The sequence below is a fragment of the Misgurnus anguillicaudatus genome, chromosome 14, assembly GCF_027580225.2.
Source record: "Misgurnus anguillicaudatus chromosome 14, ASM2758022v2, whole genome shotgun sequence".
Lineage (NCBI taxonomy): Eukaryota > Metazoa > Chordata > Actinopteri > Cypriniformes > Cobitidae > Misgurnus > Misgurnus anguillicaudatus.
Window position 1 is genome coordinate 6,092,247 of NC_073350.2, and position 144,179 is coordinate 6,236,425.

A 144,179-nucleotide genomic window follows, 5' to 3' on the forward strand; every position below is an offset into this window, starting at 1 on the left:
AGTGTGTAATAATATCTTACCTTTTGGCGTAGTCAGTGTGGTAGAAAAAGCATTAAGTAGTGAATTTCACAGCAAATGCATCAGCACTGTATACCTGAGGTAATTTTGTGTTATAGACCTCAGCAATGAATGAGCTTCACTGCATTTAAGTGCTCGTGCACTTCAAGTTAAAATAGATTTGATTGGCTGTCAATGGTTTATCGTCCATCATGTGCCAAAATCGCTTATAGTTGTTGTGTGAACTCTGCTATTATCTTTAATATAAAACAATTTTTAAAATTATATTTTTATATCGTTAATGTGAACGCCCTTTAAAGGCACTGTCATAATGAAATACATCCATAACAACGTGTTTGTCATTTAACGTAAGTAAAACAGTGGACCATGTATGTGAGTTCATCATGTGTGCTCTGCATTGGGCTATGTGTGAATAATCCGAAAATAAAAACTGCATGTAAACCGGAGTGAAGAGCTAGCACCAGTCATGTAAACATCTTACTGCGATTAAGTCCTTACTCGCATTATTGGAAATAATCGCATGTAAACGAGCTGAATGTAAGCCTATTGTTTTTTTTTTACAGCAAGCAAAAATGGCAAGTTCCTTCAAGACGGTTTAACATTGAAACACCTATTGTGTCTTTACAGCGTGATCTCATGAGGATACACGTGTATTTTTACGCAAAGTGTGGTTATACCAACGTACATTTATGTTTTAAAACACACTGAAAGGACAGTTTACAGGACTAATACATTATTTATTAACAGCTCGGGCATTGGCGCTTCTTACTCATATTAATGACATGTTTTCAAGTCCTATTGTCTGACTTATTTAAGACAGTTTATGAAATGTTCATGACTTTCAGAGAATTACACAATATTAAACAAGACTACACTTTAAAGCTTTAAAATAAATAGCATGTATGTAAACATTCAACCATTTTGTATTAAGTTTGTTTGCCATGACACACAAAAGGTGTTTTCTTGCAATCGTCTCCTATGCAACAATAATTACACCAAACCCCAACATAAATTCACAAAAGATGTTAATTTTATTAATTCACTGTAATTCACATCTTTAAATTTCGTACGATCCAAAGGAACAGATCTAAATTCAGTCCTTCACTGATCTTCATCCCAGTTCTCATTAGCAACTGTCAACGTCAAATATCACATTCATTATGAATTTTAATTCAAATATTGCACCTCAAGAAGCTTTACGTCAAACGTTGCTACTTCACACACTCTAAAAAATTTCTGTAGAAATTACAGTATTACTGGGTATTACTGGCAACTAACTGCCAGTAACTGTCATGGTTCTGCCAGGTTATCCTGTGTTAATCTAGTCTTGTGGCAGAATCATGACATGCCCATGTTCTGTGTGGGATCACGTGGTCTGAGTATTGGTTTTACTGGACCACGTGTTCCCAGTGTCTTGTCACTTTTACCTCGCTCCCTTGTCACCCTCATTGTTTAATCCATGTCACCTGTTGTCTTCATTAGTTCTCCCCTATTTAAGGTCCTTGTGTTTGTTAGTCTGTGCCTGTTCATTGCCGTTTCAGGTGTGAATCCAGTCCTTGTTCCATGCCTTGTTAGATCAGTGTTAGTTCTTTGTCTGTTTAGTCTAGTTATCCAGTGTTTTGTGTTTTATCTAGTTATTGGTTCCTTGTTACCTGTTTTCTTTCATATTTATTATCCTGGTTTTGTTGCTTTGCCTCCTCGTGGGTTGTTTATTTGTGTTTTCTGTTATAATAAATTCCTATTTTTGATACTTCGTTGTCTTGCACTTGGGTTCTGTCAAACGCACCGTGACAGAAACTTACTGTAGATTTTACATTTATGTTATTTACTGGCAACAGTTTGTTCAAAGTTAAATGAACATGAAAGATTTTCAGTCTTTATCTTCTACAGTAAGTTACTGGCAACAAGCTGCATAATTACAGCAAACTGTTTTTTACAGCGCAGAATTGTGGAATTGCCGGCTTTCAGTCGATGTACTTTTGAAATTTGAATGCACACCTTGACAGAGAGAAGCTGAATTATCATTCTTATATTTAGGGGTAGGACTGTATTAGCAGCTTAAAATATGTTTTAAATGTTATATTGTGGGTATAATTAAGTTTTTTAGCTGTAAAACATAATAATGTTATGATTAAATGTTGCAAATAAATCTATGTTCTGTGTTCTGATTCTCCTTTAATAACCCAAAGCTCTCATTTGTTATTGTATTGATGGCTCTGACAAACGGGGACTAATGTACATGCTTAGTGTCTCTTCATACATGATGCTATCAGGTCATCGGGAGGTTACCGTGTCAAGACAACAGAGACAGATTATAACTGTGTATTTACTACACAACAACAAAGCACTGAAGAGTATTGGAACTGGTGTTTGGTAAGGAAGGCATTTATTATTTATCAGATTGTGCACTGCATGGACATGAATGATTAATAAAATATAACAGTTTGTCTATAAGTGTGCAGCTACTTTGAGACTATCTGTGCTTAGGAATCATGAAATTAGTGATATTTTGCGTTTTCATTTTGTATCCTTTCTGGATGAAGGATGTTTCTTCCAAACTCTCAGGAACATTACTCTTCAGTTTGTTGTTAATATACAGTTTAAATATACAGCCTGAATCTACAGTATCTTAATATATATTTATAAATCAAATATACACTACACTGTCAGGAAAAAATTGTCAAAATATGTAACCCTTTAAATAAAAGTGCACCTTTAGACCTAAAGAGTTCACTTAGTACCTCAAAGACGTAACAAATGTCTAAATAGTTGTGCCTAATGATATATAAGGATAAAAATAAAATGTTCATTTATTGTACTGTATATGAGGTAGAATTTATTGCCATTATTCAAACATTTTTTACAACATTTGGGGCAACAACATAGAAATAAACACATAGTAAACAAAGATGTACAAACAACCTCCATAAGTCCTTGTGATTTTGATAATGTTTTAGTTAATGACAATTATATTATTTCTGGATTTGTCTTTATGCATTTGGCAGATGCTTTCATCCAAACCAATGTACAGTCATTTGATTTCAAACTAAAGCTAAACAATGTTTCAGTATATTTGATCTCAGGTAACCTTTGCTTTGCCACGTAAAGCTCCACCAACTGAGTTACAGGAACACACTAATTCATAACATATTATGCCATATATTTGTGCATCTTTACAACTCGGACATAAAAATTCAAATATGCTCAAAAACAAAGATATATACAGATATACAAAAAATTAAGAGACCACTTCAAGACTATTTTCAGTTTTTTAAATTTTCTATTTACCGTAGTTTAAGTAAGTTGATAATTTTTGTTTTATTCTGCAAACTACCGACAACATTTCTAATGTTCCTAATAAAAATAATGTTTTTCTGTACATTTATTTGCAGAAAATTGAAATAGGGAAAACATGGTACAAACTTGGTAGGGCAAGTCTACTAACCGACATACGCACACAACCGGCGCAACGTCATAGAATGTCTCTGAACAGGTTCACACCCACTTTTGGGGGAAAACAAACAAGACTTCCCATTGACTTCCATACAAAATAGCGGAACAAAGCAACGTTCGTACACACCCGGCAGGCGTAAATAACTTAAGAAATCACTCAGATTAAACATGTTGAGTAATTATCTGTCCACCCTGCCTGCCATAGAGCGCGAAAGATACATTAACACATTTAATTTGGTCATTATAAAAACATGTCTCTTTCATTCTCACAGCGTTAAGTTTGTGTAACAACGCTTCCCATTGGCCAGAGGTGTCTTACCCGGACATTTACTCGTACCGCATCGAGTCAACAGGGAAGCCAGTGAATGATTTTACTTTGTATTTGAAAGTTACTTCGTATTTATATATTATGTCTTTATATTTAGAGTACTGAGTGCACTTTTCCGTCCAGCCATATAACTAGCCTTAGTGATATTCCAGCAATCACAGGATAGCGTTATTACATAAATTTAGAATGAAAGGGACATGTGTCTACATTGACCAAATCAAATGTGTTAATGTATCTTTCGTGCTCTATGGCAGGCAGGATGGACAGATTACTCAACATGTTTAAATCTGAGTGATTTCTTAAGTTATTTACACCTGCCGGCTGTGTACGAACGTTGCTTTGTTCCGCTATTTTGTATGGAAGTCTATAAGTCTAGTTTGTTTTCCCCCAAAAAGGGGCAGTGACGAAATTTACAGTCAAGTTCCCGGATGTGCCGGTAGTCCGTATCGTTGCCTGGGTTGCGTATGTGTGGGGTGGCTCTATTAAAAGAAGATCCAGATTCTATTGGGGTAGGGGCGTGTTTGTTTAGGTGATTTCAAATGTCAACATTGGCTTTCAGAGAACATGCACCCCGCCTTTAATTTTTTCCACGGCTGTATTTTGTAAGCATTGTCACTTCTAAAAATGACACGCACGCACACACATGTAAAATACAAATCAACAATTACATCAATTTCTTGGTACAACATTGATTATATTAGAGTTCAAAAGTACTCCTGGGCAGTGTTCAAATTATGAGTGGGGGCTGGGGTGGTCCCGGACCTCCTATAAGCATTAAGGGACCCTATATAAAGCACAAAAATATCAATTAGGGAGGTCCCCTTGTTTTTATTCAAATGAAAAAACTACATTAATTTAAAAGTCTTGTGTTGCGCTGGCACAAAGCGATACTGTCCATTATTTGTCCCAATTTCGCAATAAACGAATCCAAAAGATTTCTGTCTGAAATAAATGTAAACTGTTTCTGGAGGAATTGACGTCAATAATAACAGAGCATTACATTCGCAAATCATGAACATATTACAACAATTTACGGTTAACTAAGAATAATAGTTAACTTTATAATTGTTAATATTCTGAAATAAGACAGTCTTCTTGATGACGTATGCAGCCTACAAATGCGGGAAACAGCCATGTCTCTGCCTGTGGATTATTTTCATCTCGTTGATGGTAAGAATCTTTAGTTTTTATCTTAAGTTATTATATTTAGTAATCTTTAGGGTTAGGGCCTTTTAAAAATGATTCTGAAAGTATTATTTTATACTAATTTAAAGAAGTTATTGGGGTAATTCGTTTTTTTTTATTAAAACAATGATCCAGGACCAACAAAAATGTTAAATCACGATCAGATCTTACTTTGTGAAATCACTGCGACCCTATAATAAGGGGAGGCTTGGGTGGGTGGGGCTTAGCTAGTGGACCCCCATAATCTTTGACATAATTCGAACAACTGCTCCTGGCTGATTTAAAAAAATATTAATGATGTAAGAATGGTCATTTAGTGAGCAAACTCAAAAGTCCCAGTTCCTCTAGCCTGGTCCTGACTATGTTTGCCCAACCCTTATTGGCCAGTGGGTTTCTTGGTGATGGATGCATAATACCCTCCACTCTCACCTTAATACCCGCTTCAGACAGAGCCCGCCGAGCTCGCTGCTCAGAAACTTTGCCCACTCCAATAACCATGGAAACGCCCAATGCAGCGACAACCTGACAAAGGGCACCATCGCAACAGGATAAAAGAGCGTCGCGCTCCCCGGCGGGCAGTTCAGGTGGCGTTAGGTTCTTGCCTGATTCATTCATGAAGATGAGAGGGCACAAGTTGTGCACAAAACAGTGACGGAAGAAGTTTTGTGGCTCGCCGCAAAGCTCTTGGAAAAAGCCCCAGAAACGCGCTCCGCTTACTTCACTCTGAGTACAGTCCAGCCCCGTGATTCGTCGTTTGGGGTGCTCGTCAGCTGGACGTCCAACCCTTCCAGTGATCTTCAACCAATTACGAACTGCTTTTACCTCGCCGAACGGAACCTTGGAAATGAAGAGAGAGAGATTTTGTTAATCTCTTTAGTATTTTAGCACCCCTCTTCATCCCACAGTCTATTGCAAGTAAACTTAACATCAAGCATGATCAACAACAACAATGCTGATTCAGAATAAAATGTAAATTTTCTGACCCCTGTTTGTGCCATGCCAAAAGGGCCTGGGTTCATTCCCAAAAAGAGAATACTCTGCCCTTCTCGACAGTACGTCTCCACGTAACATTGATGCGTGTCCCAGGCATACTCCAGCGGGTTGTACGTGTATCGCACTGGTTTTCCAAAGGACATCATCCGTAACCTTGCATTCAGTTCCAGTTCCGCCTGCAGGAACCTTGATGCCGGCGTAGAGCTACTGATAAAGCGCTCAACAGCCAGATCTGATCCCTGCAACTCCTCTTGCTGAGATACATCTCCCTTTTCCAACCTACAAGTGAAGAGATTTCATAACTCAACTCATTCATACATACTCCTGACTGAATGTTACATGAATTAATGTATGAGTGATCATCAAGCATGCTTGCCCTGACCCTTAGTACCCTGAGAGCGGTCACTTAAAAAAAATTTTTTGTCACCGACCGTGCATGTACCCTCATTACTTAATTGAATGGTACTGCATTCAATTACTGTATAGATTAGATAAACAGAATATAAATAACACACCATAATGTACTAATTACTGAAAGGATACAAAAGAAATTTAGGGGAACATTTTCATAACATTTATAACCAAAAACAAGTACAAGGGACATAAAGCAGCATTAAGTATCTTCTGTAGCACAAACGCAGTCCTGTAGCCCGTCATTGTTGTTATGTTTGTCAAGTACTGTAGACTGAACATGTAATACACTTGCGCGTGATGTCAGCGTTTTCACAGATTTGCACGTTTGTCGTTTAGACGAAAGCAATAATTCCGTTGTTTTCGAAAACTGTGTGTTTTTAGGACCCCAAAACTGTGTTTTTATGTAAATTAACATCCAAACTGCATAAAAAGTTTAAAAATCAAGTAAAAAACTTTATCATGATGTTTTTCTTTTACTTAACCCTAATAAGTCCCTTGGGGTCAACCTTACCCACAAGCCACTTTTATTTGGTTAAAAAACATGGTTCCCTTCATCTCAGTGGAATAAGATTTTGTGACTTTTCCAGATTATCTGTCAAGATTCATATAAAAAAACTGGGCTTGATTCGGTCGTTCTAAAGAGGGTTAAAAAAATTCACCAAAAGATGCCCTTTAGGGGTAAAAATGTAGCCTGGTCCAACCAGACTCTCGTACATTAATTTCATTTTGTACAGAGAGTCTGGCCACGCTCCATTACAAAGCGTTACTTCCGTTAAGGAGGGTCCTCTGTTGAAGTTTAAAACTATTGGATCTGCCCAGAGTCACTCAGGATCTGCCATTGGCGATCGCTAACGTGTGGTCATGAGGTATATCATGCACCGAAACCGTCCGGAAACAACAAGTCAGAATAATCAGACAAACAAAACTTAGCAAACCTGGTTCTTGGCTTTAACTTCTGTATATTGGGCAGTTTTGCAACAATGGACCGAATAGCTTTTCTCACATCTTTCTCCACTGCCATTACTGAACTACAACTCAAACTGACGCACAACCTCAACGTCATCGTTCTTAGCCACCCCCATTTGTTCGCTGATTGGTCCTGCAGATTTTTGCAGGAGAAAACAAAATTCTACAGAGCAGTCCCAGACGTAGAACTGAAGCGAAATGAAAATTAAGCGGAAGCACGTAGGAGGGTGGAGCCAGGCTAGTAAAAATGACCCCAATTGAAATGAATGGGAAATGCAAAAAAAATCATTTTTTTCTTGTTATTCATCAAATAAAATCAATGCATCCAGAATAAATCTGAAAATTTTGACACAGAAAAGTAGGCCTGGTACTAGAACACAAATGCAATATAGAAAAGACATGCTCAATCACACACACACACGCACATACACACAAATACAGACTCACACACAAGACACACACATAAAGACACAGACACACACAAAAAGACAAAGTCACAAACACGCATGTACACACCCACACACATGCACGCACGCACGCACACATTTAGTCAAATTTCTGTGGCATTTTGTAAAAACAGACATTTCAAAATGCATCAAAAACTACAAAAATTCTACTATTTGAAAAAATATTTATTTTTAATGACCTTTCTAATGTTTATATAAACATAAATTCACAAAATGTTTCACTAAAGTATTGATCTTGAGCAGTTGGCCACATCCAGTAAAATGAATGGGTCTTTATTGGCATCTGTCAAAATGATTTATTTTCTAAACTGTAACCATAAAACTGTTTTTTTAAACACCAAATGGTCGAATTCAACACATAACATCTAGATCAATATCTAAAAAAGGCAAGCTAATGGTGTAGTTGAGGAATTGAGTGGTAAACGGGTACAAAAGTACTTCATATATCCCAAAACACAGCATTAATGTATAGATGGGAAGTAAACAAAAATTATATATTATTTGTATCATTAAAAATGTGTATTTTTTTGTAATCACCCTTTTAATTTCTGGGGTCATTTTTACCCCCAAAGAACTGTAACGTATACAGGAAAATAGGGGCTTATGAGGGTTAAATAAATTTTGAAGCATAACATCATACTTTTTATTCCACTACATTTTACATTAAATATCTATTTAATACTTAAGTACTATATCTTTTATGTAACTTATTAAGTACTTTTAATCTAACTTTTACTTTTAAGTACTTAAAAAATGTATATTAAAGTAAAAGTATGCATAAGATATTATTAGATTTTAATGTATTTAAGTATTAAAGCAACTTGTTTTTATAAAATCTAGTAGAGAAAACCCTCTGATAAAGTACAGACACTTAAAAGTAAAGTAAAGTAAAGTAAAGTAAAGTAAAGTAAAGTAAAGTAAAGTAAAGTAAAGTAAAGTAAAGTAAAGTAAAGTAAAGTAAAAATACTTGAGTGCTTTACACCTCTGCGTTTGTATAAATATACAAATTTATACAAACATAGCCAACGAACAGGCAAAGAACCATATATATATATATATATATATATATATATATATATATATATATATATATATATATATATATATATATATATATATATATATATATATATATATATATATATATATAGATTTATACCATGGGGGCTGTTGAATGCTTTATTCTGATTCCATTATTTCTCAATAAATTCACACCTGACCTGTCAAGAGGAAAAATAGACTATGGTCCTTTGCGTTATTTGAAAATAATGCACACCCCTGGTGCATTATCACCTTGGGTGTGCATTATTTTCTAATAATTCAACAGGCTGTTGTTAATTATTCCTTACATAACTAATTAAATATGAAAATTAACCATGATTTTCCAAAAATAAAAAACATGCTTACTATATATATGTATGAAGTATTACACATGCTGCTGTTATCTACACGTGTATTAATAACAGTTTAACATCTAACTTATTTATCTAGCTGTTAAGTTTAGCCAAAATTAATCGCACAACAATTCTTATTTAATCATTTACAGATGCTAGTATTAAACACTGACTAAATTCAAAATTACAAACAGTTTCATCAATAACAATATTGTATCTGTGTACAATCCATCTAATAAACACACTTGCAATCTCAGTGCTTATTAAATAATGTCGTTTACCTCTTAAGATCGGGATGTGCCTCCATTCTTTGAATTGTTTTCCGGCAACAAAAGAGCAAACAGACCGCGTGGCATTCTGGGATCTGCAGTTCTTCTTCTTCTTCGTTGATTTCAACGGCATCCTGCATGTTACTGCCATCTTCTGGAGATAATTAACGAAGTCATTTCAAAAAGTCCCTTTTCCTGCCTTGGCCATTTTCACCACATTCCAGTTTGTCCTTTATTCCATGTCCTACTATTTTTTCTATTTCATCTTCTTTTCTTTTTTTTTTCTTTTCTGACAGTGTTGGGATCTGTATAGTTTCTCGTGATATTTTGGGTTATACATTCACCAAAATCCACAATATTTATTAACAGGACTCTTTGTAACGTATTTTAGAATGCATAACACTAAATGTCAACATCATTATATCTTGATGTACAAAGACATAAAACATTTAAGTTTTACTTCATTCAGTGTCAGCACAAGAGAATTGCTTTTCCTTTCTACTGACACTGCTACATTTTGTACTGTTTGTAAACATTGGAGATCTCCATAAAACAAACTCATCAAGTGCTTCTGCTTATTACATTTTAATACTGAATCAATCACCATCAATACCAAATTCTCATGACTGGCTATGTATTTATGGGTGAGCAGGGCCTTTTACAAGGCTCTTTACATATTTATACAGGGCCAAACAATCAGTGCTTTCAGCCTTTTTCTCTTACTGAATTTGTAAAAAGTTTTGATGCATTTTGGTTAAGATATTAAACAAAGAGTGTTTAAGTCACCAAATCCAACCTTATGTTATTTTAATCACTGTCTTGTTACCTAAAACATAACAGCATTTTGAAACATGTCAGCAACTCCAGCTGGGATTGAAAAAATGTTTACACAGTGGGGTTAGTTGTCACACAGTGTTACAATGAAGCCTCGGGTATGCATTGATAATAAAAACAAGGTAAATACTTTTCATCAAAATGATAACTGTTAATACAATATCATGGGGAAATAACTCACAATTATGATTTTTTTTTGTCTTAATTGTGTAGCCCTTTCAAAAAAATTATATTTATAATATAAATAGACACATTGCTGCATAATACAAGGATGAAGGATCATGGATGGATGAATGTGTGAATATCTATTATAGGCAGATATTCACCTTTAGTATATAGACAGAATTTGATTGAATTATTTGTGTTTAGACTAAATTTTCTAGCAGGTGTTACAACAAACCTTCTGTTTTTTACAATGAACCCATATGGGGTAAGTTGTAACTTTGCACTTCTGTCACTTTTGGTGTAATTGTACGATTACGGTAGGTCCCACAAACCAACTTTAAGTGCTTATTTGTAGCAGAGATGTGTGTGTTGATTATGTAAAAAATATTAATCTTACTATTTGGTTCTGAATTTCTTTGGATCTCAACATGATGTGTAGCTTTTGAGGACCTTTAGGTCTTTTGATATTTTCAATGGCATGCATTTTTCTTTGCAAATGATTTTAGCAATTAATGGGAAAAAAATGGTCCAAATAAGCAAATCCTAGAGATCTAAACCCCATGTTTCATAACAATATTCTGTGTGTGTTTGAGGTGTAAATTGTAAAGTGAACAGTTTATACATGTTGCTGTTTAAATGCATTTGTCATGTTCTCCTCAGAAATCAATGTGACACACTCTAAAGTCCCATGTTGCCACTTCTTAAACACATCTCCATTAGAAGGGTCAGTTATTAAGCTGAATAGCCCCTCAATCTAATTTTGGCAACAATAAACTTGCTTAATGATTTTAAGTGTCACATTTTCAATGTAAACAAGCACACACATAAATTCTTATTATCATGCTGTGTTTGAAGAGATTTAGGGAAATGTGTTTTGAATCAATAGTCTGTTGTTTAACTAATCCAGATCTAATAGAGATTCACTCTTCTTCTTCCTTTCTTACTATTGTTTATTCCACTGCATTTTCTCATTTAAAAATGAGTAAAAAATGTAAAGTGTAAAAAAATACACTTTAAAAATGCTGGGTTGTTTAAACCCACAGTTGTGTCAAATATGGACAGACCTAGATACATCAAATTTGGATGATGTCCATATTTTACCTAATCATGGCCCAGCAGTTTTTTTGTGATTGTAAAGAGTTTTAACACTGGCAGTATAAACAGAAACCAAACAATCATACACATATTACCATGATCTTACTTAAGACTCAAAGACTAGCTTAATAGCGACACCTAGTGGTTTAAAGTGAATAAGGACAAGAATAAGACCAGTCATTTTATTTATCTTAAATTTAATTTCATTACACTGCCATAAAGCAAATGGATATGAACAATTATAATGCAATTAATATTACATTTTACAAAATTGTAATGATGAAGTACTCCATTTATACAAGATTTGCCTTTTTACTGCGTTTTAAAATGACGCATTTAATTTAATTTAATTACAAAAGACAATCAAAGGTCTACAAAAGATTACAGTAACCTCAGATCATTAAGATGAATTATAAAAAAGCCAGCATATGAAACAAACTAATGCTATTTATCATATGATATATATGCTGAGGTTGAGCTTTGGAAAGGTAGATTTGTTTTTTCATTAAGTTGACCCAAATTATCTGAATTTACTCCCAATACTGTGTTTCTATCTAAACATAAATGATGATCTATATCAGGAACATGGTGGAGTGTTGTATGGTACTTATGTTTTTAATGCTTTTTAAATATTACACGAATATATTACATTTTATAATTTTGGTAATAAAATATAATGTTAAGCACTTTAAAAATGCACTATATAAGTAATCTACTGTTTAAACTGTATCTGCTTGCTCATGATATCTATTTCATTCTTATCCATTCTTTATTTACAAAATCTTTAAGGACAGCGGCAGTGTTCAAGAAAATGTCATGCGCAATTTTTTACATGCATTCATCTTAGCTTGGATGCAGCTTCTAAATGATTTATAATAAGAAACTGAACAAAACATACCACAGTTTTCAAATAAAGTAAATGATTAAAAGGTATTGTAAAATTCAAACCAATGGATTTTTATGCATAAAAGATAATAAATTAAATCACACTGCTTCATCTCACAATGAAAAACCAAATGAATGAATAAATGTAGGCTATGTCATTAATCATTGTTGTATTATAATGTAGTTTATAATGTTTTATAATTTGTCTTTATTATTAATGTTCTTAAAGTCCCTGCTTCGTAAAATAAATACATATTCACATGATTTATGAAGGAAGAAAAACTGTAAGACTTCTTTAACAGACTAATCTTCTCTGTACAGAAATCTGATATACAGACAGGTAAGTGCGTGGATACAGGCATAGAGTTTGTAAAGCAAAAGACATGTTTCTTTCACTTGATTGCATTTATAATCAAAGTTTTGTGCGAGTAATTATTATGTATATAAACACACATGTATAAATGTAAGAGACATTTTATTTATGTACATTTTTATGTAAAATATATCAAAATCTAAATAAATATATATACACTGAGGTAAATGTTTCTAAAATACACCCATGTGTGTGTATTCATACATATTAATTACACAGTGCACACACATATATTGTGCAAAATCAAACTTTTATTATGCATGCAATTAATCGCAATTAACCTATCGACCGTGCTATAGAAATAAACCTTAGTACTTACTGAAAATGTGTATCTTTTTTCTCTATATTTAAGAATTGAAGCTTGTGTGAAAAAAATATAAATAAATATTATTGAATAATTGTAATTTCTCACAGTGAGCAAAGCAACTATCACAGTAAACCAACTTTCCAAAAGGTATAAATATATGTAAAGATTTCAGAAATTAATATTAGAAATGCTTATAAATTATAATGCAATGTGCATTGCACACTCCTGGTTGTGTTAATAAACTTCTGCTCTACTAATGGGAATCTATTTAGAAATACTATATCTAATTAATTTAAAATGTACATCCATTTAAATAACAATTTTATTATGAGTTTATTCACAAAAGTTTCACATGCATCAATGGATTTTCTCCTCCATGAGGTTTTAGGAGATTTGGCAGCATCACTATGTGGAAAAGGCTTGTATCTTTTAGAAACCGTTTAATGCAATGTTTCCCAATCCTGTTCCTCGAGCCCCCCCCCCCTCGCAGAAAGTCTCCTTATTTAACACACCTGATTTAACTTGTCAGCTTGTTAGGGAGACATGTTTACCATTTTTTAAGTAGGCTGATAAGTTCAATCAGGTGTTTTAAATAAGACGACATCTAAAACTGTCTGTCAGGAGGGCCTCGAGGACCAGGATTGGGAAACACTGGTTTAATGGAAGTCTTTTTATTATTTTACTGTAGTAGTTAGTGTTGATATATTAAAATAGCTGAGGAAAATCTATGCATCATCCCACATACTCAACGTTTTACAGAGAGACCAGCTGCATCATTGCCTGGTTTGGAAGTTGCACCATCTCAGATCACGAGACCCTGCAGCACATAGTGAGGACAACTGAGAGGATCACTTGGGTCAGGCTCTCCTCCATCACAGATATATACACCACACACTGTCTGCGTCTGCAGAGCCACCAGCATAGTGAAACTTAAGTGCTGTTGTAGTCGTCATAATGGTCCCCAGATCTGTGCCTTACAACAATCATGTCTCTGAACTCTGCCCATTGGGCCTCATGGTTCAGTTTTTGCTCTGACTCGCATTGTCAGCTGTGAGGTCTTTTATAGAAAGGTGATTGACTTCACTGATCATCGCCAATCTATTTAATTTACCACAGGTGAACCCCAATCAAAGTGTACAAAAAATCTCAGCAACAATCAAGAAAAATGAGAGGCAAATGAGCTAAATAAAGTGTTTTGCAAAGGGTTTATTTCTTTTTTTATTTCAATAAAACTTTTTTCACTTTGTAATTCTGGGTTATTAAACAAATTAATTGAAATAATTGGAGTATCAACATGCAACATGACAAAAAACTTTAAGGGGGTCTGAATACTTTCTGAATTATCTTTATAAAGCAGTGGACCTTGCAGGAGGTACTGACATTAACAAATCCTTATCAAATGCAGGAATTTAACCATTGTTGGCCTATTTCTAGTTATTGTAGGTATAAGAACATTTTAGAGTTGGTTTCCCAGACAAGGTTTAGATTAATCCAGGACTAGGCGTTAGTTATTTTAGGCCATTTAAGTCATTTTTACAAACATATTACACAAAAAACACTAATGTGCATCTTGAGACAAAACAATGGCACTGCTATATGTTAAGATTAACACATTTTAGTCTGTGACAAGGATAAACTCTGTCCAGGAAATCACCCCTTTGTCTTCATTTAAAGCTTCTCAAAACCTCATGAGTGTGTTTGGTGGGGTGATGCCATGGGCCATACCATCTCTCCTTACATAGATCTCAATTATTTATTACAGTTAATGGCAAAAATAAATTTGGAAATCTACACACTAGAGTAGGGGAGACCGGGGCTGGTTGTCTCACGGGTGGGTTGTCACACTGCTTATTCCAGACATACGACATGGCGCTGTGGTACAATTTTGATATAAATTTCTTAGCCTTTAATAGCTTACTCATTTGCACTTGTAATTTAGCTGAGCAGACACAAAACATTGAGGTTAGGAGACAATTTTTTATTTTTATGGGTCAGAGTAAATTTTCATGTCAGTGTTGTTTTTGTGTTGAGATCTTGTATGATATTAGTCATTCAAAAACAAAACACTCATTAAAAAGCCAAAAGTAGTAGCTTTATTTTGAATCATCTTTTAGCGATCAAGTTAAAGCCGTGTGGCAGCTAGCTTAGCATGTTTGTCAAGAAGTCAGTTGGGGTTGGTTGTCACATAAGAATATTGGACATGTAGACCTTTTAAGACTGTTTGTCTGTTTGTTTTGTTTGCTGTTAAATTAAAATAAATAAAGCATGAAATAAAGAGGTTTTAACACTAAAAATTATTTCATTTTATTTCTCAACACAGTAGACAATAGGCTTTATGCCCAGCTGCACTACTTCCTGAACTTCAGCCAGCTTCTTGTTTCCTGTCTGCCATTATTGGACAAACTGATTAATCAAGGTGTGCCTGACCTCAGTCGTCACAACAACAATAATCAGACACACCTGGATTAATCAGGTTGTCCAATAATGGCAAAAAGGAAACAAGGAGCTGGCTCATAGTGTTCATAGTGCAGCTGGACATAAAGCCTATTCAAGTAACTGATCACCCACTTTAATCCCATTGTTTAAAACATAAGGGGCATTGATGACAACTATCATAGGGGTGGATTCATATTAAAACTTATTTGAAGTTTCTAGCTTAAAAAACTAAAAAGTTACACATTATCTTTTCAGATCCCAATTTATCACTGAAATCCTATTGAACCTCTAAAGGGACAACCAACCCCATACTTAATGGGGTTGGTTGTCACATTGTGTCAGAGTGTCTTTGATGGTTAATTACTTTGTTACAATACATTCTAAAAGTAAAACAAATACACATTTAAAGCTAAGACTCCAAAGTTTCATTTCATGTAGGAATTACTGCTGAAAGATTTTTTGAAGATGAGCAATTCATGCATGAGTAAAAATTGTGACAACCAACCCCAGTCTCCCCTAGTGGATCTCAAACTGGGGGATGTGGCCTACTATGGGGGGGGGGGGCAGTAAGATTGTGCAAGGGGCCCCAGTTGTATAAATTACACTAAAGAGGGCATAACAGGAAAATCTGAGTTAATACCACCCCTTAATCTGCACTATCCAACCACAGCCCTGCCATTTAGTGCAGAAATCAGCTCATTTGCATTTTAAAGGACTCACCCAAAAACAGCACATTTATGCTCACACCTACAAAGTGTCAATTTTAACACACAACAAATGATCTATATGATATTTTGAGCTAAAACTTCACATACATGCTCTCGGAACACCAAAGATTTATTTTATTTGTTTAAAAAGTCTTGTGAAATGTCCCTTTAAATGATAAATTCTGTGTAATTAGAACTCAGAAAAATAAAGCTACCAACCAAAAGCACTACATTGCATAATTTATTATGTTTTGTTTAATTGAAAGATTAAGTTTTATGTCATAATTTTTTTTGGGGGGGGGGTGTCACAAAGGGATGCACCATACACAAGGGGGGGGGCACACCATAAAAAGAGAAACCCACTGTAACAGTGCATAAACAATTAGTCATTTCACTTCGGGTGAAGCATCTAAAGTGTCTAAAATTTGACACATTTTAATAATAGCACTATTAAGAAAGTTATAACTGAGAAATGCAAAAACATTTGAAACAATCATCACACACCCCGATAGTATTTATATATATAAATATGTATCTCTCTCAAGGGTTTTTTCCCTCCTAGGAGTTTTCCCACTGGACTAGCCAGGAGGGTTTTTCTCATCCCCTGGAGAGTCCGCCACATCTAGCTTAACTTACTACTTTACTGTATACGTTACATTATTACTACGCTCGCTTTTCTATGCTTTTCCTACATCTATTAATGTAAAGCTGTATAAATAAAATTGAATTGAATCTGAACCATTTTTTTATTTTAATTATTTCCTCAAGATGCAGTAATCTACCTCCACCCGAAAATCCATGATTGTTTGAAAAAAGTACTTTGTAAAGGTTTTTACCATTTCCCATGATCTTATATGGTAAACCACCTTATTCATCAACTTCTTACTTTTAGTCTTAATTAAACATTGCACTCCACTCAATAGTTTTTCAAACTTTTATTAAAAGGCTAAAAAGCTTTTATCATGTATAAAACATTTAAATACAAAAGTTTCTGATGCTGCCCAGCAGCTATTTTTCAGCTTTGTGCAGTACACGACTGTATACAAGCACACTGTTGTACAGTATTTCAACTGAAAATGACTCCAATAAAATCGCTTCAACAAACCTGACATGCTTCATGTTTCTAATATGTCTGAGTGTGAATACGAATACACAGATCACAAGGGATGTGCCACTTTAGTATTCAGTAACAATTAGTTAAAATCAACACTTGTCAAACTTCAGTTTGGATTGAAAACCATGATTGAGATGTTAACTTTTCATGCAGGGACTGCTTGATTCTTGCTGCAGTCTTTATCTACCCTGAGGGTGAAGAAAAAAAAAGATACAATTAAGGAGACCAGCAGATTCAAGACAAATGCTCAAATCAAATGATTCAGAATGACATCACACACCTTTAAGATCATCAGGCCGCTGTATTTGAACTTTTTGACGCGTCACAGGAATCAGTTCACCGGTTTACAAGCCTGAAAAAAACAACACGGACTTAAAACCACATTTTGAGAGACCAAAGCATATCATGTCTTAAGTCATAAGTGTCACATGCACCACTGACACAAAGACGTCGTAGCATGTTTTATAATCCAAAATTAGATATCTTACAGAATTTAAAGATTGGTCACTGGGACAAGATCAGAAGTCATGTTTCACCACAACCACGAAAACAACCAAGCAACGAAATCTTTACAGCGGTTTTGATGAGCACAAAAATTGACATGAAATACAAGAAACTCAAATTCGCCTCTTACCTACCAGTCTGGTACGTTATAGACCTTACTTTGGTAGCTCGCTAGTCTTACATCTGTTCTCAATAAGACTGCTGTCCCCTGCTGCTCTGGCTCCAAGCGAAGATCTTGCTACTTTCCCTTAGCTGGCGTTTCCAATAAGCTAGCCTCTCATCAGCTGGCTCATCCCAACGGCTAGCCTCTCTTCCACGGATCGCTTCTCAACAGTCTCTTGTCTTTGGCTAGACTTTAAGCTGGCTCCTCCTGATGGCCAGAATTTCTGCTGGCACCTCATCAGATATTCTGACCGTTAACGCCTTCGAGATCGCCTTTGGTTCAGAGTCGCTAAAAATCCTCTCATAGAGTTCCATTCGTAAAAACATGGAGACATTTCATACGTCTAAAAAGATGAACAACATGCTACCCCGAGAAATGTAAAAATACCTCGGACTGTTGTTGAAATTATTAACTGTGCAATTTAACCAAACTAACTTGCACGTGAAACTCAACTGAAGGGTTTGGACCTAAATGTTACATTAATTCCTTTACCTTATCAAACTGTAATGCCCGCTTTCACAGACAAGGCTTAAGCTAAGGCCACACCAAAATATTTTTAAACTCTTAATCAGTTTTTTAGACCACAAGCCTGATGAAAAAATCGACAATTTAACACGTTTGTTTCTATAGTGTGTAGACTGTCGCTATGTGGTCATGACAGGACACCACGCACCATCAGATTAACTTCACAAACAACGCGAGTCTCAACAGAGAACACAGGAAATCTCATGGAGATCTCACAACGTCTCTCCAGTCAAATGTGACTTCATGGTAAGCAAACATGGCGGACAAAGCCATAAATAAATGGAATTAATACAACGGACTGTTTCTTATAGCGCCATGTAGTTGTTATGGTTTTGTCTTTCATCAGCTCGCTTTCTAATTGGATATAGTTTCATTTCACGTGAAAATCTATAGCATGTGTGTGCGTTTGTCCTCTGGGTTTCCCCCACACAACAAGATTTCTAATCGTAAATATTCAACATACCGACGTGCTTTTGAGCAGATTCAGACACTCTTAACGCAACGCGCAACACAGGAAAATCTGATAAATAATGGATTCAACCACAAAAACAAACGAGACTATATCTAGGATTGTCTTAAGGGGGGAAATCTGTGCAAATTCAGCCCGATTATCTTTTGGTGTGTACAGGGCTTTAGCGTAAGCCTTTGTCATTGTTTTGTCAAGATATACACCAGTAAAGGCATTAAGTGACTTAAATTTCCTAATTTAACACAGACATATCTTAAGATCTGTCAAGTCATTTTCAGTCAAGACAGCTCAAACATTTATTTTATTCTGGGACTAAGCTAAAGCATCGTCTGTGAAACTGGGCATAAGTGACCTTTAAATCCAGACACAAATCTAAGGATGTTTTCACACCTGAGTGTTCGTTTAAGAACCTGGTCTTCAGGTTTTCGCCCTTGGTTCGATTCACAGGACGCTCGGTCTAACCGTTTGAGGTGTCAAAATCGCATCTAGTTTGCCGCTTGAACATTTTGAGTTTACTCGCTTCATTCGCGCGAAAAAGTCAGTGTGAAATTCTAGTGCAAATGAACTCTGGAGCTTGTGGTGAGAAAGCAATCTGACCAAACTGACCGACAAACCAGGCTGAATATGATGCGTAATGACATACAATCAGCAATGTGTTTTGCAAATACGGTCAGAAAAACGCATTTCAGACCAACTGGTCAAAACAAAAATGTGGCGTTTAGCGTGCATCTCAAAGAGATGAGCTTTAATCGCTCGGTGAAACAGTGCTGCGATCAAAACGATACAAGGAAACCCACAGCTGTTGAGAGCTACGAGAGGAATCAAGGTGAACATACACAAGTGCTTTCTAACCAATGAGAGGACACTTTAATCTCACACGAGTTTTATTTATTATAAATTTTGGTCCTCTCTTAAAACTTTGTCAATGTGAAAGCAAACTGAACCAAAAAGAAATAACGTCTACAGGTCTGAAAACACCCTAAGAAAACATAGATTTGAACAGTGCAAGTATGGGGTAACAGTATGGGTAATCGAAATTATTCGTGCTACTGGTCGAGTCAATTTGAATCTCCCAAATCAAAACACTGACGAATACAATTAAATAAAAAAGACTGGAGCGGTTTATTTAATCTTGATTGATGACTGTTTACATAAAAAAGCAGAAAAAAGAAAACCTAAAGGTTTAAGAGAAAAGCCAACACAGAAAATAAACCCTGCATAAAACCTCATTGGAATGCTTTGCACTTCACAGACAAAAAAATGGGGAAAACTACAAACTAGAAAATGTCTTCCAGGACTGAAGTACTTTTGCCCCGTCCCACCCCACATGATCTTCCCCCCTCCCCTACTGAACAAGTTCTCTTGGCGTGGCAGACGTTAAAACTGCCACCACGCTGCTTGGCTGGGCAGATCTAGGTGTAAACCTGCTTGCTTCTCTCGTTTCCCTGTCATGTCTCTCTGGCTCTTCTCTAAGTACTGTGGCCTGTTGGACAATATGGAACATAAATTCAGTTACACTTTGCAACCTTGCTTAGTCTTCATCAAGAGCTGAACTGGAGGGGAATGAGTAGCAGAAGCACAGAAGCAAACCTTCAGGTCAGCTAAGAGCGTATGGTTAGGACAATGAGGATGAGTCTGCGCACGTGTTGGCAGCCGGACGTTTCGGGACGCGACTCAACCAGCATTCGTCTCGATACTGGATCTTAGCTTAAAAACATTTGAAGGTTTGCTGCTGGATTCCCTGTACTGAAAACTTGATGTCTTTACTAGGTTACGCTCCAATTCATGGGTGTTTATGCACTAACATTAGCATGGGTTACGCATCTTATGTGCATGGATGGGTAAATACTCGTGGCTAACTTCAGAACCCGTTTACCACAAGTGGCGCAATTCTTACCCAAAAATTTAAAATCGTCGACCGCCGGAGCCTCCTCCATAACCCCCGCCGGAGCCTCCTCCGTAACCACCTATAAAAAAAGCAAATCTTTTATTAATCAGACACAGAGGCCAGATCTGTAAACATTCATTTGAAGTGTAGCTACAAGCGCAAATATCAGATCTCGTTATCAAGGCCATTAAAGAAACCATTTTGAATTTAGCAACATTATTATTAGGGATGTCCCGATCTGATATACTGGATCAGTATCAGGGCCGACCCGGCTTTTTGGCTGGATTTGACATCGAATCGAGGACCGACAACACGACCGATCCAATTCCGATATGTGCCGTGGTTGTTACTGACAAGCTATTGAAAGGACAACGTATTATAAAAGCACCATAAACGTTTTATGCACTATATTCCAAGTCTTTTAATACACTCAATTGCTTCATGTGAAGGAACAAACGCACATTTAAAGATATTTCAGATCACAGAAACACTGTAACTTACTCGCAAACTGGGTTAATCCACTGGTGTAACGGACGGATGAAACGCGTCATTAACACGCACACACAAGATATCTTTAGGCTATTTTAAAGATCTGATTTTATAAAGTCTCACTAAGCCGTTGAATGGATGCAATTCACTTTGTGCTGAGCACATGATGCATCTAATCTCTTTGTGTTTTAACAGTCATAAACTTTCCATTGCGGTGCGAGGATGATTCAAGGGCATCAATTCTGCACCTGGAATGTGCATAAAACTCCGGTCAAGCACATAATTCCCAAAATAACCATCTGCACACTAAAGCTTTTTTACTATGACAGTTTTACGCAATTAAGAAAAAAATATTTAGCATACTTAATTGATCAAACGTACCCATTATATGTTCTCCTAAACACTGTCATGATTCATAATGTTTCCTGTAACTTGTAAATCATTTTAAATGATTGATTTTAACATTTAAAATAATACTAGATGTGGCAGAAAGCACTATACACATTTAATTACAATAGTATCGGGCAGATATCGGTATTGGCTGACATACAGAATTGTGGTATCGAAATCGGAAATGAAAAAGTGGGATCGGGACATCCCTAATTATTATGCGTTTATTGCAAACCGGTTGTTTCATTAATGTAGTGCATTACAATTATCTCATATAATCCTTCTATATCTTTGAATAATCTGTATGTATAAACATGAAGTCAGACTAAATACAATACAGATGAATAAACATCCATGCATACACAGCCTCAACAGATGCAAGATCGTTCTTACAGTCACACATCTGATCCGAAGGTAACTTCCGGTATGTATTTATGTACGAGTCTGGCTAGAGGATAAACTGACCTCTAAAAACAAATACCTTATTGAAAATGCATCATCAGGAGTTCATAAGTTCAGAGATTTTTCTGTTAGTTTAGTTTTGTGACAATAGGGAAAAATTTGTTGTAAGTAGTATTTTTTACAAATTTGTATCTTTTGATTGCTAGGGGGAGCCGACCCCAAGACTTTACAGAAACTTTCAGGACATGGCTTTGTAATAATACAACATGGGTTCCCAAACTTTTTTATTCCAGGACCTACCTAGACAGCTATAATCTTTCTCAAGAGCCACCAAAATATTTTAAAATGCAAATATTGGGAACACACACACACACATGTATATTCTCTTTCAGTTTTACTCTTTCTCTCTCATAGTACAACAAAATGTAAGATTAATTGCAATTGGATTTTGTGTCAATTTTTTTGTGAAACAAATACTTGCGCGCGTGCAGCTTTGGATGTTTTTATTTCATGTTGAAAAACAAGCCGCATGTAATAGTGAGTTTTTGCATATTTCTATCTAAATCTTTTATTAAAATGTAAGCAAGCTGAAGGAAAACGAATACTCATGTTCAAAATCTATGAAGCTCAAAACGATGGAGCGATGTAGTCTGCTTAAAACCAATCATCACCTCTTCAGTAAGAGGCTGCAGTTTTCAAATCATCATCTGGTCTATCTGTGTATCAAATTTTATAACTTTGTTATGTAACATTCTGACACAGACTTAAGGGCAAAAGACGACAACTAACACATATGGGCTTTGGGGCTTAATAATAATAATAATAATAATAGTAATAATAACAACAACAACGTCATTACAAATACAGATGGATATCAGCACTTTGTGTTTGACCCCTGGTAATATGGTTATTGACCGAAGAAAAAACATATCAAAAATTGTAATTAAAATAATTAAATAAAAAAAATTCAAACATACCTCCATACGGACCACCACCACTCCTTCCACCTCCACCACCGCCGCCATAGTTTCCTCCCTTCATCGGCCCATAGTTAGAAGAAGACTGGTTGTTGTAGTTGCCGAAGTCATTGTAGTCTCCACCCCCTCCAAAGTTGCCTGCAAAAATCCATTGAAGCATTAAAACTTTCTTATTAAACTGCCAGGGAAGCTTAATTTAAGAGTAAGACCAGAAATACGATTTGCTCTACAAGACTGACCTCCTCCAAAGTTGCCTCCACCGCCATTATTGTAGTTGTCATAGCCGCCACCACCACCGTATCCACCTCCCTGGTTGCCGTAGCCACCGCCTCCTCCACCACCTCCATAACCGCGATTACCACCATAACCTGGTCCACCTCCACCGTAGCCACCTGAGAAGAACATGGGAACATTTAGAGACACTGTTTGATGTTCGGCTGTTAACATAAACTAACTATTTTGATTAAACCACTCTTACCATTTCCTCCATAGCCATTATACCCATCACCTCCTCCTCCATAACCTCCTCTTCCTCCGCCATATCCTCCACCTTGATGGAATACATTTTGGGATTATAGACATGCAATACATTGTGGACTACTACTTTAATAAATATGATTAAAAAAATAGATCTGCACCTCCATATCCACCTCCTCCTCTTCCACCAAAGTTTCCACCACCGCCTCCGCCACCTCCTCCTCCTCTGCCACCTGATTTTTTTAAAATTAAAATGATATTGCTACATTACACAAAGAGAGCTCAAATATGTTGCCTCTTATTATATTTGAGCTTCACTGTGGTGCTAACATCATCACAGCTCATTTGAGTGTCGCACCTCTTGGATTCATGGAAACCCTGTTCATTTCCTCCCTGGAAAGCGCTTTCCTGACTTCACAGTTGTGTCCATTCACTGTGTGGTACTTCTGAACTGTAGGTACGAGAGAAAACAGAAATTTGACTTTTCTTAGAAAGAAAAAAAGGTATGTTCATGTGTAAATATAAATAAAGTAAAATTGAAATGAAGGACAGTCACTTACTGACAATCCTGTCAACAGAGTCATGGTCATCAAAGGTGACGAAGGCAAAGCCTCTCCTCTTATCGCTGTTTTTCTCTGTCATGATGTTCACCTCCTCAATTTTGCCGAACTGAATGAAGTACTCGCGCAAGTGTTCCTCATCTGTGTCTTCTTTAATTCCACCCACAAAAATCTTTTTAACAGTGGAGTGAGCACCTGGTCTGCTCGAGTCCTGAAAAGATAAAAAATTTACTCAAACAAGACGCAAATGCGCTCAAATCTGGGTTAGGAACTACAAAAGAATTACATGCAGGTCAAAAACTGCCCCAATCAATGTGAATATGTCCTACTATATTCCACTGGGTTGCCACAATAATTTTACAAACAACAACCAAAAATACATAATTTCAGGTAAATTTCTGGAAGTGTTCAATGGTAAATTAATCTGGGGAATTTTGGACATATTACACATTGGAAACCTAATGGGATTTTTTGGAAAATGTATATAAACTATATAATATATAAACATACATAAACATTTTGTTTTGTCATAAGCAGACATGCATGCAAATTAATACACATTTTAAAAATGACGTTACAAAATATTTTTATTTTAAATAATTGTTTTTTTTACTTTTTACTCAATGAATCTTGATACTTGCGCTCATCAAACCTGGATTTATTTAATCAAAAATCCTTCAGAAAGTAGCAGTAAGCAGTGTGCTGTTGTGTGCATGTGAATGAGGAACGTTGCACGGTAGAAATTCAACTAAAACTGCAATAAATCTTGTTGTTATAACCAAAAATATAATTTTTTAAACTACATTTAAGTTCCTTATTAAATGCAATCCTGCGCTTTTTTCAAATTCTTAGTTTATACATTTCTGTTAATTTCCATGGAAAGTTTCCAGCCTTAAAAATTTCCAGAATTTTGCAACCCTAAGTTGTAATCGAAATCAAAACTTTTTTCACTAGGAGCACAGTGGCCCCCAACTGAAAATTTTAGGGGCGCAACCAGAAAATTTAGGGGCACATACCGTAAATCAACATGCTAACCAAATATTCACATTTCTACTAAGTAATACACTGTATTACTAATAAATACTTTGATGTTAGATGCAGAAAGTATAATGTGCTGTTTTAAACTCAGTGTCACATCACAAAAAAAAAGGTAAAATTTACTGGATGTAAAATTCAGTGGCACACTCTCAAATTTGGGTGGGAAGATGTCACCATTTGGTGGCAGTCTGGAGCCCTGAAACCCTAAGTTATAACACAACATTTACATAAAAACAACCTACTTCTCTAGATACGGCTCTCTTGGGTTCGACGGCTCTTCCGTCCACTTTGTGCGGGCGAGCGTCCATTGCTGCGTCGACTTCATCCACTGAACTATAAGTCACAAACCCAAAACCCCTCGACCTTTTGGTGTTTGGGTCCCTCATCACCTGTAAACGAGATCACTGGTTTCAGAGGTCGGTCTTATGCATTAGCAGGTCAATGCATGCAGATGTACTCACCACACAGTCTGTGAGGGTTCCCCATTGCTCGAAATGTGCCCGGAGACTCTCATCTGTTGTCTCGAAACTGAGACCCCCGATAAACAGCTTGCGGAGCTGCTCGGGCTCACGGGGGGTCTGTTGCTGGGAAGTCAATAACATTTATTGGTAAATTATATTGCATTTCAGTTTCACTATTAGATGAGACATGTCGAAGTATTTCTGTACGATCATTTTACGATAACTACTAGTACTAAATGCCATTAATAAACTACGGTTACTGTAAGAAGACCATGATAAATGTGTGGTTTTTATGTTTTCAGTACAAATCCCATAAATACGCAATGGTTATAATAAACCATCGACAATTTTGGTAAGAGGTTTGCAGTTATGAAGGAAAATCGTGTCTATATGACTATATGTGATGCACGAGAACTCGAGGCCTACAGCCTTGCCCAAACACGACACATACATTTATACATTGATTAAAATATATTAACATAACAAATTTTGCTTGTTTTATATAGTAACCAAGAAACAAAAAATACTGCAAACATTTTTTTGAAATTAAACGTAACAAATGCAACGCTTTCAGCTAACGCAAGTCGCTGCAGCGAACAAAGAGACGCAATGAAGCAGGAAACAAACACGTCGTTTTTTGCAAACTCGGTGTTTTTCAATTAAATAATTCGTTATTCTGATGTTACACTCTACTCATACAATGTACACAAAGCTTCACAAATAATAAAATCTAAATATTGACCCATTAAATAATATATCTTACCTCTTTAGACATGGCGACCTCTCAGTATGCGGGAGCAGACAATCCCGTGCCGAATGTACTACGTAAGGGCAGAGTGCGTCGTTGCGTCATAAACAGGGGCGGGGCCACGTCGTCGTTTTTGGCTTGAGAAAATGGTGGATTGGTCGTTGTGTCTGGTCATAGATATGTATCCATGGTAGTGATGGGAAAAGCTTCGAATCAATTGAACCAATTGCTTCGAAAATTGATTCAGTTTTTCGAAGCAGTTCGAAACCCACACACGCTGGCGACCTCTGCTGGTCAAAATAGTGTAAAAGCAGATGTGTCGGAACATTTTACACTTTTTTTTACAAAATAATAGCAAGATTTTTATTAAAATATGTTAAAAAAAAGTGTTTACCTTAATTAAGACATAGTTAAAAGTGTATTATGTGTTTTTAGTTTTATTTAGGGCAAACAATGAATAAAACTAACTACCCTTTTAATTATGCACATTTTTGTCATTAAATCTGTCTATAAACAAAAAGTAGACAACATGGCAGTGTTATTAGTCAGAAGGAAATTTTTTTTATGAACTTTCATAATAAAACTGACCCGAGTTCACCTAAACTTATTAGACACTGGTCATGTGATCAACTCCCCCTACTGGTGAACTATCGGATTTTCGAAACGTTTCGAAACCGTTATGACGTAATGAAGCCAAATCACGTGACTTGGGCCAGTTTGAAACAAGCTCCGAACCACTGATTCGAAACAAAAGATTCGTAAATGTTTCGAAGCCTCATGAAGCAGTGCTTCGAAAACGACCATCACTAATCCATGGTTATGGTTGTATGGTTGTGAAGACGCGTTTACCTGAAAATGTGCTTGAAAAACAAATGCTTGGTTTTCTTAAGTTATAAACTTGTGATGGGAGAAACGAAGCTTTTTATAGCTTTAAAACAATTGAACCAATCGCTTGGCAAAATGATTCACGTTCAAAACACCTAATGATGGCGACATCTGCTGGTGAAAGTCCAAACATTTTACTTTTTTTTATATAAATTATAAACTATTAAGTAAACGTGCATTATTGTTTTTTTAGTTTTATTTAGGGATAATCAAACCATTAGCACAATTATGTTCCCATTTAATAAAGTACATGTTTGTCATTAAAGCTGTCTATAAGAGCAGGTAAACATTTTTTTTTCTCATTTTACTAGCCTAATTGACATCATAAAAAGTACCTCTTACTTAGTACCTCTTTAACTGATAGTAAAATGAAATGTTTATTATAATAATCAAGTATTAAAATGATAAAAAACATGTATGTATTTATACAATATTATGTAGAGGCTCTGTCAACAGTGCTTTTAATAAAGTAAGTGACTTAGATTGGTGCTTGTCAGATAACAATAATTTTCAGATGTGACATCACTGTCTACTCTAGGCCAACACAGAAGCCTAACAACTCTGCTAAACATATTTACCTGGTACTATGGTAATATCACTGTCCTTAATGTCCTTTGACACTTGCAGCATCAACCAGTTAATTGACCTAAACTGATGCATACAGTTCTGTAGGCTTTGTTAGCAGAATGTATGTATAGGTTGTGCACATATAGCAAATACAAACTTTATAATGTATCATTAACCTACTATTACTATAAACTATCATTCACAGGAATTTAATTTATTGTATTTATCTTGCATTCACTGAATAGTAATCCAGGTCCAGCTTTTGGACATTTTTGAAATGATCAGCTGTCTGGCAAACCTAATAGTGGGCATGAGAAAGCACAGTAAGTCTGAAGGCTAATCATGTACTGCTAATGAGTACATTGGTAAAGAGACTCACGGTTTAATACAGTAAATCTCTCTTTTGCTCCAAATACAGTTCTTTTTCTGCATGTTATGTTTTTTTTTCTTTTATTTAATAAGTCAAAAGACTTAACTTCTTTTTCCCTTTAATGCGAAATTTGTGTGTGGCATTTTGTTGTTTTGAAGTTACACTTTCACTTGTGTTGCTTTAAAGAATAAGGTACAGTACCGTAAATGTAATGTTAAGAGGACACACAGAACTGCCTCAGTGACTACAGTTTCTAAAAATGAATGTGACAAAAACAGCCCATCCTGTAGAAGTGAATAGTCTGAAAGCAAAACATGAAAAACTTACTTTTAGTATTTTATTTATGCATAAGCCCCTTTCTTATTTCAACACAATGAAAATTAATTGTATCACAAGGGTGTCGGAAGTTATTTTAAGAAACCGTTAAGCCCAGTTTTACAACATTTAACAGAATTTGTTATTTATGCATTCAGGAGTTTCTGGAAAACCTGAAAAAACAGGACATTAATACAATTTTTACAGAAATTTCTGCTAAGTCAAGCAATACAAAATAAATAAAACTATGGTTTATCTATAACTGATGCAAATCCTAGTGTCTGTTCCCAATGAAAATGGCAAAAAAACAGAGCGAAGCTTTAAATGCTTCTGTTCAGTTTGTATTTTCTCATTTCTGACTTCTCAAGCTAACTCAAATATCCATCCAAACACTGTGGAGAGAGGCTTTGTCTAATAGATTCAGACTAGTTATGTTTCTTTCTCTCTCTCTCAAAAAAAAAAAAATATATATATATATGTGTGTGTGTGTATTGCTCACACTTATCTCCCCAGTGTTTTAAAGTCATATTACAATGATAAATGTCCGAACAATACATAACTTAGCTTGTTATATAACAAATTGGATTACAACCCCATTAGTTTAATAATCATACTTTAAAGATTAAAAAGAAACAAAAAGTTAAAGAATTAACAGCTGACAACCCTATAAAACTGTAATCTGTAAGCAGCTAACAGACACCAGAACATGATCTAGCATGTCCACTGGTACCAAAATGTATACAAAGAGGCCTTCATCAAACAGCAGAAATCCAATTAACAATAAAATACAAAGGTGAACTAACAAATAAAAACATTTCAGCATTGCTTTTCTGGCTTTTCATTGCCAGTGGCCCCACTAGAGTCTTTTCAAAAATAAAAAACACAAATCTACATCAGAGAGAGAATTCAGTACAGCTGTGCTTATACATGAGGCAACATGAAGTTGACCTTTAAAAACAAAAAGGCAGTCTGTCCTACGCAAATATTTTGGTCAAATAAAATGTATATTTTATTACCAAGGTACTAAAAAAAACCCACATGAACACATCCTAAGGCCACAAGATCTTGTTTAAGTTGAGCATATAAATCTGTACATACTAGAGGGAGTCTTCTGGACATTTTCATCATGTTTTTTACCAACAAACAGTATCTTACGAAACATACAGCATACAGCATATTTAAAGAAATCAAGAAATGATTTTTTGCATAAAGAAAATCTGATGATATAAAGTGTATTTTATCCTAACAATAATGCATTTAATTTGAACAATTCTCATTAACTGTAATTGCATTCTGATTACTAAAATACAGAGATTTTTTTTAAAGAAATTGTTATTTTTCATCAGTATAAAGACGATGACGTACAAGAACTTCACAATAAAAAAATATTTTTTTTTAAGTAATGAGAATTATTGCATTATATGATATTAAATGATTACAGTTAGGCGAGATGTACTGTTACAGTGCAAAAAACGTCTTTGTCCTAGAAGAATTTCTTTATGCAAACTATTATTTCTTATTTGTTTTGTTGGGAGGTGACATTTTCTTTACAGGATTCACTGAGCAGTTAATATTTGACGTCAGAGACAAAAGCTTCATCTGTACCAGCTCATGGCAACGATAGAGAACAAACCAGCTGTCACACAGTTATATACACATCATACATAGTTACAATATCAGAACATTTAAAATCAAGAAAAAGCCTGTGAATGTTGTAAATGAATAATATATATATTTATATATATCTACACTGTGCATTTCCACATAAACATGAAAAGTATTCACGATGGTAGCCATACATTACCTGAGTCCCTATGAAAGTAGGGTACTAAACCGTATCACTTTACAGCAGGCCTATACATCATATGATGCTCATTTTAACCACGCACTTAACATACTTTTCACGTACATAAAGTATGTATGAATAGATGATTGTTAGTAGATACCAAGGTAGTAGTACCTTGTTTGGTTAGATGGTTGGTGACAAAACATTTCCATTTCAGTTATGTTTCTGCAAATTGTTCCCTTACTCAAGGGACTCAAACTCACAAAAGCCCCTCTTTAACCTTAATATTATATTACCAAAATCTATAAAGTCCACTCCGCTTCACTTTTCTTCCACGTAAAGAAAGAGAAAATGACATTCTTTCCTTGTTTTCTTTGAAGCGCATCTCTCCATCACTGCTGGTGGTGCTGGGAGAGGTCTGGATGTGCCGTCTTCTCGAGGTTTGTCTGGGAAGCGTTCGATCAGGCAGTGAGGCGACCCGTTGTAGGGTGCAGGGGACTCCAGGTGGTCTGAGGGGCAGGGGGAGGCTCCTGGGGGAAGGAGCACGGCTGAGCCTCCACTTTAGTCACACCACGACCCTGACACAAGCGCCGGTGTCGTAGCAGCCTGTCTGTCCGTGAAAAGTTCTTGGAGTGGAAAACAGAAATCAGTGTGAATTTCAACAGAACCAAACAAAAAGGTGATGTGTGTAGGCCGTTTTTGGTATAGACCAGTCACAATGGCTGGTGGTTTTTCGAACTTAAATGTGCACCAGTTCACCCAGGACATATTAAGTTGGTTTTCTTCAAATAAATTAAAAATCAGAATAAAATAAATTAAAAATCGGAATAAAATCAATATAAAGAAAAAGCAATATATTTTAGTAGGACTGTGACGGCGGCAGTCATAGTGGTAATGCGATGGTATTCACCACGGTGGTAATAGAATATGTGTGTGTGCATATTTATGCATATTGGCTTATATATAATGCATTCATATATTTTAAAATATAAAAAAATGTAACGAGGATCAGATATTAGTTTCTTAACAAATGTACGTGTCCATAGGCGCAATTTCTTTTTCCGCAAGTGGGCACTTTGAGTACTTTGCAACGACAGATGCTTTGGAACGCCCAAGCGGTGGTAAAAGAAGGAGGAAAGCAGGCGGTAACATTTTCCACCTGGTGTTAGACGCGAAATGTGAATTCATCAAAGCATTGTAGATACAGTATTGCAACTTGTGAGATCCACCAATCAGAGAGGCTCATGAATTTCAAAAGCATATTTGATTCAAATGAATTGAGCATATGTGCTTGGCTATTTCCGTGGGTGATCAAGCCCTCTGTGAAACAACACATGGTTCAATTAAGGAACCTTATTGGGGTTATAATGTTTTCAGTTGTGCCGAAAACACGTTCTGATGGTGTACTGGAATCAGTGTTGGATAAGTTACTAAAAAAAAAGTAATTCATTACTAGTTACTTATTACATCTTGAATCATGTAATTAGATTACCTTACAAATTACTCTCTCCAAAAATTATTGAAAAAAATAAAAAATATATATAAAAATATAAAATATAAAAAATTACTTATTACTAATTACTTTCTAAATCCTATTCAGTACATGATACAAGAATAGGCTTGAAATGGCTCAAAGAAATAATATATAAAAGTACATAAATTATTCTTTTTCCACTTTATGGTCCAATTCTCTCTATTAACTAACTATTAACTACTTTTGCCTCAATATACTTCAACTACTGCTTATTAATACTACAGAAGTTGTTAATTTTAAGTAGGGATGCACCGAAATGAAAATTCTTGGCCGAAACCGAAAACAGGAAACCAAGGCCAAAAACCGAAACACCGAAAGAAATTATTATGCCATTTATTAGTACAATTGCATTAATGTTATCACTGTGTACTAACTTTACTAGGGGTGTGTGGCAGATCACAAATCTCACAGTTCGGATCACATTTTTTGAGGCACAGATCAGATTTTTTTCGGATCAGCAAAAAAACGGGTGGAAAAAAATCTAATAAACAATAAAGAAATTGCAAACATTTATAAAAAAAGAACAAAGTTGTACATTCATAAGGTCTGAAATTAGCATTAGGTACAGAAATCAAATTAAATAAATCACACTGTCTTTATTGTATAAATTAAATATATATAGAAAGCTATTTGTCTCTTTGTCAAGGTTAATCTTTAAGCACAGACTGGTTTCTGACTGTAATCTATACATACACTTAAGACATAAACAAATGTTTATATTAGAAAAAGAATACTGTGGAGATAATTTTGATTATATGTGCCCTGTCAATAACAGAGAGATTTTATGTTCGCTTGTTTTTTTTTAAAAACGCGTCTCTCTCGTATGTGCACTATTGAGGCACGCGCACACACAGAGACGTAGGGTGAATACCACAGCGCAACAGTCGCTCCACATAAAAACGTTACGTTGTTTTTCATTGCTTTATTCGCCAATATGTATGTTAATGGATTACAGTATGAGACACATTAGCGCGACTCTCTCTAAAGTTTACACATCAAGACATGCTTAATCTTTGCAGACGCGTGCAAACAGCTCGACCGTGAGTGAAACCTGCTTGAGCACGAAGGGGAGGGGTGGGTGACAACTGATCACCGTGAGTGAAACCCAACGCGGTTGACATTTCGGCTGGATTTTTTATTTCGGCCCGAAACCAATAATGCCATTTTTGGCCGAAATTTTCGGTGACCAAAATTTCGGTGCACCCCTAATTTTAAGTATTGGTAGAAATTGGGAGGGTTAAGGATGTAGAATAAGGTTTTGCAGAATTAAGCATTAATATGTGCTATTAAGTATTAATAAACAGCCAACATCTCATTAATATTAATGTTAATAATCAACTAGTTAATAGTGAGAATTGTAAACTAAAACCACATTAAATTCACTATTGTATTATAGTATACATAATTGTTTTACAGTCCATACACAGTATTTAGATACATCAGAAGTAACTGTAATTAGATTACAAGAAAAAAAAGAGTAATCCCTTACTTTACTTTTTCAAGGGAAAAGTAATTAAATTACAGTAACTAATTACTTAGTAACTAGTTACACCCCACACTGACTGGAATACCATTTGCATTCACACAAATCTTGCCGGTAGGGCTGGGTGATTTGGCCTAAAATAAAAATCACAGATTTTTTAAAGACACACAATGTAGTTATTTTACCTTAATATAACAGCTTCAAAGTTATTTCGGTGGTAAACAAAGTCATAGTAGGGCGAATCATCTTGGGGAGGACGCCGCTAGCAAAACCAGCAATGCAAGCTTGAGAGAACCGCCCCTGACAAATCTCGCGAGAATCACGACTTGCTTTACGGCAACGACGTCACACAAGGCTTGTTCGACTTCGTGCGGCGCTGCAAGAACCGACCGCCGGATGACGTCAAAGTACCGCGAGAATGATCCGAGACGCCACTTTCATCTGGCTGTCGGTTCTTGCAGCGCCGCATGAAGTCGATCAAGCCTATTTCAACAACTGCACGCGCGAATTTGAGACGTGAGGCTAAACGATTTAAAAGTTAAGAAAGCGCGTTCGGAAGAGAGTAGGAAAAGAGAATTTGACCGCGTTAGGAACCGGACAAGAGTCCCACTCGGTCAGGTTTTTACTCGTTGGCGTGAGCTAAAAGACAGCACTGGATGGGATGCTGATCTGGCGATCTTGTTGATGGACTAGTAAGTAAATCTCTTATTTGTAAACTTGTTTGCTGTCTATGTTGTATGTTGTTGCGCTTGCTTGTAGTATGTCATGCGATTATCATGACAACAGTTGTCTCACATAATTATCAGGACATAAATAAGCCTAGAGGTTGTAAATAGTGTCATGTAATCATGTATAGTGACATTATAACGACCAATGTTATTAAATAATGCAACATACACAAATAACTTTGTCATGGCATTTTGTAATGTTTACATTACAATAAAAGAACACAAATGAAATGATACAGTAGACATATAGACTGCTTAATTGTGATTTAGCTGCAACCAGCAAACGCGGTACTTTATTATTATATGCACTCTACACTTGGAATAAACTTCTTATTATCCTTATAAACATCATCTGTAGTTTAGTAGACTATGCAGTAGCCTAATATTTGTATGAAATTGTGAAACATTACCTGGTCATTATCTTCGGTACTAGAGTGGGAAATTACGACAGCAAGTATTCTCCAGCGACTCTAGGGGTTGCTGTTTGACAAAAACGCCGAAAATGCATAGAGCGGCTTTAAACAAAAAATCGGATTTACGATTTAAATCGATTTTTTTATTTTATGTTACATAACACAAAATGATGTAAGCTTTTTTCTTAAGTCATATAGGACTGCATCGTTGGGTTGGACCATTAAAATGACACCCCTTCCCCCATCTAGGCGTAACGCACGTTTGAGACTAAATCTTACGTCTAGTCAAGGGTAGGCGTAAGGATAAAGTCTTGACTTGTTTCTATGGCAAAAAAAAAGTTAATTGATGAGACGCGTCTAATGCACAGAATACGCAAGCTTTGTGCTTTCATGCATAGCAGAGTGAGAGACTGCACCTATAAATTCTTATATATATCATAAAATACTAAATATTTACAAAAAAACTTATTAAAAGTTTCATTTAATTTTGTTTTAATTCAGAACTATTAGAATTAATCTGCACATAATTACCTTTTGTGCAAACGGTAAAGGCTTTTGTTTAGTTAATGTGCAGGTTGCACGCATCTTGAGGGAGAGCGCACTGGCAAACATGTGAGAGCAGGGAAAGTTCTCTATTGTCTTCTATTAGCTGGTGGCAGTAAATGTAAGTTTATAACCATAACACACATTTATTTTGGCTGGTGTGCTTGTGCTGCCGCACTCTTTCATTTTGTATAGCGCAACATCACTCCCAGTCGACAGCATGCCTGTTTAAGGGGCGATTCACATTTTGAGTCTTGCGCGCTCAAGTTCGTTATTTCAAATGTAGGAAGCATCATAATGGAAGCGACGGTTTTTAACACGGTTTTAGACGCAAAACGTGAACCGCTCCTAAGGTGCCACAGTAAATTGGTCGCTATTACTGCTACCTCTGCTAACAACAGACTTCAAACATACTTTGCGTCTGACGCCGCAAAACCGAACCAATTCCAGATGACACTTTCTTGGGACAGAGTTCTTCCCTGCTCGCTGCCATGTTGTTTGTGTAACTCTATGGCAAACGCACGAGAGAGGGCTGAGCCCATTCAGACCTACAGGAACCCAGAGGGGAGCGGCAGCGGATGCAAACAAATTGATGTAAACTACACATTTGAGTTAATCGATAAAATCGATTTATCAGCCAGCCCTACTTGCTGGGTGAGATTGTACTTTCAAGGTTCCCACACCTTAGTTAACTTCAATTTTAAGGACCTTTGAAAGACTTTCCAGGTACAATGCCCTCAAATTCAAGGACTAAATGTGGGGACGCATTTCAAGTAAGAGCAAGGTTACCTCATGTTACCTTTTAAGATACATTGCTACAGTTCCCTTTCGAGGGAACTCGCGCTGCGTCACTTTGGTGACACTTGGGGCGCCTCCAGTGGTAAGTGCGTCTGAATGTGTATATCAAATTAAACCAATGGTGAGGCTTAACGACCAAGACAGAGTGACGCGGGAGCCAGAAAGTATATCACTATCTGAAATATTGCCAAAGACGGCGTTTCAGGGACGCATAAGTATGGCAAGGGAGACGTAGCATCTGGTTCCCTTCTCAGGGAACAACGGTTACATACGTAACCCGACACATTTTCATTTGTCAAACACAACTATGCAAAAAAGAATTTTGGTATGAATCAACATACACATACAGAAGATATAAAGATTTAAAGTGAACAGTTTAACCCGTGTGATTAAAAAGGCATTTTATGATATTATCCTACACTACACAGGGAATAATATGGATTTTTTTCCTGGAAACTTCCTGCATAAAATAGATTCAAGCACTTTTACTGACCTGTATCTATGAATGGATATTTTCAAAAACTTTCCAGAGCCTTGAACCCCCCCAGATTCACAAACTTTCAAGGATTTCAAGGACCCGTGGGAAACCTGTACTTATATTTTTCACGTGCACACCATGGTTATGACAACCGTCACAGCACTACATTTTAAATGCATTTTAACTACGGTGATACATACAAATTGCGTATCTTTTGCACATGCAAATTTGTTATTTAAATGTAGATGCAAGGTAAGCCTGCTAAAATAAGGAGCTGCACGACAGCGACAAAAATTTAGAACATGGTTTCAGACTGCTGTAACACTTGTACTGATGACGTTAAGCTCATTATAAAATTTAACATCCAGTATTTTAAGAAACAAGTTCTTACCTGCTGACAGCGTTCACACTGATAAGGTTTCTCTCCACTGTGAACACGCTTGTGTCTCTCCAGATGATACCTCTGAATAAACCGCATGTCACACATGTCGCAAGCAAACGGCTTCTCTCCTAGCAGATAAAAGCCACAGGTTTATTAAAATATGGAAGAAACCCATTCATACAACACTTACGTTTACATTAAGATTCTTAAACATTGATCCCCATATGTATGAATCAAGACATTGATGCCATTATGTCATACAGATGTCCATGTTTTCTATAAGCACATCACCAAAACTAACACATTTTCAAAACGTTTAAAGCTCCGAAAAAGGGTGACTTCATGCAAACTCGAGTTTGTTAAGGATATGTAATTGAATACTGAATTAAGACCTGCTTTAGACTAATGTGGCACACACTGGGGTTTTGGTTGTGAAGATTAGAGACCTGGTTTGGGACATGGGGATTTATTCTGCATTTAGTACAGAATAAAGGGTGTAATGATGCAGGAGAAACGTTTTTGCAAATATTGTATGACAGAAGGTAAAACAAATTAAACCTATAATAGCGTTGCCGGATTTGAGCAATAATTTCAGTAAGTCATTGCTACATATAACCTCTCCCGTCCTAATCTAGGTCTGCTTAGAAAACCAAGGGTAAAAGCACACATACCAGTATGAGTTAGACTGTGTCTTTCCAAATGGTATCGTTGGAAAAACCTCATGTCGCACATGGAACAAGCATACGGCTTCACCCCTAAATGCAGAGCGTCAATTCTTTAGTGAATGTTTAAACAAAACATTGAAACAGCACACATTTATTATGCTGTTTAGAATGAAGAGCATGCTAACAGTAAAATTCACTTCATCATTTTTTCTATCTTTTGCATGCTGACATACTTTTTCCATGTCTGCACTAAGCTCAGCTTTAATAAACAATTTTGTCTTGGGAGCAGTTTGTTGTTTGTCTAATGTAAATCTTGTCTCATCATTTTAAAGAGAGTTTACATAAATTATCTAAAATGTGGGAAAATAACTTAACTCTCATTGAATGTTTTTTTTTTTTTGTTACTGCATTGATTCATTTAACATACACATAACTTACAAATCTACTAAAACGTGGGGAGGGTTTGAGTTGACACATACCCGTGTGAGTGAGGCTGTGTCTCTGCAGATGGTAACGTTGAAAAAAACGCATGTCACACATGGAACAAGCATACGGCTTCACCCCTAAATGCACAGAGCACCAACAGTTTAAGTATGCATATGTAGCTATATAGCATTTTTAAGAAAAAAAAACTAGAAAAATGACTGCTGTGATGCAATGAATACATCTGCACTAATTAAAGGATTATTCCAATTTCATAAAAAATAAAACCCGATAATTTACACACCCCCATGTCATCCAAGTTGTCTATCTCTTTCTTTGTTCAGTCGAAAAGAAATTAAGTTTAAGTAAAACATTCCAGGATTTTTTCTCAGTTTAATAGACTTTATTGGACCTCAACAGTTTACAGTTTCAATGCAGTTTAAAATCGCAGTTTCAATGCAGCTTCAAAGGAATCCAAACGATCCCAACCGAGGCCTTATCTAGCGAAACCATCGTCATTTTTGACAAGAAAAATTAAAAAGATGTACTTCTCATCTTGCACTAGTTGTGTGAACCGCCAGTGCAACCTTACATATTATGTAATAATATGGCTTAATTTGAGCCGAACACCTCCGACGTTGGATCCGGAACCTTTTTTATTGGATCCAGCACCTCCTATGTCACTATGGAAAATGAATCGCCTATATTAAAAAGTAAATAAATTACTATTTTTGTAGTGTTCAATGCCTTAATTGGTCTTGTCCGTCTTTATTCCCCATTAAAGTTCAACAAAAAAACTGTGTTTAAATTTTTTATGCGTTTTGAGGTGAATAGGATAATTGCTGCTTGCGAGAACAATTGATGCAGTGCATTTATTTAATTTTTTTACATTTCGCACCCATGCAGTGCAGGTTCTGAAATTAAAATAAACATTGCCTTAACATAGGCTACACACCGCGTTTTGCGTTTTTTTTTATTTTGAGCAAATTTCAAAGCCGCACCCGCCATCCGCTGATTGAATATGCATGCTCTTCTGATGCAAGCCACGAGAAAACCCTTGTCTGTTGTAGAAAGGATACTGATCCATCCAATGCAACAAATATATTTAATGGCTAATGTAAGCATAGGCCTTAATGTAAGCATAGGCCATTTGGTGTCAAAGCTGTCAATCACGCCGCATATCTCCTGCCCGGTGGAAGCATCTCGCCGGTCTCGACAAGTTTTATCGAAGCTCAGCACTGGATAGCCGAATAAACATAGCCTGGTGACACAATGACTTTGCTTCATCGAGGTAAACGTTTCCCCCCTGACGCCAGACGTACATCTAGGAGTGACAAAATTATGGTAGGAATGTGCAAACAAAGTATCTGTCATGTCAGTGTATTGATTCATTGTCCCTTCATAGTTTGCAAGAGACATTTAATAAATTTATAATTAATATTAAATAAGCTAAGCGTATTTAATAAACTAAGACGTAGGCTATTTAATAAACTGAGCGTATTCATCTGTCAATATAAAACGCAACTTGGCCATTCTAATTAATGATCGGAAGAACGCGCATCGACCACCGTTACTTTAAAATATGCCCGTATGTCCATTTAAACTCAATTTTGGTCAAATGTGGATTATATCATTACACTGGCAAGAATATGGTTACATGTAAAGATGCTGAACCAAGTATGACAGCGCTACATTTAACTGCTTTTGAAATACGGTGTTTTTTCACTTCCTGAAAAGTAAAAATGTAAAAAAGTAAAGTGAAAAGTAAATGTTTTGGACATACGTGAGTTTCATCGAGCAGCGACTATTTATATGTCATGCATGACCTTTTCAACATGATTACGAAATACGCAAGGTCGCACAGAAATACTTTCGGCAAAAAAAAAGACACAAGCATCTTGGATGACATGGGGGTGAGCACACGACCGGGACTTGTTTTTTATGAAAGTGAAATATTAATTTACATTATGAAGAATAAACTGTTAAATATTAGTAATGTTATGTAGTCCATTCATTTTCTATTAATATCTTTATTTGTCTGCCAAGATAAATTCTAGCTATTGTTGCTATTGTATACACCTGTTGATAAGCCAGGTGTATGTATAAAAACACTCCTGCTTTACAAAATTTTGTTTCTTTGTTTAGTCATGACAAACAAGGTATTACCAGCAGGTCAATTTATGCTTAACAGGATCAGATAGTAAAAATACAAACTCGAGTTTGTTGTTCTTTTTAGATTTGTGGGAGGCCATTCATGCCATATCAAAGAGCGATACACAGAGATTTCACCTACCCGTATGGGTGAGGCTGTGTCTCTGAAGATGGTAGCGTTGAAAAAAACGCATGTCGCACATGGTGCAAGCATACGGCTTCACCCCTGAACACAGAAAGTTGCACTGTATTAAGTTTACCATCAACTAACAAATTAAATCAAGTATTTAAGGAAACTGTTTAGCTGACAACAAAACATAACTGATGTAACTGCTGCTTTAACAAGTACAAGTGAGCATCTACTAAACACAAAGTACACTTGACTGCTACTGTGGAGCTAGATATGAATCGTCCTAAAACAACAAAGTAGTTCAATAGTGGAAATTATTTTTATTCAGCGCACAATACAGATGCTGGTCAACACAGAAAATAAATAATTTTACACATTTCCACAGGACCAAGAACCTCTGAAATGATGGATTGTTAAAATGAGAAGGGACATTTGACCTCATTTTGAGATAAGAGCAGCACAATGTGTACCTAAAATCTGTTTGTTATTAGCCTGTTGGCAAATCATTCATTTTTTAATTTTGTAAGCATGCTTACTTTTCTTTAAAACACTAATATAGTCATATAACGAATTACATGTCTCAAATTTGTACAGATTACAAAAACGCAAGGCATGAATGCGCTAGTATTTATTATAGACACCTATAGATTATTATTAAGTACATCACTGATATACTGGCCTTCCTGCAACGTGATGCCCAGCCAATGTCTGACCAACGACCACTCCTCTATTTATTTTTATTTGAAATGTTTTAATTCACATACAATTTTATAAAATAGTATCTAATATATAGTATGTACCTTATAGAATCAGCTATGTCTGTATCTCTCTCAAGGGACTTTTTCCTCCTGATTAAATTGAGTTTTTAAGAGAGTTTTCTGTGTTGTATGCTGCTTTTATTAATGTAAAGCTGCTTTGAAACAATTAAACAGTTATGAAAAGTGCTTATAATTGAATTGAATTGCCAGTTGGGGGCGATACGACTGTCACTCACAAAAGCCGCTTCAATGACATCGGCCCACAACAACTAATTGCTCAAGTTGAATGTACATCACTTAATATATGCAGTAGACATGAGAGATTTTCCTGTTTCCAATTATTTACCATTAATCACATCGCCATGGCAACAGCATTCAAGATATTGAAACTCTTCATAATTTAGCATCTTCAATGTCATGGCATTGGCAAAAAAAAAAGTTTACTGGAGCAAAAACATTTACTGGAGTAGATGCCATTTTCTTGTATTCTGGTGCCTTTTAAACAAACAATTGCTTTTTCAGACTAAAAGATATTTGCTCTAAATTAGAGGAAAAAGTGACTTGGTCCAATATTATTGGTCTTAAAAAGTGGGTGGGTCTTTGTCCCACTCACATATAATGGTTTTGACGCCCATGTTTAGTATCAAGTTGACCAACTTTGATAGCAATTGCATAAATCCAGTAAGAGGAGTACTTAAAACTTCACAATATGCACTTTTTAGAAAATGCAAATTGGTCGACTATCTGTTGGGCAGAGCTCAGGAAAGTTGTTTGGGTTGATAAGAACAATATATGTACCAGGTTTTTGTATCTTTCTGTGTCCCATTATAGGGGGTGCTACAGAGTCCCCCTGATGTGCCAACCTTTTGCCTCAGCCTAATGGCCAACAACTGCGATGTATGCCAATTTTTGAGACTTTCTGAGCATGTTTCACACCCTAAAATGCCACAAAAAAATATCCTTAGAGAAAAAATAAGGCTTCGCAACTACGAGGCCTGTACCTCGGTCCTTAGGCCCTAAAAATCCCATGATGCAACTCATGAAGTTAATTAGAGGAAGGAGTATGCAGGGTTGCCATCTAGAGTTGCTAAAGAAACCATTATATTAAGTTTTCATTCAAGAATTTGGTTTCTTAGAAATAAAAAAATGCTGTCAATTTACAGCAAAACCATAACACTGTGTGTCCAAAGCATTTTTTTTTTTTTGAAGCCAGCAAATTTTGTGAATTGTTTGCAATTGGAGCACTGTTTTTAAAAACATCATCAGCTGGCGAGGTGTTGGGCATGACTCTAGGTAAAATGCTGTCTCATCCGTTAAATCTTTTACTCAGCCTTCCAATCACAGTAGAGGAGAGGCTCATACAACAAATCATAGTTACGTCACACATGGAACAAGCATATGGCTTTACCCCTAAACGCACAGAGCTCATTTTTAACCATGTTACTCTTAATCTATATTATTGTTGATTCATACTAAGCACATTGATTAAGTTCATATGATTATGTTGCTGGTAACACTTCGCATTCAAGTTTTATTTCTAAATTATAGAGAACTAACAATAAACATACTTCAGCATTTTGTAAACATTAAGCCGCAATCGGTAAAGTACATAAAAACAACATCCTTAACATCAGTTTTTGTGATTTTTGTGAAAAAATGCTTTGCAATAGTTTCATTCATATTTTGTGCTAACAATTGAGGGGCTTTTGTGTGGAAAACTAGAAAAATCCTTGAATTGACAAGCACAGGACTTTTCTTTTAAAGTACTACCTGTTAAAAAAATTAATCACCCTTCATTTAATCCTATATCACTGACAACATACACTCACGTAAAGGATTATTAGGAACACTTGTTCAATTTCTCATTAATGCAATTATCTAATCAACCAATCACATGGCAGTTGCTTTGATGCATTTAGGGGTGTGGTCCTGTTTTAGACAATCTCCTGAACTCCAAACTGAATGTCAGAATGGGAAAGAAAGGTGATTTAAGCAATTTTGAGCGTGGCATGGTTGTTGGTGCTCAGTTACTGGGAAAAATGTTGCCTGGTCTGATGAGTCTCGATTTTTGTTGAGACATTCAGATGGTAGAGTCAGAATTTGGCAAAAGAAAGAGAACATGGATCCATCATGCCTTGTCACCACTGTGCAGGCTGGTGGTGGTGGTGTAATGGTGTGGAGGATGTTTTCTTGGCACACTTTAGGCCCCTTAATGCCAATTGGTCCTCGTTTAAATGCCACAGCCTACCTAAGCATTGTTTCTGACAATGTCCATCCCTTTATGACCACCATGTACTCATCCTCTGATGGCTACTTCCAGCAGGATAATGGATCATGTCACAAAGCTCGAATCATTTCAAATTGGTATCTTGAACATGACAATGAGTTCACTGTACTAAAATGGCCCCCACAGTCACCAGATCTCAACCCAATAGAGCATCTTTGGGATGTGGTGGAACGGGAGCTTCGAGCCCTGGATATGCATCCCACAAATCTCCATCAACTGCAAGATGCTATCCTATCAATATGGGCCAACATTTCTAAAGAATGCTTTCAGCACCTTGTTGAATCAATGCCATGTAGAATTAAGGCAGTTCGGAAGGCGAAAGGGGGTCAAACACATTATTAGTATGGTGTTCCTAATAATCCTTTAGGTGAGTGTACAGTATGTAGTTTTAATACTTTTCCAACCTTAAGAACTATTGGTCTCTTCAATCTATAAATGGTGAATGCTAAAAGTACCAATATATTTTTACCAATAACATTTCTTTTAAATTTGAAGCCTCCCTGTGGTGAAAATCAAGTTTGTATTGTTGTTTATGTCTATGTGTTTTTTTAATACGCTTTAAGAACTCAATAACTCAGACTGTGCTTAACATTTTAAAGATTATCACGTGTAAGGGTTAAAGCCCATTACTTTATGCTCGTTCGTTTAAATGCTGAAGAGAAGCAGCAATTTCAAAGATGTACAAAGAGACGACACATACCCGTATGGGTGATGCTGTGTCTCTGAAGATGGTAGCGTTGGAAAAATCTCATATCACACATTGTGCAAGCATACGGCTTCACCCCTAAATACAGAGCACTAGTATTAGAATGCACTTGTGGATATCACCTTTACTTATTTGATTAAAATATTAATAACAGTTAATTCACAAGACAAACAGAAATTAAGTTAAATCTGTCAACAGACCACAAGTAACGAGTGATCCGTTTTTGTTCATTAATTCTGTGTTTTAACGGTGAAATAAAAGTTTTGACAGCTGAAAGTGCCATCAAACATTTGTCTGGGGCAAAAAAAAAAACACAACCATTTAACTTTCATTAACATAAACGATCATTGCATAAAGTATGTTTTGAAAGAAAAAAAGACCTTCTGAGGGTAAACGATGTGATTTTATAATGAAAATTTCCATATTTTAAACTTTACAAAAGAAAATAACTAGCTTCCGATAATGCTGCCATCTTAAGGGCCGGGTATACTTTTTTTTCTGCATCTGCACCAGTCCCGTGTGTAAGCGTCCGTGCAGCTTTCAAAGTATACTCAAATGAGGCTGTGTGTTCGACATGTACGCAACACAAATGATTTCTTATTTAACTTATTACTGTACCAGGCCACCAGGGCAGCACTGATTCGCATACATAAAAAATTTTGGATAGATGATGAAAAGTAGCGGATCCACCATTGCAAACAACGTTTAGAACAAACAACAAGAAAACAAACAGGAATCAAACATTATGCTTGTGTGAAAGAATGATGTGTGTGCAAACGCTGTCTTTTTCCTTTGTGTAATTATTTGCAGAGGAGTGTCCTGTCTCAATATTTTCTTGCGCATGAATTGTTGTACGCGTATTGTCCACAAATTTTGGGCTGCACGTGGACGGTGCATGTGAACGGTGCGCGGATAACTGCGGACCCTCCTGATAATGAAAATGACGTCATGCAGACAGTGCACGTACACGGACGGCCTTATTATACCTTCGACTTTAGACTAATCTCTGCATTCACGAGAGATTATCAGTGTAGTCTACGTACCTTTCATAGTGACATAGCGCCGAATGCAGAGGCGAGGATAGAGACAAGAGGATAGCGATATCTTAATATCTGTAGCTAAAACAACGCATGGTTCTCGTGAGAGTCTATTCTAAATGGATTTTAGGCATTGTACAGTATGCATAATGTCCATTGGCCTCTAATGGAAGCTAGTTATTGTAAAGTTTTAAATATGATATTAATCTTACAAAATTGCATCTTCTACCCTCAGATGTCCTTCATTAATCCCTCTGGATCCTTTTGTGAAGGATGGATGCACATTTTTTGGGCTTGAAACTTATGGACCCCATTTCCAAACATTATAATGCTTGATATAGCTGTGACATTTTCTAAAATTACTGAAATTGTGTTTATCTGAAAGATGAGGTCCATGTGTATCTCAGATGACTTGAGGGTGAATAATCATGGGGTAATTTTCATTATTGGGCAAACTATTACTTAAATGCACTTATATAGCAAATGTGTATATGTAACATCTTGAGTGCTAATGTTAATAATAGTAACAAAGCTCAGAAGGCTGCATATTAAAGCGTTCAAAAGCTTTGACACACCAGACCAATGGTCGGACAATGCTTTTGAGGATCTTACGACCTAGTCTAAAGCAGAAGTGCCTCTAGACCAAATCTGAACAAAAAAGATTATTTTTCTATAAAAATACAAAATGACAATAGGATAGGTGATTTAATCAGTGGATTGCCGAACATTGTGTAACACCGTCTACCGGATTAGTCCCATCTCACTTCAACTTGCAAATAATGAGCGACTTTCGTGAGTGACTACCAATTAGAGTGAAGCAAAGGAGCACACGTTACTCATTTGATTATAATTGTTACCAAGACACCCAGAATTAAGAATGCCTACTAATGAATTCAATGAAATATGACACATACTGATAAAGTTGCTTGTGATGTGCAAGCAGCATAAAGCAGTGTCACTGCAGATGTTTATGCTGAAAAAACCTTGTGTCACACATGAAACAAGCATAACTGAAACACAGTACCAGTCTATGAAGTTTCCATGATACTTTCAGCTCAGTATGTCCAACACCCCAATGCATTTAACGTAACCAAACTCGAGTTTGTTGCAGCCAGACCAATGTTTGAAAATTGTGTAATAGCTGCTACTATGTGAATTAAGCATTGTTGCCAACTTTGAAAAATATTAGGTAAGCAACATTTGAGAAAATATTCCAAGAATCACTGTTTGCAATCTGTTTGCCATTGCAAATTTAACAGTGGTAAACAGTTTATATGTACAAATGTTACCCCTGCATTGGCCAGGATGTTTACTGAAATTAGGGCATATAGATAATTTCCAGGGAAGTCTTTAACTTGCCAGGGGAGTATAACTGGGGTAATCTTCAACAGGGGTAATAAAAAAAAGTTCTGACAAGTTGGCAATAGTGCTCATTGGTGCATCTGTGTAGTCAGTTGCAACAGTGAAAGAGGGTAAGAAGAGACGCTCATACCAGTATGAGTGAGGCTGTGTCTCTGCAGATGATAGCGTTGGAAAAAACGCCTGTCACACATGGAGCAAGCATACGGCTTCACCCCTAAATGACCAGAGCAAAACTGTGTGAGATTTAAAAAGTATGCAACACAATTTTTTATAGAGTTGCATGTTGACAGGTATTTCTGAAAGTGCACAAGAGATGATTGCAAACACATGAAAAGCATGTGGAAAAAAACAACAACTTCACAGCTTAGGTCACTGGCTCACAACTTCTACAAGTGGCAACTCTACTTGCAGATTAGGGTTGGTTACCATTCACATTTTAACTGGTATCAGTATCTGAATATTAATGTCAGTAACCAATGATACAATTTTTCCATACTTTTCTCGGTGTAAGTCCAAACCTCTCAATTTCAACATTTTGTTATTTATTTAGAAACTTGGACTTAAAAAATGCTTTCTCTGGTGTGAGCACACAAGTCACACTACTAAAAATGCTATAATAATGTCAATCTACTTAAGGCTACTCGTGGACGAACACCACAGTCTACTTGCGGACGAACACCACAGTCTACTCGTGGACGAACAGTACAATCTACTCCCCGACGAACGACACAGTCTGCTCGTGGACAAACACCACAGTCTACTCGCAGACAAACACCACAGTCTACTCGCGGACAAACACCACAGTCTACTCGCGGACAAACACCACAGTCTACTCGCGGACAAACACCAAAGTCTACTCGTGAACGAATACTACATTCTAGTTGTGGACAAACACCACAGTCTACTCGTGGACAAACACTACAGTGTACTCGTGGATAAACACGACAGTCTACTCGCAGACAAACGCCAGTCTACTCGCGGAAAAACACCACAGTCTACTCGCAGACAAACACCACAGCCTACTCGCGGACAAACACCACAGCCTACTCGCGGACAAACACCACAGTCTACTCGCGGACAAACACCACAGCCTACTCGCGGACAAACACCACAGTCTACTCGCGGACAAACACCACAGTCTACTCGTGGACAAACACCACAGTCTACACGCGGACAAACACCACAGTGTACTCATGGACAAACACCGCAGTCTACTCGCGAACGAACACCACATTCTACTTGTGGACAAACACCGCATTCTACTCGTGGACAAACACCACGTTCTACTCGCGGAAAAACACCACAGTCTACTCGCAGACAAACGCCAGTCTACTCGCGAAAAAACACCACAGTCTACTCGACTCGCGGACAAACACCACAGTCTACTCGGGGACAAACACCACAGTCTACTTGCGGACAAACACTACAGTGTACTCGCGGACAAACACCAGTCTACTCTACAGTCTACTCGTGAACAAACACCGCAGTTTACTCGCGGACAAACACTACAGTCTACTCCACAGTCTACTCATGGACAAACACCACAGTCTACTCACAGACAAATACCACAGTTTACTCACAGAAAAATACCACAGTTTACTCACGAACAAACACTACAGTCTACTCCACAGTCTACTCATAGACAAACACCACAGTCTACTCCACAGTCTACTCGTGGACAAACACCACAGTCTACTCAGGGACAAACACTACAGTCTACTCATGGACAAACACTACAGTCTACTCATGGACAAACACTACAGTCTACTCCACAGTCTACTCATGGACAAACACCACAGTCTACTCATGGACAAACACTACAGTCTACTCATGGACAAACACTACAGTCTACTCATGGACAAACAATACAGTCTACTCTACAGCACACTTGTGGACAAACACTACAGTCTATTCTACAGTGTACTCATGTACAAACACTACAGTCTACCCGCGGACAAACACTACAGTCTACCTAAACAGCAGAAAACCTTAGTCTACTTGCAGATTACGGTTGGTTACCATTTACATTTTAATCGGTATTGGTACCTGAATAGGGCTGTCGCGGTAACCGCATTACCGCATGACCGCGCTACTGACAAGCCCAACCGCATGGAAAAAAAGCAACCCCAACAACCGCACCTTTCACGTTAAATTCATGAAACTATATGCCGCCTTGTTTTTCACGTCATACAGTACATGTATAATAAAGGCCAAATAGATTGTCAAGAGTTAAGAGAGTAGGCCAATTTGTTTTTCGTAAATTTCAATTAAAAATGTAATACTTCATATTTCGTTAAATCATAGTGAATGTGTGAAAAAGTAAAACTGAGATGACAGAATAACTGTGGGATTGTCTCCCTCTAGATGCAGTTTTAAAGATTAAAAGTACTTTAATATAACTGATCAACCCAAATAACGCCAAAATATAACTGGTTGCTTACCAGCATTAAAACCTCATAAAAAAGACCTTTATAGGATTTTTCTTTGTGCATCTGCAGCGTCCGCTCCGTGGATGCAGCCAATATAACGCCGCGGTTGCTTTTGTGAACTGACTGACTGCAAACTTGACTTTCACAATTAAATATCCAAGTTTTTCATCAACAGTATCTGCGTTAAACATTTTAAACATTGATGATCATCTGCCGACTCGACTGTTTCATCACATCAAATACACGGAGAGTCTGCTTTATTAACAGCTTTTCCTTTGCTCCGCGTGAGCTAAACGTTTCCGCTTTTTGCTTTTTTACTCGCATATAATTCTACATATTTTTGACAAAGGAAGACACATTATATAATGTAAGTTATTATAGATAGCATTTAAGCTTGTTCTGAAATGATGACAAATCTGTCTGACTAAATATGACCTCTCCAGCTTAATTTAGCCAAAATAATGATACATTCGTATTCATACTTTATACACGTTATAATATAATTTATCTACTAATATATTATTAAAAATTCCCTAAATTATTATGCATTGCCTTCTGTATTGCATTCGTTTTGTACATTTACAGGAGCACAAATACTGGCTAATTTTAATTTCTTTAAGACACTGCTGTGTTCTGTATTGACCGATGCTCTGTTAATTTGCACTTAACAAGCCTAAATGATGTTCTTCAATTTATTTTTGTTTTCTCAAAAATATATTTAGCTGTAGTATAGCTTGTGTTAATCTTTTTTTTCATAAGGGGAAATACATGTAGCCTACCATTCATCTATTAGTTGACCTCATTGTTCTGGATTTAAAAAAATATTTTATTTTAGTAAATGAAGGCGGTAAAACCGCATACCGCGCTGGTGAGCCACGAAAAATCACCGCAAGGGAAATTCCTTCACCGCGACAGCCCTATACCTGAATATCGTTGTCGGTACTCAATGATCAAATTTTTCAATACTTTTCTCTCTCCAAACCTTTATATTATTTATTTATATAGAAATTACTAGACAAAACAAATGCTTTCTCTGGTGTCAGTATCAGGCCACACTAGTAAAAATGCTATAGTAACGTCAATCAACAGTAAAAATTACTTTCTCCAACAACCAGGACTTAACACCAACTATTCTACTAAGGTTCAAAATTTTACTTTTCCTGCCACAATCTTCACTGGCCCCACCACAAAAAAACGCACTACAATAAGGCCTGGTTATTGTTTTTACCCATGTAACCGTAACCTTAATAAATAGGAGAATAACAAGCCTAACTCATACAAATTTAAAAAAATTGTTAAATACTAGTAAACAGTCTGTAATAAAAACAAAACACTCAATTATGAGCAACAGCACCAATGAATACAATGGAACAAACCTACAAATAAAATTAACAGTGTTTTTACGTTGTTAAGGTTGATCTGTAGTTTTCAGGTACAGAAACTGAATAAAGTACAAATTATTCAATATAGAAAGTTTTGATGAATATATTGGACAGTTTATCATGCTGCTTGGGTCTGGTGTAAAAACCATGTAAATGAAGGATGGTTTACTGTTGGCAAGCAATGTGTGAAATAGGCACACTAATACAGAATTATAAAAAAATGAATACCATTAAAATCAAATAAAACATCTATTATACAATGTGAAGCGTAATCAATATGTATTCATAATGGCACGGCATACCGGCCTTATTTCCAATTACCGATTTAACTAGCCAATAATGTAAAAAAATTGGTTAATGCCCAGTTTAGGTAAAACAAAATTGTAATTGTTATTATTGGTTAAGATGAAGTATGAAACCTGATTGCTTTACAGACAAAGCAATATGAAATGGATTTCTTTCATCTTTATGTGTAAACTTACTATTTCACTTTTATTGGTGTTTTTGCACTGCTGTTCATGGTATTGTTAAAAATGTAATCATGTAATTCTTTTAAGGGCCATTTCCATGTCAATGAAAATAACCTAATAATATATAGAATATTCTACTATATATATATTAATAATCCTCTCATTTTCTTTTCTTTTCATGTAAAGCTGCTTTAAAACAATGCAACACTGTAAAAAGCACTATATAAAAAACTTGAAACAAAGCAGAAGCCATGCTTAAAACATTTAGTATACTAACAAAGCAAGAAAAATTAAGGTCATGTTCACTGCAAAAAAGCTACAAGCACAGAACTGAATCAGCAAAGACAGAAAGTTGCAGCTTTGCTGATTGAGCGTTACATTGTGATTTAAAAGCGTCAAATGAGCAAAGAAAGCAATGCAGCAGGTTGTAATGGGTAAGACGTGATTCATACCCGTATGAATGAGGCTATGCCGTTGAAGATGGTATCTTTGGAAAAATCGCATGTCGCACATGGAGCAAGCGTAAGGTTTGACCCCTAAATGCAGAGATCAAGTCAGTTTCTGTGCCTATTCACACAAAGTATATATTTTTTGCACAAAAAGCATGCGCAAGATTATTTTGTATACATCTGCTAACTGTTGATTCACAAATACACAAAAATGGTACATCAAAAATTAATTGTTGTGATGACAGAAAACTACTTTATTACAAACTTTACATATGAGCAAATGCCAAAGTTTCACTCATTTAAGTCGCATACTTGGTTTTTGTTCTGTGTAGACGCTCTATGATCTTTAACTCTGTTTAAATACAGAAATATTACTGAAATGGCTCACAACATTTTGAGATATTTTACACCATCTTTTGAGAATCTAAATACGGTGATGTTAAAAACAATGCCAAAATCAAAAACCTCAGAAAGGTTTTGCATGCAAGACTTAGTATTTATGTTTGCTAATATAAATAAAGATGTTTTCAAAAAGTTAAATATTTGCAATATTGTCTCATGTAATAACACATACCCGTATGAGTGAGGCTGTGCCTCTCCAAGTGGTAACGTTGGAAAAACCGCATGTCACACATGGAACAAGCATACGGCTTCACCCCTAAATGTACAGAGTGCCAAAATCAATGATCGCCTACACAGTCAAAACCCTCCTCAAAACTGCACACATTACAAAGTTTCAAGGCAACTGTGCATAGTGTAAGTATACTCAAAGTGGATTCTTACTAGTTAAAGAGGAAAAGAGCCCACATCCAGGCACTCACATAGATATTAATTAGTGGTGTACCGAAACGCAGTTCAGCTCAATTAATACGCAAACTTAAATAGGGAAATTTATCATTTGCACGTGTTTCAAAGTTTTGCAAATGTTAACAATTTTTAAACAATTTAACTGCAAAAGGACACTAAAGTGATCAATTTGAATGTGTCCGGTCTAGGGCTGTCAAAATTAACGCGTTAATAACGCGTTAACGCAAATTCATTTTAACGCCACTAATTTTATTAACGGAGATTAACGCAACGCGCAATTTCTGTTTGACCCTTGGTCCAGCCCATAGTTGAATGAACAGAGACGCAGACAAATGTGACTCTCTCTAAATGAGTAAAAGGTTTTCATAGAAATAACAACATTAAGCAAATCGTCTACCAAATCCAATGCTCTTAATGCTCGTTGGACATCTGATATGATCATTTATACGTCTGAGAGGTGTAACGTTACCGTCCTCCTAATGCTTAATCTAATACAAAGATGCGTCTCAATTCATTTTGGTTTCGCTTTTATGCATGACTTATAAAATAGACTGCAGGACTTGCTTGATGTTAAAAGAGTCATTAAGAGAGATAAAGTTTGGTACCTGATTATTGTTAAAGAGTTATTAAGAGCGACAAGACTCAAAAGCGATCCCCTCACGCTGACTGACTGATATCTGAAGCGCGTGCACACAGACGCGCGAGTGCGAGACCCGGATATATAGACATCTACACAAAATTACAGTTTTACAAATATCTGTTTTGATAAGAATTCACGCAGTTAGGCTCTATAATCTGTTATGTTTTAAGTAAATGTTTGGTTAACTGTTGGGTAAAAATATCTGATGTGTAACATTATATTAGATCACTTAGATTTTAAGCAGTCTGTCTCAATGTCAATCAAACAAAAGGAAAAAAAGTTGAACATACATTGATGATGTTTTTGCTTTGTGTGTGCTAAATCTATTAGTTTTACCAGTGATTTTAAGGTATTGATGTGGTAATATAATGTATGGATGTGGAAATGTTTGTGGTAATTTGACTCTTTCAACTTCAAACACGTGTAGTTCTGTCATATTTTGTTATATTTCAACAAATCATGCATTGTTCTATGTTTTGGTAGAGAATGTCAAAATGTGAACGGCTATTTTTTTTAAGTTTGCTGGTTCCGACTCAACTTGCCAGCGCGGGTCACGGGTGATGCAGCGGCAAACAAAAATGGAGAAAGAAAAATCTTCTGAAAGGAAAATTCATATACAAAACAATGGCTGGTGATTCTGTTAAAATGTAAACAGGCTGTTGTTAACATACATTTGCATAAAGCATCTATATATGTATATATGATTAGAATATTAAAAACCTGAAAAGTGTTAAATTAGGGTAAATTTAGAATGGATAAAAATGTGCGATTAATTTGCGATTAATCGCAGTTAACTCATGAAATCATGCGATTAATCTAGATTAATTTTTTTAATCTATTGACAGCCCTAGTCCGGTCCAATTCCAATCAGATGTGATCATCCCTATGCCCTTTAAAGCTCAGAACTCTTTGATTTGTAAACTTTAGAGAAAGTTGCGCTACTGTGACTCGTACTGTAGTCCGATAAAATACATTTGGCAAATAGAGCAATGAAAACAACGTCATTTTCACTTCAGCGACTGTTCATAGTTACGTTTTATTGATTTAATTATTATTATTTGAAGATCGGTTAATTGTTAACATCCCTAATCCAAACCATGAGTTTTGTAATCCGTTCCACCCATAATATTAATATATAAAGAGTCTTGCAGTGCAACTTATTAAAACCCCAAAATCAATTGTTAGCACCCTAGCAATTGTTCTTGTTTGGTGTTTTTTATAGACGTTTCATCGGACGCACATGCGCTGACGCGATACACGTCTGGATCCGAACTTTACTTCCGGTATCGTTTTTTTAATGGTCTGACTAGTTGCTAAACTGATTTCTTGACCAAATGCCTTGTCGAAAATAACAAATGTTTTGGTTTCCTAGGTAATCTATGTGTTGTTTTTTGCTTGTTATATAAATAAACTACGTTTAAAGAACTTTGATGTTATTTATTATTAGCGGAGTTTACCGGACGTTACGTGCGGACCGCGACAGCCGCTTGTTTATGTTGTTACTGCTGAAACCGTCTATATACAGCCCTACAAAAAAGGCTTTTTAAATATCAAAACCTACGTGAGTGCTTGAATGTGTACTGCTTTTTTTCTAGGAAGTAGGGCTGTGCAAAAAAATCGCCTGCAATTGTCATGCGTGTTTCATCAGTAAAGCCGGTTCCTTGATTAGTAGTAAATCGCCATCAGCTGCTTTCAGACGGAGCAGCATTTACTACACAGAGCCGTAGTTCACAGAAAGCAAAGTTCACTAGGCAAAATTGAATAGATTATCCGAGTCGATTTTCCTCGATTATGAACGCGATTTTGCCTAGCTTCTCTGTTAACTACGGCTCTGTGCAGCAAATGCCGCTCCATCCGAAAGCAGCTGATGGCGATTTACTACTAATCAAGGAACCGGCTTTACTGGTGAAACACGCAGACGTTTTTTGCACAGCCCTACTAGGAAGATTGCATTTAGTTGAGTCTTAGTAATGTGTGCTTTGTTAAATGCACCTGTAAAATACAAAAAATGGAATTGCAGCACCGTGTCCTAACCAGATGCGATGCAATGCGATTTTTTTCTGGCAAATTGTCTTTTCATAATGAACATAAAAAAGAGGCGTGGCGCGACGCCATCAATCACAAAACACAACCAATCAGAACAGTTTTACCCCCTTTACACCAGAAGGAACCGGGTGCTAGTTCAGAGCCAGGGCTGTTGCTGGTTTGAAGTTGGTTCAACTGGCAAGCCTTCTAAGAACCGGTTTGCCTTTCCATGCGCTAGAGAGCCACCAGTCGTACGTTACTGTATACAACTCCTCTTTCCCAGCAATGTTAGCGTAGCTGCACCAAACACACCACTAACAATGTTGGATGTTGCATTATTATTAACGGTCAATGGCTTTGCGCACATACATTGGCATTTTAATGCGGCAAATCCAACACGTATGTGCAGCTCAACGTAATATATATAAACAGAGATTGCAATCGAGAATAACAGTTCGAGCATAACCATAGACTGTAAAAAATATGGGTGTAATGTCTGTGACGTCACCCATAGGTTTATGAAGAGTTTTTTTTTAAGCCAACAGTTGGCAGGGCTTGATGTCGCCATCTTGCAGATAACCAAAAATGGGTAAAGAGGCGGACCGTGGGTGGCTGATGAAGTGGCTGGTTGCTGAAACCACGCCCGCCTAGCTCGACTCTAGTGATAGCTGTGGCAGTTCACCCGTCACTCACTCACATGGCCACGCCCTTAATATTGCAGAACTTTAAGGCTTAATATAATTTAAACAAATTAGTTGCAAAAGAATTCACAGCTGTAATGGAGAAAAAATTGCTATATAGACCAAAATTACTTTTTGTACTAGGCTGTAAACACATTTATTTCTGCTGTAAAGTTGGGCACTTTAACATTGGGGTCTGTGGGAAATGACTCTTTTGGAGCCAGCCTCTAGCTGGCTGTCGACGAATTGCAGTTTAAGTGCCTTCCATACTGGCTTTATCAGAGAGATCGGAAGGTTGCCCCTCAGGCATAAGATATTTTATCATTTACAAAGAACAAAGTTAGCATGTAGCTCCCCTCCTAGTATCGTGGTCACAGTAAGCCCCTGATGCAATCGATTCTTAATTCTAGACCAGCAATGCTTTGGTGCTACTTAAGAACCAGTTTTCTCTCTTGGCTCTGAACCAGCACTCAAACTGCTTTGGTGGAAAAGGGGCATTTGTGCGCCCTTTCGCAGTGCAGCTGAAGATCACACATACATACAGAGACCCATCCCTCTGCCTTTTATGTTCTTTCTTTTACTGTTTACTTCTTTAAATCACTTGACATTTAAGATAAATGCCATAAAATGTTTTATTTTAATGTTCAAAACCAACAAGAATATAAAGAAAACATTTCTAAGCCAGCATTTTTTGAGCATGTAACATCATGTGTTAAAATCAAAGCAGAACGCAATTAAGTATGAGACATACCAGTGTGAGTAAGGCTGTGTCGTTCCAAGTGATAACGCTGAATAAATCTCATGTCACATATGCCACATGCAAACGGCTTTTCCCCTGTGAGAAAGAAATGGGTTTGGCCGTAAAACAAACTAAAATATAAAGTTACATTTGACTAACCATTAACAGTTTTCAAACACCTTGCAGAATTAGCAAAACATTTATTATTTATAAAAGAAGAAACAAGGACCATTAAAATGTTTGGCATTATTTAGTATTTCCTATTAAGCTATTTCATATGAAAAATATTTTTAATTTTGCAGTACTATCGACACGAAATATAGTCTCAAAAATGTCAAGAGGGTCATTTACACATGATGTTTAATGCATTTCAGAGGATGAGTGTGCTTTTACACAGCAGTTAATGTATGCCTCATTTGATCAGACATAATTAGGCACAACGCATCTTTAACTGGGTCAAAATAATTTGTTGATCAGATTAAATAGAAACAATGAGTCTTGAAGCTATGTTCTACTTGATTTCAACTTTTGTCCATCTCACGCACAGTTGAGGGCAAGCACAGACAGGTCTTTACAACAGGAAACAGGCAATACATATTTTGAAACAAAATATAAACTTTCCAATAGAAAAATATTTAAAAAATATTTAGTGAGAAATATGTAAATATCTCTTGTAACTTCTGAAGATGAAATGTTTGCAAGGTGAATCAAAGCCACACAGTTTACAGTTTGAAAGAGTCAATGAAACTTGATTTTCATACCTGTATGAATGAGAATATGTCTCTTCAGATGATATCCGCTCCTGAAAGCCCCATAACAGTGATCACAGATAAAGTTTTTCTGGACTTTGGAAAGTGGACAATTTCCATTTTCATCAACAACTGCCTGAAAGGTAAAAAAAATCTTTCATTACACACAAATGTTGGTAAGCCGTGCACAAATATAAGTTAGTAAAAAGGCAACAATTATCGATAAACTCACACCTGACCTGTTAAATGTCCTAAAATAACCACCAGAGCAATGTCTGTAGTAACCGTGGTACAAGAGAAATAATTGACTCCAGACCTTTGAATTATTTGCAAATAATGCACCTCCGCTTCACGTCGTGCCGCATTACCACTAGGCTGCATAATTCTTGCTAAAATGTGAATCATGATTTTTCTCCATGGGAAGTGAAATCTCAATTCTCTCACACGATTCTCTTTTTTTTACAATTTTTTTTTGCACTTAAGTGAAAAAATATGCTACAAGTGTCTTAAAAGTTTCTTTTCCTTATTTCAGACCCCTTAAGATGAGCAATTTAAAATTTGACAGAGAGGAAATGTCTCCTCTGTGATCTCTCTTGCTTGGCACGAAACACATCAAGAGCTTTTTAGAGGAGACTGAAGTCCTGAAGTCATTTGATTAGAATTTAGGTTTAAGAGATCCTGCCATTTTCTTGCTATTGCTCAAGTGGAAAGGAAGTTTACCCTAAATACTTAAAGGAATAGTCTACTCATTTTCTATATTAAAATATGTTATTACCTTAACTAAGAATTGTTGATACATCCCTCTATCATCTGTGTGCGTGCACGTAAGCGCTGGAGCGTGCTGCGACGCTTCGATAGCATTTAGCACACACATCAACGTTTTTCCTATTTAAGACGAGTAGTTATACGAGCAAGTTTGGTGGTACAAAATAAAACGTAGCGCTTTTCTAAGCGGATTTAAAAGAGGAACTATATGTTATGGCGTAATAGCACTTTTGGGAGTACTTCGACTCGCCTGAAAAGTCCGCTCCCCTTCTCACTCTCATAATGGGAGAGGGAGGGTGTTACTGCGCCGAGTCGAAGTACTCCCAAAAGTGCTATTACGCCATAAAATGTAGCTCCTAATTTAAATCCGCTTAGAAAAGCGCTACGTTTTATTTTGTACCACCAAACTTGCTCGTATAACTACTCGTCTTAAATAGGAAAAACGTTGATTTGTTTGTGTGTGTGTGTGTGTGTGTGTGTGTGTGCGTGCGTGCGTGTGTGTCCCCTGTATAAAAAAAACTCACAGGTGTCCTAACTTAAAACTTTAATGATAGCCAGATGAAACAATCACATTATGATAGAACTGCGGTAGAATTACATTTTTTAACAAAGTGCAGGATGAAAAACAGCAATGTTTGTTTTTGGATTACTCTTTGAATATTTTTTACCTTCACTCATTCACATAATCACAATGTGGAGCGATCTTTCAATCTCTGTCATCCCTCATTATTAAAAAACAGTTAAGTTAGTTTATTCATGAACACTTATGATGGGATCGTAATGAATACAGTACACACTTGACTCAGCATCTATTTCTTCTCATGTCTCTATCAAATGTTGAAATGTACAGTAGTATCCTAGCACTTAGGAAAAATAGTTTTCTCATTTGTAAGTCACATTTGCTTAATGTTTAAATTTAATGGTAACTCACAGACGGTGTGCTAAAACACTAATAAAAACACAGACTTTGATTACAATAAATTTAATAAAATTTATTTTTCTGCCCCATTGAAATAAAAAGGACAATACTTTTGTTTACTGTAGCAGCAGCTCACGCATTGCTGGTTGCTTGGTAACAGACCTGAGAGTTGATAGCCGAACATGATTCAGCGATTTAAGATTTCCTAACTAAAGATGAGATAAGACTTGGTGAGATAAGATGAAAATCCTAAATCTTAATTTAACATATCATATCTTAAGTTAAGACCTAAGTTTCTGTAATACGCCCCGAGATGTATAAACTCTAGAGAAAGTTGGCAAAAGTGTCTAATAGTGTGGGTAATTAATATACACTTGCAAATAGTGCAATATAATACAGCGTCTTTTTCTCTTTATTTGGATCGACTGCTTATGCGACATCCCCTTCGTGAAGTTCCCTTCAAGGGCGCAAAAAGCCATTTGGAATTCACCCCAAATATTTTTGTTATTTGCCTGTGAAACCATCCATGTTTTGTTGCTTTCTGCATATCCCTGATTTACTTGACATTCATGACTGTTTCGTCCCATCTCAAAGGCCCATAACAGCCGTAGTATTAATAAAAACATCAGTAAAGTAATACGTTTCAGCAATTCTTCCGAGGATCTCATTTTACAAATTGTTCTTTTAAGTCAGAATATAAAAATAACACAGACACTTACTTTCTTACAAAGATGTGTTGGATTTTTTTCACCTTCTAAACTTATTAAACACACTGCATATTTTAAACAAAAATAAAATTGGCAAAGAAGTTCAAAATCTGTAGTAGGCTACTTTTGATCTTTAACATTAAATTATTCAATATTTCCATTTCTTAATAACAGGGGTGCAAACTTATCAGGGGTGAAAAAGGTGACAAAGACACAAGCGCTCATATATACATATATATAAATATATTTAAATATTATTTTAGCATTTTAATTTAAATCAAATTTGAACCTGTTAGCATAGTTAATGCAACATAAATTACTGTAATTACATATACAAGAATTAATGAATGCTTATATACAATATATAATGTTCATTTTTTGTTCATAATGCATTTACTAATGTGAACACACAATTGAGAAAAAATTTTAGTTTTTCCCTGACTGGCAAAGAATACAATGGAGTGGGACCAGACACTGTGGTTATCAACACTCTTTAAAATAACTTGTGTATCACACAATAAAGAAACGCAAACATTTTTGGATGGTCTGTTGTGTTATGTAAACTATGACTGAATTACATGTTTTAAGTTAACTATCCCTTTAAGACAGTATTTTAGAGTTAACACTGCTTTAAATTCAACCATAACTGTGACAGTAGTGCTGTTAACATGTCTGTCTGTAATTTATTGTAGCTTTGTTTACAGTACAGTACAGTACGCAGGCACCTAAGTTATCACGTGGGCGCTCGGGACACGAGATATTCTCCATTTATAAAACTTTATTTTCATGTGGTTTGTATATGACGTTTTATTTTATTGACAATTATCAACAGCGCGTTATTTCAGAACGCATCTAATCCGCTTCACTCAGATGTCAGGTGGATTCCCTTCACTGAGAGTGAACTTTCCGTTTTTATTTGACTAAAACTGGACGATCTGCCCCATGGTAAAATCATTGTACTTTTTCGCAAGCGCTCAATTATAAATGATGCCCATTTACAAATCAGAGGTAATGTTAGCGCATCTCGCGGTCAAGTGCGCGTTATGAAACGGAGCCTGCGCGACCATCGACTTCATAGGATTAAGCTAATGCATTATTTCATTATTTGCACATCCACCCTGACCAGTTTACCTTAGCGGGTCAGACGTCTTGACTCTTCGTTGAAAAAGATGGTCAGAAACTGGGTGGAGGAAGGAGATCACGCTGGATTTTGTGATTCCATCGATAGCAGACTCTTGTTACTGATTGGCCATACGACTTGTCAATCATCCCACTTTCTATGCGGTGGATGAGCCCAGTGCTATGATTGGACATATTTTTCTTTTTTCTGTTGCTTCTTTTGAGTACTTCGCGCGGCAAGGGCGTCATCAGGTTTGTGCGTAGCTTAGAGTGACAAATCGTACCACCGTACTTTGAGGTCAAAATGAGTAGCTGCTACGCAAAATGCGTACAGGTTTGACGCGTGTATGCATTTAAGGCTAATACAACGGCAAAATACTCACAAGCTTAATGAGAAGCGGATACATGGCTTGCACGCTCCTCTTAAACAGAAACAGGTATATAGCGCACATAGCACTGTTGTCAACGGCTTAAAACTGCGGTGCGTGAACAAATGTTAAGCTTTATGACCACGCGCACAGCAACGTGACGCGGGCGCGTAACCTCAAATGAGAAAATACTACGAGTTAAGTATGTGCACTCAATCTGCAGACTGCTTAAACTTCGGCAGCAAATGAGGTGGCTATAAATTGTAAAACATAACCCGTCAAACTGGCTAGTAATTTGACATCGTTACCACAATAGCTGGACATGATTTTCATAATTTCATTTACTGCTACCATGTCGCAGACCCCTCTCACCCCTCATTTTCAAAAACTCATCGGATCTAGACGAATCACAAGAATGACCTATTTTGGATCAAAAACGGCGAATTTCGCCGAAAGGTGACAAGTTTGCACCCCTGAATAAAATGAATTTCGAAAATGTTTGTTTTCAAAATTATTATTATTCATTATACATATAACGAAAAACTCAACACCAGTAACTTAGTACAATGACAAAATCGCTTTTATTAAACAGCTTGTTTTAAAACAAATTTGACGTATGGTATATGCGTTAAAACACAAATCTAACTACGAATGCTTAGTGTTTTTTTTACTATTATTTTTAGGGGTGTAACGATTAACCGTGCAAATAGGCATGGGCCGGTATAAGATTCTGGCGGTATGATAACCTTTAGCAAAAATACCACGGTTTCACGGTGTTACGGTATTGCCATTGCAACACTAAAATGTGTTATTTTTTAAATGCCAGGTAAATTTAAAGCCTTTAAATTATAATATGCTTTCAAAAAACATATAATATTTTTGTAATGTATATTAAATGTAAACATCAAATCAATCACATGACTTAATGATTTAATGAATTTTGTATAAACACAGCTCATACCTTGGAGACGGTATCACAGAATATTTCAGTGGTTTTGAAACCTTGACTGTTTAAAACCTCGGTATACCTTGAAGCCGGTAATCGGCCCATGCCTACGTGCAAATGCGCGTTTTCTCAATGAATGAATTTGAATGAATTACGGTGAAATCCAGGCACATCCGAACGCCAGGGGGCGCTCCCGTGCAGAAACTCCCTTTGTACCACAGAAGAAGTAGCATAATGTATGCTATTCCAGGAAATGTCTACAGGAATATTTATCTCGCTGTTCTTCAAATTGTTTCAGGTATTTTCATGATAATAAAGAATATTTTAAATGATTTTGTTTAACGAGTGTTGCTTTTTTAAATGCACGTTATAAACGACTCCGACTCGTTATGATTTTAGACACACGGTTGAATCGTTACATCCCTAGTTATTTTTATTTTATCAGAACAGCAATAATTTAATAAAATCACTCACTTATATTAAACAGAACATTTAACAAAAAACATTGTACCCAAACATTGTAAAACATTGTATTTGTTTTTAAGAACAAATGATTGGTTTGCATTTTTTTGAATCAGTATAAAACTACAACAATGTAAAACATGAACAAACTCTCCTAAGCTAAGCAAAGAAACAAAACTTTTATTATTAACTCCATTATTTGTATAATTGAAGCTTTCAGACTTTCACATTCACGTGAATTTTTTAAGTCAGGAAATTATTTACCCCATATAAGTGCAGTATAACTAGCGCTCATGTGCGGTGCTGGTACGTTCATGCTTTTTGCGCCACAGAGAGCAAAATATTTCAGTCAACCGTTCAGGCGTTTAAGAGGCAACGAAATGAGACGCCAAAATCTGTGTTTTGATTTGGTGCAGTAGATACCGGCCATACTGGTACTGGGTTTCGGTATCAAACCCTAGTTATAAACCACCGTAGATACTGCCACTGTGAAAACACACAATAACAGTTATTGTGTGGTCGCTCACCCTCCCTTCCCTGTTACAAACCACCCTGCCCTTCCCCCTAACCAAAACCATCTTTTCCTCCAAAAACACACAGGAAAAGGCTATTTAACCACTTGTGGCATCACTATTAAAGCATCAGTATACAAAACTGTAATACAGAAAACTGCACACAGTAATACATTTTCACAACAAACTTTTTCTCACACACACACACGCACTCTGCCTTGCCCGCTCGCCCATCCTGCTCCCTCACTTTACAGGGTGTTCCTGCCTTCCTGTTTTTTTTCTTCAGCTGCATGTCCTCATTGGGTCGCATTTCCTTCTCATCCAGCATTCGGGGAGCAGTAAAATCAGCCTCCTTCCGCAAAAGCTACACAAACACACAAATAAGGGCCTTAGAAAACACCACAGAATGAGAAAATTAGCAATTAAAGCCTTATTATGTACTATCATACTGTGTTTAACCTATTTTGGTTTTGTGTAGACCAATAGCATTGCTAAAATTTAGGAAAATAGATGTTGATAAAAATATTTAACTGAATGATAGTAAAACAGTATGTTAATTAATGTTAAGTTAATTAAAATAAATCAAATGTAATATATCGTCGCTGTCCGATGAAATGATTTTTCGACGGATTGAATGTCCAGGTTCATTTCCGTATACAGTATGCGTCACATATCTAAATGGCCAATGAAAAGTTGTGAAATCATGTCATCTGATTTTCACGTATATCCATGTGGTGTCAAAGCTGTCAATCACGCCGTGTATCTCCCGCCCGGTGGAAGCATCTCGCGGGTCTCGTGAAGTTTCATCGAAGCTCAGCACTGGATAGCCGAATAAACATAGCCTGGTGACACAATGACTTTCCTTCATTGAGGTAAACGTTTCCCCCCTGACGCCAGACGTATGTCTAGGAGTGACAAAATTATGGTAGGACTGTGCAAACAAAGTATCTGTCTAGCATTACCATGTCAGTGTATTGATTCATTGTCCCTTCATAGTTTGCAAGAGACATTTAATAAATTTATAATTAATATTAAATAAACTAAGCGTATTTAATAAACAAAGACGTAGGCAATTTAATAAACTGAGTGTATTCATCTGTCAATATGAAACGCGACTTGGCCATTATAATTAATGATTGGAAGAACATGTATCGACCACCATTACTGTAAAATATGCACGTATGTCCATTTAAACTCAATTTTGGTCAAATATGGATTATATCATTACACTGGCAAGAATATAGTTACATGTAAAGATGCCGTCCCAAGTATGACAACGCTACATTCAACTGCTTTTGAAATACGGGGGTTTTTTTCACTTCCTGAAAAGTAACCGTTTTGGACATACGCAAGTTTCATCGGGCAGCAACGATATATAAAAATTAAAGAGATCCTCTCATATCAAATCATTATAAGAAAACACTTCTCTATAGTACATTACATTAAATGTTTTAGTTGATCGTATTACATTTTCATCATCCGATTAAGTTTATTATAGGCTTTAAAATAGTATTGTCAATATGAATCAATGACAAATGCCCACCAAACCATACAAGACTTCTACAGTTAGAATTAAATAACCAATCAACTTTAAGTTTTCTCCTAACCAGTGGGGGACAGGTCATGCCCGTTGGCAAAACCATATGTCCTTGCATCCCGCGGTCCTGTGGATCCCTCTGAGCCGAACAGTGACCTGGGGCCGGACCCAACGGCGTCATCAATTTCTTAGGGGCAGTGATGGAACTGGCCTGCATCAAAGCCATGCTGGACAAGACTGCTTCACATCCTAACAGCCCTGCCTTCAAATACAAAAAGACAGAATAAAGAATAATTCTAATGTTAACTGGGTAATTAATGTAGTTTTCAGTATTACAAATCCTGGGATTTCCTTGCAAATAATAACAGCTATCAGTACGGGAGTATATAATAAATATTATAAAAACCAACCCATTTCATATGGTCACGGACAGAGCCGCTGGGTATGTGCGACATAGCTGTTGACAGCAGGTGTGAGGACAGATGATGCTTGTAGATGAGACGTCAGTCCAGATCAGGTATCATACACTAAGTTTTTCCGTCTTTTATCATCTGGCACTGATGTTTATCCCTTTGTGGCAATGGAGAACAAATGAATTAGATTAAAAGATGCATGGGACTAGAGGTGTGCATTTTTGTCACTTTTTCATTACAAGTAATTCATAAGTCTGAAAAATGAGTACTCGATTAATCGAGGGCGGGGCTTTCAAGGGAGCGGGGCGTAGCCTACATGTAATGGTAAAAATTCTATCTTCACTTTCACTTTAGATGGAGAGAAACGCTTATTTTTAGTCAAACAATGTTTAAATCCATTTGAATATTTAATATATGTCCATTTCTTTACACTAGAAATGATACAGCTACTGTCGCTTTTTGAGCAAGAACATGCAGACATTAAATCATGTAAACTCTGTGTGAGGGTTTAATCTGCTGAGACTTCACATCTGACACTGATCAACAGACAAACACAACGTGTCTCAGACTTCACACGAGTTCACAAACAAACATTATTGGAAACCCAAACAAAAAAGCACATGCAGTAAAAGTCATGGGCATATTACAACAATTTGCGATTAACTAAATAATTAGTAAACTTAATAATTGTTAATATTATCTAATAAGACAGTCTTTATGATGTAAATGCAGTTTGCAAATGCGACCTCCGAAGGATGCAGTCTTTTATTTGAGAAACGCCAGCATTTCACCTCCACAAGAAATCTTGTGACATAATTAATCTCGCGAGACACATTTGATCTCGTCACACCCCTAATTATTATGCTATTTATTGTCAGTATAATTAGTGACATAAAATGGTCTTAAAAATACAATACTATCAACTATTGCCATTCTGGGGCAATTAACTGACTTATGAAAAATAGCTGTCGTGAAAGGCCTAGCCATTAACAAGTATGCAAAGTAGTTTTCCATACTCTGTTAAAGATCACCTATTATCCGATTCATGATTTTTCATTTCCTTTGATGTGTAAGTGTGTGTTAGTACATGTTAACGATATGCAAAAGGTACAAATCCCAAAGTAAACAATGACGCGAGTTATCGCCTCCAGCGTAAATCTCTTTTCTTGGACTACATGCAGATTGTAGGCAACAGTTTACATCCTGGGCCTGATGAAGTGGACATGACGGTCATTATCATAATCCCGCCCACTTCTGACTCACAGTCTTTAAATAGTCTATGTTTTCATGTTTAAAGAATTTACTACTGACTTAACATTGACTCAAACACAAGTTTTGAGCAGTGCAGAGTAGCGCTTAGATTAAAAGATGCATGGGACTAATCTGTTTGATGTTTCTATGATCACAAAAGCAGACATGGTTTTAATGTTTTAGTATCCTTATCTTACCAATCTGTTACGTTCTGCTCCAGTTTCCCACACATTGACTTTACTTTGGCGGGCTGTCAAGGTATATTAACAAGCACCCAAGTATTTCTGGCATAAAATTTTGCCTTTTTGTTTTCGTGATAATCACACTCTTTAATAATGACATTTTGCATGCGAGCACGTCGTGTCTCTCCCGATGAGTTACGTGTGCATTCGCATTCTATCTGTTTCTCAATTAAATGAGAGCAACGCGAAGCAAGCTCTGTGTAACATGATTGTATTCTTCCATGTTTCTGAACCCGTACCGTTGTAAGTTTATATTTCAGTCCTAGTTTAATTACTTTGGGCCCCAAGTCTGATTAATATTGTGTGTAAAACCCGAGTCGATCGGAGAACAGCCGTGAGCGATACCGTGCTAAGGTTTGTGTGCAGTTTCAGTGTGCCTCAGGTTTCTATAACAACTAGCTGTTTTAAAAGTCCACGCGATGCATTTTGTTTCTCCCATATTTTAAATATATTATTATTAATAAACCATATCTTTTCTAAAATCTAAAAAGTTTGCACAGAGATGGTAGCAAACAAAGCAATGCTAATGTCAAGCCCATTGCACTGAACAAGCAAAGCTCAAGCTGACTCAAAATATAAAAAAACACAAAGCTGTAATGTAAAGTCACCTGTCACCGGGCCAGCAAGTAAACTTTTGCATCTGAAATAATATGGAGAGAAATAAGAGGCACTTTTACTGCTTCTGCTTGTAGAAATAATAACCATTCAGGGCTTGACATTAACTTTTTGAGGAACTGGGCCCGGTTGCATAAAGCACCTTAAGTGTAATTTTCCCTTAAGTTGTTTCCTTTTAACTTAAGGGTGTTGCAGAAAAACCCTTAAGTTTTTTCTGTTGTGTCTCCATGGCAACAATAGTATTTTATAACAACAAACCGGGGTCACTGTCATGAAACACTTAACGATTACTCTTACCTAAGAGAACCGTTTAAGGGATTATATGCAAAACTCTTTAATTATTATCTTACAGAAGTTAAGGGGAATTTACCCCTTAAGTGTCACACTTAAGGGAAAAACTTAAGGTGCTTTATGCAACCGGGCCCTGGTCCTTCGGACAAGTAAATTTATTTGAAATGAAAAGATTCATAATATAATTTATTTTTTGTGTTTTGCTAATCAGTGGCAGAGCAAGGGATTTTTCATAGGGGTGGCCAGGCAGGGGCCAGCAGTTACTCTGGGGTGGCACATAAAATCTCTATCATCCAACCTTAAAATACTATTAAGTATTATAGGTGTGTTAATCAGAATAATAACATACAATTGCTACAATACTTTAATTAAAATGAATTGAGATTAACATACAATTTATAGTCATAATTCAACATCATGTTTTTTTAAAACTATTTATTCAAATAAAACTTTTGAAATTTACTTTGAAACCAGAATTTATATCTCCCATTGCTGAAAAAACTATAGAGGCCAGAAAATCCTGTGAATTTTGTAGGCCACTGAAATGTATTTTACTAAGACTCATTTGGCTGCTTCTTGCTACTCTTTCTTAAGAAGGATGCTATATCTGCTGCCTTTCTCTTCATTTTCCTCTCATTTCAATGATTGTCTTTAAAACACTAAAGCAAAACATTAAAACATTACCATGTTTTAAAAAACTTATTAGGGTAAATTTATCTAGATTATCTGTAATATATAAATCAATCTTAATCCTAGCATTTACGCTGTAATGTTTGTGTGGAATTAAAATGTAGAAAGTACAGTGCAAACTCTGTCAGATTCAAATCAGCTGTCGTGCAGCGCGCACACACACACACACACACACAAACACACACACACACACACACACATAGGCGCGCTGAAAGAGCGGAGATTCTCATTATAAAACAGATTCTTAAACAAGATTTTAACCCCATTATGTGTTTTTACCGAACTTTAGAAGAGAAAAAATACGGACTTAAATTGACACACAGTGATAAAGGCGGTTGAAGAGCCGGTCATTTATATTAACGCTGGAGCCTGAAGAAACATCACTCTCCACTCCTGTCTTTTTGTCTCGTTTTAATGACTTCTAGTTGCAGCTGCCGAAAAGGCAGAAAATATGCCATCCCGCCCCTCCGTATTCGGTGATCAGGTTTCATGCGCGCACAGCTAGCTTGTTTAGGAACAATAACAGTAAGGTGTAAACGTGTGTGTGTTTGTGGCGCGTTGCGCTCTCTGTTCAATATTCCGCTCTGTGTTTGCGCTGCGCGTTCTGCTCTGTCGTTAACGGCACATAACGTTAAGTAACATGACATTTTATTTTGTTTGAAATTTATCTTGTCCAGTCGGACAACTAATTTTCTCTTACACTTGTCCTACAAAAAATCCACTTGTCCCAGACAAGCCTTAATGTCGAGCCCTGGACCATTATAACACCAGTCACATTTATAATCTATAGACCTGCACTGTCTTTCAATAATATACTATACATATTATTATATTCAATAGAGTTTGATAAAAGGACAAAATCCAATCGCTTCATACTGTATATCAGTGCAAAAACAGTAAAGTTATTTTGTGGTGCTTTGACAAACAGCTTTGTTCATGGCAAAGAAAGTTTGGGGTGGTTGGATTAATGGTGGTTGAATAAAAGGGTAATGACTGCCTTTTTCATCGGCTACCACCACAAGTAAATTTCAGATCTGTGGGAAACACTGTGCTCACATCGCGCTGGTGAAGTTGATCGACCAGCTTAGCCATCTCATTTTCTGGGTCAGATTCAGGCTCGAATTGATTAGGGATGGCGAAAACTAAGAAGTTTCTTGACCGACCCTCATTATCCAGTTGAAACCGGTTAACCAATCGTCCATCGTGATGGTTGACTGACATCACGATGGAGAGACACCATGCCATGCCCCCACTCCGCTGCGAGTCAACATACACTTTCCTCTATAGACAATAGTTAACCTAAAATCTTTGCGGGAATTGCTCTATAAATTAAATTGAAAATATAACTACTGCATATATGCTATTTTAAATACTGTAGTCTATGCCTGAGACGTGACGTCACGTGTGTTAGTCTGTGAAAAATCCCGTCAGGCATTTGATCTTGACATTGCTAGAATCTTGTCTTTTTACATGTTGTACTTTTAACTTAAAATATTTAATCTTGTACAAGAAAACAGCCCAAAATAATAATTTATTAGTAGCCTATTGTAGTGTCTCGGGAGATCGTGCTTATTGTTACATAGCTAAGTGGCTATACTGCACTGAAGCAGCAGTTTAAGATATAAACTAGTGATGCACCGATGTATCGGCCGCCGATATTTATCGGCCGATTTTTGATGAATTTGAAACCATCGGCATATCGGCAATAGCACGAGAAAGGCCGATACCGATTGTTTTTTAATTAACTGCATAAAGAAATCTACTATATGTACAAAACTTGTTAATGTTGTTAATGCTGAATAGCAAAAACCACCTTTGAAGGTTGTCATGCTGTCTTATTATATTTGTTTTAAATTAATTTGTGCCTCTCTTATTATGTTGGTCAGTTGAATGTTAATTAGATCCAATCCATGTTCAGTAAAAATAATTTGATGCAGAAATAAACTAGCAAATGACCAAATGTATAATATCGGTATCGGCCAGAAGTTGTCTGTTTAAATCGGTATCGGCCCAAAAAAACCCTATCGGTGCATCCCTAATATAAACCCAGAATTCAGCGAACGCCAAGAACAAGAAACGGGAACAACACTCCGACTGAAACGTGGGATTTACATACACAAACCATGTTTAAATTTAGATGTTTCTGGACAGAAATACCAACTTGTTCACTTTGTCTAGTTTTAATAAGCAGCAGATTGAAGTGCTGGCTGCTCCATGCGGTGCTGAAGACCCGCTCTGACAGAGTACTGGTGGCACATATGCACAGATATTTACGTGCAACCTATTCAACCTAAGTCATTAGGTTAGTAAAATAACAAATTATAGCTTTTAAATAGAAAACTAAATTATGTAAAGAGAGCTCATCTCAAACGAGCCTAATGTGTTTTTTGAATAATAAACCACGCGAACACACTGCATTACACCAAATACACAAAATCACGTTGTTTTAACAACATAATAGGGGCTCTTTAACAATGTTAATTGAGGACGTGGCCAAGTGTTTCTGTACCGTTATTGCAGGGTTTTAAAAAATGTAATGTTATCTAGATATCGTCACAATGTTGTCAAGTAACATTATGCTGACCAATGGACGACTACCCATCAACCAAAGATGTTTATGTAAATCCAAGACTTCAGTTGATTTTTCTCACAATCCTTCTCATTATTTTACAAGGAGAAATTATTTGACACCTTCAATTCCTAGTTGATGATCTAAGGAATGTACTGTCACTTGCATGAAGCAGTAGCTGCAAACTTAACAGAACGCGCATTAGAGGTAAATTCAACATTTGTTTATCCAATGCATTAAAGCAATGCAGACATGAAAGAGTAACGCAAAAAATCTTCTCAGCAAGCGCTGCGTTTCGCCATAACCTCTCTTCAAAACACAAAGTCCTAACCTAACATACACAATCCACACACTAACCCGTGCTTAAATGATTTATATCGCTTTAAACACGTGACGGCTGGTCTTGGAGCAGTAATGGTTTATTTTTCTCTGGTCGCTGATGACTGTAAGCGCGTTCATGTGAGATTGTGTCTCGTGCACAGACCCTTTTATGTTATCAAATCCACGCATAGGCCTGAAAACCGCATCGCACCGCAGTAATCGGGGGAATGAAAGACGCATAATGCGTTTCTTTTAAAGCGATGAGTGTAGCGTTTATATATCTTACCTCAATAGTTCAAAATTTCGCTCTTTTATTCCACCTCAGCTCAGTTTACAAACACAGGAAAAGCCACCGGAACAACTCCACGAGAACGCGCACTTTGGTTGCAACGTCACTGACTGTTCATGAGTGAGCAACAACACAGCTGCACAATGAAATGGGTTATTGTACAAACTCGGCTTTAAGACAAAATACAATAAAATCAGTTCAGAATTAGTAGATACGCTTAAAAAGCTGTCCTGTAAAATAAAATTGTTACATTATTTTACGTATATAACGATACTATTTATAATTATGTGTGCAAGCACGAAGTCCTATGCTGCATTCCAGACAACTCGGATTTAGGATGTTTCCCACCTGAATATATTTTGGCGTTTAGAGGTCTTTGCATCTCCTCATATATACATTAGCAGCTGTTTCTATGGGCCGTTATACGTAAGTCGTCCGCCATATTGGAACGGTCCAAGGCGTTATATAAACCAGTGTTGTCAAGTCTGTGCATGGTTTCCCGCGAAATCAGATTAGCCTACTACTTTATAACTCTTGACGCGTATTGTTAAATGTAAACAATACTATTTTATTTAGCCTATGGAATTGAAGTTTTGATATTTGAGAAAGGGTCATTGAAATAGATTTTATTTTCAGGCAGATCTGGCAACCCTGCCCAGCCATTGCATGAGTAGGCTACTCCAGACTCCAGAGCATGCTGACTGTGTGCCCACAACCATGTACATTTATTAAATGTTTTGTGCTGTTGTGTAGACCCAAACACAATGCACCGATACCAAACATTACAAACTTTCTGTATTTTAAAATCACAATGGTATTGAAATTAAAAACTTTTTAAAAAATTTAATATTGTGGTATTTTTTACAAATGACATATCTCAGGGCTTAATTATTAAAAAAAAAATGTATATGCCCTCATAATCTTTAATAATAAACACAAATCTCCCCTCCTCGAAATGGTTCTGTAGCTGTACAATGGTGACAAAGGCTGCGTCCGAAACTGCCTACTTCCATATTATATAGTAGGTGAAAAGCAGTAGGCGAAGCGAGTAGTATGCCAGAATTCATAGTATTCCAAAAACAGTAGTATGGATCACCTACTACTTCCAGCAAAGATCCTGAAGTGTTCATTTACTATCATTTACTATGAGCCCCCAGGAGAGGAGTTTCCAACAAAGAAGAAGAAGAAGCATTGTTTTATTAAAAAATGTCCAAAAGCATTCAAATGCAATATTAAACAGCTGTCCCTTTTGGTGAAATTGCACTTGCTTAACGTCAGTCCAGTTAACAACTAATTGTTGTCATGATGATGTGTGTCACGTGATGCATCAACATGACGGATTTAGTATGTCCGAATTCATTCATATACTATCCATATTTCTACTATATATACTGTTTTAACTGTCAATGAGTAGATACTTCATCTAATTCAGTACCTACACTCCCTGACAAAAGTCTTGTCACTTATCTTTTCGCAGAAACACCTGCTATTAACCTGACTTTTAATTAATCAGTTGGTGTTAGAAATAGCTCATATGAAAAGCTAAAAGCCTCCCAAATGATGTTTAATGCACTAAAATAAATTAGTTTCACAGAAAAAAGATTTCCCAGATAGCATGCAAACCATTGAAACACTGTTAAAAACGGTTGATTTGTCAATGTTAACTGCATTGAATCAATATCAGGTTTGCACCCTCCATTAATATTGAAGAAATATTAACAACAAACCACCATTATTGTGATCAGTGTTTGCTTTATTTGGGTCCTTGACTCTTGACATTCACTAAGTTAAATCTTTCTTTTCTTCTACACATTTGTGTAGAAATGCATTGCAGCATGAAGCCTTCTTTTGTTGATCGTCACCATTGATGAGATTCATAGACCGATTCATGATGTAAGAGATAGATACAGTGTTTAACCTTCTGAATGTGTTTTTATAATCCTCAAAATAACAGACCTGCCACTGTTTTCAACTAGTACTGTAATATTAATTTCTTGCACAACTTTAACAGTATTTCATTAATATTATTTAGGTATATCTACAATAATTAAACTGTTTGATAACATTAGATCTTTGTTTTCTTTGCAATAGCAGATGTATTTTAAAACACTGCTTCAACAGCCAAAGAAAACTTAACATTAAAACACAAGAGTAAAGGCCCCAATCAAAGCAAACACTGATCACAATACTGGTGATTTGTTTAAATTTCAATATTTTTTCAATATTAATGGAGGGTGCAAACCTGAAATTGATTCAATTGTATTAACATTGACAAATCAATGATTTTTAACATTGTTTCAATGGTTGCATGCTATCTGGGTTATCATTTAATCAAGACAGAAAGGTCAAATTTTGGCAAAGACAAACATTTTGTCGCCTATACAGAAATGTAACAAATTTACTGCAAATTCAAAAATATGTCAGCATATTAAGTAGTGGTGCTGTGAGAATCAAATTTAATATCTTGTATGACTTCCATGAGGTTGAAAGACTACATCCATGCGGTTTGGCAAGGATTCATACAATGTATTGATGAAGTCATCAGGAATAGCAAAGAAAGCAGTCTTGCATGCCTCCCAGAGTTCATATTCTTTGGTTTCATCTTCCATGCTTCCTCTTTCTGTAATGACACGGAATGCGCGGAAGCAAATGCAGGTGAAAATATAACAATGTTTATTGAATATAAACAAAGAGAGAGAAAACAGAGTCAATGCTGAGGCAAATAATGTCCGGTGATGGTGGCAATGGTGACGAAGACTACGGTGGTCAGTTGGTGAAGATGTTTATTGAGTGCGACGTCGTTGGAGTGGTGAGCAGTGGTGAAGACCCAGACTGTACACGGGAACATCCACACGAAGACGACGACGACAATAAACAATCCAACTGGGAACACGTAATCCACATAGAATGACACGATGAACCACACAACACGAGAGCTGAACAAAGAGTGAGAATCTGGCAGGGAACAGAAAGTCATGTGAGTATTTATGGAGGAGATGCAATGATGATCAGCTGGAGCGAGACAATCAACACACAGGTGATCTGAATCGCTCTAATGAGCACATAGCTGGGAGGTGAGCAAACAAACACACACACACCCACCCACACACACCCACACACCCACACAAACCCACACACACACCCACACACCCACACACACCCACACACACCCCACCACACACACACACACACACACACACACACACACACACACACACACACACACACACACACACACACACACACACACACACGACACGGAGGAAACAATGGATTTCCTACCGTGACACTTTCATCCTACCCCACATGTGCTCAATGATGTTCATGTCTGGTGACTGGGCCGGCCAATCCTGGATCATCTTGATCTTCTTCTCCTTGAGGAACTTTGATGTGGAGATGGAAGTATGCGTTGGAGCACCATCCCGCTGCAGAATTTGGCCTCTTTTATGGTTGGGAATATAAGAGGTAACTAAGAGATCTTGGTATTTTAGACTATTGATGTTGCCTTCCACCCTGCAGATCTCTTGCACACCCCCATACTGGATGTAACCAGACCATGATTTTTCTGCCACCAAACTTCAATGTTTTCTGGGTGAATCTCGGATCCATGCGGGCTCCAGTAGGTCTCCTGCAATATTTGTGGTGACTGTGGTTGTTTTAAGATTCATCTGAAAAATCCACATTCTGCTATTCCAGCGTCCATCCTTTTAGCAGGCTGTGGATCTTGGCAAATTCCACACGGTTTTTAAGTTGTCTTTTGTTTAGTGCTGGCTTCTGGGCCCTGATTTGACCATGGAGGCCATTTAGAGACAAAATCCGACAAACTGTTCTGGTTGACACAGGGACTTCAGGTGACCAGGTCTTGTGGAGCTCTGCTGCAGTGGAAGATGGGCTGGCCTTGGATTTTCGAGCCAACAAATGGTCTCCTCGAGCAGTTGTCTTTCGGGGTCTGCCTGACCTGGGCATGTCAAAAACTTCTCCAGTCTCTTCAAATATTTTTTTATCCTCTGTAGTTGACTCTGAGACACATTGAAGGTGTCTGCCACATCAGCAGTGGATCAGTGCCCGGTTGCATGAAACTTCTTAAGTTAGGGTTTCGTTGAGGGAGAAAAAATCCCTGAGGTAAGTGATTTATTTAAGAGCGTTGCAACAAAGGACTTAACTGTCACCCTAACCTAAGTGTTTATACTAAGTATTTTACGGTAGTCTCTGCCAAAACACGGCAGCAGAGAAGCGGTAGCTATAGTTTCAAAATCTCACAGTGTAAACACATCAACGCACGCAGCTCAACAGACGGCGGATTTGTGTACAATGAAACATCACTAATAACAGAATGTAAAGTGCCGCATGTTTAAAACCTGAAAGTAATTCAAACTTGAAGCACTTTAGATTGATGGACGATCAAACCGCCATTCTCTTAATAAATGCGCATTACTTTTCTCTAAGGGATTTTTTCAATCGTTAGAAATGCGCGTTGGTACTCCATTTTCTTAAATATCCATAAAATCAGCCATGACGTTAAGGGACCTCTTATGGTCCCTTAAGTTTTTAAGTGAAAATGGGGCTTTGTTGCAACGCATAGCAGAACTTAAGGTAATACTTTAGCATTTAAGGGTAAATACTTATTGACAGCCTGAAGGTTCACTTAAGTGTTTTTCTTGCAACCCATTTTTTATTAAGGGCACCCTTAACCTTATATTTAAGGGATTTCTTAGATTAAGGACTTTCATGCAACCGGGCACTGGTCTTCAGCCTCTTGATAATCAAAACTTTAGTTTCAGGGTGAATCTTAGGCATGTTTTCAGAGGTGTAGTTGCAGTTGATGTGAAGATCTAGTGTACCGGGGTTCTTTTTATACACACCTGAGACCTAATTGATCCATTATTAGTCAAAGATGAAGCTCATATGACTGGGCGACAACACTTATGTCTTTGCAAAAATTGACTCAATGGTCTTTACCAAGCTCTGAATATTAGAATACTTTTTGACAGTTTCGTTTTGCACTAAAACATTATTACAAAAGCTGTTGGGATTAAAATGACAATTTCTTAATTCGAAATATATTTCAACAGCACTTCAGGTCAATTTGTAGACAAGCGACAAGACTTTTGTCAGGGAGTGTATTGTCACAGTATGCGATTTCGGTCAGTGAGCCAAAGTGAGGTCAAACCGAGCCTCAACATGCTTTTTGTTCAGCAATGGAGTCTGCGTGGTGGTGAGGGTGCATGGATGCCATGGTGGTTCAGTGCATTGCTTATAGTTTTCTTTGAAACAACAGTACCTGCTGATGCAAGGTATTCCTGAAGTTCTGCCCGAGTGGTTCTCGGCTCTTGGAGAACTGTCCTGATTATTTTTGGTCTCCTTAGACAGGAATCTTTATTTTATGGAGAAGTGATGCTCTTTCCTTTTCCAGATAATGGCCCCCACAGTGCTCACAGGAACATTCAGCATGGAAATGTGCCTATAACCATTCCCATTAGAATGCTTATTAACGATAAGATTACGAAGATCTTGAGAGAGTTCTTTGCTTTTACTCATCATGAAGTCTTTTCTGTGAGGGCTGTTCGATTCCGGATTTTTTGGAATCGATTCCACTATTACTTTCGATTCTTTTTTATAGCAGCACCGTGTCAAACATTGTCGCGTCTTACAGTGCCACACAGCAAGAAGCCCTCTAACGTTACACTGGGCGTGACAAAGTGACAGTTACAAATCCATTTCCTTCCTAGACGTATTGCAAATGCTGCCTGGTTAATTTGTATTAAAAAAAATCTTAAAGAGGAGTCGATTCCACTTAATGTAATCGAGGAATTGATTCTTTTTGGAATCGATTCCCAGCCCTAAGCCTTTATAGGCCATCAATTAGGACTAAAGCAGCTGATATCAATTAGTACTGATAGGGGGCAGGGTTTCTCTCTTAATACTGACAGTTTTCAGGTGATCTCCTGGCTTTCTATGCCATTTTGCACCTTGTTCTCTTCATGTGTTCAATACTTATTCCGTGTGTCATTTCACTTTATTTATTATGACTCAACTTGTATACTTAAATGTTCTGATTTCTTTGTATGAATTCAATATTTGGCTACATCTGGTGGACATTTTGTGTCAATAGCCCACTTAGAAATCCCCTTACTGATAAAAATGCTGATGTGTCAAATACTTATTTTCCGCGCTGTATATACAGTACAGGCCAAAAGTTTGGACACACTCACTCGTTCTTTATTTATACATTTTTCATATAACATAATAATAATAAACTCACCCAAACTATGGCATAACACAAATGCAACTTTGGAAATTATGTTGGTGACTAAAGCATCCAAAATAAACCAAAACTGTTATATTTTATTATTTGAAGTGTAGTCATCCTTTGCCTAGAAATTGCTGAACTGTATGCCTGTCATTTTTTCAAGAAGCTTCTTAAATGTTTAATTTAGGATGAATTTGAAAGAGTATAGAACGAGTTCATATTTTATCTGGGTTCTTATTGGCTGCTTTTTCTTCAATATTCAGTGTAAGTCATCTATTTCAAAAATAATATTTTAAAATAAAATGCAAGTTTTCTAATAACCAAAATTAATCTGTTTGGCACGGGTATATTTTTGTCAACAAAAGTAATTTTAAGCATTTAACCATACACCTTCAGCTTAAATTATTTAGTTTTTGAGCTTAATTAGGAGCTCTCTGAGAGGATTCTAAGAAGCTTTAAGAATGAAGGCCATGTTCTTTATTATAGATCAGTGGCTAACAGTGGAAGTTTTGATGTATCCATTGGTGATTTCCACTCGGCCTCGGCACCCTTGTTTTGTGGTGTTCCGCAGGGCTCAGTGTTAGGCCCAATATTGTTCATTTTATATTTGTTGCCTCTGGGTCAGATTATTCAAGAACATTTCTTATCATTTTTATGATAAGAAGCACTCATATTACCCCGATACTCTACTCACTTCATTGGCTTCCTGTAACATACAGGATCCAATTTAAAATTTTAACCTTGACATATAGGGCTTTACAGGGTCAGGCCCCTGTTTATCTGGCTGATATAATTCATCTTCATAACCCACTTCGGTCTCTCAGGTCTAATAACCAAAATCTGCTATCTATGCCGCGTACTCGTTTAAAGACATGTGGGGATAGAGCCTTTGCCGCTATGACACCCAGACTCTGGAATGCTTTGCCAACCAGTAATAGGTTTGCTGAGAATGTGAAAATTTTTAAGGGACAAGTGAAGACTCATTTGTTCAGGTTAGCTTTTGAGTAATCTAAGTTCATGTCATATTTATCATTTTATGTGTTTTATTGATCTTTTTTCTTTTTTCAGCTTATTTTTATTATGTTGTACATTTTTAATTGTAAAGCGCTTTGTGACCTTGTCTGTGAAAGGTGCTGGATAAATAAAATTTACTTACTCACTTACTTACTTACTAACATACAACTTTTTTTACACCCAGCTGGTGAAACCCCCATGGGGATTTACTGTTCTTTTATTATCTGAAGTCCTCTCACATCTCTCTTTGAATTTGTATAAAGCATTAATAAAGCACTATAAAAATATAAATAGTGGTAACTTGACATGTTAGTACATGTCATTGAAACTAAACCTACTTGTTAACACACACCTTTTTAAAAAAACCCACAGGCTAAATAATGGTATCCAATGACGTAGGTGAAGGTATAAGCGTGTTCTGACTTTTCTTAGCACTTTTGACAGAATTGTCTCTGTTTCTAATCTTAATCTTAATCTTAATCAATTTTAAATAATAAACAATACTGCTGATCATAATTTAACATTTGGTATAATATTAATATTAAGTTATTATAAGTTTTATATCTTATAACATATGATATTTATAATTAGTTGTATTTCTAATAGTAAGTTTTCAATTTTGCATTGTTACAAAGCAGCTTCACAAAAAATGATAAAGACAAGTATAAAAAATAAGAAATAATTTAAAAAGTAAAAAAATTGTATTAAATCATTTACTCACTCTCATGTTGTTACAAACCTGTATATATTTGTTCTGATGAACACGAATTAAGATATTTTGAGGAATGTTTGTAATCAAACAGTCTGAGCCTCATTCACTTCCATAGTATTGTTTTCCTACTATGAAAGTACATGGGACTCATGAAAAGTTTGGTTACAAACATTCTGTCAGGAGCACGGGTCACGCGTCCCGGTCGGTTCTTTAGTGTTGTGTTTTTGTTACATGTGAAGCACATGGTAATTGTTTTTACAGCTCGACATGTGCTTTGTGTGTTTCGTTCTTGTCCCCGCCTCCCTCGTTGACCTTAATTGTTGCTTGTTTAGTTCATTGTCTGCACCTGTCCTTCCTCAATAGTTTCCCAATAGACCCCTTCAAGGTTTGTAAACATTGAATGACTATTGGGTGGCACACCACAAGGAAGTGTGTGTAGTCCAGTATTGTTCAATATCATGATTAATGATATCTTTTCCAAAGTTGGACAGGGTATTGGAAAATCTCTGTATGCAGATGACGGTGCATTGTGGAAACGGGGAAGAAATGTGGCATATGTGGAAAGATGTATGCAGAAAGCCATCATAGAAGTTGAAAAATGGGCTAGTAGCTGGAGCTTTAGAATGTCTGTGGAAAAAACAAAAGTAATATGTTTTTCTAAGAAAAAGAAATTACCAAGCACTAAACTTAAGCTGTATGATAAGGCATTAGAACAGGTCTTAGAAATTAGGTTCCTTGGGATATGGATGGATTCTAGACTTACTTTTGCATTACACATCAAGAAAGTAGTGGAAAAATGTAAAAAGGGAGTTAATGTTCTCAGGTGTCTTGCAGGAGTAGACTGGGGGGCAACTCGGTATTCTTTAAAGAGAATTTACTGTGCAGTGATAAGGCCAATTATTGATTATGGTGGCATAGTTTACAGTTCAGCAGCACCTTCCATGCTAAAGAAAGTAAATGGAGTACAATCCCAGGCAATGAGAATAGCATGTGGGGCATTTAGAACATCTCCAATTTCTGCTCTGCAGGTTGAAATGGCAGAAATGCCATTAGAAATTAGGAAAATTAAGCTGGAAATGGCATATTGGTGCTCCGTAAAGGGGCATACAGATGCTCATCCAGTAAAAGATGTATTAAAAGAATGTTGGGAGCATGAGTATTCAAGTTTAAATAGTTTTGGATGGAGGGCTGATCAAGTTGCCAAAGATATTGGAATAGATGGTATAGTCATGAGCCATACAGTAAGTCTACCAATTTTACCCCCTTGGCTGTACAGAATGCCATTAGTGGATCTACAATTAAACATTATAAAGAATGAAAAGGATAGGTATTTACCTATGGATATAACAGTGGCAAATTATTTGAATCAAAACTATAACAATAGTGTTCAGATATTCACAGATGGGTCTAAAAATCCTCAATCTGGGTATGCAGCAGCAGCAATATATATACCTCATTTTGATCTGAGTACTGTTAAAAGGCTGTCGAATGACATATCAGTATTTACAACAGAACTCATGGCAATATTCATAGCAATTTTATGGGTGGAAGACTCTAATGTTAAGGATACAGTTATATGCTCTGATTCATTCTCAGCTTTGTGCAGCTTGAAAAGTGGAAAATCAGATACAAGACAAGATATCTTACATGACATATTACAAATTTTGTACAGGATAAACCCAATAGACAAAAATATAACTTTTCTATGGGTACCAGCTCATGTTGGAGTTGAGGGAAATGAGATCGTGGATAAACTGGCAAAGACTGGATTAAATAAGGATGAAGTTGACATAAAGATTCCATTAAGTAAAGCTGAAGCTAAATGTATTATAAGAAAATCTGTTATAAATATCTGGCAAGAAAACTGGAATAAGGAGTTAAAAGGGAGACACTTATATAATATTCAGGATACAGTTGGGAATGATAGGAGAAAATATGGATCCAGAAGAGAGGATACAATTATCTCGAGGCTACGCATTGGGCACACCAGGTTAAATTATTATTTACACATGTTAGGGAAAAGTGAGACAGATGGGTGCATCCACTGTGGAGTGGCAGAAACAGTGGAGCATGTGCTTGTTCACTGTCAAGGTTATAATAATGAACGAGTTCAACTTGTAGATGGACTAAAGAAACTGAAAGTACAGTTAACAATAAAAGATTTATTTCAGAGTGCACAGGTACAATCAAAAGTGTACCCTATATTATTTAAATATTTGAGAGATACACGGTTAATACACAGGATTTAAGGTGTTACAAAAAGAAGTGTTTAGTATTGTTTAATATTATTTGTTTCATTTATATAAGTGTTATCATCATTATTATTATTATTATTATTATTATTATTATTTTTTTATTTTTTTTATTTTTTTATATATTTTTATATAACCTACATATATATATATATATATATATATATATATATATATATATATATATATATATATATATGTAGTAGTTTATCCATTCCATCATCCTAGGTATTCACACTCCATCCCAGTAGGTGGCGGAAATGCACCAATAAGCTGGTTTGCCAACCGCCAATAAACTATAAAGAAGAAGAAGAAGACTATTGGGTGCGCGCGCAGCATGGGGTCAAACTGTTCATACCATCCAGGCTTTATAATTGAATCTAACAGGGCTGAAAAATGAATACTTACCTCAAATGAAGTGAGCACTACAAACACAAGCCTCTTTGATATTTGCATTGTCCCAGTCTGCACGTTAATTGCTTGCAGCTGCAAATGTTGTATTTTTTTGTTTTTGAGATTCTGCATGAATCGTGAAAACTTAACGGAAAACCCCGGTGCGATTTTCACAGCCCACAACGTAAGTAGGCATTTTTGACGAAACCGAATAATACCCAACTCAATCTGCTGTAATGACTTTTCTGACCCCGACATGCGCAGTGGGAAGCGCCTGTGACGTGAACTGTGAAGGGGTCTATTTAGATCCCTTGTATATGCTCAGTAATTGTCAGACTGTCTTGGCAATTATTTTATTGTCTCTGGCCCTGGCCTAGTTTATATCTTAACTCTTGTTTATTATGTTATTTTCCGTGTTTGTAGTCTTGTCTGCCATCTAGATTTCCCGCTTGTTTGTTTTATTTTTTTGTCTTAGTTCTGGATTCTCTCTCTGCCTTTGCCTTATTCATCTGGTCGCCCTCTACCTCTAGCCTGCCTCTACCACCGACTTTGTCGTACATGGGGTTCTTGGTTCACCTTGTGTTCGATTGGATTACCTGCTGGATTTTTGCTCACACTCATGGTCTCGTCTCCACTGGTTTTCCAGTTGGGCCCAAAGCCAGGTTTGGATTTTATAGACTTTTTCATTAATCTGGATCTATCACAAAATCTTTTGCGATCCACTCACTTGTAACTGTTGACATCAGCCTATACTGTTTTTGCCCTGCTGTGGTTTATTATTTGCCTTTATCTAATAAACTTTTTGAGTACATGCTCCGGAATATCTTTTTTTTTTTAGGGCCAAAGCACAGAGGAGCAGGCCAGAATCTCAGCTTCTTTTTCTTCTCTGAAATGAATCGCATTTTTTGAGGGCCTTTACATGCTCAAACTCATTAAGCTTTGCACACACGTCAGAAGTGACGAAGATGTAGCATAGGCCTCAGAAGTGGGCATGTAGCCACTTGCAAAATGTCAAGAGAACAACCCTCCCGCTACGAAAAACTTACAGATACGAAATTTGGTAGGGTCATGCATCACCTCAAGACCTACAAAAAAGTCCTTTGGAACCAAGCTCTAAACCCCACAGGAAGGCAGAGATTTTGAATTTTCGTTGTGATTTCTGTGTACTTTAACAAACTCCTCCTAGAGATTTAATCCGATCATCATATTTGGTCCGTGTCATCCAAAGGCCTTTGCGATGCTAAATTGCGAAGATCTTGACTTTTCGTTGGAGGGTGTGTCCGTGGCGTCTTCGCCATGAAAAACAATGTTGTTCTAACTCAGGCTTACAATGTCCAATGTGCCCCACGCTTCACATGTTTGATAAGAGTCCTGACCTGAACACATCCATACCAATATTCAGTTATAGTCATAGCACCACCTGTTGGCAGCAGGAAATGCTATGTTTTACGCTGTGATTTACTGCTCTTAGAGATTTAATCAGGTCATCATAATATTTGGTCAGAGTGATCTTAAGCCCTTTGCGATTATAAAAGTGTGATGTTTTACCATGAAACAGGAAGCTGTTGTAATTCAGGCATACATTGTCCTAGCAGCCTCAGACGTCACACATTTGATAAGGGTCCTGGCCTGAACATATAAACATGGCAATATTCAGTTACAGTCATAGCACCACCTAGAGGCAGCAGGAAATACCATGTTTTACGCTATGACTTACTGCTCTTAGAGATTTAACTATATCAACATTATATTTGGTCAGTCTAATCTTAAGGCCTTTTGTAATAATAAATGGCGACGACCTTGACTTTTCATTAAAGGGTGTGTCCGTGGTGGCCTGGCAAATTATGGGTTTATGAATCACATTTTTGAAGGCCTAAAAAAGCTCAAAGTCATGAAATGTTGCACAAACGTCAAATGTGGCATAAATTTAAATCTGCTGTAGGCTTCAGATTTCGGGGTTTAAAAATGGCTCGATAGCGCCACCTACAAAAATTCAAGAGAGCAGCCCTCCCGCTACATTAAACATGCCGGTACAAATTGGGGTAGGATTATAAATCTTCTCAAGACCTACAAAAAGTCTCTGGAGCCAAGCTTTAAACCTCACAGGAAGTCTGCAATTTTTAATTTTTCGATTTCTGTTTTGTTTATGTTGTTACCACTGAAACGTCTATAAAAGAAAAAGTATTTTGTGTTGTTGCTAGGCAAATACCAATAAAACAGGAATTGTGATGAGAGGCAATATAATCTTATATCTCATAATCTTAAGCAACGCTCTGTAAAACAAACAGGATCAAGACACACTGAGATTTATTCTGAATTTAAATAAATACATATGGTTTTACATTATTGCCACAGTTACAATTATTATTCAGTTATGATATCTTTGAATGTTTTTCCATATCTTTGTTTTTATGTCATTTTTATCTGTTTCCTGAAATGTTTAACTGTAAAACTGCTTTGCAACAATGCAGGCTGTAAAAATGCTATAAAAATAAAATTTTATTGAATGAATTGAAACTCTGACAACCTGCACATAAAAGACCTATGACAAAAAAGGTCTACAAAAGTCTTAAAAGCCACGCCTTAAATGAGTCACTTATTTTGGCAATAAAAGCATGTACAGTAGTCAAGGGTTCTCAGAAGATAAAGCTATAAACAGTTTGCAGTCTACAAATTACAATGGGGAAAACAAATGCCAAGTTTGCTTTGGTAGGTTTTTGAAATTTATCTGAGATGAACTGAATATTACTGAACTTTTTATAGTCTAGGTTTTATTGTTGTTTTCTGAGTGTTTTAAAATAGTTTTCATTACTTCAGTCTATTTTAGTGTGGACATTAATACAACTTTCGAAAACATGTACGGATAAACAGTTTCAACTGGAGGAACTCCACTGCTGTACATACTGTCCAGAAGGTAAGCGCCTCTAAATAAATACTAAATACATAACATAGACAATCAGTCAAACGATTAGGGTCATTTGACTAAAATGTTTCTTATGATTTTATAAACATTCTGAGCTGAAGGCGTGTTTTGCAAGTCAATTCAACCTATAACCTATTAATTTTAACCCTTGTGTAGTGTTTGGGTCTGTGGGACCCGTTTTTAATATTTACTAAAAGAAAAATTATGTAATTGTGGTTTCAACCTCAGATTCATTGGACTTGGCTTATTTTCAATGAAGAGCATAAAAATAAACAACTTTATAATGACTGTTCACCCCCTTACACGTTTATATTACATATGTGGTGTTCGGGTCCACTTCACCGGGGGTAATATGAGTGTGAAAATTGAATGGGCTATGTAATTTAACTCTGTTTTTCTCCTATCTGGGACTCCTGTGAGTACATGAGTGTGTTTGTATTTATGTCTGTATATATGTGATGGATGCATGTCAGAGTTTTGTCCTTCTGCTCTTGCTGTAACGGTGCAAGGAAAAAAAATATTATATATCGTGACCACATGTCGGTCCCCACTGTCCCAAACACTTTATGTGTGTGTGTGTGTGTGTGTGTGTACCTGGTAATTATCACGTTGTGGGGACCAATTGTCCCCACAAAGATAGGAATACCAATATTTTTGTGACCTTGTGGGGACATTTTGATGTCCCCATGAGGAAACAAGCTTATAAATCAAACAAAATGATGTTTCTTGAAAATGTGAAGTAGAAGGGTTTCTGTGATAGTTGGGGTTAGGGAATGGGGTTGGTAAGGGGAATAGAATATACAGTTTGTATGGTTTAAAATGCATTACGTCTATGGATTGTCCCCACAAAACATGGAAACCAGAATGTGTGTGTGTGTGTGTTTGTGTGTGTGTGCCTGGTGATTATCACGTTGAGGGAACCTAATGTTTTGAAGTCCCTATGAGTAAACAAGCGTATAAATAAAACAGGATTATGTTTATTGAAAATCTGAAGTAGCATAAAGTTTTCTGTGATGGTTAGTGTTTTGGTTAGGAGAAGGTAATAGAATATACAGTTTGTACAGTAGAAAAACCGTTACATCTCAGGAATGTTGCCACAAAACATGGAAATCTGTGTCTGCGTGCGTGCGTGTGTGCATGTGTGCACATGAGTGAGAAATGCATATGCAACACATAAAAATACGCTTCTTATGTGTTGTGGCTTGCATAAACAGGTTATGTGTGCAGTGTGGATGATGTGTTATGATAGGCATCTGTTCAGTTGGGGGCTTGTGCTGTGATGTAAAAATGTTTTTCCCCCAATATCTGGATCAGAATAGAATTTTCTTCTTTTATTTCATATTATCACAAAAACGAATAGCACTTTAAATTATAAATAGTCCTCTTCCAGTGGTAAATGACAAATATTAACCATAAATTCTGTATGTTACTTGTAATTAGGCTAAAGTAAAACATCTGTAAACAATAGTACATACTTTTGTATGACTGAATTGGTTTAAGGGGCTGTCCACACGGAGACGTGTATCACTGTATACGTATACATTTTTTATCGTATTGGCGTTTCATCCACACGGATCCGCCGTTTTGGGAAACTGAAACCGCTATTTTTTGAAACCGGGTCCTAAAGTGGATAAATCTGAAATTGACACCCTTGCGGTTTTGTGTGTACAGCCAAAATTTTGACGCCCAAAACGCGTTTGGTGCAAACCCTGCATAAGGATGGATCAAACCACTAAAGACCCGGACAATGCAACTGAGAACACTTAGGAAAAGGTGGCAGAAGGTGAATGATGAGGAGAAACAAGCCCTAAATCAGATACAAGTGGAGGTTCAGAAAAACTTTATTCTTCTCCGCAAAGCAGAGTCAATCTGGAAGAAACAGAGAGAAAAGCGTTGTAAGAGGAAAGCCTGTTTAAACAAACCCTTCCAGTTTATAGCTGAACTTCTAGGAAAAAATAAGAGTAGGCAACTTAGGTGTTCCAAGGATGATGTGGAGAAGAACATGGCAGCAGCACATGGTGACTTCTGCAGGGACACCCCATCAGGGGTATGCCCTTCCAGCTGCCAAGGCCCATGCCACACTTTCCATTTAGCATGGTAGACTTCAGCATGGATGAAGTGAGGTCAGTTGTTGAAAAGGCTCAAGCAGGATCCGCTCCAGGATCAAGCACTTACCGACACTCTGGAGAAAAAGGCAAGAATCCAAGCTCTGTACACTCATTGAGGGCTGCTTTGTACCTAAAGAACAGAACTCTACAGGACTCGAAGAATTCAGAGAGATCTCCCTATTGGGAAAATATTCTGGTGCATTGTTGCTAAAAGGCTTACATTGTATCTTTTCAACAATGAGTACATCGACCCCAGTGTCCAAAAAGGAGGATTTACAGGATATTCTGGATGCCTGAAACATACATCAGCGATCAGCCAGATCATCAAAAAAGCAAAGAGTAATAAAAACACTCTCTGTCATCTGGCTAGATCTTGCTAAAGCCTACCCAAGCATACATTATCAGCTGATCCAAAGGGCTTTGGAACACCACCAAGTACCAACAGAGGTGGTTAAGCTAGTGATGACACTCGCTTTGAATCTTCTTTTGAAAGCAGGAGAGATGCAGTGTAGAGATCCTAAAGCAGACAATGGCACACGATATCATGCTTGTCAGGCTTTTATGGATGATGTGACTGTAATGACCCCTGCAATTCAAGGAACACAGAATCTTGAGTGCACTGGAAAAATGGCAACATGGGCATGGATGCAATTTAAACCAAAGAAATCCAGGAGCCTCAATATTCACAAAGGAAAGTTGATGAGAAACAACTTTAGCATCCAAGGCTCAAAGATCCCAACAATCCAAGACCAAGAGATTTAATCCCTTGGGAAAAACTATGACTACTCCATGAAGGATATCTGCAATCTCAAAGACACCAAAGTCCAACTGAACATCTGTCTTAAAGCAATTGACACCAGCCAGTTGCTGGGGAGGTTCAAGGTATCCCTGCAAGTAAGCCTACAATGGCCCTTTATGGGCCCACTTAGGGCTAGTCTATGGGCCCTGCGCAGGTTTGCTCATCGGCAAAACGTTGGCCCTTTAGCGCTGGCCGTGCACGGGCAGCCCTCACTTAGCCCCCAGGAAGCCCTCATACAGAAAAATCCCCAGAGTTAAATGAACACTGCTGGAGGTATATACTGTCCCATCTTACAGAGTGTTAAAAAGTAACAATGAAGCAGAATTGAAAGCTCTGTTATCAGTGGCGGCTCCAGAGATTTTCTGATGCAGGTGCTATGGGGATGCTCAACACTTAAGAGAAGGTGCTTTAAATTTTGGGGCGTTTCATTAAGGAGGTTGCATCGGACCACCCTTTATACACGCGTACACGCCCGAATTAACTAGCCTAAACTCGTTCCACGACTATGTAAAAGTATTCAACACAAGGGCTATAGATACAACATACATAAGCCTGCCAATGTAAACCTCTGAAAATAATATTTCACAGTTCTGTCACAGTCTAGCCGTGAATACAACGAAGCAGCAAACGCAGCAACAGACACTGTGCACGCTCGGCTTAAAATGCTCAGATCACGAAATCACACAGCCAGTTACCAACACTAGTGGTGAATCAGCATTGTTTCTATTGTTGAAGCATCATAGGGTGACCATACATGCCATTCTTACCAGACCCGGACGCGTCCTGTCCAGGATTTCGGGTGCATCTTCTGGAAGTCATATTTGTCTGCCGCATACGTCATAGTAGAGGATTATTATTATTATTACAGAAAAGCAACCGTTACATTTTAAGGTAAGAATGAAACTACGATTGTATATCTTATGTTTTTAACTGAATGGCGTATGCGGTCAACAAATATGACTTCCGGAAGACGCACCGAAATCCTGGACAGGACGCGTCCGTGAAGAATGACACGTATGGGCACCCTATAGATGTAACAATGCAGAGCCAATATTTGTGCTTTAACCACCAAATTAATTCAATTTGTAATAGCCAACAGAGGGGAAAATCAAGCACTTATCATAGACGTCTTCACAACAAAACAGCATCATCAATGATGTTGACGCAGTCAAGGGTCTTCGTTCTCTCCGTATTTATAGCCAAAAGTGCCAGATTACTGGTCCTAGTGTGTCCACTGCTGTTCTTTGGGTAGTTTTTGATGTATACATTTTGGTGTATTTTACTTGGCTAAATTTCCAAACTCGCTTTCAAAAACAAACTGCCGTGCGTTAAGGTCAAAAGTTCACCGGGCGCTGCACCCATTGGCCAAAGAAGATCACATGTTTGGGCGTCATGATATTTTAGCTAAATATATATTTTTAAATTATTATTTAACTCCCTTTTTTAACAACATGAAAACACTATTCAAACATGACATTAAAATATAAATATAAAAATTACAGACATTTCTTGGGGGTGCTGGGCGGGTGCTATGGATATTATAGCCGGAGCTACAGCACCATCTAGCTCCTCCCTGGCGCCGCCACTGTCTGTTATCCTCTTTCTCAACATCTCTGTCTGAAATCTAAAATTGCATTTCACATCTTACTTGTAGAGTCATTTTCTTAACTTATGTTAAAGGGGACATATTATGAGATTTTTTTTAAGATGTAAACTAAGGGTGTTTTCACATCTGTAATTCGGTTCATTTGGTCCGGACCAAAAGCAAAAAATGATACATTGTAACTTTTTTAGCAGATTTGGTTCCATTTCACACCACACTGATTGCTCTGATCCGCACCATTTGAAACGATTCCAAAATTCTGTCATGTGATAAGATCAACATCACTCATTGGCCACATGTATTTGAACGTATTTCCTAAACGGCTTCACGATTGGTCAGAATCAACGTGCGGCAAATTCCAACGGAACCCCCGGAAGTAAACAAAAGAAGGATAATACAGCAGACACCATGGACAGACGGCTGCGCGCTGTAATTATGTCTCCGTGGTTGTTATACATAGTTTGTATACAGCACTCTAGACAAACTGTTCATTTTCAGAATGAATCGCGGATGCTGCTTGAAAACAACGGTTTAATGCACTACAAACGGTGAAGATAAAAAAAATTCCGAGGCTCCGCCTACACCTCCTCGCAACTCCAGGTATGTCCGCGATTTGTCACTTTGCTAATATTGCTAATAGAAACGGTCAACAAACACTTCCTCATCCGATAATGCACTGCGCAGTTGACTATGGCAGCTGGTTTAGTCCAAAATGCGCAGTACTTCTGCAGTTAGATCGGTTCTATATCGGATCGTGTTCTCACCACAAACGAACCGCTCTAGAGTTCGTTTGAAAGCGTACCGAGACCACCTCTGCAAGCTGGTCTCGGTCCGCTTGTTTGGTCCGTTTTTGGTGCGCACCAGAGTTCGATTGCTGCATTCTCACCTGCCCAAACGAACTGCACCAACTGAGCAATCGAACTCTGGTACGATTCAATCGAACCAAACAAGGCAGGTGTGAAAACCCCCTAAGTCTAAAATAGGTCTGAGCAAAAGTGTGCCGTTTTGGGTGTGTCATTTAAAATGCAAATGAGCGATGAAGTGCAAACACTGATCACAATGATGGTGGTTTGTTGCAATTGAAACTCTATTGTGCTGTCAAATATTTTATCTCTCTCTTTCTCTCCTTACTAAATGGTTGTGCTGTGATTTGATAGTGCAGATAAAGGGGGCGGTATTACCTTATTCTGACATCACAATAAGGGCCAAATTACAATGACCTATTTTTTCACATGCTTGCAGAAAATGGTTTATCAAAACTAAGTTATTGGGTTGATCTTTTTAACATTTTCTAGGTTGATAGAAGCACTGGGCACACAATTATAGCACTTAAACATGGAAAAAGTCAGATTTTCATAATATGTCACCTTTAAGATGTTGGCTGTTTCATTTAAAGTCACCATTATTGTGATCAGTGGTTTGCTTTAATTGGACTTTGACTCTTGACCGTTAGCTTGTGTTTTCTGACTGCTATATCCAGGGTGCGATTTGCCGGGGGGGATGCGTGGGATTTCCCCCTTTCTGGTCAATGTATCCCTGCCTCTGCTTAATTATTTTTATCCCCGGTGGGGATAAATTTATCCCCCCCCTCAAGGTGATCAGTGCTACTACACTAGTGGCGAGACGGATCACAAAACTTATCACGGATCGTTTGATTAAAGTCAATTTTGTTTTAAAATGCACTACTTTGGCTGGCTCTGATATAGCTGCCGCGAAGCCTCTCTGTATTCACTACTCTGCAGACTTGCTCAATGTCCCGCCCGCGGCGCTATCTGATTGGTTACAGACCCGGTTACACCTCACGAGTAAGAGCCTATCAACACTTGCGAGATGGTTATGGAGCTGTGTGTCGAAACGATGAAATGCAGCATATTCGGCCGCATATTAATAAAGCGGGAATAAACATCACACTCTGATTATCTGTTTATGATGACAAGCGGAGTTAGTGTCCCAGTCACACCACTGAGAATGGCTGAAGTTACACATGATAAATCCGATGAGGCGTTTAGCGAGGCGCGGGCGCGTCCAGTTTGCGCAAATGAGGCTAAGTGACTAACACATAATGCATCTGACTTTTCTATCATTTCACTGTAGCTCAGCATCGCGGTGTAAAGTTAATGTTATTACTTTAAAAGCAGCATTAAAACTGTTTCTACTGTAATGGTTTAACTTTGCAATCAATACATTGTTCATATTTATGTTTAAGTTCACACTACGTTGTGCCATATAGTTTTGCCATTCAAGATTTAATTCTTGCGTGTTTTTTCGTTGTGCATGATCACAGTTCATATGTGTGGGGAAATATAAGCTATTAGAGTAAAAATATTGCGTTAGGCTGCTTCATGAGTTAATAAGAAAAAAGATTTTACAATTCCTGCAAATGCAGGACTGAGTTCATGTTCTCATGATTTATTTTTATGAATTAAAATGTTTTGAAATGTGTTGTGGACAGAGACGCATTATGTCAAGAATGATAAAAAATCTTCAATAAGCTCATAATTTGTGCTAAAATAGTATAAATGTTTAGTTTTAAAACCATTTTGAAAAGCTGGTTATATTTTTATGTTTCTGCGCAAGTTCAGCAGACAGTGAGGTTCGGGTTTGTTCCGATCAGAGCTCGTGAGCGGAGGGCGCATTTCTGAATATTAGAAATATTGTAATTAGAAATATATATTAAAAATAATAATATTATAATGGAATTTTGTTAGGTCGGCCAATGATTACCAAATTTCTCATATTGCTCTTCATAACCACTGAAAACAGTCAAAAAAGTTAAAACTAGTGGTGGGTACAAAATGACGAAATATGGTGGGTACCCACCGTCGCCGAAATCGACGCCTATGAAAACATCCCCCCCTCTGTTTTTTTCACAAATCGCACCCTGGCTATATCTAAGTGTGTTTAAAACACATGTTATAGCAAAGAAAAGGCAATTGTAGTTGAATATTGATGGTTGATACATAAACATTGTCAAACATAATCAATTAATGAACAGATTTATTAATGTAGTTTTCCCCCCTCATCAGAAGCATCCTTTTCTGTTAATAACGAAATACTACAGTGTAAGGTCCAGAACTCTCATAGCAGTTTATCATTCTAAAGGATTTTGATAGTGTGCACATAAACCTTAACCACTGCACAATGTAGATGCGCATACATCAAGAATCAGAGTATGAATCTCAACAATGGTGACAAAGAAAATGGTAAAAAAAGGTCATTATTTATTCATGCCGCAGTGCATTCTGGGAGTTCTGGATAAGATTTGTAATTTGTTGATACCCAGCATGCATTGCAGCATGAAGCTTTTCGTTTTATTGTCACCATCATTGTGATTCATACTCTGATTCTTGATATTTGTGTGTCTACATTGTAGGGCAGTCAATTTTAAGTGTCAGTGTTTCAAAATTCTTCAGAAAGACAAACTGCCAAGAGAGAGCTGGATCTCACACTATAGTATCACATTGTCAGAAAGATCCTTCTGATAAGTGTGCAAACAATAAATGAATACATAAGTTTTTATATGATGATGTTCAGACTTTATTTACTGAACTGACCACCACCAAAGGATCACATGCTGCCATAACAAACATGTCTTAAACACACAAAGTTATAGCAATCAAAAGACTAAACAAGGCAAGAGTCAAGAGGCAAGTTCAACTAAATCAAACACTGATCACAATAGTGGTGACTTTAAAGGCGGAGTCCATGATGTTTGAAAGCCAATGTTGATATTTGAAATCACCTAAACAAACACGCCCATACCCCAATAGAATCTGGGGCCTATACCATGAAGCTGGTTTAGTTGGTTAGCCAGATTTGTTTAGGATTAGTTTGTGCAAATCCTGGGTTTTGGGTACCATGAAAATAGCTTTTACCAACAAGGCCTGCACATTGGCTTGGTTTTGTCAACCTGAAACTAATCCTGTAACCCTGAGTTTGTTTAACCATTTTCATGGTACGGGCCCCTGGACCTTCTGTTGATAGACCCGCCCCACACATACGCAACCCGGAATTTGATTTTATTTGATTGGCTATAAGTGTGTTTTGGTAGTCGGCCCGTCTCCTTTTCCAACGCGGTTTTCAAACATCGTGGACTCCGCCTTTAAATGAAACAAAATCTCAACCTATAGTAAGAAAATTACTCTACACGTAAGATGTAAAATGCAATTTTAGATTTCAGACAGAGATGGTGAGAGAGAGGATAACAGTTTTAATTCTGCTTCATTGTTACTTTTTAACACTCTGTAAGATGGGACAATATATACATCCAGCAGTGTTCATTTACCTCTGGGGATTTCTCTATGTGAGGGCTTCCTGGGGGCTAAGTGAGGGCTGCCCATGCAGGGCCAGCGCTAAGGGGCCAACGTTTCGCCAGTGAGCAAACCTGTGCGGGGCCCCATCGTAAGCTTACTTGCAGGGTATGGTGCTTTCAGTATGGGATTATGCCCAGACTGCAATGGCCCTTTCTGCTTTATGACTTTCCTATGACACAAATGGAAGCAATGGAGAGGATGTGCAGTAAGTTTGTGTGGAAATGGCTGGGTGTCATTTGCTGAAGAATACTAGGCCACCAAGGCAAGAGCAGTCAGCATGGTACTCCTATCAAAGAATGGTAAAGTCCAGCATGCTAGCAAGTCTATCAGGTGCAGCAGGAAGTGGAATCCCCAAGAAGCAGTGTCGAAAGCTGAAGCACACTGACGACATCAGGAGATTGTCAGAGAGGTCTGCCAAGGCTGCATGGGACATGGATATTACAACACCAAGAGGTGGAGCAAGGCCAACAACAAAGGCAAGAGAGAGCTTGTGGTGAAGAGGGTCTGAGAAGCAAAAAAAGAAAACACTGCTGTGTTAAAGTGGTAGGGCTCTCAGGGGCAGTGGATGCAGTGGGATCAGCCACTCGAGTGATCACTGTCCTGGAATGAACTCTGGGAAATTGGCCAAGGGAAGCTTGCTTTCTTGCTACGTGCTGTAGTTGACCTCTTGCCAACCCCAAGTAATTTAAAGATCTGGGGCAAGGAAGAAGATCCATCATTCAAGCACTGTGGAGCAGGGCTATGCACACTGAATCATATCTTGACAACATGCCCCCCAAATCATCAACTTCCAGTATGAAGGCAACCATTCTCCCACGGTAAAGGCAACTGCAAAGCACCCTTCATCCATTCTACAGCATGCTCTTAACTGGGAGATGCAATTGGACCTGGAAAGTAGGCTTGTCTTTCCACAAGACATTGCAGTGACCTCACTCTGTCCAGATCTGGTCCTGATTTCCAGGAGCACCAAGACAATCTTAGTAGCTGAACTTACAGTGCCTTAGGAGGACAGGCTAGCTATCTCGCATCAAGTCAAGAAGACTTAGTACCAGGACTTGATCGATGAGGCTCTTACCAAAGGATGGCACACAAACATGTTTCCCATCGAAGTCGGCTGTCGTGGTTTCCCAGTAACTTCTTTGCCCTATTTCCGAACGAACGTTGGCCTAGATTCAAAACGTCTGAGGAAAGCCACCAGGGAGCCCTGGCATGTTTTATTTATTTTTACAATTACTAATACTATATATTAAAATTATATAGTAAGCATATAAAATTGCATATGGTAAAAATGGTCTATAAACATATACAGTATTTACAGCAATGGACCTGTAAAAAAGTAAAACAAAAACATTTTAACAATATACAGTAATATTACAATAACAAGCTAGACATTTGTCCTTTGTGCTTTGGTGTATTAATCAATTATAGTTATAATAGATCCAGTATTTGCCCCTACCTTTGCCCCTAGCTAGGAAAGGGGCTGCAGATGCAAACCCTTAGAAACAGCAGAAACTGTATAGCCTACTGCATGTTTTATTCCTGATGGAGATCGTTTGACACATATGCGGCATAAAATCCTGAAATCTCATTAAATAAGTTTACAATAAATAAACCAACCTTTCTGAAATCGAATGTCCTCCCTGAATAGTGACCAGAAGTTGTGTTTAGAGTGATGTGATGTGAGGTGGCACCTTTTACAGAAATCCTGTATTATTGCCTGCCATATTACAGTCAAGTTACAGCAAGAATAAAATATACTGTCAAATATTCCAGCTGAAACAAAATTACCCAGAATGCAATACATATGACGTTTTTTTAAAGTAATGTTGCAAAATGGTACTTTAGGTTGCTAAATCTAAATCTAAATCAACATTTAACAGTGTTTTAACAAGTTTTAACAAGTGTAAAATATAGGTCTTTAAAAAATGTATGCCAATCCACCTATTACATCAATTTCTGCTGCCATTTTTTTTCCAGAAAACGTGCTAAATACGCTGTTTGGGAAAAATGTGCTTCAATAATATGGGATGTTTTCTAAACAATTTCAAGCATTTTAGTTAGACTTTTACAGTAACATCAAGTAAGAGTATGAATAATAGCACAGGCTTTGTAGTAAAATGTAATAAATTAAATACATATTTCACAAAGAGGAATAAAATGCATATCCCATAAAGAAATGTGATCCCCCAAAAGTAGATGATTCTGTAGACTGTCATTGAAATGGCTTCATGGTTTATTGCTATTTAAAGATGTAAATGTGATGAAAAATGAAATGAAAAGTGAACCTAAACTGTTACTGTATGTCTTAAAATTGTTAATCTTAAAATAAACACTAATTTATGACTAATTATACAATGCAAATCTACAGATATGTTTGTTGTCAAGAACTGCTCAAGATCCATTGGTGTTACTTGCAAGAAATGTGAAAGATGTGAAAGTAAGGTTTACTCTTTTTTCCCCCATCTCTTTGAAGACCTGCATTGGTTGTCACACTTTTCACCATAGCAAATATATCTAGCAAATTTTTTTGTAATTTTTTGTGTAGGCACATATTTTAAAGTCATATTGGCTACAATGTTTTCCTCTGTTATTCGAGAAAACAATACAATGATCTCAAACAGGTAATGCACATATCAAGCAGCTCTTTTGCTCTTCAGCTCTAATTAGGCTTTTGAATCAAAACCTTATGGGTACTAAGGTACAATGCCTAACTTTCCATGTAACAACTAGCTGGATATTAGTAATGTTTACAGACCTCATCATAATGAAACGAAAACCTTTTTTATAATGGCTTTTCTGAGTATACAACTCTTTCTCTTTCTGTAGAAAATGGTAAGAAGACTGTCACAAACTGTACTGCTTTCTCAGACACGCAGTGTGCAAGTAAGTGTTATTCTTGTCATCAATTTATATTGTATTTATAGATGTATGGAACAGTCCTTGTAGCTTAGTTTTTCTTGAATCTGATTGGCTGACAGTCTTTCCTAGCCATGCAATATTTCCCTATAGTATTATCACGGGAACTGTTTGCATTATTCCAACCCTGGGTGTTTAGAATCAGTAACTATAAGTGCTGTAATTGCACTGAAAAAAAAAATTCATTCAATTTACTACATTTTTTTTAAGGTAAGTGATTGCAATCAATTTATTTAGGCTACATTTAAACAAAAAAGATTAGTAAAGTAAAATAAAATAAAAAACTTTTTGTTTAAATGTAGCTTAAATAAATTGATTGCAACCACTAACCTTAAAAAATGTAGTAAATTGAATTATTTTTTTTTCAGTGTGGGTCCTTATTGCTACCTAGAAACTGTTTTAATCACTCCACAAAGAGACTTAGATTACTCTGCTGTTTTTGGACATACAGATGTGATTTATATATAATTTAAAACAGTAAAAAATGTCTAGTTGTTTTCTGTCCAATAACAACATAATGTTGTGCTTTCGCAAAATTAAGAAAATACACATGATGCGCATTCTGTTGTGTCAGAAAAATTTACTGCAACTTAACGAATACTTCTCAGACAAACAAAAGATAAATGTCTGTATAATTACTTTTAAATGATGTAAGGGAAATCGAAAAACAAATATTCTCGTAGTTTCCGCTCACATTCCTGGTTTATATGCAGCATATTATGCAAGTCTTTGTTTCCTCAGGTGTCAATCACAAAGTTCAGCAGCTTTCACGCCTAATCACATATGGCCTTTCTCAGTAAAAAGTGTCAAATTTTTGCTCACACCTACAACGTGGCAATTTTTGTCATGACACGGTAGGAGAGACAGGACGCAAACGCAAAGTTCGAAAATAAATAACATTTAATGATAAAACACGAGAGATAACACGGTGAATACAGTGAACACAGGAACATCCAATACAGGGAACAGACGAGGTAGCAATGACAATAATCCGGCCCAGGCTGACAGAACAAAGGCGTATAAATACAAACACAATCAAACATACAACAGGGGCACGTTCAATCTCACACCGGTGCACAACGTTGTGCTACGGTTTCCGGGTTGAACGACATGTTTCCTTGAAACGGTGTGCAACGGAATGCAACAGGTTTTAGAAGCATTTTCTCTTGTTTTGTGGGTGTGTCAGAAATGTCGGCCCAATCAGCGGCAAGATGTATAAAACCACGCGGTAGTAAAGAGACAGCTTGCTCAATGGGTTCAAGTTGGAATGTTGTCTTTCATTCTGGACGGCAAGGTCAGTGACTGTAACATTGAGGGTCGTTTACAGTATTAAACACACATTTATAACGATTTCATCAGGCTTCAGAAACATTTAAAAAAGAACACAAAGAATGGCCTCTCAGCTACCGTAGTTGCAACGCTTACGTCATCACAACAGGGTGTTCAATGCATCACCGTTTCAGTTTAATAAACGTTGTGCAACGTTTAGTCGGGGCTGAACGCAGCCCAGGTGTGGTGTGGTGTGTTGGTGTAATTAGTCCATGAGAGTCCAGGTGAAACGGATAAGTGCGACACACAAAACATGTCACGGACTAGCCGTGACAATTTTAACACATGGACGCACGTGCACTGACCTGATACACGTCTGGATCCGAACTTTACTTCCGGTTTCGTTTTTTTTTATGGTCGGAGTAGTTGCTAAACTGATCTCTTAAACAAATTCCTCGTCGAAAATAACAAATGTTTTGTAGTCTTCGGTAATCTATGTGTTGTATTTTTGCTTGTTATATAAATAAACTATGTTTAAAGAACTTTGTTGTATTTATTCTTAGCTGAGTTTACCGGAAGTTACATGCGGACCGCGACAGCCGCTTGTTTATGTTGTTACTGCTGAAACCGTCTATATGATACTTTGAGCAAGAACTTCACATATGTACTCTGGGGACACCAAAGATTTATTTTACATCTTAAAAAAGTCCTTTTTTAACAAATCCTCTTTCTTTCCTATTTTTATTGCAGACATTTCTTTCTCTGAACCTGAAATTTGGACCTTGTCGTCTTTGTAAGTTTTCTTAGCTTTAGCTTTTGTGTTTTATGTGTTTTATAATAGCTGACCTTATAGTAAAGTATCATTTCTATTACACATATCTTTTAGATGTGGTGCATCAGTTTGTATTGTTGCTGTTCCCATACTGGTCATGGCAGTCTGCTACTGTTGCAAAATCTTCAAATCTGATGACACTTCTGCAGGTAAGCAGCTAAATTTACTCTTCATATCCTGTAGCATTGCACCAACAGCTCTTTGCATTCAGAAACTAAATCTATGATGTCTATCTAAATCTTCTGCAGGGAATCCGTTCATTAACAAAGACGACGATACAGTTTAGAGAAAACCCATGAAGATCAGGGAAATGAGAATTACCTTTCCATTTCATTTTATGTTATAATTGCTATCACTGTAAAAAAAATCCGTGGTTTTTGCGGTGGGGGGCTGGCGGCTGTGGTTGCCAGAACAATTCTGTAAAAAATACAACTTAAAACCGTAAAAATAACACCACCACAGTTGTGTGCATTGCAGCGAACTTTTGTGGATTTTGCAGGTCTTGCCTGTATACGGAGTTTCTTTGATTTATTAACTTATTTTTTGGTGGTGGGGTGCAGATGTGATTGCCGGAGGGCCGCCTTGGAGGTATATGAACATGTAAACAACTTTTTGTATTTCATTAACTAATATAATTTTATTAATTTCTTAAAATATGCAGAAACCACTATAATCTAGGTGATTGAATAGACAGCTGCACAAAGAAACAAAGTTTGTTGTGAAATTATTACAAATTGTTTTCTAATTATTTGCCAACCACTTAAAAAGAGACAGTGGACATACACAAAGATTGTCCCAGCTAGAAATTAAAAGTTCTAAGAACGTTCTCTGAAAGTGACTGGTTTTTTTTGGGTTCTGGGAGCGTTTCTGTGTTGTCTGGGCGTTGGAGGAATGTTGCATTTTGCCATTTTGAACGTTGTGGCGGTGTCATGTTTTGGTGTTCGCGCGGTGTTTGGAGCGGCAACTGTTTGTTGTGTTGACTTGTTTGACTGTTGTGTGGGTGGTGGAGAAACATTGCATTTTATTATTTTGGAAAACATTGTTTCTGAATGTTCAGTGGATGTGTTGCTGTGGAAAACTCAATTCACTTGTTGGATTTGGATGTTGATGTTTGTTTCATTTGGAGTCACCCTTGTTGTGATTCGTGTTTGTTTTGGTTGGACTCTTGACACTTGACTTTTGGCTTGCTGGTTTTTTCCTGGTTGTGTTAACTTTGTGTTGATGCACAACATTTGTTGTGAAAGGTTGGTGGTGTGGTTCTGTGGTGCTTGGTGCGGGATGGTGGAGATCATCACCTAATTGATTTGCTGATCGGGGGTTTATTTTCTGTCAAGAATTTGAATGAGATCCAGTGCTTTCGCAGCCGTTTGTCATTGGGGAGTTTTGGAGGCTTTGGACGGAAGGTGTCTGCTGTGTAGTTGGGATGCACGGACATCAAGAGTCGGAGTGTGAATCTCAACAATGGTGACAATTAAATAAAAAACTTCATGCTGCAATGCATTAACAAATTACAAATCTCATTCAGGACTCCCAGCATGCACTGCGGCATGGATAAATAAGGATTTTTTTTACAATTTTGTTTGTCACCATGGTTGAGATTCGTGGTCTGGTTCTTGATGTTTGTGCATCCCAGTTGTGCAGCGGATGTTTTTTGTCCGGGGTTTCTGGGACTCCTTGGTGGCGGACTGCTGTGAAAGTGCTGGATCTATATGCATTGTTGGAAGAAAATGAACTTTTGATTTGTGGATTGATTGGGTGAGGATCTTTGCCATTGTGTGCCAACAGCCACAGAATTACACTATTAACTTTGCATGTTCATGGCAAGTGTGGTGCATTAACACAAAGTTAACACGGCCAGGGAAAAAATTGGCAAGCAGAGGGTCAGGTGTCAAGAGCCCAGCTGGGGCAAACGCTAATCACGGTGGGGGTGACTTGGAATGAGGCAAAACATCAACATCTGGACCTGGTTGGTGAGTTGTGTTTTCTACAGCATTATGTTTGCTGAACATTCAGAAATGATGTTTTATAAAATGGTGGAATGCAATGTTTCTCTGTCATTTACATAACAATTAAACAAGTCAATGTAATAAACAGTTGTTGTTTTAATGTTCACACAATGTTTAAAACAACAACTATGACATTGTCATGGCGTTTGAGAGTGGTGAAGTGTGGCATTGCTCTGGCGTTCGGACAACACAGAGGCGTTCTTGGAACTTGGAAAAAACTGGTCACTTTTAACGTTGGCAGAATGTTTTTGGGAACATTGGGAACTTTCAGAGAACGTTCTTGGAACTTCTAATTTCTAGCTGGGGTATCATACAAACAAATACAAAACAACATCAGGGTAAGTTATTAAATCGCTCAGTGTCTACATGAGTCCATTTTACAGAGTTAGAAAGTGACACTTAAATAATGACATGATGAATGAACATTAATGATGAAATAGAGAGCAGTCAAAACACATGTACAACTGAACTACAGACAAAATCTTAGATGAACATTAACTGTATAAATATAACATATAAACACATTCAATCGCTCAAGATCTCACCATGGAAGAGTTGGACACAGGCACCATTGGCATCTGCGCTTGTTGCAAACCAGTTTGACTTTATTTGGTTTGTTTGAAGTCACCATTATGGTGATCATTGTTTCCTTAAATGGGGCACTTGGCTCGTAGGTCTTTGGGATAAGCTTTCTTTGACTGTTAAAATAATGTATCAATACACATAAGCTATGGTCTAAGAAGCTGAAACAAATAAAATCAAGTGATGTTGGTAGATTTTTAATGGTGGTCTAATCATCTTCAAGTTTACCAAGCAAGTGTTCTCAAAAAAACTTTAAACGTGAACATTACGTTTTTTCTGTTCCCCATACAAATGTTTTCTTGTGGGACGATGTTACAGAGTGGCAAGACAATTAGACTTAAAAACAGTAAAAGTAATGTCAGACAATTCTGTGACTAAACAAAATCAGTCTAGACATCAAGAATCAGCATACAAATCACAACAATGGTGACCCAAAACATGAAAGCTGCTGGGTATTACCATCGTACAAACTTATCTGGCATGCATTGTACTTAATCTGAATTGTTTTGAGTTTTTTGATGGTCACCACTATTGAGGTGGGTAGGTTGAATCTTGATATGAATATGAAGTGTCAAAAAACCTTTTTTAACCAGTCCCAAAACCATTACTTTACAAAACTCTTTCTAGCCCAACAGCTATATTTGCAAAAGACCACATACACCAGACATTAAACCAATTTCTCTCTTACTATAACTATCAGTGGTTCACAATTTTCATGTGGATAAATCAAACACTAAAGTAATGTTGGAGACTTGTTTTTACAACCCCTTTCATCATCAATAAGTGCTCTGTGTAACCCACTGACACAATTGACAAAAAGAAAGAGGAAATAAGTAACCATTGAGGCTCAAGACCCCAACTAAAACAACCACTGATCACCATAATGGTGACTTCAAACACAACATTTTTGATAAATCATCATCTAACCCTCTGTTAATTCTCAATAAGAGATTATGTAAATGTATGACAGAAATAAGTCAAACTGGTTTGTGGTGGGCGGGGATGTTGATGGTGTTTGTGTTTAATTCTCCTATGGTATATTATTTTAATGAATGAAGTGCAGGGGGTTGTTTGCATGTTCGTGTATTTTGGGGGCTGTTTTCTGGCGGTCACATCTGCATTGTGCCATTGGAAAATAAGAGTTTCTAAACAGTTAATGAGTCAAGGGAATTCTGTGTGCAGGTGAGATTTGTAAAATTTACAAAAGTTCGCTGTAATGCATACAACTGTGGTGGTGTTGTTTTTGCGGTTTTGGGTTGTATTTCTTGCAGAGTTGTTCTGGCAACCACAGCTGCCGGTGTTTCACCGTAAAAACTACAGACTACAGCCAAAGCCACACAAAAAACAAAAGACCATCTCAAATAAATGATTCACTGGGATGGTACCTTTTAAAAGATCCTAAATGTACAATTTAGGAACAGATATGCAAATATTTTGTACAAATATGTACCTCTAATGTACTTTTATGAACTCTTTAGGTACAAAGGGGTACATTTTAAAAGCGTAATGCCCCAGTGACAGCTTTTTTTGAGAGTGAAGAAACCAGGGGCAAATGGTGATCTTTTTTTCAAAGGTGCACGATACGAAGCTCGTCATAACATGTATGTAGCCCATCATGTGTTTGGCTCATCGTGTCGAAGTGTGTGTTTGGCGCGTCGTGTGGACTTGTGTGCATCAAGCTTGATGTCAAAATACGTGTTTTCTGCAGACCCTTCGAATGGATTGATAATAAAAGAGACGCTCACGTTTGCCAGATACTCGCTTACGGTACATTCACACGGAGCATAAGCATTCATGTTTAATGGGTGACGTCATGCGTTGCTGAACTGAATTGTGGATCCGTCTGCGGCGCGTCACTGCTGTTTCTCAACTTTTCAAGCGGCAACGCGTACGTCAGGCAATCATCGCCTTTTGCAAATAACCTATGCAGAGCCAGCCAATTACGTTTATAGAAGACCGGAGCATGTGTTGCGGCCACTGTGATTGGCTGTTGGCCACGCTTCAGACAAGCCTTCCATCAAGCGTTAACGCTTTCACCCCACTGTAAAAAATAAATTGTTGGCTCAATGAATTATTTTTTAGTAACTAGTTCCACAGAAATTTTACGTTCACTCAATTTCTGTCTCCAAAGTGTTACCTGGATTGATGTTTTTTAGTTGGCCCAAACTTGACTCAAATATAAAAAAGTATGTTTGCTCAACTAGCTTTATAGTTCATTCAACTAAAATGTTTTAATCAGTTGAATCTTTAAAAACGTACAGCAAATACTCTGTCAATTAAAATTTAAGTATTCACTCAATGTTTTATATGTTATTTCAATTAATATTTATTATTTGGGATTTTTTAATAACATTTTTAAATTATTTATCAAATAATTTATGCTGGTGTTGTTAACAAAATAATTAACTTCAGTCACATAAAAACAAAAGCTTTTAATTCACTTATTCACTTATCATACAGACTGAACATACAGAAATAAGTCTTCTTTAAATAGAGGGCATTAAACAGTCCAAAAAGCACTCCAAAGTCAGTCAGAACATCTGCAGGGTCATTTGGAGAACTTCAGCCTGTTCAAGAGGAGACAGTCTCCCATGTATCCCTCTGGTCTGCCTCTCACATCATCTCCGCTCTGGTTTAATAAACAGAGAAATATAAATACACAAACACACATACATAAACATGTTTAATATAATAAAGCTTGAAGGTGAAAGACTTTATTCCCTAAAATAACGTTAGGCCATATTTCCCTCAGAAATCACACGTAATTAAACACTATTGGGCAGTTTTCTCGGACAGAGCTTATCACTGACTAAAATACTGACATCTCTTAACATATGAGTGCTGTTGTTTTGTCTCAAAATGCACGCCAGTATTGTATTTTATAAGGTTTGTTTGTAAAAATGTCACAATTATAATTAAGACCGAGTCCTAAAACCCTGTCCGGTAAACCAACCCTATTATCTTAACTAAAATAGCTCCACTTTACTTCGGACACATAACATAACACACCTTTATATATATCTTTACAAAAATACCATTACAAAAACGTCGAGTATTTGCATCTTTGCCGATTAATATATTCTAAAATTAACATTTAATTACAACCACTTACCTGACGTGAACTTGAGGAAACGGCTGATGACTTGTGTCGTTGTGGGTGGGGAAACAGTAAGTGATTCCGGCTGTTATACGTGCGGATTGATCTCAGATGAAATGACCTGTGATCCAGATCCTTCCGAGTTAAAACATTTTAAATTCAAAACACACACGCGCACACACATACATACATACATGCACGCACACGGGTATATTAAGAAGTTTTATTTAAGGTTGTTATGATATTGGGACTATTTTTCCACTCGCTCCTTCAACTCTGAAGTTCAAATTCGCAGGCAGGACGCAGTGAAATATATGAAATATCATTCAACAGCGATATCAATTAAGTGCAATCCTAAATTATGATTTAAAACATACCGGTAAACCTTTTATTATTAAATATAAGAAATTAAAATGAATTAAATCACATGTTTAAACGCCACAGAGATATCAGAGCCAGCAGTCGATTTCTGATGGGCTTGCCGAGGCGAGGCTGCGCTGGGCGGGTTGTGAGCGCTTAAGCGCCGGTAATTTTCTGGAGCTCATCTGGAGCTCTTCTCCGTCCGAAAGTGTCCGAGCACATTTTTAAATAGACGCTATCTTTATTAACCGACCGCATATTTAAACTTAAAGCACATACATTCACGCCTGAACAACTCTTACAATTACATTTTGTAACCAAATAACAGTAATATTATGAGCATTTTGTTGTCAGGAAACATAGCTGTCATAAGTCCACTTATTGACCAGATTTGTCTTAATTAGTTCAGTCAACATAGCCACTCTGAGGGCTCTATCTTACACCCGGCGCAATGCAGCGCAATGCGCGACGCAAGTGTCTTTCGCTAGTTTCCACCCTAATTTTCACGTTTAGCGCCGCGTTGTTTAAATAGCAAATGCATTTGCACCCCCTTTGCGCCCATGGGCGTTCTGGTCTGAAAAACGAGGCGTGTTCAGGCGCATTGTTGGCGCGTTGCTATTTTGAGGCAACTAAAATAGACTACGCCATTGACCAACAAAAACCTGGTCTAAAGTCTAAAGTCAATGGCGCAATATGTTTTATGTTATTTAAAGAGCGCATTAGTAATATGCGCCTATAAACGGGAGGACAACGCGGGTTTGCTTATCACAAAGTACATAAATGCGCAGCAGCACAAAAAGCTTTTAAATATGAAAGATTAAAGGATTGAATGTAAGAGATTATTATTGAGTCTCTTGGACATATTTATAAAGGAGGACTGATTATGAGACGTTAGAAGGCGCAAAGAGCTGCTTCACCTGCAGCCTGGTAAGTAAATAAATGCTTTGCTTTAAACAAATGCGTCTGTTTTTAAATGTTTTTTTTTAATGCTACCTCACGGATTTATTGTATATGATTTATCTGTGGATATGGCGAGATGAGAAACATTTGTAAGTAATGCTTAAAAAAACTCTTTGCTAAAAAACCGCTGTCCAAAGTGCTGAAACGTGAGGAGAGCCGTTTGTAATTTCTTTAAAAATACTTTATTTGTTACAAACAGGAGATAGAGTGAAAACCTTATCTTGCATACTTGTAAATTATGTTTTGATGATATTGGATAGTCATACATTTAAAGCAATTACAAGCCTGCTTTTTACTTCCATGACTAAAAGAAAACGGGTTTTAAAGGTTTTAATAAAAAAAGAACAATTTCAATACAAGTGAAAAACAACACAATTATTTAACATTAATCTTAAACTGTGGATCTTCTTCCTCCGCTTAGTTTTTCAGTTTACAAAGTTCGTCATCTAAATAGGGATTAGACATAGCGCCAGCGCAACTTGCTTTTAAAGGGGATGAGAGCTCAGACTCTCATTGGTTTACTGCACGTTATGCCCAAAATACTCCCATTACAATAGGACCAACCCTTTTCGACCATGCGCTCGCGCACAAACCATTTTTCCCGTCGTTAAAATAGCAAAAGTGGATTCGGACACGCCCATTTAGACGTTGCGCTGTGCGCTTTAGACAATGCGCTTAGATCGTTAAAATAGGGCCCTGAATGTTGACTGAATTTGAAAATAACCATTCATTTAATGTTTTAAACACAGATTTATGTAGACTTAAAAAATATGTCTTCTCAACTAAGCCCAAACAAGAAAATTGGTTTAACTTATATATTTTTGCCCGTCCAACATTTCATTAATTGGATTTTTACAGTGTGTACCATTGATCTCATGTTTAAAGGTGCAGTGTGTAAATTTTAGCGGCATCTAGTAGTGAGGTTACGAATTGCAACTAACGGCTCAGCCCACTGCTCACCCCTCGCTTTCGAAGCGCATAGAGAAGCTACAGTAGCCGCCACCGGAAAAACATGTCATCGTCGGAGACAAAAAATTTTGTCCGTTAAGGGCTTCTGTAGAAACGTGGTGGCACAAAATGGCGACTTCCACGTAAGGGGACCCATGTGCATGTAGATAAAACATCTCATTCTAAGGTAATAAAAACATGACGATTCATTATAAAAAGGTCTTTATACACCCATAATAATGTAGTTTTGTATATTATATTGCATTTCTGTCAAGAAATTGTTTTAAAAATTACACACTGCACCTTTAATCAGAGTTTAGTGTTAAGTGTCTTGAGAGTATTTTGTGAATGTGTCTCTTTTATCATGAACCCTTTCGATGCGTGTGTGTATTTTGACAGATGCATGATGCACATAGGTTCACATGGCGCGACGAATACATATTTTGACATAATGAGGAACACACGTGACACTCCAAACACATATTTTGAATTTGCGCACCTCGGAAAAGAAGTCACCCGCCACCACTAGTGGTAACCATAAAATTTAGAAGTAGTATTAAATGTTAAGTGATGGCCGAAACCTTTTTATTTATGGTTGGTCAGAGACTACAAGCTAGTAAGAGATATTATTCCAAATAGCAAACATAAAAGGACAGGATTTTTTCTTTTATTTATTTACTTTATAGACTCACAGATGTTAGTAAGATGCTGTGAATGTGTGGGCATCTACACAACAGTTTATTTCTTTTAGAAGTGATACTCAGAAACATGTGCTATGCATACCAAACTTTAGTTTATCCTGATGCTGTGTATTAGTATAATTATGTTACATTTTTATGTAAGTGAAGTTTTTTATTTTATAGTAAATGGATGTTTGTTTTTTGTATCTGTTTTATATTACAATTTCTTTTGTTAATATGGTTAATACTACGGAGCCCCTAAGGGGACATGGAGAAAAAATTCAATAAACTTTGGTTTTGTGTACGTACGTGAAACTATCGCATTTAGTTTTGCGCGCACACGTGAAACTATCGCATGCGCACGTGAAACTATCGCATTTAGTTTTGCGCGCGCATGTGAAACTATCGCGCTCGCATGTGAAAGCGAAAGTTTCGCGTGCGCACGCGATGGTTTCACGTGCGCACACAAATCTAAACTTTAAAAAAATCTGCACATGAAGGTTTCGCGTGAGCACCTGAAAGTTTCGCGTGAGCACATGAAACTAAACGTTAGATTTTTTTACTCCAATGTCACCTTAGGGGCTCGGTATAATACAATGTCTACAATGTTGTAACAAAGCAACAGAAACTGCAATTATGGAATTTTGTGGTTACGAAGTTGCAGCAGATATGACTGAATTCATCAGGACTTAGGTTTTAATTTGGCGTTAAACGAAGTGTACAGTATATCCATCTGATGCACAAAACAATAATAAAAACTACTCACCTAGAGCAGTGGTTCTCAAACTGGGAGCCCCCGAGATTGTGCCAGCACGGAAAGTTTTATGACATTTAATATAAAATACATGAATTAATCATGAATTCTGTGTAATTAAACCTCTAATAAGGCTACTAAACAACAAATTTTACGTTTTACAACTGTTTACAATTTATGTTGTGTCATAAATTTTCTTTGGGGGGGACACGAAGGGCACAAGTGGGGGCCACCGTACACAAGGGGGCCACGTGCCGAAAAAGTTTGAAAACCACTGACCTAGAGGATCCTCTCCACTCATTCAGTTTAGTACTGTCATTCAGTTCTGTATTTGCCTTGATATTTTTCAACCTGTGGCTAGAAGCTTTGTTTTTTGTTCATTTGACTTGTGGACCTATAAAATGCTCTTGAATCTAATAAAAACAACATGATGTGCATTGCAGGCAATGCAAAAACATACTGCACATTGGTTTATAATCCTTGGAGGCATACTGTTTTGCTGCTTGAGTACTCCTGTGTTTGCGTCTTACCTACAACTACATGCTCATGAATCATACTGAGGCAAACTTTGACACAAAACATGTTGGCAACTTGCTTTTAATAAAAGCTGTTTTTTAGATTAATGAGGAAGTTTTGAGTTTTGAAACTTTTACAATGACCTTTTATATGTAAAAAAAACCCCAACGTTTACCTCTTTAATTAACAAAATTAATCAATAGTTGATAAAGTCAGGGACTTTTTTAAACCATGGCACATCTTCTTGCCTTCAGTGTTTAGAAGGCTGACTCCGGCTGAGGCCGGCAATGCTTGATGGCCTCAATCTGCTTTTTCACCATCAAGATTCTGCTGGGCGAAGTCCTTGACAACATTAACAAACAAGCCGCCATGGGAGATAGAAGCATTGAGAAAGCAAACTCTCTCTGCATCCTTTATCTCTGCACAGTTAAGCAAAAAACACGAGGTAAACTTACAGGCCTTGGAAAGAAGCCTTGGTCTCCACCAGGTGGCAGCATTTTGTGAGCAAAGGTGCACCACATATGCATGTTCAACCTGGGGAACCTTAAAGTATCAGATGTCTGAGTATGCTCGAAACCAAGCCACCATGCCATTTTTGCTCATATACACTAAGGCTGCCAATATTTCTGTCTGTACTTTATGTATAAAACCAGTACTGTATGTATAATGACTGCTGCATGGCCATTCTCCACAATTCATATTGTTTAATAAAGCTGCAATCTGTAATTTGTGCCTCTTTATTTGTTGAGTAATTTCCTGTATGTGTGTTGTGCTTCACTCTGCTACTCTACACAAATGAATCTGATGTCTGTGATTACCGCATCAGAGCGGATATTTCATCATTATTAATCCACATGACAGATAAAGGTACATCCTAAAAGTCATATATCTGATGTCATTTGAACAAGTTATATTATATCTATCAATTTTGTTCTGACTAAATGAAAATCCAAATGTTTTAATATAAATCATGTTGCTGATGTCTTACCTGTTCAGAAGAAAAGACATTTTAGTATTTAAAGTAATTCGATTTTGAAAAGTCCTGCTGATATTAACTTTTGTTAATGTACATGATATTTCCCAGGTAGGGAAATGGTTATAGGAGATGGTTTTAAAGAGCACCTATTTCATGCTAAAAACAATGTTTTTTTGTATATTTAATACAATGTGCTCATGCGGTTTATGGTTAAAAAAACACATTATTTTCCACATATGGTACATTTTTGTAGCTTCAGTTTTCACTCTCTTCCTAAACCGCACAGATTTGAAAAGCGCTGTGTCCCTGATTGGCCAGCTAATCTGTAAGTTGTGATTGGCCTGAATACCTCTGACGTCAGACGGAAATGTGACGCTCCTTACGTATGAAAGATTCAGTTGCTAACAGGAATTACAGGCTGTCCGAAGCGGAAGGAATAATAATAATGATCATTGTGTCCATGAAAATAGGCCCAGGACGTAAACTGTTGCCTACAATCCGTGTGTTTGTTGTAGTCCAAGAAAAGAGATTTACGTTGGAAATGATAACTCGTTTACTTTGGGGTTTGAACCTTTTGCATATCGTTAACTAGTTCACACTTACACACCAAAGGAAATTTAAAACATGAATCGGACAATAGGTGCTATTTAAACACTGTTCATTCAAGTACTTAATTGCTCAATAATTGACTTGCGTTAATTTTTACCCCCAAATAGTTACATATTGCAGCATACTAAATTACCTTTATTTGAAAATGTAAAAATGTTAAAAGGTTTGCATCAGGATTAAAGTTAGGTTAAGGGGGTGGTTTAGGGAAAATTTTTATAATAGTTTGTGAAAGTCATTACATACAAAGTCAATTTGAATACTTACATTCTCACTGCATAATAAAAGAAAGGCAGAGCAGACCGAATTCAAATGAAGTTCTTCTGACATATTGTAATAATTTTAATTTAAAGGCAGGGTCCATGTAGCCTGGTCCAACCAGACTCTCATACATTCATTTCATTTGTACAGAGAGTCTGGCCACGCTCCATTGCAAAGCGTTACTTCCGTTAAAGGAATAGTTTACTCATTTTCAATATTAAAATATGTTATTACCTTAACAAAGAATTGTTGATACATCCCTTTATCATATGTGTGCGTGCACGTAAGCGCTGGAGCGCGCTGCGACGCTTCGATAGCATTTAGCTTAGCCCCATTCATTCATTGGTACCATTTAGAGATAAAGTTAGAAGTGACCAAACACATCAACGTTTTTCCTATTTAAGACGAGTAGTTATACGAGCAAGTTTGGTGGTACAAAATAAAACGTAGCGCTTTTCTAAGCGGATTTAAAAGAGGAGCTACATTTTATGGCGTAATAGCACTTTTGGGAGTACTTCGACTCGACTGAAAAGTCCGCTCCCCTTCTCCCTCTCATAATGGGAGAGGGAGGGTGTTACTGCGCCGAGTCGAAGTACTCCCAAAAGTGCTATTAAGTTAACACAACTAGGAAAAAAATAGCAAGCAAAAAGTCAAGGGGCAAGAGTCCAACTAAAACAAACGCTAATCACAATAATGGTGACATAAAATGAAACAAAACATCAACATCTAAACCTGGTAAGTGAATTGTGTTTTCTACAGCAATGTATTTGCTGAACGTTCAGAAATGGTGTTTTATAGGATAATAAGGGGCAATGTTTCTCTATCATTTACATAACAATTAAACAAGTCAATATAATAGACAGTTGTTGTTTTGGACATTGTGTGAACATTAAGGCATGACATTGTTATAGCGTTTGAAAGTGGTGGAATGTAACATTCCTCTAGCTTTCAGACAACACAGAAACGTCTAGAACTTAAACAAAAGGACACTTTTGGCGTTGGCAGAGCGTTTTTGGCAGCGTTGGAGACTTTCGGGGAACGTTCTTAGAGCTTTTTTCTGTTAGCTGGCTGAACCCACCTGGACTCCTCACCTTCGATCATGTCATGCACCATCCCGCTAAAGGTCTCCTGACCCACCCAGCTCTATATCTGGACCTCCTTCCATTCACTTTTTTTGCCCCTTACTGCTGATTGGCTACAAGTGTGTTTTGGTAGTTGGCCCGACTGTCTTTCCCAAAGCGTTTTTCTGATATCGTACACTCCGCTTTTAGGGTATTAGTCATGTCTCAATCATAAAGGATGAATAAAGAGTTATGGTTTCAAATGCAATACCTACAGTAGGGTTAAGGGCTTGTTCAAATGACTGAAGTCATGCTCGGCCTAGTAAACATCTAACTACTCATTTTAATGATTCAAAACTAATAATGAATGATGAACTCTGACATGATCTAAATTCTGTAAATGAAACAAAGACACATTGCAGTGGAAAATATTTAATCAAGTCAGTACATACTAGTCAGTCATCTCTTGTTCATTTAACCCATTCGATCAGGGCTTCTCAAACCTGTCCTGAAGAAGGACCTGTAGTCCTGCACATTTTGTATTTTTTCTTTTTCTGACACACCTGATTCAACTCATCAGATGAGGGAAACATACAAAATGTGCAGGACTAGGACAGGTCTGAGACGCCCTGCATTAGAACAGCAGAAAAGTAAAATAGGTACACACACACACACCCCGGCTACTGTGCCACACCTGTCAGGTGACACACGATGCCTGAGTCCACCGGTGCTGGCTGTCACATGATGAGACTTCAGCCACTCCTGGTGGACCTTTCTCTTGACTCCTCCCTTTGTAAAGTCACACGGGACAAACTCACCTCAACAGGCACAGCAAGCAGTGTCAGATATCGGTCAGATATAAGGTTTTCTCCAGAGTGACTCATCGAAAAGCAGGTGTAATTGAACTGCAGTCTTCAATAAGAAAATACAAGACGCACTGAACCTTTGAACCACACACACAACCTTTGACAGAAGACAGAAGAAACTGCATTTGGCTTACAGAGGTGGGTCTCTCAAATATCCATGCTGAGATGAAACTGATGAATAGCAATGAACTTTTAAAGTTTCTGTATTTTTCAGCTAAAAACAAATTAAAAGTTAGACATTTTAGTCAGGTGTAAACAGACGTGCAGTTTAGTAGGAGGTTTGAAAGGTTTTCCGCCAGCCGGTATTCCACGTCAGGTGATGATCCAGTTTGACAACTAACCTTTTGAGGAAGAGGGAAGCCTTTGTGTTCTGCCAACTGTGTGACAGCAATGCAAAACAGACGAGACAAACATTTATGCACACTTGAATGCTGAGTAAAAAGGAAATAAAACTGATTCAAAACAGCTACACCTTCACATAGTTTTGTTTGGAAAACTGTTAACTGCAAACTCTGACTTGTATGCAAAGCAAACTCACCTATGAGTGACCTAATGTCTTCAGTTCATTTCCCCAAACAGTGTAGCCGTGTATCTCTTAAAAATGAAGTGTATTTAAGAAAATATAGCTGGTTACACATGTAGGTGCTTGTTTTTTGTTTGCATTTCATGTATGTATATTGTGTATTCAGGTGGCTTTGCTCTTGATGACTCAGTGTTTAGGCCTTTGCTTTGGTTACAGCGTGTCAATCATTACTGAGGGCGTATATCAAAATGAGCGTTCAAAGGTCTTTATTTGTTCCTCTAAATGAAACATGACACTGATACTCAACAACAAGTGTATTTTTATTTTTTCAAAAAGAAAAAAATCCACAACTATGTTTCTAAATTGCTGTGCATGTAATACTGCTGTATAGTAAATGTCACTGATTTCTAACCAAATGTAAAATATATATAATGCTGAAATACTTCCTAATACTTCCAACTATATAAACACTGTCATAACATTCCTGTTTTGTTTGTCTAAGCATGCATTGTCTCATAAAGCGAGTTATATAAACTCAGACCTGCAGAGGAAGTTTTGAATTGACAAAATAAAACGAATGCACTGTGATATCACTTTAAAATCTCTCTTTAAACACCCTGTGGCAGCAAACAGCTGCATGTGAAACACAGAGACAGACAGCACAGTTTAGTTTTTCTGTGACACGAAGACTTAAATAAAAATGGACATTTCTACACATTAAAGGTGCAGTGTGTAATTTTAATTTCTCTAAAAAGAAATGCGATATAATATACAAAACTACATTATCATGGGTGTATAAAGACTTTTTTATAATGAATCGTTATGTTTTTATTACCTTAGAATGACATGTTTTTATCTACATGCACGAGGTCCCCTTACGTGGAAGTGGCCATTTTGTGCCACCAAGTTTCTACAGAAGCCCTTAAAGGACAAACATTTTTGTCTCCGATGATGACATGTTTTTCCGGTGGCGGCTACTGTAGCTTCTCTATGTGTTTCAAAAGCGAGGGGTGAGCAGTGGGCTGAGCTGTTGGTTGCAATTTGTAACCTCACCACTAGATGCCACTAAAATTTACACACTGCACCTTTAACACAGCAAGAGCAAACACTGCTGGTAGACCAAAAGTTGAGATGGCTGCTGAAGATAAAACGATACTCAATACAGTAGTATTACAATACTAAATACAGGATTAAAACTAAGTATTTCCCTTACACAACTTACTTTTTGCCTATGATTGATAGTTGACAATAAAACAAACATGCCAAATGCATCAAAACATCACACAAAAACTGTAAGTCCCGTAACCTGTGTTGGCAAGGCCGGATATATGCATTGGCAATCTAGAGAGGTGCCTATGCTTGCATGGGAGGCCGAAGTAATATTTATTATCATCATTTATATTGTTATTAGTGTTATTATTATTTCACTCTAGTGCTAAAATGTCAGATGACAATGACTGTATAAATGAACAAAATGTACAATATATTGTTTGGTAATGGAAAATGGATGTGGATAAACCAGTTATTGTTTCTTTCAATCTGTTGTTTAGTATGTGGTTTAATTAAGTAACATATACAAGCTTTTGCAGTATTAATGCAGAGTTTCCTATTCATCAAAGTATCTTTGGGCCTAGGGTGAAGTGTGTTTTGTAAATTGATTTGGGAGAAATATCATGTTATTTAATGTTAAAGGTTGTGAGTGGCACTCTGTGGGGCATTATTATGCCATCGTTCTTTACAAGCTTTTAGAAAATAATTGCTGTGCTTCTCGCCCTTCAAAAAAATGAGGAAGAAAACAACCTTAACCACCTTTTAGTGTTGTTTGCTTTTGGGTTGTTGTAAAAAATGGGCCTAAATATCTTTTTCCCTATGTCACACAGTAAGAGGTAAATAAGTCTAATACTGCAACATTGGTTTAACCAGTGCCATTCGCTATAGGTTGATTGATAGCAGACAGTAGGGGAGTGCTTGGAAACATGTTCTTTTATTATTTTTCCAGTTTTGTTTATTGACACCAGAGGAACAAAAATATCTGTCTGGTTTTGTCTAAGATTAATAGAGCGCAGACTGGAAAGTATGTTCACTGCTGTGTAGCCAGGAAAAGCAGACATCCCCTAAAATATCTGAAAGGGAGCAGCCTGCATTACAAAGCTGGTGATATTATCAATGAGAAATACCAGAAGGTAAAATGTGAATGAATCATTTTGAGTCTAATGAAAGCTTTTCTTTGTATGCACATAAAAACTATTTTTATTTCTTACATGTATTTCTTATGCATTGCAGTAATGCAGACAAAGCACTATATTTTTTATTATTACTATAGTTTGTGTTTCCAGCAGTGTTTGTCTATTGGTATAGGAAGATCAAAACTTTTATTTGTTCGCCCTTAAATTAAAATTTCGTCAGTATTTACTCACCCTTGTATATGAGGACAATCACACTTGGGCACGGTTCGAGGCAGCCATACCCAGTGTGAATACGCCCTTAGTTTGTTTTATATGAAACCCTTCAGAACACACATATATAGCACAAGTTGCATGAGTTATTTTATAATAGCTTTTGTGTCTTTTGGAATATAAGGGGCGTTCACTATTCTCAGATATTATAAGGAAAAAACAAAAAAAAAATGGTTCTTTTTTGTTTACGAAAAATTAAATCAGGGGTTTAAACGATACAAGGGTGAGTACAGAATGACAAAATATTCATTTTTTAAGTGAACTCTCTCTTGGTCAGTCAGTTGTAGCTTTCAGATCAAAGTCCTCATTTTATAGCAACTTCCGGTACGAGTGCGACTGTCATGATGTAAAAACATCATTCTTTAATAGACAAATGAACCCATACCTTAAACAAATACTTGATGTCTAATATTTAATCCTATCTATCAGATTGTCTACCCCTCACAGAGTTAGGTTTAGGGTTGGGTTTAGGTATTTGGGTTGGGGAGGGGTTAGTCCTGCACTGAAAAAAAATATATCTACTTAAATCTTTACATATTTATTATTATATACCACATTTTGATGAGCAAGAAGAGACTCAGTACTGGCATTAGCACAGTTATTGCTCAATAGGGCTTAACCCCGGGATATCTTCACTCTAAGCTACAAGACACATTAGCCTTTAACCCTGGGTTAAGGAGCGTTTCACACTTGTAATTTAGAAGCGGGGTTATTCCTGAAATTAACCCATGTTTATGAAACCCTGCCTTAAAGTAGGTTTAGCACCGATCGTGTGCAGTGTGAAAGGAAGAAGTGTTAGAATGTTCTGACTTGATGCTTAGCACCAGACAGCCAATTAGAAACTGAAGAGCACGTACCTCATATCAACATCTGGGTAAAAACACTTGAATTGGAGTAAAAATTACATCCCAGGAGACCAGTGGCGTAGCAAGTCAGTCGGGGGCCCATATGCAAAAAAAAATTACGGGTCCCCTTAAGCAAAAAGCCCCCCCCCCAACCTTGTCCGTTGGCACTGTTAACTGTGGCGCGCAGGTCTGTTAACAACATATACTTTTAATAAAATAGTCAAATAGTTTTACTTTACTTAGCAGAGGTGGCAGAGTCATGCAGACAGGAGGCCAATAGGAGACCTTCCGTGACAACAAGTAGATCCATCCAGTTCGCAAGGGCCGGAGAAAGAATCAACCAACCTTACCAGAGAGCAACATTTGGAGTTCTCTTATCTGGCAGGGAGTGGAACATGAGGGTTGATCTGGGGAGGCAGCTTCAATTCCCCAGAGAGATCACAGAAACTTTGCTCCGGCCAGACCTCATCCTGTGGTCAGAGCCAACTAAAACTATCTTGTTGGTGGAGCTCACCGTCCCATGGGAGGAGGGAATGGAGGCTGCTAATGAGCGGAAACGTGCCAAGTATGCAGACCTGGTAAAAGACTGCAGAGAGGCTGGCTGGAAAGCCACCACATGCCCCGTTGAAGTGGGATGCAGGGGCTTCGTTGGGTCCTCAACGGTTCGCGAAATGGGATGTACAGGAGCAGGGTGTCGAAAAGCCATTAAAGACTGGCAGAGAATGCTGAGAGGGGCAGCTTTTGGCTGTGGCTAAAGAGGAAGCATAGGAGTTGGGGGCCAAGTGACACCTAGGGCATCAGCAGGGGGTGGCAGGGAGTGATCCCTGCCATCGCTCCGCCACCAGGAGATGTACTGGGGTTAAAGGAGCGAAACATCCATGACTGGTGGTCCCCAGCTGATGACCCGTTTCATGCCCTAAAGAGGTGGAGCACAACTGCACAAAGGCACCGGTGGAGGTGCGTCAGGCAGCAATGCCCAGCAGGTCGACCATCAGCCTGTATTTTGATAAGTTTAATCTGGAGGCATCCAGTGACTACTGTGAAAGGGCAGTTGGCGTCCAGGGAAGACTGGAGGACAGCCAGGAGAGACTGGATGACAGCAGGAAAGTCTGCACCAGGGGTGGCAGGCTAGTTACCTTATCCACCAGTCCTTTAGGGGACACCTTAAACAAACTACGAAGATGAAGAAAGGGAAACAACCCGGTGGCCCTCCGAGAGGCGGGGTGGAAGAAGGGCCAAACTTGACGGACTTTATGGTAATGACCGGAACGGATAAAGACAATGATTTAAAGATTTTGAGAAGATGCAGGTGCGGATGGGAGAAAGTCACTACCTTCAGAGGTTTAAGGATTCACCAAGGGAAGAAGAAGTGTCAGGAGGGGGAAAAGCAGCAACATTGCTCTGCAACCGCAGGTCAGACAAGTGGAGCCCAAAGCCAGGTCGCTAACCACAGTGCTGAGGGTTCCAGCGTTGCTGAAGGAAGGCAGGTGGAGAACACAGGAGAGTCCTTGGCCAATACATATTCCTCTGAGGGTGGAACAGGAGAAAACACCCTTAGGACACCATTAGCAATTAACCCCAGCAACCAGGAGCCAGACCAGAGGACAGAGAAAGAACCCGGGCGGAGGCAGCTAATCAAATGGCCAAAGGCAAATGAAGTAGCAGTGTGGCAGCAGCTCGATGATGACCTCAGCATTATTCTGGAGCAGTCACTGCGTGGCCAGGTGGAAACAAAGCTGAATCGCATTGGAGACATCCTGTACGAGGAATGCAGAAGCAGGTTTGGAGTAGTGGCTGGGAAACAAAAGGGCTCAAAGCAAAAGGGGAGGAGAGAGAGAGAGATCGAGCAACTTGTGAAAAGGCGTCGCCATCTCCGAAAGCAGTGGAGAAAGGCAAGCAAAGAGGAGAAGGAGGGCCTGAAGCCACTGTGGGAGGAGGTGAAGGAAAACTTAGCCAGCCTTCGGAGGGCAGAGCGCATCCGCAAACGAAGAAGGCGGAAGGAGAAGGAGAGGAGCAACTTCTTCAAAAACCCCTTCAAGCATGCGAGACAGCTACTGGAGGACAAAAGAAATGGGAAGCTGGAAATAACACAATTACAACTGGAGAGTTTCATAAGGAAGCAGTACAGTGACCCAGAAAAGTCATCGCCGCTGGGATCACCAGGTTATGTTCCTCGTCCAGCCCCTCCACCCTTCCTGTTCAACGAAGATCCCCCCAAGCTCAGTGAGGTAGCAGAAGTTGTAAGGAAAGCAAGAGCAGCCTCAGCTCCAGGCCCCAATGGGGTATCGTACAAGCTGTACAAGTACTGCCCAGGGGTCCAGAAATATCTGTGGAATCTCCTGAGAGTGGCCTGGAAGAACAAAGTCATCCCTTCAGAGTGGCAACGAGCTGTTACAGTGTTCATCCCAAAGGAATCAAATTCGACCACCATTAGCCAGTTTAGGAGCATTGCACTCTTGAATGTTGAAGGCAAGGTTTTCTTCTCCGTCATGGCTAAGAGGTTGACCACCTACCTCATAAGCAATGGGTACATCGACACAAGCTGCCAGAAGGCAGGTGTACCAGGCTTCCCAGGATGCGTTGAACACTCCGCAGTCATATGGGATCAGATCCAAAGAGCAAAAAGAGACAAAGGTGACCTTCATGTGGTGTGGCTGGATCTGGCCAATGCATACGGGTCCGTCCCCCACCAACTCATCGAGTATGCCTTGGATTTTTTCTACATCCCTGTCTGGATTCGTGACCTTGTGGCTAAGTACTTTGAGGACATGAAGATGTGCTGCACCCATCAGGACTTCACAACAGGCTGGCAAAAGCTGGAAGTGGGCATTGCCATGGGATGTTCAATCTCTCCCATCCTGTTTGTAGCAGCCTTTGAGATCATCCTGATTGGAGCAAGGGTGATGGTTGGAGGCATGAAGCTACCATCAGGCCAAAAGCTACCACCAGTGAGAGGCTATATGGATGACATTACCACCATACTACAGACAGCAGCATGTACAAGAAGACTGCTGAAGAGGATTGACGAGCTTGTGGGGTGGGCGAGGATGAAGATCAAACCCTCCAAATCACGCAGCCTGTCCCTGAGGAAAGGGGTTAGAAGTGACCAGACTGTCTTTGTCGCAGGTGGGGAAGAAATCCCCTTGCTGGCAAACCAGCCCGTTCGTAGCCTGGGCCGCACTTATACAGCAGACCTCTCTGATAGGCAGATGGGGGAGACAGTGAGGAAGCAGCTCGCAGATGGCCTCGCCAGGATCAATCAGAGCCAGCTCCCCGGCAAGTATAAAGTGTGGAGCTACCAGTTCATACTGTACCCAAGGGTGATGTGGCCTCTGAAGATGAGCGAAGTTCCCTCCTCGGTGGCAGACAAGATGGATGGGCTGGTGAATTCATTCATCAGAAAGTGGTTGGGTCTGCCGAGATGCCTATCAGATGTAGGCCTCTTTGGCAGGAACACACTACAGCTGCCACTGCGATCCATTAGCCTAGGATATAAGCAGGAGAAGGCTAGGATGGTACTGGAGCTGAGGGAATCCACTGACCAACTAGTGAGAGCAGCTGGCCCTACCATACAAACAGGGAGGAAGTGGAAAGCCCAGAAAGAAGTGGACATGGCAATTAGCAGGCTGAAACATTGTGAAGTAGTTGGCAGAGTCCAGGAGGGACGAGCAGGCCTTGGAAGGAGCAAGACCCCCCTCTTCTGGTCAAAGGCATCCAAGGAAGAGCGGAGAGCCATGGTGGTGGCAGAAGTGACAAGGACCGAGCAGGAGCGCCTTAACGTCAAGGCGGTGTCTCAGAGTCGGCAGGCACGTTGGATGTCATGGGAAGGCGTCATGGATAGGCATTTGTCATGGTCTGATCTGTGGAAGATCCCCCAAGCCAGGCTCAGTTTCCTGATTAGATCCACCTATGACACCCTACCTTGTCCCAGAAACCTCCACCAATGGTTCGGCACCGAGGAACTTTGTCCCCTTTGCAGCACCAGCAATGCAAGCCTCCAACACATCCTGTCGGGCTGCAAGACGGCATTGTCTCAAGGCCGCTACAGGTGGCGACACGATCTTGTGTTGAACAAATTAGCAGAGGTGGCAGAGTCATGCAGACAGGAGGCCAATAGGAGACCTTCCGTGACAACAAGTAGATCCATCCAGTTCGCAAGGGCCGGAGAAAGAATCAACCAACCTTACCAGAGAGCAACATTTGGAGTTCTCTTATCTGGCAGGGAGTGGAACATGAGGGTTGATCTGGGGAGGCAGCTTCAATTCCCCAGAGAGATCACAGAAACTTTGCTCCGGCCAGACCTCATCCTGTGGTCAGAGCCAACTAAAACTATCTTGTTGGTGGAGCTCACCGTCCCATGGGAGGAGGGAATGGAGGCTGCTAATGAGCGGAAACGTGCCAAGTATGCAGACCTGGTAAAAGACTGCAGAGAGGCTGGCTGGAAAGCCACCACATGCCCCGTTGAAGTGGGATGCAGGGGCTTCGTTGGGTCCTCAACGGTTCGCGAAATGGGATGTACAGGAGCAGGGTGTCGAAAAGCCATTAAAGAACTGGCAGAGGAGGCAGAAAGGGGCAGCTTTTGGCTGTGGTTAAGGAGGAAGCATAGGAGTTGGGGGCCAAGTGACACCTAGGGCATCAGCAGGGGGTGGCAGGGAGTGATCCCTGCCATCGCTCCGCCACCAGGAGATGTACTGGGGTTAAAGGAGCGAAACATCCATGACTGGTGGTCCCCAGCTGATGACCCGTTTCATGCCCTAAAGAGGTGGAGCACAACTGCACAAAGGCACCGGTGGAGGTGCGTCAGGCAGCAATGCCCAGCAGGTCGACCATCAGCCTGTATTTTGATAAGTTTACTTTAAAGGGTAGATTTAAATAAAGAAAAACTAAATGTTTTGGGTAGTTTTTGACTCGTGACTAACTTCTCCGGCTTCTCTTTTCTCTTTAAGGCCCCACTTTTATGTTTATATTTGTCCATCCTTAAAGGCAGGGTAGGCAGGAATTATCTAAAAAACTTTTTTACAAATTTGTTTAAACTGTCTTTATATACAAATACATAATTAAAATGTAAGTACTCTGAAAAAGAGAGTATAAAACTCAAGTGTCTGTAGACCTCCCACGACTGTTTTAAACACAGCTAATTTTTTCCATTCACTCCACCCCCTCCCTTCTGGGTTTCTTCTAAAGCCACCCCCCCCAAAACACATGAACGCGAGACACCGACAGATCTCTTCCCGCTGCCATTGGTCGGCAGTTGTACCACAAGACACGTCATATTCTACACATGTTGTTGCGTTACAATTTCCGCATTAAGTCATAACTAAATTAAGTTTTTTTTTTACATAAAAACAAACTTTACTTATGACTACAATAAATGTAGTGCCTTTAAAGGGATAGTTCGGCCAAAAACGATATTAAACCCATGATTTACTCACCCCCAAGCTGTCCGAGTTGCATATGTCCATCGTTTTTCAGACAAACACATTTTCGGATATTTTAGAAAATATTTTAGATCTTTCTGTTCCTTAAATGTAATGTTACGGGGTCCAGCAATAGTCCACGACCTTCAAGTCCAAAAAAGTGCGTCCATCCTTCACAAATTAAATCCAAACGGCTCCAGGATGATAAACAAAGGTCTTCTGTGGGTAATCCGTGCGGTGTTGTTGTAGAAATATCCATATTTAAAATGTTATTAACTTTATAAACTACCTTCCGGCAGCGCCGCCATCTTAGACTCAGGAGAGAGGATTAGCGTAGTGTACGCACTTTTCTTAGTGACGTATGACAAATTCGGAGGGCGGGGGCACCGAGCAGCAGCAGAGAAACTCTGTACGCCGCGTAAGCTCTCATCCTGAATGCGCATCACTCCAAAATGGCGGCGCTACCGGAAGGTAGCCCACAAAGTTAACAACACCCTAAATATGGATATTTCCACAACAACACCGCACGGACCACCCACAGAAGACCTTTGTTTATCATCCTGGAGCCGTTTGGATTTAATTTGTGAAGGATGGACGCACTTTTTTGGACTTGAAGGTCGTGGACTATTGCTGGACCCCGCAACATTACATTTAATGAACAGAAAGATCTACAATATTTTCTAAAATATCCGAAAATGTGTTTGTCTGAAAAACGATGGACATATGCAACTCGGACAGCTTGGGGGTGAGTAAATCATGGGTTTAATATCGTTTTTGGCCGAACTATCCCTTTAAGGTGATATGTAAGTTTTGTAATAAGCTGTGTAATAAGTGGGATAATGTACAAATAAATCCCTTCAATGATATCACACTGTTGGGAACGTGTCCCTTACCTCCCTTACACCTAACTGTGATCATTATTTACTAAATTATTAATCTTTCTCGACTATATTATTAATCAAATGTACACTTAAACTGATAAGAGCAAACGTTGGTGACCACAGGTTGCAACTAATTGCGGGCTGCAACAACCCAAATATTTTGGTTCATTTGGCGGAACAAAGTGTATATATAGTGGGAGGAGTTGGATCTATATACAACCCCGCCCCCTGGATGTCGTGTTTTGCAGTGAGGACCATCTCCCAGAGGGCCCCAGTTTTATGACATTTTATAAAAGAAATTTATCATGAATTTTGTGAAATTAAACCTTAAAAAAATACTGCTGCTAACCAACAGCACTACTTTGTGTAATTTAATGTTTTGTTTTGTTTAATTAAAATGGTTTTTTGTCATAAATATTCTTTGGGGGGCGGGGGCGTGAAGGAATGCACCGTACACAAGGTGGGCTGCACGCTGAAAAAGTTTAAGAACCACTGAACTAAGGCACATAATAAATTTTACAGTGTGTATGTTTTGGGATGTAGCATAATCTGACAAGGTAGCACAAATCGTCAGAACAAGCAGGATTGATCGAGGTGCCCTTGAAAGAGGCACGCTTCCCACTGTGCGCGTGTTTTCACTGCAATGCATATATCATTTTTTCATGTATATTTGACAATCACATCACTTGACTTGACTAATACAGTTTAACTTCATGACATAAAAATGTAAAACATAAAAATGACATAAAAATGTAAATGTATATTTGTATTGACTAGATGTCTTTTTGTCTTTTTGTAGTTGTCTTTTTATAAACTTGAATTTGTTCATTGTGGTTTGTGTAAATTTATTAACACACATTTATCTTTATTTCATATTTTCATAAATGTTTTAGAGGCAGAAATGGACTCAGGGCCATTTAGCAGGAAACAGTGGGCGTCACAGTCTTTACGGATAACAGCCAAAGAGATCTCATTGGTTGGAAGTCGTGGTAAAAGTAATGCCATCGCTGAACGCTTTTCAAAGTAAGAGAACCTGAAATTTTGTTGGTTATTAGTTCACAGATTTTAGTGCATATGTCTATTAGGCTAATGCTTGTATTCTTTTTAAAGTAAATATTAATATAGTTACTGTGGCAGGATGACACAAACATTTTTCAAACAGTGCGTTGTACTTGTCAAGCAATTTATAAATTCACACTCCCTTCTAGAACAGTAATGAACACCATTCATTATCAAGCTATTCCAGTTCTTAAAATCTTAAAACTAAGGGGTTGTGCACACCAAAACTTTTAAACGCGTCTAAAAATTTCTGGACAATGTCGAATGCCAGCCTTTTTTCAGCTAAGTGCTAGCTTTCTACAGCTAAGCGCTTTGGTAGCTCTGATACGTCAGCTGTGAGCTGGTTGGTTGCTGTGATACTTGTCCCGCCCCTCCTCCACTGTGATTGGACGGCCGCGTGAAAACTGACATTGACAAGCAGAGCTTTTCATCCAAAGTTGAACACCGGGCGCCAGTTTTCCGCGCGGGAAAAAAACACTAGCTGCTGGCTTATTTGAAAAACGCAGAGTTTCTATTGGAATCAGTTGAAAACAGGCGCCGGCCGCTGGCGTAAAAGCTTTGGTGTGCACGCCCTCTAAAGGTGCTTCATGATGCAAGAACCTTTTTTTTTTGGCTTAAACGAACCTTTGACAAGGTCTTTATAATAAACCTTTAACATCCAAAAAGTTCACAAAAGTTCTTCATATTATACAAAGGTATGAAGGAAATTATTATTTAAAAAACCTTTGACTGAATGGTTCTTTGAGGAACTAACAATGGTTCTTCTATGGCATTGCTGTGAAGACAAGCACCTTTATTTTTAAGAGTCTAATTTGGTCGAAACAACAATTTAAGCTTGATATTTTAAATTTGAACATCCATAGTAAGAATAATAGGATAACAGCCACAAAATTTACAATTTTATACAATCATATTTCACATTTTATAAAATACTTATTTCATATAAAGTGATAAACAGTTTTTTGCCCTTATATGTATGATATGTATGATTTTTTGCTAAAATGTAAAATTTATAGTAATATTTACCTGTTTGTTTGTTTGGTTGTTTTTAGATATCAGAAAGCTGCTGAGGAGAATAGTGCGGACAGAAAAAAGCCAGTAAGTTCCGCTAAAGTACTTTAATAATAATAATAATAATAATAATAGATTTAGATTCATTCTTTATAGTTTTCACAGACTGTACTAATCACATTTAACACACAATACACTCATATTACACCAAAAGATTATACATTTAATGAATTCAGTGCTTTAAAAAGTTGCAAGTACAAAACTTTTCCCTGAGCGTGTTTTTTATATGACAGCTGTCTGCACCTATGGCCTGAAGGAAGGAGGGTAAACATGAGTTAAGAGGGTGATTGGGATTTTGTATAATGGTATTTGCTCTACGAATGATAGCTGTGTCAATTAGAACTGACAAGTTGGGAGAAGTGAGACCAATTATTTTTGAGGAAGTGTTGTAAGTTTACTTTATAAAGGTTACCGCTACTGTCGCTTTAATCAAATATGGTGACATTAGGCATAATGTGTCAGGTTTGACATCAGTACTTTTAGTTAAACCTACACTTCTTTGAACAAAGTAGCTCTTTAGGGAAAAGTTAGTATTTAGTTTTACCTTCCTTGGCACTCAGCACATCTTTTGGGGAGACTGAAGTCCTAAAGTAATCTTCTGTACTATTTGGTTACCATTCTTGGCTTTCACGTACATCACTTGATTTAGTTAGCTCACAAGAAACTAGCTGTGAAATTAAGGTTTTAGAATTTAGAATTAAAAAAATGTTAGCTGTTTGGTTTGCTTGCAGTGTACAGGGTATCGCCTCCAGTAGCTTATTTTTATATATCCACATCTGTGTCAAAACACAATAGACATATACTGGTCTTGTTGGTAACATGGACAATTAATCAGTATCACACACATGTTTTTTTTTTTTACTTTTTTACTACAGATTCACAAGTTTGATCAAATGAGAAAAGTATGACCACTGATTTGTGGTGTGCTGGTAATCTGGACAAATGATGCCTACATTTTGTGCTTTTTATTTAAATGAATATACTGTGACTTTCCCAGCCCAGACTTACAAATTTTCGTGATAGAATCAAAAAATTACTTGACTATTTTTTGTGATATTGTCACAAATTGTCACAAATTGTTTTTTTTCGTGACCGTATCACTAATTTTTGTTAACGTGTCATTGTCACGTATTGGTTACTCAACTGTTTTGTCCTATTTTCTTACCATTGCTGCTTCGGTTTAGGGTTAGGGTTTAGGGTTACATTTACATAAAATGACACCCTTACCCCAACCCAACTCTAACCCTAACGCCAGGCGACAATGGTTTAAAAATTAGAAGATATAAAAAAATCTGAAAAATTGTATAAACCAATACTTTAAGTGACATCCTAACGCAAACACCAAATCGAACCCTAAACCGAAGCAACAGTGGTTTGAAAATAGGAAAAAGCAGTTGAGTAACCAATACGTGACAATGACACGTAAACCGAAATTCGTGATACAATCACGAAAAAACTCAGAAATTCGTGATACAATCACGAAAAAACTCGGAAATTCGTGACAATATCACTAAAAAAGAATCAAAAGGTTACATGACTATATCACAAAATTTTGTGAGACTGGATAGGATTTTCTATCGTTTTTTCATGTGAGTTTTTCAATGAGGCTGGATTCAAGTGTCTGCTGGCAGTCTGTCAGAGTATTATCACTGACGTGACGTCCAAGGAGCACAGAGCAAGCAGGATAGAGAACAAACTGAAATATCAGCCTGTCCAACCTGGTCTTTCCACTCATCTCACAGAACTTTTCTTTTATGTCCCTAATTTGAAAAGGTTTCACAAAAACTGTGGTGGCATGAATGTTTTATGCTCTTTCTTCTGAGCGTATTATTGTGGGCTGGAGAGATAAAACAAGTTTAAACAGTTTTTATCTTTTAAAGCAGAGTTTGGTGTTTGGTGTGATGTCATACTTTGAATATAATTATTGTACTACATCAGTGTTAGAAGAAAAATGCCTGTAGTTTGGTGAAATTATAATTTTACAGTGCAGAAATTACAGTGCTTTTCAGGGAATAATGTGGTGAGGTTGTGATTCATTCTTGAATATCCTCAACCCTGTCTGGACATATTTTCATGTCATATTGTTTGCCTCTTTGGAGTTGAGTCACTCTTCTGTTTTAGGTAAAATATTATTTAACTCTTTAAGAGATGACGTTTCCTTTCTTGATGACAGCTGTTTTATGTATAATATGTATCATTTTATGCCTTTTAATAGACTACACATTACACAGATATGTATACAATTGGTACCAATGAGGTACTCATATGTACTCTTTAGGTACAGGAACAAAGGTGTAATTCTTTTTCCTGAAAAGGTTGTGTTATGATTATTCAAGATTGTGGAAAATAGCAATAATGAAAATGGAATAGGTTGTTACTTTTATTGTTAGTGATCTGACCAAAACTCCTAACTTAAAAGTTTAAGTGTAACACGTGCTGCAGACATTTGTATTTTAGACATGGATGAAACGTAATGCTCATTATTGAGGAGACTACACTGAAAAAATAATACGCTGGATTTACTAAAAAATTAATATATAGTGCATAATTTTTGCACCCACTTTTTTAAGTAAGTTTTACATGAAATTTAAAGCAATTTAAGCAATTGCAATTTTTTAGGTAAGTTTAACATGGAACTTTAAGCAGTTTAAGCTTATTTTTTTAAGGAATTGCTTAAAATCCCATGTGAAAGAGGGACGCAGAAATGATGCACTATATTTAGTAATTTAAGCAAATTATTTAACTTGATGATCAGCATATCATAAAAGACAACAAAAGAAAAACTCTTACAGCAACACCTGCTATCATGGCAAATTTCACTCAAATTTTTTGGATGTCTAGTTAATTTTTACATAATAAATCTCAATTCCTCTGTCTAGTCTGCTGACAGTTTGGCTTCATCCTTACGATCCGGAAACCTGAGCGCGCTGAAGAAACGCTGGGAACATAAGGACAAAGCTGCTCCTCAGCTGAGTGTGGCACCTGTAAGCAAAGTGACTCGTTCCACTTCCTCCAAACCCAGCGCCCCACCAAAACCAAACAAACACGTGGAACAGGCAAGCTCGACCCAGCAGCCAGTGTCCAGTGAGAGACCGGAAAAAATAAAGCCAGAGATAGAGACCAAACAGGAGAGGAGGGTGGAGCAAGTGGCAGAAAACCGAGCTGAATCAGATCCACAATCTCAATCTTCTTCTGTGGAGAAAACCGCCGTCCCTCTCAACAGCCGCAAAATGATGTTTGAAAAAGAAAAAAGCAAGGTGAGATAGTGAGACAATCTCTGTGTGATGTTTTTGTACTTTGCTTGAATAATCCAACAAAATGCTTGATAACATATCTGTCTGTTTCACATCATATTTTTGTTGCTTCACTGTGATAAATATCAAAGATAATTTCCAAAATAATAATTTCCATCATTTAATCCAATAATTTTCCATTAATATAATATAGTACTAAAAACAATGCAGTCAGGGAATTTTTATATAAAGAATAAAACGTACGACTTGCTGTAATAAAGCAAATTTAATGGTTCTTTGTTTTCAAATAAAATGTAATAATGTTTATTTCTGGATTGCAAAAAAGTTATAGTTAACCCAGAATATATATTATATTATGTATAATATCAAGCCTTTTTCCAGCTTGGTAAATCCATTGAATACTGCCCAATTTCTTACACTCCAAAAAGCACATCCATCTTAAAAGACTCGAATGTGTTATTAAAGTTCTTAAGTTAAAGAATACGTTTGTAAAAAAACTTATTTTGTTCTTATTTAGTCATTAATAGATCATGTGTTAATATACTGTACTGTAAAGAACAGCAATCATGGCGGCACTTCAATACACATTGTTGCTTTTGTGTCACGTTACGAAACAGGCATATGACAATATGTGACAAGAAAACCAATGAGATTCGACATGCTGCCACCATAGTTGTTCTTCAACATAGCTGTTTTACTAGTATGCGGAAATGTTCCATAACTGATGATCTTCACTAGATATAATTCAGAACTTACAAAAAATGTGACTCTGCGACTCTCTTTTGTTTAATGTAAATTTAATGTTATTTAACACATCATGTGTCATTTTAAAACATTATGTGCCAAGCTATCGGCATCGTCTAAATAATCGGCTAACAGTATCTGTGGAAATTTTTTTATATTGGTGCATCTCTAATGCATACACACGAATTTGAATTGCATACAAATGTGAATACGGAAGTCTTCACAGACAAATTATGATTTAACAAAAATCATAGGCTAAAATTTCTCCTAAATTCTAAAAATTATGTATAAGAATTATACATCGGTCTAATGTCTCTGGGTTACTATTTTTTTCAGGTACAAACAGAAGCAAGCAGCACCACAGAAGACATGGACACACAGACTGAAAACATAGGTAAATGACACACACACACACACACACGCTGGCACGCACGCACGCACATGCACACTACACTGTAAAAAGTTGGATCCACTTAAAAATTACTTCAATTGGTGACATCTTAAAAATTAAGTTTTTTCAACTTTTATGTTTGAGTAAAAATACTTTTAAGTGAAAAATTAAGGTTTACCAATTACCAATTTAAATATATTTTTTAAGTTGACCCAGCTTTTCACTTTTTTTACAATAGCGACAAAGCTGTTATAGTTTGGGTCAATATGAATCTTTACAGGGAGCCAACAAAATATTGTAAAAGCAAATGAGCTTAATATGTGCCAAACACAGATTGTCAGATGTGCCAGATGTAACAACTTTTTTAAAATTATAAAATAAAACAGAATTTTACATAAAAGGAAAGAAAGGGTTAAACATGAAGAGAGAACTACTTAAAGCAGGAAAAGCACAAATAAAAAGCAAAATATTTAAAAGTTATGTATGTTGACAAAAGTCACGTTTTAAACTCTGGGATGTTGGGTCCCTCAGTTCTATTTACACCTGTACAAAAAACAAATACTGTTGACATATTGAAGGAACAGTATGTAGGATTGTGGCTAAAACTGGTACTGCAATCACACAACTGGTGGCCAATACATAAAATGACATAAAATCACTGATCTATATAAATGACTGGATTGCGCATAGAACGCTTAATGTAACAGTGTGAGGTGAAGCCAGCGCAGAGTTCGAGCAGCCATCTTGGTATACCCAACCGGCAGAGGGTGTCATTGACTTCCATTCAAATTCATGATCTAAATTTACCCGCTTTACAGCGTATCAGTCACGCAAGATTATTTTTAGGATATGTGTACGTAAATTAACTGTTATTTCTGGTGTTATTTGCAATGTTTATGCTTTAATCGGGCAGGAAAATGGATTTATAAAAAAACGTTAAGGTGAGTGTGTCTGCTGCGTTCTGTTAATGACATGGTATAAATAAAGTTTTTTTTGACATTCAGCTACACGGTCAGCGTTATTTCTCTAAATAAGTTTGGGTAACTTGTAAGTTTAGATAACACAAAACCAGCAAATTATTGCATACACATACGGTACAAAGTATGATTATTTATTTAGATTTCAGAATGAGCACGTTTGTCATTAATACTAAATATGCTGCGGTCTGTCTGCTGATCTGATACTGTAATGAAGATGAATGTATAATAACTGATTAAAAACTAAAATGTACAACTTTCAGTAAATAACTATGTACATGCTTAGGACGTTTGTGTTGTAATAATGGACAGGGTAACTTCAGATATAAAAACGAAGACTAGTAAAGTGATGTTTTATCATTAAAATCTGATCGCGTCCATTGATTTAAAATAATGTTTGGGTATACCAACATGGCGGCGCGGTGGCTTCACAGTTGTGACGTCATGCGCTATCCAGTCATTTATATAGATCAGTGCATAAAATACATAAACATCAGTGACAATATCCTGGCCGGACCACTGTTGTCAGTGATATAAGTATTTGAAATTAAAATGATTTCTTAATGTCTACTGACATAACAGGGCCATTTTATGATTAATTGATATACATTTCTTACATACTGTTCCTTTAAATATAGTAATAATGTAGAGTTTGTCAAAGTTTTATTGTTTTGTATTGTTCAATGTAGTTGTATGTCAAACATTTCCCTTTAAAAAATATTTTATTTTACATTTATAAATTAAGCCATGCTTTCATCCACAGCAACTTACAGCTGAAAAAGCAATAAGCTATTTATCTTAAGAATATAATAAACATAAGAAGTGCCAGTAATAGTTTTAGTGGCAATGTTTAAATAGTATAAGCCAGGACACAAAATCATTATATGATTTATTACGTTTATATATTTATGTATTGTATGCATGTGGTTTGAGGTTACGATAATTGCATCCTTTCTGCATTAGTATTTACTGAGATTACTGTCACAGGTACACCCAGTCTGAAGCGCAGTGCTTCTGTAAGAGACAGGATGAAGAAGTATCAGCTTGCAGTCACCAGACAGGCCTCTTTTACTACACCTCGCTCTGTGAGTATATTTAGCCGCAGTTTACACACCGAGCTCTAGGATTTTGCTAAAACATGCAATTTAAAGGCATAACAGTATATTGAAGTCCAATGTGTGCTGTTCCCTATCTGTCACAAATTGTGTCAATGCAGCATTTGGGGTTGAATTCAGGATCCTCAATGAATGACATTCAAGATAAGGCCAATGAGAATTGGCAAGTGAAATTTACTCATTCAGGTTACAAGACCGACTCTCTAACCATGAGGCCACCCATTGAAATGACCCTGAAAAGAGCTGGAGTGTTACATACATTGACAATTTGCAGTAATCCAATGAACAGTAGTTTAAAATGCATAGAAAATAAGCTTTATGCCCAGCTGCACTACTTCCTGAACTTCAGGCAGCTCCTTGTTTCCTGTCTGCCATTATTGGACAAACTGATTAATCCAGGTGTGTCTGATTATTGTTGTTGTGACTATTGAGGTCAGGCACACCTGGATTAATCAGTTTGTCCAATAATGGCAGACAGGAAACAAGTAGCTGCCTGAAGTTCAGGAAGTAGTGCAGCTGGACATAAAGCCTATTGTTGTTATATACAGTAGAGTATTGGATCATTGTGTATTGACATGACGTGGTTGTCACTTTTAAACAGGTAAACCAATCAGAGGGAAGTATTCCCAGCATGGATCATAAAGAGAATAGGCCTCCCAGAAGTGATGGAGAGACAGTGGTGCGTACATGTTTTATAATGTGTATAAAAGTGTAAGAAAGACCAGTTACACTTCACATCTTGAAATCTGCGTGCGGGTTTAGAAATGTGGTCATACCATCACACACAAAGTTTCATGTCAATCCACGAAATTTATGCAACAATGCAGCAGCATGACCATTTGCGCTTCTTCTTGTCAAATTTTTATCAATAAACACAAACTCCATAACTTTTGCTTAGGAGTGTCTCTGTATGTTTTATGCCAAATTTGCCCCGTTTAGTAAATCTGGCCCTATGTGTAATTTTAACATGATTTATGACCAAAGTTTTCAAAAGTTATCATCAAAAATATATTTATCTCAGGACCAGTAGGTGTCACTGTGACAAAACTGTGCATGTACATTTAGGTCATAACTGTGATGACATACAGCTCTGGAAAAAATAAAGAAGAGTTCACTCCAAATTTGCATTTAAATTACTTTCCAGTCTTTCTATTCAAGTGTAATTAGTGTCAAAACCAAACATAATGCTCAAACACTATTTAATTGTTTGATATTTTTACTTTCTCCTTCATCTTTCTCTCTGATTGTTAAACAGAACACAGAGTCAAGCTGTCCAAAGACCAATGGTGAGTCCATTTTTGTCTCTACAAAATGTTATAAGTTGGATTAATGTCTTCTTTTGTAAATACCGTGACTTGTTTTTGCATGCATTTATGTGTTTATTGTCATTATAGTTTATATTCATTAAACACAAGTATATTAAATGTGTAAATAATTTGTATAACCATTCTTATAAATGTTATTCCATTCAATATGACAATTGACTTACAAATGGATTTATGAGTGATTCATCTTTAGAAATTTGATAAAGTTAGTGTCTAAAGGTAGTTAATGGCAGCGTGCAATATCTTGTGACCTGTCATGTATTTGTATGTCCTTAAGGTACGCATGTTCACACAACAAGTCCAAGCACAACAGCTCCTGTTTCAGAGAAAAAAGATCCACCTAAACTATTCAAGGTCAGTAGCATAAAAATAATATTTTTTACCAAAGTAAATTATATTATTATACATTAACCTACAACATAAATGATTGATTTGGCATTGGTTTAACTCTGGAAAGAGAATTCATATTAACCATGCAAATTTGTTAAAGTGCTTTAAAGCTTGTTGGGCAGTATGAAATTTCATCTGATAGTTCTGCATTATTGCAATTAGATTTTATAAATACAACATGCTTAAAGGGATAGTTCACCCAAAAATGAAAATTCTGTCGTCGTTTTCTCATCCTCATGTTGTTCAGCAAAAGTAATTTTTTTTCTGATTAATACAAAAGAAGATATTTTGATAAAATGATTGTAAGCACACAGTTGATTGTAACCATTGACTTCCATAGTAGGAAAAACAAATATAGTTAATTGTTTTTTTAATATTTGTATAGTTCATCTAAATATGAACATTATCTTACTCTTTCTCATGTCATCCAAGCTAAACTGAATGAAACTGAACGAAATTCAGATACAGTGATACATCGATAACTTATATCATTGTAATATATATATATATCATTGGTCATCACGTGTTTTGGTGCGTTTCATCATGAGACAAACAAAAACAATCAACATTATGGAGCTTTTAACATTTTTGATTTCCAATAAAAAAATATGATTGCATTTTAATGTCATTATATATCACATTTTTAGACAGTATTATTTCCTTGTATTTATCTGAGAAAGGATGGCATGAGTGAGTAAATATTGAGAGAGTTTGATGAAGTACTCTTTTAATACTGAATGTCACAGCTGAAGAGATGTTTATACTATTGTTTGTATGGACAGAAGTTTTATCTGCCGGTAAAGGAGACCTGTGTATCGTGCCAGAAGACTGTTTACCCGCTGGAGAAAATGATAGCAGATCAGCAGATTTATCACAAGAGTTGCTTCTGCTGTGCCTTCTGCAGTACCAAACTCAGGTCATTTTTACACACCTAACAATTCAGTGACCGCATCTGTGAATTGATGAAAATCTTACAGTACTTACAAAACTTACAATAGAAATTTTTGGGGTTAACACTTTGGTTAATAAGGGACTCTATGCATTACCAATATAATTATTTTGGGATTATTTGGTTCAATGTAAAGATTTGGATCATGTCTCTTTCTGTGTGTTATTGCTTGATTTATATTGTTAAATCATTGTAAATGAACAGTAAGCTACAGTAATATATCACAGCAGTAGCAATGCATTTAATGTTTAAGTGGTATGGTTAAAATTGTAAAACAGTATGATAGTTGTTTACTTTATAGACTTAACTGGCAAGTGCAATAACATACACTTTCACAGTGCTTTTCACAACAATGTGTTCAAATGATTTTCTGTGCTCACAGATGTTGACAAACATCAATTGTTCAAGGATTATATCACTTTAGGTTACGTACAGTTAGGGCCATAAATATTGGGAAAGAGGCACATTTTGTGTTATTTTAGCAGTTTTCCAACATTTCTTTCAGTCATATAATGAATATTGGCTTTAAGGCTCTCTAAGCGAATAATGTGCGACGTCACTTCCTGTTGATGTTTGAACTGTTTTCAAACAAACGGAGCGTAGCTAACGCCTCCCCCTCCCTCTCCCGTCCGTGCTTTCATGAACGCGCCCAACCCCCACCCCCAAATCCTTCTTGTCGTTTATTGGCTGGAACACTTTGTTATGTTTTGTTGTGCTAGGTTTGGCCACTATGTTGATATTGCCGTTTATCGAGCCTGAGCTGTCTACAGAGATTGCGGGCCCTATTTTAACGATCTAAGCGCATTGTCTAAAGCGCACAGCGCAACGTCTAAATGGGCGTGTCCGAATCCACTTTTGCTAATTTAACGACGGGAAAAATCGTTTTTGCGCCGAGCGCATGGTCGAAAAGGGTTGGTCCTATTGTAATGGGAGTATTTTGGGCGTAACGTGCAGTAAACCAATGAGAGTCACAGCTCTCATTCCCTTTAAAAGCAAGTTGCGCTGGCGCTATGTCTAATCCCTATTTAGATGACGGACTTTGTAAACTGAAAAACTAAGCGGAGGTAGAAGATCCCCAGTTTAAGATTAATGTTAAATAATTGTGTTGTTTTCCCCTTATATTGAAATTGTTATTTTTTTATTAAAACCTTTAAAACCCGTTTTCTTTTAGTCATGGAAGTAAAAAGCACGCTTTTAATTGCTTTAAATGTATGGCTATCCAATATCATCAAAAAATAATTTACAAGTATGTAAGATAAGGTTTGTACTCTAAAAATACTTTATTTGTAACAAACAGGAGATAAAGAATTTACAAACGGCTCTCTGCACGTTTCAGCACTTTGGACAGCGGTTTTTTTAGCAAAGAGTTTTTTTAAGCATTACTTACAAATGTTTCTCATCTCGCCATATCCACAGGTACAGAGTCATCATATACAATAAATCCGTGAGGTAGCATTAAAAAAAACATTTAAAAACAGATGCATTTGTTTAAAGCAAAGCATTTATTTACTTATCAGGCTGCAGGTAAAGCAGCTCTTTGCGCCTTCTAACGTCTCATAATCAGTCCTCATTTATAAATATGTCCAAGAGACTCAATAATAATCTCTTAAATTCAATCATTTAATCTTTCATATTTAAAAGCATTTTTGTGCTGCTGCGCATTTATGTACTTTGTGATAAGCAAACCCGCGTTGTCCTCCCGTTTATAGGCGCATATTATTACTAATGCGCTCTTTAAATAACATAAAACATATTGCGCCATTGACTTTAGACTTTAGAGCAGGTTTTTGTTGCTCAATGGCGTAGTCTATTTTAGTTGCCTCAAAATAGCAACGCGTCAACAATGCGCCTGAACACACCTCGTTTTTCAGACCAGAACGCCCATGGGCGCAAAGGGGGCGCAAATGCATTTGCTATTTAAACAATGCGGCGCTAAACGTGAAAATTAGGGTGGAAACTAGCGAAAGACACTTGCGTCGCGCATTGCGCTGCATTGCGCCGGGTGTAAGATAGAGCCCTGCGTTTTTTTGCAGTTTGATCAGCGGACAGGCAGCAAGCAGATAGTGAGGAGATGTTTACTGTATGTAACAAAAAATGTTTTATGGTCTAAAACGCGTCAATTCGCCTAGAGCGCCTTTAAAGTACAGACTCTTAGTTTTACTAGGGGGTATTCACATCCAAATTGGCCGAAGGATTTAGGAATTACAGGCATTTAATTTGTAGATCACCCCTTTTAAAGATGCCAAAAAGTAATGGGACACTTTTTACTTAAAAACTATTTTATAGACACAGATTGTCTATTTGTTGAATCATTTCCTCATAAATTAAACGACCGTAATTCCTAAATCCTTAAGCCTTCGTGTAAAGTTCCTTCTTGTAAAGTTGAGAGTCTGCACTTTAAACCAACATTTATATAACTGTAACTGGAAAACATTTTGGTGGACAACTAAAATGACACAGGGTGTGCCTCTGTCCCAATATTTATGAACTTCTTATCACTGTATGTCATACTGAAGTACAATAACTGTCACAAAGTAATAACAAGGAGGATATCTTGCAATTAAATCAGTCTTGTCTCTTTTTTCCCCTTTCATTTGGTCAGTTTGGGGACCTTTGCTTCCTTACATGGCCACATCTACTGTAAACCTCACTTCAGCCAGCTTTTCAAGTCTAAAGGCAACTACGACGAGGGCTTTGGTCATCGTCCTCATAAGGAATTGTGGACACCGCGGGCGACCGAAGAGGAGACTGAGAAAAGCGAAAAGACTTCTGTGGCAGATCCTTCGTTGGTTCTCGTAAAGCCTGAAAACAAAGAACATCTGAGCGCCAAAAAAGAGGAGCTGTCGCAGCCAAAATTCACTGACCAAACCACAGCTCTGGAGAACAAAGTTCAAGACACCAGCTCCATACAAAGATCACAATCCACTGTAGCAGAAACAAGAAGGAAGAGAGTCGCATGGCCACCACCTGCTGACAGTGAAGGAGCCTCCAAAGTCTCCAACCCACCCGCTGAAGGTGCAAAGGGTCCATCTAGGCTTTTCCGACCAAAGTGGCCTCCAGAGGGGGAAGCTCCACCTTCTCAACAGAGCTTTGAAAGAGCAGAACTGAAAAGCCTGCGACGTAGTTCATCTCTTAAGGAGCGGAGCCGTCCCTTTTCTGTAGCACCTGGCCTGACACTCTCCAAACCGTCAGAGCAAGAGTTCAGATCTTCTGGCGCGCCTAGACGAGGCTCACTGAAGGAGCTTCGCTCACTGTCAATATCAAAAATAGAGAAAACTGAAGTGCAAACTGAGGAGAATGAGTTAAAGAATAAAGAAGATGCCCAGATATCTGCTGAGCTCAAGAAGGAAAAGATGCCCCATTCTATTCTGAAACCGCCACAAACAAAAATAAAAGAGACTCCATTACAGCAAACAGAGAAGGAAACTCAGCAACAACAAACTAAAGAGGAAACTCACCTACATCAAACAAAATCTGAGACTCAGCTACAAGCAAAAAAGGAGTCTGAGTCACAACAAATAATAAAAGAGGCGGGGCCACAACAACCGAAAAAGGAAACCCAGTCACAACAAAGGAATAAAGAGGCTGAGCCACAAGAAACTAAGGAGGAAACCCAGCTTCATCAAACAAAAACTGAGACTCAGCTACAAGCAAAAAGTGAGTCACAAGAAGAAATAAAGGGGTTTTTGAAAGGTCCTGTGAAAGATGAGAATAAAACACTCTCTCCTCCACATGTGGAAAATAAAGCCCACAGGACATCCCAGGATGTGGGGTTCTGGGATGATGAGGAAACTGAAGAGTCTCTGACTGTGGAGGAAATCATCAAGAAGAATCGATACTATGACGAAGAAGATGATGATGATGATGATGATGGGGAGGAAGTGGCACTAGTTTGACCATATACATCATTGATCTCAATAGTTACTATACAGCTCATAATTTTAATCTGAATTAAAAGAGATGCAAAATACACCAATTTTAAGTATTAAAAAAGATATGCGCATGTAAATGTATACTATACCATTTGAAGGCATTTGTTTAAATATCTGTTTATGTGGACAAACATTTAACAGTGCAAACATACAAGTTTTTTTCATTAGGAAACTAAAATGTTATTTAATAAAAATGTTTTTAAAATGTATGACAAAAAAGCAGCCAAAACAAGAGCCCAGAAAAGGTTACTCCTTCATTACTGTTTAAAAAGCATCTCAGGGTGACTCCTTAACATGCTGCTTGAAAAACTGCCATTTTTGCAAAGAGTGAATACACTGAAGATCACAGTTATATTATTAAAAATATTATAAAAAAAGTTAATAAAAGCGTAAGCGAGCCTACATTTTTAAAAGTTTTTAGTGTATATTTTTAGTACTGTTAATCTTTTCACCTACTTTTTTTCTAAGTGCAAGACTTTATTTTTTTCTCATTTGTTGTCTAACCTCCTAGAAATATATATGTGTTATCACCATAAGGACAATAGTCAAACAGACTTACCTTTATATTCTTTATTTTATGAAGTATTTTTCTCTGTTTATCAAACATTGTACATACTTAAACCTTTTCATTAAAATTAGTGGAGATCATTTGTGGAAAAGACAAGAATGTGTTTTTGTTTCCTGTTTCTGTAACATGATTTAGTAGTTACTGAAAAAAAGTAATTAAATAAAATGAAGTTTTAACACTAAGCATATTTTGTACAGTTTTTTTTACTATGTGAGAGGAAATGTTTAATTGTTTGTTTATACTTAGAAACCATCTTTTAACGCTGAAAACCCCCCCGGTGAAAATAAAAAAAACTAAGGACCTCGGGAAAATATTTTCCATGCAAAAAATGAAGTGTTTTAAACTACCTAAAAAGGTATTTTTTCTATTTTCTGTTACAATTGTTTATATTTTTTACCTAAAGGTCACCAAGCTGATGTGATCCTTCCACATACAGTACCAGGATTCATTTTATGATGACAAAGTGTCGCCAAGTTGTCTTTGCAGTATTTGCCATCAAATTCATTGAAGCATAACACCAGTTTTGTTCATTAAGATTACATTATAATTTTTGTTGTCTAGATTATACAAACAAAATTTTCTGCAAATATGAAACTGAAACTGAAATTTAACACATTTTAATTGTATTTTAAAAAAGTATTTATGGATTTGATATCATAGGCAAGAGCTTACCAGCATCCAAGTAGATGTCTGTTAAATATAAATTTATTGCAGAGGTCAGGTGCTGTAACTGCTATGACCCCCCCCCCCAACAACATTAACACAAATAATTTTAAAGATAATTTAGCTGACTATTTTAATTTTTAATTGAATACAATTTTACATTTAGTTTTAATAAATGCAAGCTAAGGTTGTCTATATTTGTTATTATATTTTATTTACATTTAGCAGACGCTTTTATTAAAAGCAACTTACAAACACTTAAAAACTGAGTCGGACTTGAAGCCAGACTTGAAGCCAATCAGCAGTAAGGGGCGTGTCTACTAAACAACATCGTTGCCTGGGTTGCCTATGTGTGGGGGTCCATCAAAAGAAGGTCCAGATACTATGGGGTAGGGGGGTGTTTGTTTAGGTGATTTTAAATATCAACATTGGCTCAGAGATCATGGACCCTGCCTGTAAAGGATTATTCCACTTTCATAAAAAAACATCATGATAATTTACTCACCCCTGTGTAATCCAAGATGTTTATGTCTTTCTTTTTTTATGAATTAGTTTTTTTCTTTAGAGAAAAAACTCCTGAATTTTTCTTCATTTCAATGCAGTTTAAAATTGCAGTTTCAAGGCAGTTTCAAAGGGCTCTAAACGATCCCAACCGTGTGATGCGCCAGCGTGACCTTAAGTATTACGTAATCACTTCGAAAGGCCACGTATGGCATATGTGAAACTACCTTTCCAATGTTTACAAGTGTGAAATATAAAGAATAATTATTTCTTATATGTAATACATTGAATAATAAACAAATGGATGTTATATTGTGAATGCTTAGCATGGACATTTCAGCAACGTGAACTCGCCTTTGGTTTCATAATACAGGTATGTCTTTTTATGAACTAGCGCAGTGCCCGTGGATAATCTTGTAAGGGATCTCAGGTTTCGGAAGGAGAATAAAACTGCAATCGTTCCCGGGTTTCGGACAAAATATGTCTGAGAGCTTTGCTAGAGTACGAATATATTGTATTGCAATATGGAGCGTTTAAGTGTTAACACTAAATCAAAACTAAACAACAGATTGGTAAATGAAAAGGTTTAATAACAGTACTCACTTAAAGTTACAGTTGAAATGGTTACACTATAAATGCATGAAATGGTAAATAATACAAACAATTGACTGTTTCCAATGTATAATGTGAGATATTACCTGATAAGAGAACAGAGAAAGAAAGAAAGTTTAGAAGAAAGAGATTCACACTTGAGAAGAACTGGAACCCCAGAGCTCAGGTGAAGAAGAAAAGGAAAGGGAAAAGGCCAATGCAAAAGGCAAAATGCAAAAGCAAAAGCCCAAATGCAAAAGCCCAGAGCTCATAAAAACATTGACCTTTATCCTCTATCCTTGACCATGTGACTTAACCTAACTTGACACATTCAAACTGACCAATCAGAAGACCACCTTTAACCCCCACTGTATTGAATAAACAGCTGTGACAATAGTCTTTGATCACTATCAGCACAGGGGGTTGTGACAAGTTGTGACCAAGTAATACATTCCTATATTTTTAATCTTACAATCTGTTTTTGTGTGTGTTTTTAGTAATTGTTGGTTTGGTGTGTTTGAGTGCACATTGTTACAATTACACCACAAAAGTTCAGTGACATTTTTATTTGTGCATGGTAGAAAGAAAATACTGATACTGACGTAATGATATACAAAAAAGGGAGAAACAGAGGCCAGAGTATAAAGTGAGTATTTTGTTTGTTATTCACGTCTGTAAGCTGAGCTATGGTTGTTATATTTACATCTATAAACCGGCAAATGATGGAAACTTAGGGGCTGTTTACACTTGGTATTAAGATCTGTTTTCATCGATCAGATCACAAGTGGACGAGAGAGACACATTACGTTTACACCTGGTATTTCAATTAGTCTCTTTTGTCCATTTTAAACCGCTTCTGTCCTGAAAACTGCGAGGGGGCGGTCTGTCGAGACGGTGGGCTAGTCATTTAAACGCGAGCGGGAGTAATGATGAGTTTATATGGACGCAAACTAATATTATGTCGGAGTCCACTGCTTGTGTTTAAGTAAACATGCTGCACAGTGTTTTGTTAGTGTATATGTTAGATCTTTCTCTGATATTTCAGCGCAATTGATGAAATAGGATTGCGCAACTTTCACACGCTTTCAAAACGAAACTATGGAGATCAGCCACTTTAGTTTTATCAATGAAAGGCTACAAATAGTGCTGTTCACCATGTGTTTGCGCCAGAAGTCAGAAAAGACGTAAAACATTGTGTTCAGTATCTCAGATTAGATAAATGGGCAGAGAGAAGGCGGTCGCGTGTGGCTGTTCGAACACATTCAACCACATGTGCGTTTACACTACGAAAGCAATCCGATCGAAAGGGTTTTGACTACCTCTGGATGTGGTTGAAAGTGGTCGAAAGTGTACGAGCTCAAAACGTTTTGAACACTGTTTACACCTGACATTAACGTTGTCCACTTGTGATCCGATCAATGAAAACGCATGTTAATGCCAAGTGTAAACAGTCTCTTACTGCTTGTCATTTCCTAGTTTTGGCTGTACATCCTGGTACAAAGCAACTTATCACAATTTCGATGGAAAAAATGTAGTATTTAAAATAATCTATCAACTAACTCATCACAGAGACTCACGTTAACCGGTGTCATTTCAGTTTTCGAGTCAACTTGCTAGTAGCTAGCCTAGTTGAATGTGTCTCCCTCCTGCCCTCTGGAACCAGTAGGCGTGGCCTCGTAGAGCAGTGAAGCAATGCATTTTGGGATTTGGTGTTTTTCATCCACATGAGCCAAAAACACATTTTCAGTTTTTTTTACAGCCTAGAAGGCAAAAATTTCAAAAAAAAACTTCACATTTCTACTACATAGGTGACCCAATTTAATAATATATTTATATTTAAATTGGGTGAAGAATTCCTTTAAATGTTTGGTACATTTCCACCAGTAGGGAGCAGTGAAGGAAAATGAGCGGGAAAGGTATCACAAAATGCCACTGAACGCAAGGTTCTGGAGGGGGTGAAGGAATGTAGGAATGTATTATATATAAAAAAAAAAATTCTTACATTTATAGTTCTCTTCCTACTGAAGGTCTGGGAACCCTGGCTGCTTTGAATGGCCAAGGACCACCCAATGCTGAGTTAAAAATAACATTTTTTAGAGTTTTTTCAACACTAATAGACAAAGCACAACCTGAATAATCAGGGTATCTTCCGTCCATTCCATATCCGTTTTAAAATCAAAAAACGGAAAATGAAAAAACAAATCGATTTTTCATTTATCGTTTCCATTTACAAAATGAAAAAAGAAAACAAAAAATTTATAAATTTTTCTAGTTAGCTTCTTAGTCTTACTGAAAAAGTCTTAAGGGCCGTTCACATTAACTATAACGTTAGCATATTCACATTGTAACAGACGTTAATTATAACAATAAATATATTAGGGTCCACATCACCGGACGATAACTGCAACTTTATGCAAATCATTAACCTTCATAGGCATGATATTGCATATTTTCTGTAGCCTAGTAAAGGCTTTTGCATTTGTTTATAGAATGTGTAGATATACTGTTCTTGTTGTATTTACACAGTGAGCGGATGTCCTCAGCACGCTGCGTTTTGCGTAGCTCTAAACAGTGAATCTAGTGGTTTGTTTGGTCTAGTATCTTGCATTTTTGGCGTTGTTAATGTAGTAGAGTGGGGGGCAATTACGTGGTCAATTTCACATGCAGTGGCTCCATCAGTGCTGGATACCTGATATAATTTCATGTAATGGACCTTAGCTTCTTAGTGGCATCTGTCATTCAAATGCGCGTGCACTTGAAGTTCAAATAAATTTAATTGGCTGTCAATGGTTTATGGTTTATCAGTTGGGAAAATCGCTCAGAAATTGATCCCAACGATACCGTTCATTGTAACTTTATCGTTATAGTTGTGGTAACTTTGCTATTTTCTTTAATATTAAAGATTTTTAAAACAATATTTTTTATAGCTATAATGTGAATGGTTCTTTATTGAGACGAGGGAAGCAAAGACTTCTAATGACATTTAGCAGGGCACGCAGATTTAATCATTAATTATCCTATGACTAATAAACTTTTACAATTATGCTTAGTAGAGGCTTCAGAGTGCATTATATGGCATTTTATCAATATTTGTGTTCCCTGGGTTCATGACTAATGACCTTTGCAATGTTCTACCACGCAATGCTTGACCACTAAGCAATTTGGGACCAACTGGGAATGTTTTTTTTTCTGCACACCTTTCCAACATGGGCATAAAAAATGCTCTGCAATGTTTTGCAGATTTTGTGAAAAGTTGAAACGTGTAAAGTTACTGCCACTCCAATCATAGATATCTATAAATTAGATATGTTTGTGGACTATTTTTTTAAGCTCATTATTGTTTGTTCATGTTATGTAAGGGGAGATTTCTTATGAGTGCAGTACATTACAGAAAACACATTCAACCGGCAAAAGCAAATTGTTATTACTGATGATGATGATGATTGTGTCCATGGCTGGATCTTGGGGGGTGATGAGGTGGGTTCTTTTATAGTGATCATGAATTCCAAGCCACTGGCAGATTGCATGTCATAATCTATGTGGCAGTGACTTTTCATGCTGTGTTCTCTGCAAAACCTGCAAACATTCATTGCAGAGCATTTTTGTACGCCCATTAAAAGGTGTGCAAACAATTATAACTCATATGATCATTAAAAACCTTAATGATTACATCTGCGTGCCCTGCTAAAGGTGCAATTTCCGTGTATTTGCTCCCCCCAGCGGTAACGTTTGTAAATGCTGGGGAGAAAGCTCCTTAGTTGAAAATTGGAAAATAAATTAAGCATTTTAATATTTTCTTTATTTCATTTTTTTACAATTTAGTTTTAAAAAGTAAGACTGAAAAACTAAATATAGAAAAATGTATCAATTCATTCTTTTTAAAGCAGCTTTCAATATTTTTCATTTTATTAAAGGAAACGATAAATGTAAATACGATTTGTTTATTTCGTTTTCCGTTTTTTTATTTTAAAACGGATATGGAATGGACGGAAGATACCCTGATTACATTATTGTTGCTGCACTTTTTTTTGGTTCTCAGTTGTATAAAAACAAGTAACCAACCAAGTCTATTTGTGTTCCACAGAAGAAGCACATACGGGATTGAAATGATAAGTGGGTAAATATAGTATCACAAAAATGTATTTTGTGGTAAATTATCCCTTTTAGAAACCCTTAGTATATGAAGAGTTTCGTTGCAAAACGAGATAACCACCGTTTTTTTAATTGTTCAGAAATCTCGTTTTTTTGGTTGTGCATTCCAATTAATTTCAATGCAACTGCAGTTGGTTTGTTTTCATTTAAACCTTCATAACCTAAAAAAATACAGCTAAGTAGCACCATAAAACAAAATAATAACATGATAACATAATAATAAACATGTTTTGACAAAAATGTTAAAAAATGAATTTATCTCGTTTTGCAACGAAACTCTTCATATATAGTATGAAAAACTGATGGAGCACATCCTTTTGTTAATATATCATTGCATACAGTTTGACCTGACTTCCATTGCCAAATTAGTGCCATGTCTGCTAAACTATTTTCCCTCCATTTTCCCCTAGCAAAAGCAAAAGATTCCTCTTGTCAGGTCCCATTACGGTTAAAAAAACTGCAGACAGTGGCATGCATAGATGCATAGATTTGGCATTGTGAAGAAGGAAATGGACTGGAAAAAAACATTGAAGATAAACTAACACAACTGTGTATCTTAATGAAAAGACCAGTTGGACCAGCATGAATTACTGTGAAGTTAAGTGAAGTGATGACCAAGTATAGTAAGGTATGTTTG

At 37.3% G+C, this 144,179-nt stretch overlaps 4 protein-coding genes across 28 annotated transcripts; 1 reads left to right on the top strand and 3 right to left on the bottom strand.

The window, feature by feature from the left end:
• Positions 1–2,816: 2,816 nt before the first annotated feature.
• smug1 (single-strand-selective monofunctional uracil-DNA glycosylase 1) lies at positions 2,817–9,589 on the bottom strand. Its single transcript, XM_055184675.2, has 3 exons — positions 9,500–9,589; positions 5,968–6,256; positions 2,817–5,821 (listed from the first exon to the last, which is right to left on the bottom strand). Exons 1-3 carry the CDS (start codon positions 9,523–9,525, stop codon positions 5,294–5,296), a joined length of 843 nt encoding a protein of 280 aa, XP_055040650.2. The 5' UTR covers positions 9,526–9,589; the 3' UTR covers positions 2,817–5,293.
• Positions 9,590–17,209: 7,620 nt separating this feature from the next.
• On the bottom strand, positions 17,210–26,668 carry hnrnpa1a (heterogeneous nuclear ribonucleoprotein A1a). 4 transcript variants are annotated; one of them, XR_012373125.1, is made up of 13 exons: positions 26,510–26,668; positions 25,747–25,869; positions 25,528–25,674; positions 24,248–24,458; positions 24,046–24,138; positions 23,849–23,920; positions 23,689–23,760; positions 23,450–23,602; positions 23,211–23,348; positions 22,905–22,949; positions 20,962–21,031; positions 17,684–17,755; positions 17,210–17,591 (listed from the first exon to the last, which is right to left on the bottom strand). XR_012373125.1 is itself a non-coding variant. In XM_055183214.2 (11 exons), the coding sequence occupies exons 1-10, from the start codon at positions 26,519–26,521 to the stop codon at positions 20,970–20,972; spliced, it is 1,083 nt and encodes a 360-aa protein (XP_055039189.1). In that variant the 5' UTR covers positions 26,522–26,668; the 3' UTR covers positions 20,163–20,547; positions 20,962–20,969. The 4 variants fall into 4 exon arrangements, 1 of the variants encoding a protein (XP_055039189.1); XR_012373124.1 differs by lacking the exon at positions 22,905–22,949; XR_012373126.1 differs by lacking the exons at positions 17,210–17,591; positions 17,684–17,755 and adding an exon at positions 20,163–20,547.
• A 1,971-nt stretch (positions 26,669–28,639) lies between these two features.
• Positions 28,640–70,836, bottom strand: znf740a (zinc finger protein 740a). Of its 22 annotated transcripts, XM_055183189.2 has the most exons (15): positions 70,679–70,836; positions 64,411–64,570; positions 64,071–64,262; positions 62,681–62,827; positions 56,678–56,801; positions 55,929–56,012; positions 51,600–51,683; positions 51,029–51,112; positions 46,426–46,509; positions 43,891–43,974; positions 40,158–40,241; positions 37,921–38,004; positions 37,448–37,531; positions 36,786–36,904; positions 28,640–31,043 (listed from the first exon to the last, which is right to left on the bottom strand). In XM_055183189.2, the coding sequence occupies exons 2-15, from the start codon at positions 64,453–64,455 to the stop codon at positions 30,879–30,881; spliced, it is 1,464 nt and encodes a 487-aa protein (XP_055039164.1). In that variant the 5' UTR covers positions 64,456–64,570; positions 70,679–70,836; the 3' UTR covers positions 28,640–30,878. The 22 variants fall into 22 exon arrangements, with proteins under 22 accessions (XP_055039164.1, XP_055039165.1, XP_055039169.1 ...); XM_055183190.2 differs by lacking the exon at positions 51,600–51,683; XM_055183194.2 differs by lacking the exon at positions 51,029–51,112.
• A 40,815-nt stretch (positions 70,837–111,651) lies between these two features.
• On the top strand, positions 111,652–137,818 carry lima1b (LIM domain and actin binding 1b). The gene is made up of 11 exons (XM_055184556.2): positions 111,652–111,876; positions 122,754–122,883; positions 123,972–124,017; positions 126,870–127,247; positions 128,325–128,382; positions 130,344–130,441; positions 131,073–131,150; positions 131,727–131,757; positions 132,074–132,150; positions 132,969–133,102; positions 135,738–137,818. Exons 2-11 carry the CDS (start codon positions 122,762–122,764, stop codon positions 137,029–137,031), a joined length of 2,316 nt encoding a protein of 771 aa, XP_055040531.2. The 5' UTR covers positions 111,652–111,876; positions 122,754–122,761; the 3' UTR covers positions 137,032–137,818.
• The last annotated feature ends 6,361 nt before the right edge of the window (positions 137,819–144,179 follow it).

Bases quoted from the DNA above. Each gene is read 5' to 3' on its own strand.
- lima1b (XM_055184556.2), top strand. From the start codon at position 122,762: ATGGACTCAGGGCCATTTAGCAGGAAACAGTGGGCGTCACAGTCTTTA. The intron at 132,151-132,968 runs GTCAGTAGCATA...TTGTATGGACAG, and splicing joins ATCCACCTAAACTATTCAAG to AAGTTTTATCTGCCGGTAAA. The intron at 133,103-135,737 runs GTCATTTTTACA...TCATTTGGTCAG, and splicing joins TTCTGCAGTACCAAACTCAG to TTTGGGGACCTTTGCTTCCT.
- hnrnpa1a (XM_055183214.2), bottom strand. The intron at 23,603-23,688 runs GTAAGAGTGGTT...TGTTCTTCTCAG, and splicing joins TAATGGCTATGGAGGAAATG to GTGGCTACGGTGGAGGTGGA. The intron at 21,032-23,210 runs GTATGTTTGAAT...CTTTTTTTATAG, and splicing joins TGGTGGTGGTCCGTATGGAG to GTGGTTACGGAGGAGGCTCC.
- smug1 (XM_055184675.2), bottom strand. From the start codon at position 9,525: ATGGAGGCACATCCCGATCTTAAGAG. The intron at 6,257-9,499 runs GTAAACGACATT...CTTCACTTGTAG, and splicing joins GCACATCCCGATCTTAAGAG to GTTGGAAAAGGGAGATGTAT. The intron at 5,822-5,967 runs GTCAGAAAATTT...TTCATTTCCAAG, and splicing joins TTGGCATGGCACAAACAGGG to GTTCCGTTCGGCGAGGTAAA.
- znf740a (XM_055183189.2), bottom strand. From the start codon at position 64,455: ATGTCGCACATACCCAGCGGCTCTGTCCGTGACCATATGAAATGG. The intron at 64,263-64,410 runs GTTGGTTTTTAT...TTGTATTTGAAG, and splicing joins TCCGTGACCATATGAAATGG to GCAGGGCTGTTAGGATGTGA. The intron at 51,684-55,928 runs GTATGTCTCATA...CTGTACATTTAG, and splicing joins ACACAGCCTTACTCACACTG to GGGTGAAGCCGTATGCTTGT.